This window comes from Tursiops truncatus, chromosome 2 (assembly GCF_011762595.2).
Source record: "Tursiops truncatus isolate mTurTru1 chromosome 2, mTurTru1.mat.Y, whole genome shotgun sequence".
NCBI classification, from domain to species: Eukaryota; Metazoa; Chordata; class Mammalia; order Artiodactyla; family Delphinidae; genus Tursiops; species Tursiops truncatus.
The window spans coordinates 150525456-150644003 of record NC_047035.1 but is presented as its reverse complement, the minus strand read 5'-3'; the positions used below and the strand labels follow the sequence as shown (position 1 = coordinate 150644003).

General features: G+C 40.5%; 1 protein-coding gene and 2 long non-coding RNA genes across 5 annotated transcripts; all 3 read left to right on the top strand.

Annotated features, from left to right (window-relative positions):
• Positions 1-3683: 3683 nt before the first annotated feature.
• On the top strand, positions 3684-9337 carry LOC109549648 (uncharacterized). 2 transcript variants are annotated; one of them, XR_002175995.2, is made up of 3 exons: positions 3684-4005; positions 5339-5472; positions 7241-9337. It is a non-coding gene; the product is annotated as an uncharacterized lncRNA (long non-coding RNA). The 2 variants fall into 2 exon arrangements; XR_002175996.2 differs by having other exon boundaries at positions 3684-4068.
• Positions 9338-17454: 8117 nt separating this feature from the next.
• On the top strand, positions 17455-77789 carry LOC109549647 (uncharacterized). Of its 2 annotated transcripts, none has more exons than XR_012330345.1 (4): positions 17455-17514; positions 20165-20298; positions 75497-75659; positions 76303-77789. It is a non-coding gene; the product is annotated as an uncharacterized lncRNA (long non-coding RNA). The 2 variants fall into 2 exon arrangements; XR_012330346.1 differs by having other exon boundaries at positions 75497-75612; positions 76303-77788.
• On the top strand, positions 17464-18288 carry LOC101324512 (malignant T-cell-amplified sequence 1-like). Its single transcript, XM_004331680.4, has one exon. It carries the CDS (start codon positions 17601-17603, stop codon positions 18144-18146), a length of 546 nt encoding a protein of 181 aa, XP_004331728.1. The 5' UTR covers positions 17464-17600; the 3' UTR covers positions 18147-18288.
• Positions 77790-118548: the final 40759 nt, after the last annotated feature.

Sequence of the window (118548 nt, the reverse complement as noted above, 5' to 3'; positions counted from 1 at the left end):
ATCGTTATTTTAAGTATTATTCTCTGAACATTGGATTCCAAACATACATAAGTCGTTTCTGAATCATCCTCTCTTGTTTCGCTTTCTAGGCATCTTCTGCTCTCTGTTACTGTGACTGATGCACAGTTGCTACATCCTTTACTGAAACTAATACAATGACTTAAAGTAGAGCTGCACTAGGAATGAAGCAGTTTTTCTTGTTTAGTCTAAAAAGATGAGCGACAGCTCAGCTTACACCATGAGATTCTCAGAAAAGGTGCTCTCATGGGAGACGCCCAAGCAGCGATCATTCAGCCTAATGTAGGAGAAATCCTTTCCAGGATGTCTGTAATCCTTTCTCTGTCCCGTCCTGACCTGCATCCTAGTTCAGGCCGTCATCACCCCCGCCTCTATGGCTGTTACTGTCGCCTGTCTCCTGCCTCCTGTTCAAACACGTGCTTCTTTCAGCGGCTACGATCACCTCGACACAACACAAGTCTCTCTTACATAGAATACAAGCTCCCTACTTCAAAGCCTTCAGCTGTGGTCCTTTATCTAAGAGGAAAAGAATAAGCTCCTCAAATGGCATCCGGACTTCCACCATCGGCCCATCTGCTTCCCCAGCCTCGCATCTCTGCTGCCTAACATTTTTCCATGTAGGAACGTCAAGCTTCTTATGGGCCCCTGTACCCCGCGCTGTCCCATACCCTGTGCCTTTGCTCAAGAGGTCACCTCTGCCTGTCTTGCTGTCCCCGACCCCTTGACCGCACCAATCCCAGCATCTGCACGAAGCTGCAGAAGTCCTGTCCCGTCTGGTTCAAGCACAGGTGGAGTCATCAGCTCACATGAGGAGACCGGAGAACCCTCCCTGTGCTGCTCCCCCCATCTCATGGCCCAGTGCTGAACGGTCTGCAGCCCGCTCTCTCTGCCAGGGAAGGCCCACCTTGCTGACAATAAACAGGTCCTTCCGCCTCACCATGCCCTCCTTGACCTTGCACTGGATCCCCACTCCAACCTCATTCTCGTTGTGGTAGAAGCCCACTTCTATCGCAACTTTTACTGCTCTGTCACTTCCCCTGGGGCCGCCTGCAAAACAAGGAACAGAAGTAAACCACCCACATTCAGGGCCAACCCTAATTCCCCCTTTGCACTCTAGAATGCACAGCCAATGATCCGTAAAAAATGAAGTTACTGAATTGGTACTTCTATCCCTTTGTCCTAAAATTAGGGAATGTCAGAGTCAGAAAGGATTTATAGTTAATCTAAGTTCAAATTCCTTTACTTATTTGGGGAAAACGCTTTAGGTATTTTTAGTGCTTGCAAATAACTGAGCTAGAGGCCGTGTTTCCAGAATGGAACACAGGAATAAATAAATTTAGGAGGAATAAAGATGATAGGTGAGCCGCAAGGAGGTACAGGCTCACCCTCTACCCACAGACCATCAGTCCAAGTGTGAAGGTAGACATGTGCACACAAAGATAATCCATCACACAGAGCATCTGCCAGACCCAAAGGAACGCGATGGACTCTATCAGGAATGCGGAAGTTCGGAAAAGAAAATGCTCACTGTGAACGGGGTTGTTCTAGCAGGCGAGGGGCCTGGAACCAGGGGAAGAGGCCCGGGACGGCTCACAGGACCATTAAACCCAATGTTCCCAAAGGGCTTCACAGCTCACAAGGCGCTTTCTCACTTGAACTTGACATCACCCCACGAGATGCATCAGTATAATGATCTTCATTTAACGAGAACACATTCAGAGTGGCTGGGAGCTAATGAACTAAGTGTCCACCTCAAAGTTAGAAGAACCACTTACGAAAATAAGAATGAATATCAAATATCAATAAAGAAGATCAACAAAGCCAGTGGTTAGTTCTTTGAAAAATCTTAATAAAGTAGACAAACTTTTTGGTTGTTGTCCTTTTTTTTTTTTTTTGGCTGCGCTGCACAGCATGTGGAATCTTAGTTCCCCAACCAGGGATCGAACCCGGGCCCCCAGCAGTGGGAGCGTGGAGGCCTAACCACTGGGCCACCAGGGAATTCCCTAAAGTAGACAAACTTTTGACAAGACTGAGGAGACCAATTTTTAAAAAAATGACATGAGAGGAAAGCAGTACATATAGATAAAAATAGAGATTTAAAATCTAAGAAACTATTATCAATGACTAGAAGCCGACAATTTGGAAAAATGAAATAAAATGGAAATATTCCTAGAAAAACTTAACTCAAGAAGAAATAAAGCTCAATTGTCCTATAGTTATTTTTAAAATGAAGCAATTAAACACAACACACACATAGTTCTACAAAATTTTCAAGTCAGAATTCACCCCACTTTAAAACAAAATCTTTCTGACAAGAGGTAAAGAGGAAATAATTCCAACTCATTCTACCAAACCACAATGAATTAAACTACATCCCTGGCCTCTACGAGTTAATTGGATAGAAGAAATAATTTAAATAATATTTTGATGAGCAAGGGTGGATCATTCGAATTCCTACTCATCCAATAACTTCCTATGTGACTTCTTTTTTTTTTTTTTTTTTGCGGTACGCGGGCCTCTCACTGTTGTGGCCTCTCCCGTTGCGGAGCACAGGCTCCGGATGCGCAGGCTCGGCGGCCATAGCTCACGGGCCCAGCCCCTCCGCGGCATGTGGGATCTTCCCGGACCGGGGCACAAACCCGCGTCCTCTGCATCGGCAGGCGGACTCTCAACCACTGCGCCACCAGGGAAGCCCCCTATTTGACTTCTTAAATGGATATCTTTTTACCAAAGACTAAGTTTTAAAAGAAAGCAAATTTGAAAAGCTTTTTAGTTAGTGCTATGTCTAAATCACTGACAGAAAGTCCGAAGTAGAGAAAGGTCCAAAGTACTTCCACTATCAGGTTTTTACACGGGGAAGAAGACAAAGCTTCAGTGTTTCTTTTTAGGGCTTCCCTGGTGGCGCAGTGGTTGAGAGTCCGTCTGACGATACTAGGCGATACCGGTTCGTGCCCCGGTCCGGGAAGATCCCACATGCCACAGAGCGGCCGGGCCCGTGAGCCATGGCCGCTGGGCTTGCGCGTCCGGAGCCTGTGCTCCGCAACCGGAGAGGCCACAACAGTGAGAAGCCCGCGTACCGCAAAAAAAAACAAACAAAAACAAAAAATCAATGTTTCTTTTTAAAACCAAACTGGCAATGGCAGCATTTCTTTGTCTCTTTGATACAGACATTTCCCCAATCTTCCGGTTGGCTGCTGCTCTGATCTGTGAGGTGACTGCCAATGTTCCCGCCCTTATCCAAGCATGACCACCTTTTCTTCTGGGCTTTCCCGGACGTTATTTCTGAATAATTATGATTGGGACTCAATATGAATAAGGACAACCTCCATTTTCAGAAAATCTGATATCTAAATATTCCATCTTTCAAACACAGGAGGAGCCCTGCGGCAGGTGCGGGCGATCAGCTGGGCCTGCGGAGGCTGAGGTAGGTGTCCCGGGGGTGTCCCCGCGGGTGTCCAGGTAGGTGGCCCCTCCACGTCAGGGAGCGCCGAGGAAAGGCGCCGCCCCTCCCCGACCACGGGGCCGCCTCACCTTCCAGATGCCCAGGCCCAGGACAGGTATCTTCTCCATGCTTCAGGTCACCTCTACAGCTACCGCGCGGCTCCGAGGGACGCCACTGTAGTGGGTGCCCGGATTCGCTGGCGGCACGGCGGTGGACACTTCGATTGGCCGGCGGCTCCGATGGTAGACACCTGATTGGCTGGAGGCCCCGGTGGTGGACACCCTGATTGGCTAGCGACGCGGCCGGTTAGCCAGAAGCGCTTGCGGGCAGTGGACACGCCCACATGGGCGGAGACGGAAGGTAGGGCGTTGGGGAGAGCATGTGCGCACGCGCCGGGTGGGCTTTGCGGTCCGGGAGGGAGTAGGCCCAGCACCCAGTCTCCTAGCAACACGCTGGCGGCGCAAGGCATCCGGAGCGGAGAGATGCCGGGCTGCTGGGCGGGGATCCAGAGGTTCCCAGGGTCGTCTGGGCAGGGCCATCCCCAGGTCAGCGGGGAGAGGACAGGGTCTGAGGCCTTGTGTCCACTGCTCTGAGCGCGTGGGACGAGGGTAGGCTCCCAAGACTCCCACTCCCATGCCAGGGGACACCAGGATACGGGAGGGAAGACCTGCTTCATCCTCTACAAATTGTGCTTGGGCGGGACCCCGAGGGTTCCACGATTTCATAGAAGAGTGTGTTGGCCTTGGTTCTCTGTTGGCGACCCGCTGTGCTGAGTCCTGTAAATGTTTTCTACCTTCTGGGGCCCTTGGGAGCAGAGGACAGCCTGGGGACCTGGGTAGTGCACAACGTGGTAGAGCCCTGGACCGCTCCTCCGGGGGCCAGGGAACAGACCCTCCCTGCAGGAGCCTCCAGTCCTGAGGTGGAAGGGGGCGGAGTCATTGCCTGGGGTGAGGCCTCCTGTCCTCATGGATGTCCCAGGACAGTGGAGGGAAACTGGGAGACATGGAGGATCCAAGGTCCCTCTGCTCCCCCCTGGATCCCGTAGGTCCTGCTTCTTTGCCCCCTGGGGCCTGGGAGCCCCACAAAAGTGGGGCTTGCCTTGATGACCCCAAACAAAGGTCTGTTTTAATTTCTGGTTTCCTGTCTGGTGCCGCAGTGCTGCCGGTGACCACCAGGGGGAAGTTGTGCCCACTGTGGTTAACGGAGCAACTCGCGCAGGGAAGGACACCAGGGATCACGTAAGCCTGTGTACCAGGGGACAGAGGGACACACAGGCCGAGATGAGGCACTTGGGGGCCTGATTCTAAATGTGGGAAGTCCTTGGAAAGTTTCATGCCAGAGAAGGGGAGTATCTGAATTTCATTTTAACCCCTCCATGGGAGAGACTAGGGCATAAGGCCAAAAGGCGGGAAGATTGCGGAACAGAACCCACGCCAGTTTTGAGTTGTATTCTAGCTACATCCCACGCCTTTCTGTAATCATCCATCTCTGAGTTTGTGCATTAGCCTCGTGTGATATCACCCCTGGGGTTTCATTGGTCTTATCTCTTATAGGCCTGATGACATCCGGAAGCAGATGCTAGAATGATCGCCACTGGAAGGCCCAGTGTGTGTGTGTTTGTGTGTGTGTTGGGGGTTACAGGCCCAGGGGCTTTGCACCTGAGTGGCCAGGGTCCCAAGGAGTCTGGGCTCCTCCCTTCCTCTACCTCCACCAGTCAGCCCCCTCCTTGGTCAGTTGCAAAATTACTTTTCATATATTTGGGGGGATATCTGAGAAAATTCTTTATATATTGCTTTGGCTTCTTGCTATGGCTGTATTTTTGCATTTTCCTACTGTTTACGTACATTATTTGAAGTGTCCCCCTTCTGTCCACCCCAGCATGAAAACAAGTCAGCCCTGAACGTGGAGAATCTGGTTCCTGCCCACCGGAGCAGAGCTCCTGTGTCCCACCTCCCATCCACCTGCTGAAACGTCATTGGCACCCAGCAAGTCCCCGGCCTGCCGGTGAAAAGGTGGGTGCTTCTCCCCTCTACAGCACAGCTGTGTGTTTTGGGAATGTCGCTTCACCTCTCTGTTCCTGGGTTTGCTCATGTGACAGCTGGGGTATGACAAGGACCAAACTCATAGGGTTACTGCCAGGACTCAGTGGGACAAGCTACGGGAAGTGCTGAGTCCCTGCCTGGCCTGTGGAAAGGATGTGGTGCTTCTTATTTATGATTTTCCTCTCCTTCATGAGGAAGGTTTCTGCTTCAAGCCTCACTTATCCTGTGACCGTGGGCCAGGCTCTCTCCCATTTGTAAAGGAGGTTTCACGTTCTGTCTGTTGGGCGGGGTCTCCTGTCCTGGGTGTAGCCAGAGCAGGGATCCCTGGCAGCTGGCTGGGGGGCCCCAGGTACACTCAGACATCCGAGAAGTTTCATTCTGTCAACAGTACATAAAGTACCTACTGTGCACAGGCCCTTTTCTAAGCACTTAGCAGAGTTCAGTGAACAGAGTGGACAAAAATCCCTGCCCCCCGGGCTTCCATTCTGGTCCGGGGTCCACCAGTCCCACTGGACACCAAGGCAGGTAGTGGACACGTGTGATGCCCTCCTGGCCTCCTCTGGATAGGGGTCCCTCTGCCTTCATTGTCAGAAGGAGGACGGACCCCGGGAACAGCTAAAGAAGTGAGTGGGCATCAGGGAGAGGACTCCTGTCTCCACACGGGGCGACATTTGGGGGCTGAGGTTGGGGGTTCAGGCAGAACCCTGGATCCCTCACATCTTGTGATTCCCGCTAGAGGGCTGAGAGCTGAGGGCTTTTCCTGCAGGAAGAAAGGAGTCAGAGAGCTGTGGCTGGGGTCCCGGGTCCCCAGGGAGCAGAGGGGAGGCTGAGAGCTCAGAGCCAGTCCCCAGAGAAGATGCATGCACCCACAGCCCAGCCGTGCTTGCCCCTTGCCCAATCTGAGGGCTTAGGACAGAGGTGTGCCGGGTATCCCGATCACACATCGGCCTTGTCGCCCATCCTCCGCGCCCAGCTGCGAATGGAGCACCTACAGTGGGCAGTGACCAGAGCAGCGCAGCCCTCCCTGCCCCCCTGGGGTGGATGTTCCAGCGGGGCGGGGACAGACAGAGGGCTGCGCCTGGCTTCCCTGAGGGAGGGGGCGGGTGGTCAGAGTGTCCTGCATGGACACTGTTTGTAGCCCCTGCCTGTTACCAGGCCTGCCCCTGCTTGGCAGTCAAGTGGGGGCGGGCTGAGGTGGGGCTGGCCTCTGGATGGGCAGGGGCTGGCACCGGGGCCCACAGGGGCGCCTGTGGAAAGGAAGGAAAGGCCAGGCCTCTGACTCTGCTGCACGCCGTCTACCTCCAGTACCACCTGCTCCTTCCTGGGCACCTGACTGGACCAGTTTCTGGAGGATTTTTGTCAGCCCTCAGCCTAAAGCAGTTTATGGCTTACGTGCAGCTCAGCACGCTGGGCTCAGACCTGGAGCCCCAGGCCTACCTTCTTCTGACCCAGCCGGGGACCAGGAGCACAGGAGGCAGAGCCGAGCCCAGGGTGAGGAGGCCAGGGGTGGGCGCACATGAGCATAGGAGGAGGGGTCCCTATGGGCCCCTCAGGTCGAAGCCCCCAGGGGCCGCTGTCCGACCAGGAGCAAAGACTGGCCTGGGACCACCCCTCAGCCTGGGAAGACTTCCTCCTGTGGGCTCTTGGGCTCTGGCTCCTCTGGAAAGCACCGGGATGTGTGGTCTTTGGAAGGCGCATGGGAGCGCAGTCACGCCGGTGACCTTTTCTCCTCTTGCAGCTCCACTGCCCTCCCGCGGTGAGGCTGGCTCCAGCGCCAGCTGCTGTACTATCTCAAGACCTCGATCCAGCTGCATCACTGCAGTGCCAGGGCCAGCTCCAGAGAGGCCCAGCAAAAACAAGGCAAACGTCACTGGTAGAAAGACAACTGAACCTAGGAAAGCATTCCTCAGAACCCAAAGCCAGAGGAAGGTTAGCATCCCTGTGGTACCAAAAACTCTCAAAAGTCAATGTTTTAAAAAAGGTACAGAGAACAAACACATGCAATTCAAACGAGAAGTGATGCACGTGGCCATAAGCAGCAGAGATGCTCGCCTCCCTGCTCTGGACGCACACAAATGTCCTCACCGCCAAGGAGCACTGGGTACCATCACTGGTGGGTGTTTATTTCTGGTGATGGTGTGAGGGAGCAGAGGCCCCATCAGCTGCCCTGGAGGGACACTCCTCTCTGGAGAAGAGCTTTCAGGACCTGTCAAAGTCCCACAGGTGTATACCTTTACTAGTGGTAATTTATCCAAAAGAAATCCTTGCACAATATTTCAAACATCCATTGATACGACTGCTCATGAGGGCCTACACAGACTCTCCATTGCAGGCCATGCCCTGGTCCTGGCCCCATCCCCGCCCCCGCCCCTCCTGCATCTTAATGCAGCTTCTGAGCTGAGCACCCAGCCCTGCTGTCCAGGACACCGGAGGGCGTGGCCTGCCCGCTCCCTCTCCTCCAGGCATCCATCCAGGGGATGTTCTCAGCTGCAACAGCAGGACCCTTGAGCTCCTGTGAGCAGAGGAGGCCTTCACAGAGCACAGGGGTGGGTGGGGGCCTCAGGGAAGATGCTGGAAGGTCAGAGCATCAGGCTGGGGGCTTTGGAGACGGAGCACTGCTCAGACTGCATCTCAGGCTCCACGGGAGTGCGGGCTGCCACCCCGAGCCCAAGCTTCAGTCACACTCAGCTCTGCCTGGCAGGGAGGAGTCGGAGAGCCTCACCTGCCTCAAAGTGGGTTGGGGACAGGGGGGTCCACATGGTCTGAGGCTGTCGGATGAAGCCACAGCCACTTGTGTCTTATCTGCCCAGACTTGGAGACCCCCAAGCAGACAGCGTTGGTCCTCAAGGGGGGAATTCACCAGGCTGTCCCTGGAGGAAGGGGAGGGAAGACCCTGACCGTATGGTGAGCGGGTGAGGGCAGAGAGCAGGGATGCGTGACGGCCGCGTGGCTGGGGCAGTGCCACTTGGTGGTTGAGGCACAGGCTCTGAGGTCAGACAGACCCCATCACCGGGGAAAGTGTTGCTATTCGAGCCACAGTTTGCTCGTCTGTGAAGTGGGGCCAGCAGTGGCCTTCTAAGGTGATATGGAGACAGGCTCAGCGCGACTGCACTTGGGGGCCCCCGTATGTGCTCAGTGACAAGGACCCAACAAAGGGCCACCTGGAAAGAGCACCCGTCCCCGTGGGAGGCACATTCTCGGGGGCTGCGGGTGCACTGTGAGCTACTGTAGCTGTCCTTCACATGTGACAAGAGGCGTCAAGGTGCCTGTCCCCTGTGCCCCAAGAACGGGACCCTGGGAAAAAGCAAAGCAGCGATTTGCCCAAGGACATCTCAGCAGTGGTGTCTGGAGCACAGGAGGCCTGGGATGTATCTTGGAAAAGTGAATGATCGTAAGCTCAGCCGGGCGGTGACTGACTCCTGTTGCTGCTTCCTCGGTGTGATTTCATTGCCTGAGCAGAATAACACATCCCTCGGTACCTGGCATGCAGCTATTGATCTGGGAAATGCCTCTTCCTCCATACCTGCTAGGAAAGACCACCAGAATCAGAGCCGGCCAGCAGAACTCATTCATGTCCTGCCTCAGGCTGTATCAGGTCTCCAGCCTGATGTCACGGTTTTTTCCCTTCGTTCTCTTACAGTGTTGCATTGATTGGTTTTTGCATGTTAACCCATCCTTAGAAGGTCCTACCTCGCTGTGCTTGTAGCACTCCTGAGCGTCTGCATGTGGGCCTCTGGATGGAATCTGTACTTTCTACCATTCCATGTGTCTGTCCTGCACCACGATCACACTACCTTGTTTACTGTTGCTGAATTAAAAGTCTGGATATCTAGTACTGTATGTCCTCCAACTTTCTTCTTCAAGATTATTTTGACTATTCTTGGCCCTTTATATTTCTGTATATATTTTGAAATTAGCTCATCAGTTTCCACAAAGAGATTTCTGCTGAGGCATTTTGTAGAGATTGTACTGAATCTATAAGTCAAATTGGGGGAGAACTGACATTTTAACATTGTACCAAGGGAAAAGACACCGTATCCTAAAAAGGAAAAAGTGATAAGCTGGGAAGAAATATTTGCAACTTATATCCCAGGCAAAGGGCCTAACTGCCTCTATAAATAAAGAGACCCTAGAAACTGGTAAGAAAGAAAAGAGCCACAATATAAAATTGGGCAAAAGACATTATCATACATTCCACAAAAAACCAAATATAGCTTTAAACACATGAAATACGCTGAGGCTCCTATGACAAAATTCGTAAATCCAGAAGATTGAAGGCATACTCTGAAGCTGCTGTAGAAATAGCACATGGGAATGCCTTCTAACAGAGGCAGTGGAGCTCGCTCTATCCACAATTACAAATGTATTTACCCTTTGATTCAACAGTCACAGTTCAGGAAATTTACCCCACGGAAACACCTCTACACTTGGCACATGTACACAGTTATTCATTGCAGCCTTCTTCATATGAGCAAAAGATTGGAAATAACCCAGTTTCCTCCATTAGTGACCCGGTTAAATGAATGATGAAAAATGAATGAAATGGTGGGAAAAGACAAGCATGAAGGGAGGAAGCTCTGTCTACTGATTTGCCAAGTTCCCTCCGTGGTCCTGATGCTCGCAGGACTGATCCTCGCTGTTCTCCAGTTTAGACACTGACCAGAATGGGGACCTGAGCAGTCTCCTGGAAGACACAGCAGTTCCCTTGGAGCACACTGGGGTTTCCAATGAGAAGACAGGTCACAGGGAGTTCTTTGTCTCATAGGATCAAGACAAACTTCAAGGAGGAAGCTAGGAATGGATTTCCTCAGATGCCCACTGTAAAGATGGCAAAACTGAGGACTTGTGAGGGGAATGGTTGCACAGGGATCCCACGTAGCATGAGCGTTCAGAGCAAGGAGCCCACGTCCCCTCCAGCCCCACCTAAACTGGTCTTCACTGGCTGACGAGGACAGGGCTCCACCCGCTGATCCTGGCAGCTGCCCCGGCTGGGCTGGGACACACCCCTGTGACCCGCTCTCCTCACTCACGCCCTGGTCTGGTCAGCTCCGCGTGAGCCCGGGCTGTGGCGCTCCTTTGCTCTGCTCCCAGGTCTCTGCGACGGTGCCCAGCACACAAAAGGCACTTACATATGTATTCGGTCAGTGTGATCCTCCCAACGGTCCCAGGAGGTAGTGCTGTTCTTTTACAGATGTGAAGCCTGACACACAAAGAAGCCCTGGGCTGGGGGATGGACTCATTCACATATTCACGTGTACTGCTTCTTGTAGTGTGCAGGCACCTGCAATATAAATGTGAACCCTGGACACCTTCCTGACCTCAGAGCTCACAGCCTAGCAGGCAGGACAGCATCTAACCCACAGCTTGCCAGTGGGAGACACAAAGCTACAGCCGCTTCCAGCCCAAGATCTCGCATAGCTGGGAAGATGTGTCTGTCTGGCCCCAGCTACACAGCGAGATTGAGGACCAGCTACAGAACTACAGATGCCTCCAGCCTGAACCCTTGGACCAGCTTAGGAGTTACAGCAGCTCCAGTTCTAGATCCAGGCTGAAAGTGATCCAGGCTCATCCTCAGTTTCCTCACCCACTGTGGTCCTGGGGCCGGAATGAGAGGCAGCCACAGAGTGAGAGCTCCTGTACCAGCTCTGGCACCAGATCTGTGCTGGTGCCCAGCCCAAGCCAGGTGCGTCTCCAGCATCTGCTGCTGCAGTGGCTCTGGCATCCCCGTCAGCATCAGCTTCAGTACCAGAGCTTCTTCCCTTCCCTTGTGATGACAGCTTTTTTTTTTTTTCCAAATGTTTTCTATTTCATATAGTTTAATGGCTTATTAGATTTTATGTTTTAAAATTTACCTTTTAATCATTTTAAATTATACAATTCAATGGCATTAAGCAAATTCAATATGCTGTGCACCCATCCCCATGATCTATTTCTAGAATGTTTTTATCACACAAAACAGGAATCCTGTGTGCAGTACTGCAGAGGCCCGGATTCTGCCAGCACCCAGGCCTGCTTCTAGCTCTGAGAGATCTCAGAAGCTCTGTTCCCGACCCAGGGATATTGGCTCTTTCTGTGGGTGCAGAGTGGGGAACCTGGCACCAGGAAGGGTCCCAATCCCCATGTCCCTCCCACCCCCCTGCCCTCCACTCATCTCCTGTTTCTAAGCATTTCTTCTCCCTGGCCCATCGCCCCTCCTGAGCACAGCTGACCTTTCCCCCGCCCTTCCCTGACCAGAGCTAATGATCCCTGACAACGCCAACCTGTTCTACAACATGGGCCCTTCAGGACTTTGTCCCGAAGACGTGGACTTTCACCTTGGGGACGCAGGTCAGGCCTGGAGCTAGGGACTCGAGATTGCCAAGGGCTCCTTCTAATCGGTCCCCAGCGCCAACCAGCACAAGGCCACGTCCCCCAGGGTCTTTCTAGTCAGGTAGCTAAGCGTTTACACACCACAGAGTCCCAGACCAGGTGGGCATCTTCCCCCAAACCTGCCAGCCCAGGCCACCCCTGGAGCCCTGATTCATCCTGAAACTCTCCTGCTGCAGCCACGATGCCCTCCAACAGGCTGGGCACGCCAGCGCTCCGCTGCACCATGAGGACACAGAGGCGGTCTCTTTAGCCCTGGGCGGTTCCTGGGGATCCATGCTCATTAAGCTCGCTCCAGGTCTAAGATGCTGTGGCTCTGGTTGGACCACCTGGATTGTGTCTCCTGCCCACCCCCAACCTGCAGTGTCCCCTGACTCCTTGCTTGGAGCTCAGAGCCCTATGTGTTCATATCCAGAAGACCTCCCCAGCGTGCACCGTCACCCTCCCTCCCTCCAGCCTCCCTAGAGCCTTCTTCACCCATGGACCCCACCGCCCTTGCCCCTCCCCATACTCCCCCATCCACAATGGACTCACCTCCAAGCCTGGGCTCAGGGGCCACCTCTTGGGCTCCTGGGCACAGCATGGCCTTTGGGGTGAGATTGACCTGGGGCCAGTCACAGCCCCGTGACAGGCAATCTTCGTGGTGACTTCTCAGAGTCTCAGTTTGGCTGGGCTTGGTCACTTAGAGCTGAGTGACCCATGCCATGCCATGGCTCATCTATAAATTTGGCACTGAGTGCCCAGGAGGGGCTCCCTAGTAACAGGAATTACCCCCAACACTCACTCGGCCCTCCCTGTGGGGCCACCTCCTCTGGGGGCTCCCTCCAGTCCCTGCTACACCAGCCAGGGCCGCGGCCAGGGCCAGGCTGTACCTGGTGTGTGTCCCAGGGTCCTGCTAGAGAAGGCAGGGAGAGGCGGGTGTGGAGGAGTGGCGGGGTGGCCTGCCCTTCTCCTGCCCAGGCCCGTGTCTACACTACCTCTAGGCTCCCTGACCCAGCCGTGCACCGAGCTGGCCTCGGGGAGGAGTCTGGGGACCAGGACAGCAGGTTGTGTATGGGGGGTATTCCGTGACTTTCACGTTCCCAGGTCTCCAGCCAGCCTGACTGGAGTAGGGTGGCCTGGGGGTCCCAGGGGTCATGGGGTCGCAGAGCAGCGGCCGTTGGGGCCGTGAGATAACGGCCGGGCTGGGAGCCGTTGGTGCCCTGAGCTCATGCGCCCAGTGCACCAACGGCTGATGCTCATGTTGGGTCTTGTAGCCCGCGCTGCCCGGGGTCTGCGTGTGAGCCGGGAGGCGGACTTGGACGCGGGGCCAGCGGCCCCGTGCTGAGTCTGCACGTGGGAGGGAGGCCCCTGCACCCCTGAGCGCATCCTGCTGCACCCACCCAGGGCCCTGGGGGCGAGGAGCCCAGGCCGTGTCCACACCGAGTGAGGCCCCACAGTTCCGTGTCCATCCCCTCCTGGGACAATCGGGGGAATCTGAGACCAGGAGAATTGGGGACTGGCCCAGGGCCCGAGAGGTGGGCCGAGTCCAGAGGAGAAGGGAGGGTTCAGTATCCCGAGGCCAGGGTTTGCTTTGGGAATGAGAGCCCCTAGGATCCTGAGGGACCCCCTGCCCACCTCTCCCACGTAGGGCCCTTTCCTCTGTGCATCCCCACTTGGGCACAGGTGTGACGCATGTGCGACCTCATGTTTTCTCCCCATCCATCTACGATGCTTGGTATGCAGAGTACATTTTTGTAGTACAGTATATGAGAAACTTAGCAGTGTTACCTGTGGAATGGAGCAATGAGGTAGATGACATAATTTAAAACATTCTGGATGTCGTGAGATTATTTTTATAATACACATAGCTTTTTTAATTTTCAAAAATAGTTTATACATTGAAGCAATGTGAGAAAAGTCACTTTTAATGTTTCTTTCAACAGGCAAAAAATGTAGGGCTAATTTTTTGTTTTAAAAGACATCATTTTGGAAGTAATTATTTTATTGCTGATTGTCTATAGTTGCAGAGAAAAATTCACAAACTGTAAATTAAGTAGATTACTATTTAGAATGTGCTTCACCTGAACTTGGGAAATGTTTTGTGACTCTCTAGAGATGGGTTTGTTTATTTCGGAAATATAACTGAGGAAAAACAACTGTATGATAAAAAATAGTTACCTTTTAATTGAGAATAGTTACGTATTAGTTGAGTTACCTATTAGTATTCCTTCTAATGCAGAACTTCAATCTTGGTGAACGGTATGAAGACTTCGTTTGGTTATCCTGCCCTCTAGTGGTCATTTATCAAAATGCAGAGAAACTTGTATTAAGTGAACCCCCTGAAATTATACAACCCAGGTGTGGGGATCAGGTTCCGAATTTTGGAGATTAGAGGAACCTGAGAAATTTTCTGACTTGATTTCCTCATCTTTGCAACATAAACACCATGTGTCGATTACATATTCCCTTGAGATTACTGATATAAAATTCAATTCTGGCATCTCTTGACTATTTGACTTAGTAAATTATCCAAAGCTAATTTTCTGTAATTTTTTTACATATATGGTATAATCTTAGATCTTATCGCTATTGCATAAAGGTTGTTTTGCAAGTAAATAAACACTTTAAAATGTACTTACACTGTTTCCTACTATTAGGTAAGTCCGTTATATACTGTATTTTTTATTCCTCAAAACTACCCCGTACACTTTGTGAAGTACATGCTATATTATTCTGATTTCATGAGGAAATAAAGTGATACTGAGGGGGGCTGATAAGACTGAGGAAGTGGTACACCCCGGGCCCGAAAGACTGAATTTTGTGCCACGACTTTCTTTCTTCTAAAAATTCATATGGTTAATTAATTTTGAATTGATTTAAAATTATTTAACCAGAATAAGTTGGTCATGTTTTAACATATTAGTATGTTTAAAGCAACATTTGTGTATCACATTCTTTAATATGCTAATGTATGCCAGCCTCAAAGACCTAGGTTTTTCTATAAAGTTTAAGAACCAGGCCCCATGATTTTAGAGAAGGTGAGTTTTTAGAAAGTCTAAAAAGAGGTTTTCCATTTTAACTGAAGAATTTAAAAGCAAAAACTAGAGCTTTGTGTCCCTTTTCATGGTAGATAGCAAAGAGATGCTTGTGGGCTAAGAAAGTTGCACCCTGGGGAAGAATTACATGGTATGGAATTAAGAGTATGATTTCATATAAGGATAATTAACTTCAAAAAGATTTTTCATTGCTATGGAACTCCAGACTAAAAATTTTTAAGTCCTTTGCTTAAAATAGCTTCACTACAAAATCCCTTGCGCATGCCTCTGATAGCCAGGTCTAGATCAGATCATTTCTGATTAAGCCATTTGGCATCTGGACAGGTCACCCTAGTCATTCTAGCCAGTAATGACTTTACCTCCCCTGAGTTTCTACATCTCGTTTATGCTGCTCATACATATGACTTCACAGATCGGAACAATGGGACAATCCTTAAGAACGAAAGAAAGACGATCATCCTATAAGAAGAGTTAAACCCATAAAATCCACACATAATGAATTAGGTTAGCGGCTTATAAAATAACCAGAGATGCATCTGGATGTGTGCGACTTCACAGGATCAAAGTGACTGGAGTGAAGTTTTAGGGAAGCAGAACAGACTCAGCTATAAATAGGAAGGCACAAATGGGGGGCTAGTTGTACTGTGTCCTGTGTGAAGGGTGTTTAAAATATTTATGTAACTGTTTTGCTGTTAATTTAATAATAATAGCTATGTCAAATATTTAAAACCCATTTGTTATAAGTATTAATTCAAGCAATTCTCACACCAACTCCAAGGAGATGGGTATTCTTGTTAACCACACATTCATGATGAATAAACTGAGGCACAGATGAAGTTAAGTAACTTCCAGGATTTCAATCTAGTAACTGATGGAGAAGGAGTAATTTCTGGGCTCTAGGGTCAGACACATAAATACCCCATTATACTGCCTCATTTAAGATGGTCTACCCCTGTGACAGTTCATTTATGTGTCAACTTGACTGGTCCACGGGGTGCACAGATATTTGATCAAATATTATTCTGGGTGTTTCTGGATGAGATTAACATTTAATTGTAAAGTAAAGCAGATTGTCTTCCCTAATGTGGACAGGCCTTATCCAATCAGTTTGGAAGCCTGAATAAAACAAAATGGTTGACTCTCCCCTGAAAAGGCCATCCTCCCGCCGGATGGCTTTTGAGCTGGGACAATGGTCTTCATCTACCTTCAGACTTGGACTCAGACTGGAATTTATACCATCTTGGTCCTCAGGCCTTTAGATTCAAACTGAATTACACCATCGGCTCTTCTGAGTGGCTGGCTTGTTGACTGTTGATTTTGGAACTCCTCAGCCTCAGCCTCCATAATCGTGCGAGCCAATTCCTTATAATAATGATTATATATGTATATGTATAAAATACACATATATAAAACCCTCATGTGCTATAAGCTCCCCCAAATGAGGAAATGTATGTTATTTTTCCACTATACATTCAGCACCTGTTACAATTCTGCTGCAGTGCAGGCTTCCCAAATTAAGCATGTGTCATTGGAGAGAAGTGCTCACAGAGCAAGGATTTGCTCTTATTCTCTTCACAAAGCACTGTCTGGGAAACGGACCAAAACTTTGGGGAGAGGAAGCATTCTTTCATTTATTCATCAGTCACTTATTGTGTATGTAGTATGAAACAGATCTATCTTGTGCTGGGTGAAAAAGTACAGAGATAAAATATACAATTACTGTCCTCACGGGCCTCACACTTCTTTGGATGACAATTAAAACCTAAGCGGATAAAATCCTAATTAACAGGGTGACCTCCACATTAATCTGAAATGGGTATGGACCTAATAACGCAGCTTCAAAATCTATAAATCCAAAGCTGATAGAACTGAAAAGGGAAAGAGCTCCACAACCATGGAGATTTCAATATGCTGCTCAGTAACGGACAGAATGAGCACACAGAAAATCAGTAAGAATAGAGAAGCGCTGCACCCAAACAAAGCAGAAAGCCCATTATTTTCAGAAGCACCGTTACATTCACCAAAAGAGACCGTATGCCGGCCCATAAAACGAGTTTGGGTGTGTTTAAAAGGATTGAAATCGTACAACATTCGCATTCCTCCTGGCCACAAAGCCTCTCCTCTCCGGGTGCAAGTGGAGAGAACTGGGAAGGTGACAGGCAGCGACTGTTTGCAAGTATTCGGAGCTGCGCTAAACCAGCGAGAGATTGTGAGAGCATAAGAGATTGTGGAGGAGGAATAACGCACAGGACTCGACTCCTTGCCGTGACCGTGCGGAACAGGAGGTCTTATCGTTCAGCATTCGTCCCCCGGTTTCTGGCATGGGTAATTGGACAGATGGCGAGCCATTTCCCAATTAAAAAAAATAGAAGACAAGCCCCCTCCGTTCTTCTCTTCCTGTAACAAAAATGATTGCTCTACCACCCTTCCTTTTCAAGTCCCGCCCTTTTACAGTCCCGCCCCAAAGAGTAATCGGAAGACCAAATACTGCCGGAAAGTGCGACGCCACATTCCAAGGAGCGGAAGTAGATTTCCCGGAAAGCCGTAAAGCGCCTCCCTCTTCCGGTTAACAACAGCCGTACCGACCGTCCACGCCGGCAGTTCTCCGGTAAGCGCGTCCGCCGGGCTCTCTGTAATTCAGTTTTCTCTTCGATTCCGGGCGCTTCCTTGTCGTCGCCCTCTTCACCTTGGATCATGTTCAAGAAATTTGATGAAAAAGAAAATGTGTCCAACTGCATCCAGTTGAAAACTTCCGTTATTAAGGGTATTAAGAACCAGTTGATAGAGCAGTTTCCTGGTATCGATCCGTGGCTGAATCAAATCATGCCTAAGAAGGATCCGGTCAAAATAGTGCGATGCCACGAACACATAGAAATCCTCACTGTAAACGGGGAGTTACTATTTTTTAGACAAAGAGAAGGGCCTTTTTATCCAACGCTAAGGCTGCTTCACAAATACCCTTTCATCCTGCCCCGCCAGCAGGTTGATAAAGGAGCCATCAAGTTTGTGCTCAGTGGAGCCAATATCATGTGTCCAGGCCTGACCTCTCCCGGAGCTAAGCTCTACCCCGCCGCGGTGGACACGGTGGTTGCAATCATGGCAGAAGGAAAACAGCACGCCCTGTGTGTGGGAGTCATGAAGATGTCTGCAGAGGAAATCGAGAAAGTCAACAAAGGAATCGGGATCGAAAATATCCATTATTTAAATGACGGGCTGTGGCACATGAAGACGTATAAATGAGCCTCAGAAGAAATGCGCCTGGGCTAAACATGGACCTCGTGCAGTATCTTTGTGTATGACGGCATGAAGACGGCACCTCTGTGGATAGCAATTCAACAGACGCTAAAAACCGGAAATAGACGAAGTAAAGCTTTGGAACGAATCCATATGTCTGTGCATGTGTCATTGTGTGTGTGTCTGTGTGAGTGTGTATGCCTGTGGATATGTGAGGGTGTGTGTGTGTGTGTTTGTGTGTTTACAGGGGAGTGATTAGATTTGCTGTCTTGTCTGTTTAAGCAGATATCAGTTCAAACAGGTAAATTATCTCTTAGAAAAATAGATTTCAAAGTCAAGAGCGTGCAGTTGCTAGATGGACCCAAGTTGGGAGAAGAAAATGACTGGAGAGAGACCCTAAACAACTCTATTCATATGACCGTTTAAGGGATGAGTACTAGAAACAGAAAATCCGGTTAAAAGTACACAGTGGTCATTATTGGTTGTCCACCCAACAGCGTAGCTCCCTCCCTGGTGGCATAGCTCTGTCCATCCCTTTTCTACACGAGTCTAGAAAATGCTGATTAGTCAAGGCCTATCACGGTGGTCTATTTCCCTATGAGATGGATTCATTTGTAGGTGGGCGTGGGGCCTAAGGCCAAGGAGGATCTTATGTTTAGGAACCCATGGGAAAGTGAGGGTCCTTCCTCCCATGGTTTTGAGTCATTTATAGGTGGGACCACTAAAAGAAAGATGCATGGGGAGAAACTCCCTACTTTGGATGGACATTGGCATATGATTTTGCTCTTGCCAAACACACACACACACACACACACACACACACACACACACACACACACACACACACACCCTTGATTAGCATAAAGTCTGAACATGGTAAAGTTGAAAATAGAAAAGAGTGCCCTTGGTGATCTATGAACCAATGATTAATCAACTATGCAGATTCCATATATTGGGACCTCTTAAGGGGTGTGACTAAGTTCTGTGAAATAATAAAATTTTCTTATAGATTACTTCATTTGTACTTGAGTTTTCTGAAATTTAAAGCTAAAGAGAGCTCAGTTTTTATAGAGTGGCATCATAGACACCCAACTGAAAAATACCTTAAACAGGGATAAAATAGGTCAGCTGAAAGTTCATCAGTGACTTTCACATGAGCAGTTTCAGTGAAATTCATATGAAAGCAAGATAAATTGCAGTAGATCTGGGGGTGAATGGGGAGTGAGAAGGTTAAGGTGTGGGAGTTTACACTTCATGTTATTATTTACAGAATTTTGGGAATTAAAAGGGTGAAAGGAAGGTCATAGTCAAGATAGTCTGTTTTGGAGTTTATATTATTTTGCTGTTGTTATTTTAATTGTTTTTGTTTTTTTCTTTCTTGTGGCATGTTTGTTAGTGGGGTATCTGAGTATATTTATATGCTGAGGGGAAAGATTCACTAAGAGAGGGATACTTGATGGGGATTTAATCAGTGGAATAGGAAAGCAGAAAGGAATGGCTCCAAATGCAGGGGTAGAGGATGGCCTTCTGTCCTCAGAAATCTGCACAAATGAAACACATTTTCTGTTTCTAGTACTCATCCCTTAAACGGTCATATGAATAGAGTTGTTTAGAGTCTCTCTCTAGTCATTTTTTTCTCCCAACTTGGGTCCATCTAGTAACTGCACAAAAGATAATGGCACTGATTAATCTGCACCACAGGGTTGTCATGTAACAGCTCTTAAATACTCCTCTTCAAAACACTGTTTTTTCCTTAAAGGCTTAGGGCTTTTGCCCTTATTAATTCTCCACCCAAATCGCACCATTAAGTCTGGTCAGTGGTGGATACCTGTGGAGGGTCTCTGAATGTCTCATGATAATCTGGAGCACCCAGGCCTCTGACGAACACTGTTGGAGACAAATAAGCAACCTTTCAGTTCTTCTTTTACCATATTGTAACTATCTCCACCAAAAATTGAACAAGGACCCTCTGGATCTACTCTAAGCCTTCTTTCAGGTCTCTTCTATTCCTTCTCTTATTCCAGCCTGGTTCACTTGGTCCTATTGGATGGTGGTGTAATCCTACTGAACAACTCAGAATGGACAGCCTGTATACAAACTGGGAAGTGGATGGAGATAAAGAGTTCTATGAACGTCTTGGAATTTCACACAAAATCTGGTGTGTATGTGCATAGATAACTGTACTTGGTAAAGCATTCTCTACACTGATCATATGTTTAAGGTGACCTGTGAGCCAAAAGGGTATTTTGAACAATTAAAGTAGAAGAGGATCCCCATCTACTTCTTGGCTAATGCCAGTGCATAGTTCACTGATAGGATGCTGGATAATGAAATGCAAATTGCGGTCATATCTTACCTCAAGAATCTACCCACTCCAGTGCTATGTAACCCAGAATAGTTAAACAAACATTATTGGGTACTTACTGTAGGGCAGACACTGGGCTAGGAGTAAGGGACAGAAAGAGAAATATACTATTACCTTAACTTTTAGGAGCTTGGTCTTGTTAGGAAGGCAAACTTAGATAATTTCACTTTCATATATTCGTGTATGGTATAACCTATGGTAAATATCTGAATTATCTATTACAACATAGCATGAATGAATGAGGGAAAGCTGTCTCTCCCTAGAGAATCAAAGAGGGTTTCTGAATGACAGGTTGTGTGAGTAGGACATAAAAGATGATTAAGAATATTGGGAATTCCCTGGTGGTCCAGTGGTTGGGACTCTGTGCTTTCACTGCTGAGGGCCAGGGTTCAGTCCCTGGTCAGGGAATTAAGATCCCACAAGCCAAGTGTTCTGGCCAAAAAAAAAAAAAAAACCTTCATAATGAATATGGTGAAAAATTACAGTAAAAGATACAGGGCGAGCAATGCAGTAGATTCACAGAAATACAAGCAGTTTGGCTTTTGTAGGCCATGATTTTCCTGGAAAAGGTGAGAGGAGATGAAGCTGGAGGCCTATGGTAGAGACCCATTTTTAATATGCTAAAGAATTTATATACTTAAGGGACTTCCCTGGTGGTCCAGAGGTAAAGAATCCACCTTCCAATGCAGGGTATGTGGGTTCGATCCCTGGTCAGGGAACTAAGATCCCACAGTCGCAGGGCAACTAAGCCTGCATGCCACAACTGCTGAGCTGACGCACCTCCATGAGAGAGCCCACATGCTGCAAACTACAGAGCCCACGTGCTCTGGAGCCCACACGCCACAACTAGAGAGAGGAAAAAACCCCCAAAAAACCTGCACGCCACAACTAGAGAGAAGCCCGTGTGCTGCAACAAAAGATCCTGCATGCTGCAACTAAGACCCAGTGCAGCCAAATAAATAAATAAATATTTAAAAATTTATATACTTGACAATTTAAATCGGTCTTTAAAAGGCTGCTAAAAAAGAATGAGACATGAACAATATATTTTGGATAGATGATAATGGTGAGGATGGGTTCTAGTGGGGATAAGACTAGAGAAAGTAACTAATACTGCAGCATTGTAGGTATTTCAGGCAAAAGATAACGGCACTGATTAAAAGGATTTGAACTATCCTAAAAATGTTTGTGGAGGAAATTTTCCTAAGACATTAAGGGAACCACCAGCTCACTTAAGAAGAAATGGATAACTACAATAGTACTGTATCTATTAAAGTACATAATTAAATTTGTAGTTAAAATTCTACAAACAAGGAAAACTCCAGACCCAGAAAGTTTCACTAGTGAAATCTACCAAACATTTCAGGAAGAAATAATTTAAAAATTTATAGAATTTCTTCTACAGTAAAGAGGTTTGGGGGATACTTTCCAACTCATTTTATGAGGCCAGCAGTACTGAAAAATCCAAACCAAAGACATGGCAAACCCCCCACTAAACTATAGACCAATACCCATCTGAATATAAACACAAATACTGTTTAAAAAATGAGCAAACTGAGCCCAGCAATATGTAAAAATGGCAAAATGGATTTATTCTGGAAATGGAATCTTGGTTTAATATTTAGAAATCAATGTAATATGCCATATTAATAGATTAAAGAAGGAAAAGCATAAGGTATTCCTACTAGATGCAGAAAAAAACATTTGACATAGTTCATTATTTATTCATTCACTGAAAGAAGTCTTCCTCAACCTGATAAAGTAGGTCTATAAAATACCTACAGCTCACATATATTTATTGGTGAAAGACTGAATGCTCTCTTAAAATCAGGAACAGGGCAGAAATGTCTCCTATAACTCCTTCTATCAGTCATTTTAGGTAGTGATTCAGTAAAGGAAGACCAAAGAAATAAAAGGCATACAGCCTGCAAATAAAAAGCAAAACTGCCTCTACTTACAGACAACTTAGTTGTCTAAGTAGAAAATCCAAAGGAATGTACAAAATAAACCATTAGAACAGATACATGAGGTTAGCAAATCAATATTTAAAAATCAGTTACATGTCTACATGCCAGCAATGAACAATTGTTGAAATTTAAAAATAGACCATTTTCAGTAGCACAAAAAACCTTGAAATCCTTAATCAAACAGTATGTGCATGATCTGTATGCCCAAACCACAAAACACTTATGAATGAAACACTGATTAAAGGGCACTTTCATAAACACAGAGGTTTGATCTGTTCAGGAACAGGAAAGTGATAATGTCAATTCTCCCCAAAATAATATAGAGATTTAATACAACTTGAGTCAAAATCACACAGGCTTTTCATAAGAATTGGCAAACTATTTCTAAATTTTTGTTGTTGTTAAATTTATTTATTTATTTATTTATTTCTGGCTGTGTTGGGCCTTCTTTGCTGCACGTGGGCTTTCTCTAGTTGCGGTGAGTGGGGGCTACTCTTTGCTTGTGGTGCGCGGGCTTCTCATTGCGGTGGCTTCTCTTGTTGCAGAGCACGGGCTCTAGGCGTGCGGGCTTCAGTAGTTGTGGCACGTGGCCTCAGTAGTTGTGACCTGCAGGCTCCAGAGCTCAGGCTCAGTAGTTGTGGCGCACAGGCTTAGTTGCTCCGTGGCATGTGGGATCTTCCCGGACCAGGGCTTGAACCCGTGTCCTCTGCATTGGCAGGCAGATTCTTAACCACTGCACCACCAGGGAAGTCCCTATTTCTAAAATTTTAATGGCACTTCAAAGGAACAGAATAGTCCAAACCATTGTGAAAAGGGAGAACAAAGTTGGACGGCTCACATTTCCAGACGCCAAAGCTTCCTATAAAGCTGCGGTACACAGTGTGGTCTTAGCAAAAGGACAGGCTCATGAATCAAGGGAGCTGAGAAGAGTCCCCAGATGGACCCGCTAAATATTGTCAATTGATTTTCTACAAAGTTGCAAAGGTAATTCCATGGAGCAAGAATAGTCTTCTCAACAAATGGTGCTGGGGGCAACCATAAGCAAAAATATTGAACTTTGGCCCTTGCTTTACAATGTAAATAAAAATTAACTCAAAATGCATTGTAGACCTAAATGTTAAAACGTATCAAATTTCTAGAAGTAAACATAGGAGAAAAACTGTGAGTTTAGCAAAGATTTCTTGGATGTAACATCAAAAACACTACCCTTTTTAAAAAATTTAATTAATTAATTTATGGCTATGTTGGGTCTTCGTTGCTGCAGGTGGGCTTTCTCTAGTTGCGGTGAGCGGGGGCTACTCTTTGTTTGCGGTGCGCGGGTTTCTCATTGCAGTGGCTTCTCTTGTTGCGGAGCACGGGCTCTAGGCACGCAGGCTTCAGTAGTTGTGGCTCGTGTGCTCTAGAGCGCAGGCTCAGTAGTTGTGGTGCACGGGCTTAGTTGTTCCGTGGCATGTGGGATCTTCCCGGACCAGAGCTCGAACCCGCATCCCCTGCACTGGCAGGCAGCTTCTTATCCACTACACCACCAGGGAAGACCCCAAAACACTACTCTTAAATGCAGAAATAGAATTAACTGAAATTAAGAACTTCTAAGTTTTTAAAGACACTGTTAAGACACGGAAAGAACAAGCCGTATACTAAAAGAAACTCTTATCAAAACATATATTTAATAAGTCATTAGCATCCAAAATGTATATTTTCAAAATTCAATGATGAAAAAGCAAGGAAAAGAACAGGCAAAATGTTTGACAGACACTTCACTAAATAAGATATATATGAATAGCAAATAAGCACATGAAAAGATGCTCAACATCTTTAATAATTAGAGAAATTAAAATTAAACCACAGCGAGATACACTACAAACAAATAACAACAACAGAAAAGGCTGGCCGTGTAAGTGTTGGCAGAAATGCTGAGCAAACGGCACTCTTATCCATTGCTGCTGGGAAGGCAAGTGGTGTAGCCAGCTGTGGAAAAGAAATGTTTATAGTGGCTGTATTTGTAATCCCCCCAAACTTGAAACACAGTAAAGGGACATTCCTACCATTGCCATATACTTATCCACTCTCAATCTTTATTTTAATAGAAATCTTTTAACTGCAAACATTTTACAAATAATGACCAGTAAGGATGTTGAATATTACAAACTGAGGTTTTCAGATTATGAGGATTAATGATAGTGAACATATTGGCACATTTTTTCACCTCTATGCACTTTCTCATTCTTTTAAAAATCAAGGTCTATGTTAATCCTGGGACCTCAGTCCTTCAGTTCATCCTCACGTGATAAACTCCAGGAAAACTTTAAAACACTTACAAAGAACGTGATTGCAATTCTTGCATGCTCTTTCAGCAGAGCTAAATTCAGGGTATAAATATTTTCCTTAAAAATTCAGTTGGCTCAACATATTTTCAAAGGAGGAAACTCTGAGGCTTTGAAAAGCACATCTGTGTTACAGAGAAAACATTTTCTAAGCAGGAAAAGTATTTCTGACTCTGCAAAACAACATTTTCACTTGCATATTTTGGGGTTATCTCTGTCCGAAGACTCTTTTTCTTCAGTCCGAATGATGTAGAAAGCTGTACAAGCAAGTCATGGTTATGTCAGAAGCTTAGCCAAACAATCGTGAAAACCAAATATGATATCAAATGGTTTTCTTTGGGCAAAATAATGCTTTTTAAAGTAAGCCTTGCATTTCTGGTCTGTTGAGGATTTGAGCTGACGCTGACCATGCCTTTCACCATGAAGTGAGCAGCCCCTCCAAGGGCTCCTTATATACATACTGACTACTGGGCATTACGTCTCTATTCTTTTGAGGTCAAATGACAGTTGATTTTTAAAAATTTGTATTTATCTCTATATCTCAGTAAAAATCTATAAAAATGTAAGAAAAGAATGAAAACATGGGTGCATGTAGAGGGCATTAGGCTAAGAAGGACACATTCTTAAAACCATTGCAGATTCTCAGGCCAAAGAGAGCTGTGATTTGTCATCGTGTTTATCTGTTATGCTGTTTTTTCCTTTCTTATTAACCTTCCAAGTTGTACTAGATGACATTTGAGAAGGTTTTGAGTATCACTCTCTTAATTACAGGTAAAGCACCACTTCGGTGAATGTGGTTTATACGTGAGCCCTTAACCAAGCAATGCCCTCACTCTGGTGATGCACCAAAGAGGCTTAGGTTTATTGCTTTTGTTAAAATTCAGTTTAATGTACTATTACTCTCAATGAAAGGATGCTGTTTTGCACTACCTATTTGTAGATGAACGCAGGAGAAGTTCCCTGAGCTGTGTATGCTTCCCCACAGGATTAGGTGGTGACCGACTCTCCGTAGCTGCTAATACCCTTTACACCAGCCTTCTTTTCCTGGTGCCCTTTTCCCCAAACCTACACAGCCCTTCCTCTTCAGCCTCCCCCTCTCCCCATATACCCTTTAAAATACTCATAATTTATGAGAACAATCATCTGAGATAGGATTATAACCTCCTTTTTTTGGAGCTGACAATTTGAGGCACACAGAGAGGCAAGGCTAATTACCCAAAGTCACAGAGCCCGTGAATGATGGAGATGGGCTTGGGTCTCAGACATCTGACTCCAGATCCGGGTGCTCATCTATAGAAGACACCAGAGTATTTCCCCACCTGATTCAACATGCTGTTTCACTTGTTACCTCACCCTCAGGGACATGCAAGAATTTCTGTTAGTTTCCTCTTACTGAAAAAAAAGTCACAGAGTCTTAGTTTTCATCTCTAAAAGCTAACCATCCCACTTCACTCTAGCCAACCTGTTTTATTCACTCTCTCACAGACTTTTTGTGGACATTTTGGAGTCTAGCTTAGGTTCAAATTATTCTTTTATCTTGAGTTTTCTATTCCCTCTTGGCCTAACTATTATATACATTATCACTCTTCTTCAGAACTTAATGAAGGCTTGCATTTCCTCTATTAGATTCTCCTTTGTTATTCCCCTCGCCAAAAGTCGAATCTTCTGAGATCTTAAGAGAACGTAATGTCTGTATATCTCATTTGCCATTTTATCACGTTGGCCTCAAGGAATCATATAAAAGTTACATGGATTGTCATCTACTAGCAAAACCACAGTGCTGGTTATGTTAGAACTGCACAGCAGTGTGAAACAGGGTTTTTGCACTCAGTGAATTTATATATATATGAAGTCAAGATATAAAGGTGAATTTTTTAAAATACTGTTTTTAAAACCAAAACTAGGAATAAGACAAGATGATACCAAAGTAGCTGGCACTACACAGACCTTCTTTGTGAGGACAATATCAATATATGCATGAAGAGGAGGGAGAGGTAACTAGTGTCCCGACCAGTCCAGAAAGATTTATGGAGGAGACAGATGAAGCCGTAAACATGTAACAGAAGAATAATGTAGTGGAAGTGGAATGTAAGAATGGAAAAGGTGGATTGAAGCCACATAGAGAGTGCTTTGAGTTCTCAGTCAGTGCATTCACTTGAAGGTAACAAGTCACCTGGGCTTTTGAGCCCAGCAATGGAATGCTGATTTTGAAAGCGTCTTGCAAGAGAGACTATAGATGTGGGAAAGTCTGCGTGCTGTAAATATGGAGGGTTGAGACCCTGAGCGCAGGAAGTAAGAGAGAGAAAGGGGGGAAAGTCATGTCTGTGGGTTACATACCCACTGTTGTTGTTGTGTGTGTGGTGTGAGAGTGTGTGTGCGCACACGATTTAGCAGGAGCAAGCTATTTGAGAATTGAACAGGCCAACTTTACATGGACTCTTCCCTACAGAATCCTCAAATAATTAGCAGTTCAATGAAGACACTGAAGTCTGTTGTCTGACACACTGTAGCCCTGCAAGAATGGCTCCGTGATTGACAGCCCCCACTCTCACCTGCTGGGCTGGAGTTACTTGGTGTTGCCTTAGTGTCTGAACTGTGTCTTTTTACCCCATCCTGTACTAAACATCAGAAAAAACACCATCCATGTGGTTAGGGAACATCTGTTTGTTCTTTTTCTCTTTTAACAGCAAAGAGAACTACAAAAGCCTAGATCTTTTTAGCACTAGGAACATGGATGATTTAAAATACGGATGATGGAATTCAGGTACGATAAAATTAGTGCAGAAATCTAGCTATAAATAAATACCAAAGAAGAATAAAATAAAATGTGCAGGATTTTTCACATCAAACTCTAGTTCAGGGATAGATTATGCATATGTTCATGTATTTAAATACCTGAAAATTAAGAAATATGTGACATACAATATGCACAAACTCTAAAGTATGAAATTTATAGAATAGCTTTGTAGTATATTTTATTCCCTTAGACTATTTTAAGATTTTAATGTAATAATGAATTAAACTATTAACAATAAAAACAATTTTGTGAAGTGCATTTGTCAATTTTAATACACAATCCAATAATCAGTAATAATGGAGAAACCCTCAATACTTCTTATAGCTTTAAAAAATCATAGCCTTTCCTTTTAGACTTACAGCCAGAACTCTGAATAAGAATTAGTTATTTTTAACATTAGAAAATACAGTTTTAATTAAGGACTGGGAGTTTACACAGGGAAGGACCCCTTCCCTGCTCTCCCACCCCTCCACCATGCTACACACATTAAGTAATTTCGTTTAAAACAAATATTTCGAGCAAGGTAATCATACTAGTGCATGAAAGACAAACTGCCTCTTTTGGGGGGGAGGGAGTAGAATTGGGAGTGAAAATGTAATAAACAGATGTAGATAATTAGTTGGAAGAAATAATAGCCTTATGCTGTTAATGAGATTTCCAAAATTCATCTGAAACCATTGACTTAATTTATGTATTCATTTATTCTTACATTAATTCATCTGACAACTACTAATTAACACCCACCATGAAATGGAAATTAAAATACTTAGGCAAGCCTTTTTGGCTGCAATTAACAAAGCCCTATTGCCCTAGTAGAAGCAAAACATTGCCGGCCATCTTAAAGATTTGGGGCATCTCCAGGAAGGCACAGGGTGGGAATGGGGTTGGTTCTCACGGGGCTGTGCCCGCAGACCCGTTACGACTCAAGGTGAGAGGGGGGTGTCTCATCTCTGTCTCTTTTTTTCTGCTTTGTTCTGTTCCTTCCTTGCAAACCAATTGCTCTGATTTTGGTGTACATGAGTCAGAATTGCCCAGGCTGTTCTCCTGAGTTGGCCACCTGTGGACGCTGATTAGTGTCTGAAATCCAAATCCAAGCTCCAGGAAGAATGTGTACCCTTGGCATTGCTTTGCTCTCATCACCCCTCAGCTCATCAATTACTGCAGCAGCCTCCTGCCCTCCCTACTCTGGTCTTTTATTTTTCCCAAACAGTCTTCCCTGCTGCGTTCAGATGGATCCTTCTGAAATTCAAATCTGATCATCCCTCACACCTAGCTTTTAGTCTTAACAGGCTGCATATTACTCTCTGGTTAAAATAGGGATGCCTTAAATGGAGTGCAAGGCCCTTCCTGATTCAGCCTCTGGGAATTCTTAGGTCTCCTCTCTCACCAGCTTCACTAATTCTAGCCCTCTCTGCTACGGAAACCCTGAATTTGTAATTTTTCTAAGGCACCGTGCTGTCCCCTGCCTTTGGGTTTTCACTTCTCTGTTCTGTCTGAAGAACTTCTCTATTCTGCCTACCCTCTGCCTTCCCGTGGCTAACACTTACTCCTCCTTCTGTGTTAACTGCATGTTGCATCCGGCAGACTTTCCTGATCCCAAGTCTGAGCCACGGGCCCACATGCCCCCTCGCACCAGGGACCACTGCTGCTGCAGCCCTGGCCATCTGTACAGTTGTCTGCTCATGTGTCTGTACAATCTGTGAAAACTTGTTTCCACCTATTATATACTGTATTAGCAATAAATACTGATTACATAGGGAAATAATCAAATCAGTGGAATCCATAATCAAATAATAGGATTTCCAGATGGGAAGGAGACAAGGATTTTAACTGCCCCACCCCCTCACTAAGTGAACCAGCTGCCACAGAATGCTGTTGTTTAAGGAAAATATACTGATGATGTAACTCAGAAGAAAACTGGTTGGTAAGTAATAGGAGACAGGAGGGGTTAACTTGAATGTGCTGGATGTTTGAAAAATACAATGTCTAATCCTGGTTCTTCCTGAACTTGTGTGAAATTAGTCAAATTCCTTACTAACATTAAAGGGTTGGTATAAAATTTAAACAAAACAAGTATTTAGAAGCTGTAGAAGTATCTCCCCAAAGAGTACAAAGTCTAAAATACCTTTATAAATATATATCTATATAAATCAATAAAATATGAGTAACTTGGGGGTTGACATTCAAGTAATACCTAAGGTATTAGCTCTTTTCTTGGAGTTCCTATGTTCAAATAGCCACATGCTTGTTCCAGGTGGTCGCCCTCAATACGTGCTTCCCTGTTCCTCTTCTGCATCTGGAATCAAATGAGAGAAAGACAAACCAAAAGGTAGATGGGGATTAAAATATTCGCAGCCACAGAAGCCAATTCTGTGGGCAATTGCTGCTATCTGGCCCTGCCAGAATGATGCCCAGGGCTTTATTTACCTAAAGGACAGATAGCTTAGTTGTGTGACAACGTTCTTACTAATACTATGACAAACCCACAACGCTTAGTAACAAAAACGGTGGGAATTAAGGCTTTGAAACGTCCTAGTCTTCATGATCAAGGCCAAGTCATACATCCTTGTTTGAAACTTGATTTCATTATCTGTAAATGGAAATAAATATACAAGCCCCCCACCCCCTTATATTTGTTTTGGAGACCACATTGATAACGTGGGAATTTAGTCCATGTATTTTTAAATGGTGTAGACATTTTATTAATTAAGCATTAAAACAGCAATAATGCATTGTAATATCCCTGACATGAGGTTGGGTAACTCAAGAGACTAAGTCCTGGCTGTAGGGCAGTTCATGCACCAGCCCTCTGTATACTTTGGTGATAAGTGTATCGTTCCAGAATTTGTACCTTGAATACATTTCTGTGCATTTGCTTATTTTTCTTTAATATTTTAGTCATCCGTGCATTTGACTATCTTTCTTCTAATCATCGTTTTATCGTATTGTATAAAGAGAATTCATTTGGGTTCACTTCAGGTTTTTTCAAAATATGACCTAAATATAATCCAAGTAGATTCCATGTGTCCAAGCCTGAGTTACCTGGAGAACAGTAGTGCAGCTGAGAGAAATACAGTGTTCTGTGGGCTGGTGTGGACGGGAGAGGTTTTGTGTGCTCTTTTGTAGATTTGCTGGGTTGAGGGAATAGTGGGACAGCCACATTACATATAAGAGTCACCTGCAGATTAGTGTGTGAATTTGAAGATAGATGTTAAAAATTAAGATGTAGTTTTGAGTGTCCTCAATGAACACTTATTATTCCTCTCTTTTTAAAGGAATAGCTTTCCAAAGCCTACTTACTGTGACAATCTATTGTTTGGGCCTCCTTACTCTCTCCTTCCCCCTTTCTTAGTACAATAACTTAGATTTTTGTTTCAGTATTTCCGCAACCTTCAAAATTGGTTTGTTCCAGGAGCAACTAGATGGCCCTGCAACCCTGGGCTCAGGCCTAAGCTCGGCAGTGCAATCCTTGCCCTGACCCCAGCCCTGGTCAAATTGACTGTTTTAGGGGTCTGGGCCATTGCTTCTCTTTGGCTCCACCAGAATGATGTCAGGACTTTAAAGACTGGGGAAGAAACTGGGCAGCAGGCTTGGGACAACGGCAAGCAGATTGCAACCAAAAGGCAAGTCAGCCTGAATTTGAAGCCCAGTCATGCATGGGGGGCGGATCCAAGAGGATGAGAAGAGCAGGAGGGGGGCTGTGATGAAACTGCTTTCGAAGCCTGAAATTCTTCTGACCTTTCAGTTATGTGTCCATAACTTTCCTTTATAGTCTTAGCTAAATTGATCTGTGGCTTGTGGGTTATTATTTTTGTTATGTTGTCACCTTTGCTAATATAATCGATGCATGAGGTTGAATTTACAGATTGCACGAGATATTCAAACCATACATTAGCATCACGTATCTCTAACTATGTGCAAGGAACGCCCTGGCAACTTAATCCGAGAACTGCCCACTATAGGCACCTCTAAAATCATGTAGTTCAACCCCTCATTTCATAAAGGAGAAAACTTGAGGCCAGCAAAAATAACTGAAATTGTCCAACTTAATAGACTTGGATAATGACATAGTTAAGATTAAAAAATCAGTTCTCTTTGTCACGGAAATCACTTCTCCCAGCACAGAGCATTTTCATTATGTTTTCCACATACTGTGAAATTAGCCAAGCAAGTAGCCAAGCTAAGCCAGTTGAGAACACTTTGTGAAATGAGGGAATACAGGAGCATCCTCTCTGGAGCCCAGAGCCAAAGGTGAGGAACAAACCATGAAGGAGATTAGCATACATTTTAGCCCTGGAAAGACATCTGCCCACTTCACAGAACACAGCTGCAAAGACAAAATGAAAAGAGAGGAAAAGAAAGATACAAATTAGCTGCCACACCACCCCCACTGATTTATTAATTTAACAAGTCCTGTGTGTTTACTTAGTCCTGTGCTAATGCCTGGAGATGGAATGGTGAGCAGAGCCAGGCTCTGCCCTCACACATCCCCGTCTGGGTAGGAAGGGGAGTCTAGCAAAGAGACAATTATAGCACAGACAGAAGGTAAGTTCTGCAGGTCAAGAAAGGAATCCTCAGGGAACCCACACCTGTCTTCAGACTGCAGGGTAGGGAAGGTTTAGGCAAGTGGAAGTCAGGGAAGAGCATTCGAGGCCAAGAGAAGAGCAAAACGAAGGTTTGTGTTTGGGAGCAAAAGCCTCGGAAATGCAGAAAGTCATGTTCACGTGGCTGGGTCGTGGAGCAACAGAATGCTGAGTGATGCTAGAGGGGAACCAGTCCTCTGGCAGAGAGACAGAAGTACACAGGAGTCCTTCAAAGGGTTAAACACCTCCTGGGAGATAGTATGAATGAACCCTTCATTACAGGAATGCACCCAGTTTTCAGCTGTAATTTGGATTGTGACTTTGCAATTTAGAAAATCCTTTCCAAAGCAACTGAACTTTAAAGATTTTAAAGGCCATAGGCCAGACAGCATTCAAAATAATATGTTTTTGTGTTTGCTTATAGATGCAAGACAGGTGGCTTCCCTTTCACATATTATAAGGCATTTTTAGGTTTAGAAAACTGGAATGCATGCTGAACAAAATTCCTGTAAACAATCATTTATTTATCTGTGTCTTTGAAGAAACAAAAGATTGCTTTCTTTAAAATTGTATTACAGCAGAAGAAAAAAATTGTCTTTTCTACAAAGAGGTATCTAGATTATTGGGGTATTTAAACATTCCCTTCCTGATATAACCAAGTCTCATTTATTCCAATACATTAAAAAAATTATGGTATACATGTATTTGCCAAATTATGTCATGGGCACTCAGTATACTTTGAGTAAAAATAGCAGATGTCTGTATTTTCCAGTTTTATGTGAATCCACTAAACATATATAGTCCTATACTCAACTGTAGTTTTCTTTCTAATTAAAAATATATGTTGGATACATATTTCCATGTTAAGCTATGTGTGCCTTATGTATAGACTCTTTGGCCTCCTTAAAATAATATCTCCATAGTATTTATGGCTAACCAACCACCTGCCAAAATTTTGACATACTAAGAAATGGTCAATCTACTCCAAAAATAGCATGTTCTCTCAAATTTCTTAGTGGGCTTTGGACAGAATATTTCATTTCCTCTGACATTTTTAACTCCCTTCGAGCCAGTTTCAAGAGTCCTAGCTTCTCAAAAGTAGCTATAAGGTAGGAAACTTGAGTTTAAATACATTTATGAATTCTGTTCACTTATTAGGAGCATGCCACAGCGCAAGTTCTATGAATGCCTTTAATTATCCCATTTAACCAAACATCTCAAACTTAGCGTGTGGAGTAGGATGAGCTCATTGTTCACAAAATGTCTCAAAACAAGCTTGATGCTCTGATTTAGCGAGGGCCTGTTACAGAGAGCAAGACACAATCACGAACTTTAAGCGGCTTAAGTTTAGTTGAGGAGTCAGAATGTATGTATTTACATACAATAATAATACTGAAATATCATCGACGTGTTAAATTTATGGCACAGACTAGTTAATCGAGAGTTGCTGGGGCTGACTAAAATTAAAAGTTCACCAAGTTCACCAAGCTCATATGCTTGGCATATGATAAACTTTCAGTAATAATAATTACAGTGAGTAGTAAAAAAAAAAAAAGTGTGTGTTTGTGAGAGTGTGTGTAATTTGGCTCCATAGACTTGCACTGAGAGAAAGAAACATGAATGGGTAGAAACATCAGAATGAAGATTTTTTTAGTGCTATTGTTGCAGCAATTAAGACAAGAGATTATGAGAATCCCACCACTAAAATAGAAAGAAAAGGAGAGGATTCAGGGGTTTTTCTTGCTATGGTGGTGGATTATGTGTGATTGGCAAAAAAAGAAAAAGGAAAAGAGGAACCAACTGATGGGAATCGCGGGGGCTTCTGTGTTAGTGGATGTCTCTGTGGCTGCTTCACCAATAGCAACAGTAACCATCGTGCATAGTGGTGATAACGTGCTCAGTCGGGGTCAGAGGTTAGGGTTGAAGATGTAGACTTTGATCAGCGCTTTGTGGTACTGGAGGCCCTGTGGTCTCAGCGGGATGGGTCGAAACTCACAGAACACCCCTCTTGATTGGGTGCAGAGCAACGGGGCCGCCCACATCTGCAGCTCTTCCTTCGTTTGCATGGTTCCCTGTGGACTTATTTCAGCTCTGAACACGTCTTGCTTGTTATGAATTTGGAGGTCATGTTACTGGCACGAATATGAATTCTAGGAAGTAAAGGTAAGCCACCAATCAAGGTTCACCGATCTGATATTGGCCTAGGGCCCAAAGCTGGGACCGATGTGGGGAAAGTGATTTGAAACAGTGCTTGACATTCACGTAATAAGCTAGAAATGTCAATTGCTGCTTGAGGTAAACATTTATTTTCCAGAGTAAATGTTACAGCCCCTGCTTTTCATGACCCTGTGTCATTCAAGCGCTTGTCTAAAGGGCGGAAATGCATCTTGGAAGTAGCTTTCATTCCTAATTCGTATTTGTGTTTAACTACAAAACCATTTAATCCACCCGCTCATTGTAATAAGCAAAACAGAGAACACACATTTCCTTCATTATAAAAATAAAACAAAACCAAGCACTTTTCTCTGTGTTAGATTCCTTTTGAATACTAATGTATAAAAGCCCAGGTTAAATTAATCTCAGCTGTCACAGTCACACTTGGCAAATGAATCATAAAATAATTTCTTCTTCATGTGACATAATTTGATAGCAAATTAAAATCTTAATAAGGGCTTCTAAAATGCACATGCATATATACATGCATAATCTTTATTGGAACTCAATGTCAAAATACAAATTATTTTGCTTTGTTTTTTTTAAATTGTGATTTTTAAAAAAGATAAAAAGATTTTCCAGATCTTTTTATCTGGTGGTTTCAAACTCTCTATACCCTTGAATACTTTTAACTTACCTACAAAATAAGTTTTGGAAATCTTGCCAGAGTTGTTGGATAATGGTTTGGGTTTTTTTTTATCACGGAAAATTATTTATTAACTGTTTACTTAAATGATACAGATATCAATGATACAATTCTCTACCTCCTAGCTTTCCTCAATAACAGTGGCCTCTCAGGGCTGGGATGTCACATGAAGAAATCAGAGGCCAATTACAGGGGCAGATTCCTGCTAGCTCTGTAGGTGCAACTCTCAAGGTACAGAGAGGTTGCAGAAAGACACATCAGGAAACAGGTGGAGACTTACAGCTTCAACTCAGACATGTGAAGAGCCTGGAAGTTGTCATTACCATCCTTACATCAGGAAAAAAGATGAACTAACTGAAAAAAAATCAATGAAGTCTCAGGTCTAGGTACCACTCCAAATTCTGGAGAGAAACGTGAATCTGGAAAGTCAGAGCCAAGACCTGCTTTCCTGGAACACAACCCACTGCAGCCACAAACTGGTAGCAACACTTACAGGGTAATTTAGTTGAATTGCTGGAAGCAGAGTATGGTCTAGCTTGAGAGTAAGAAGTTGGTGGAGACCACTGAAAAGGGCTTTACCTCCAGGAATTCTGTGAAGAGCCAAGGAAGAGCCCCTTGTGGCTCTGGCAGGGGAGAAGGAGAGTAATCTTTGAGAAAGACACCCAAGTGTTCTCCATAACAGAATCCTACTCTGTGGGGAGCAGATTGTACCATCACCTTATTCCACCTGGGGGAAGACCACTGCCCTGACTCCAGCCCCCTCTAGACTTCCTGAAGCTAAGTAGCATGTGTGACGGTCACAGCTCAGGGGCACAGGCCCACCAAGAGACTGGGGTTTAATCAGAGGATAAAAGAGCACTTCTCCTCTCCCCCACCCCACAACTACATCAGCAGGGCTCCTGTATAATAACAGCAGACTGTACGGGATTCAGACTCCGAGGAGGATTCGTAGGGAAGCCCCAAAGACGTCAGGGGAGATGAAACCAATGGAACTAGAGGAATTTGAAGCCTCTGGCGTGTACAACTATCACAAACATTAAACATAGCCTGAACTGCACATGAAAGGTCTGTTTACCTCAGTTCCTATTAGCCAGCATGTCATGTCTGGATTTCAGTAAAAAAATCACAAGGCATGCTAAAAGGCAGGAAAATTACAGTGTGGAAAGACAAAACGAGCATCAGAAAGATACTTAGATATGGCACAGATTTTGGAATGTTTTAAAATAACTATGATTAAGCTCTAATGGAAAAGGTAGACAGCACACAAGAAGAGATGAATATGATTTTTTATCGACACAACTACAGAGCACCTGTGGATTCCCTGCCTCCATCCCTTCCCTTCCTTTCTTCAGGGCAACCAAACAGACTGCTTGAGTTTCTTGATGCCAACTGGGTCTCTGATAGAAAATTGTATGTGCTCCTAAATGATCTTATTTTCCACCGTGGATGTTGAGTGGTGTCATTAAAACTAGATAAATCAATGTGATGAATGTAAAAAACAAATGATGAATAATGGAAGCAGAGAGGTGGAAACTATCTGATGGGCTCATGAGTAGATGAGACACAGGCAGGGAAAGAATCACCGAGCTTGAAGGTATATCAACTGAAACTTTCCAAACTAAAGTGCAAAGAGAAAACAACAACAACAACAAAAAATTAATGAAGGAAGGAAGGAGGAAGAAATATGACTGGTAGCTAGATTTTATAATATCTATGGTAATTTGGGGATTGGGCAAAAATAAAGGACAAAGGTCTAGTCAAGATCCCATAATCTTGAAATATTTAATAGATGACTGGATACTTAAAGGACCACCCAGAAGCTAGGATCTGGGTGATTTAAGTCCAGCTCAAAGGGGCATATTTTAACTGAAGTTTACATAAGACATTTTTTTCTCTCAATGTCACATCTTCCTTTCCCTCCTAATCTCAATTCTATTCTCTATGGGTCTGGGAGGGAACATTAAGTGCTAGGAAACATTAAGTACCATACAATTCAGGCTTCTCAGTTTCCTGGCAAGGGCGTCCAAACTTCACATCCACGTGTGCAAGATAGCCTGGCAATGCTCCAGTAACTGTAACAGCCATATCACTGTCTGCGTATCTGGCACAATTAAAAGCAGACTGAAAATTGTTCTCAGACCCATTTTCCTCCATTTCAGTATTCCAGTATCTTTATAGCTTTTTAAATAAAATATCGTTTAAATATGGACTTTATAGATGAGAAATGTACAATGCTTTCAAAGTCGCTGTGTTTTTAATAATAACTATTATACCATTTGCAAGCTCATGTTTTGATTTACATAAATTAATGCCTTGTATTTTCCATAATACTTCCTGACAAAATTGCATTTGATACTTGATGACGAGGCTTACTTGGAGGGTCATCAGTTCAGTCTTACGATGATTGAATCTCTAAATGGAGTAGTTGGCAGCTGTTTCGTAGCCTCGATTATGCTTGGGTGGCCTTAACTCTATCAGGGTATAAATAATACTCCATAAAAAATAGATTTGTGACTACAGTTTTATATCAAACATGTTTGGTTTAGTTTGAAACACTGAAATATTATATGGCCTTTGCTGAGAATCAAAATATCCTGTGGGGTTTGAGGTCATGGGCTCTGGAATAAACTTCCTGGGTTGAAATCCTGTCTCTATGCCCTTAGAGGCTTTGTGACTTTGGGGAAGTAACTTAATCTCTCTATGCCTCAGTATTTTCATATGTAAAATTGAGATAATAATAATACCTGCCTTGTTTAGTTCTCATGGGATTAAAGGTGTTAATATACACAAATCACTCTGAAAGGTGACTGAATAAGTGCTCAGTGAGTATTTGCTGTTACCTTAAAACTTTCTTTGGTCCTGGGGCTCCCCATACATGCTGTTAAAGCCAATTGAAGATAAAGTATTGGTCGTCCTGAAAAACGTCGTAATGTTTGACTAACTGGTAGGTATTCTACTTGCCACCCAATGATGCAGAATTTAATCCGTATGTACAATGCTTCCTTCTGTAATTGTCATCAATGTATCTTGAGGACTTTCCACATCTTTTCTGGAGTTCTGTCTTTTCCCAACTGGGCTCATCAGCAGAATTTCATGGGCACTTGTTAAACACAGTGATTCCTAAATCTCTCATCTGGAGGTGTGGAATGTGGCGCCTCAGAATCTATATTTTTAGCAAGCACCTCAGATATTTTAATGACTACCTCAGTTGGAAAAAATATTGGTCTAAAACATACATTTTAATTAAGGTCTACATCCTAAGAGCACTGTAAACACACATATTTTTCATATATATTGGAAACCATGTTAGAAAAATTAATCTCTGAGGTTACTGAGCACTTGGTGTCTTTTGTGATCTATTGACATGGTTTAACTTGACTCTCAGTTGCTACGACAATCCATTCTTTTCCATAATGAAGATGTCGTTAGCAGGATATGCCCCCCCCCCCACCACCACTCTAAAGATGTCTGAATCTGAATCTCCAGAACCTGGTAATGTGTTATGTTACATGGCAAGGGAGAATTAAGTTTGTAGATGAAAGTAAGATTGCTAATCAGTTCACCTTAAAATAAGGAGAATCTCCTAGATTATCCCACTGGGCCCAATGTAATTTCAAGGGTCCTTTAAAGTATAAGAGGGAGACAAAAGAGAAATTCAGAGTCAGAGAAAAATTGGAAGATGGAGAAAGGTGCTGTGAACCAAGAATGCAGGCAGCCTCTAGAAGCTGGAAAAGGCGAGAATACCGAGGCTTCCTAAAGCCTTCAGAAGGAACACAGGCCTGCTGACCTGATTTTAGCTCAGGAAGACCTATTTTGGACTTTTTGACTTCTAAAACTATAAGATGATAAATTTGGAGAAAATCTATTTGAGCTTCAGTTTGAATCTCTACATATAGCACCAAAAGCATTGTACACACACACACACACACACACACACACACACACACACACACACACACACGGTGAATGAGAGCTAAACCCTGCTAGTTTAAGCCTTTCAGATTGGGAGTTATTTGTTACCATAGCATAAGGATAACCTCATCTCTCCAGACTGGTAAAAGCCAGAAGAATTAACCTGCAGTGTGTAATGTGAAATCATTCAGGGGCAGATATGAGATCAAATCCCTTTCTGTTACCTCAATAAGTAGAAGCTGACCTTTGAAATGCTAGTAGGGGAAGTAGATTGTAAGATTAGGATGGCATGGAGGGAGCGCTACTTCATTTGACGCTATTTTATTTGGAGATGAAAGGCAAGAATGAACTTTCACCTTGGAGGACTCAGTTGCTTTTATCTGTTAAGCACTTATATTCATATTATATTCATATTTTGGAAAAAGAATGTGAAACAAGTGAACAACAAAAGCAGTGGCAACAAATTCAGAAGTAAATTTTAACTTGAATTTTATATAGCACATTCTGGTGAAAATATTGTTCCTATTATTGGTAGTTATATAGAGCTTTAACGTGCATGCCTATCACCTGGAAATCCTGTTAACTGCAGATTCCGATTCCATACGTCTCAGGTAGGGAGTGAGATCCTGCATTCTCGTGGAGCCCCATGTCGTGCTGAATCCATGGACCACATTTTGACAAGCAATGTGTAGAATACACACATGCAAATAGAATATTTTAATTTCATTTGAAAGCATAATTCCAGTTTTAGAAAATAAAGGTGTATCTAGGCAAGTAATTCCAGTAGTTGTAGTTTCTCAAAATATGAGTTAGCCAGCTAAATTCAAATCCTTCGTTTGTCTAAGGTGTGGATGTACCACAGTATGTTTATTCACTCAAATATTGAAGGATATATTGATTACTTCCAGTTTGGGCAATTATGAATAAAGCTACTATAATACTTGCTTGCAGGTTTTTGTGTAAATGTACATTGTCCAATCAGTTGGGTAAATACCTTATGGGCCTGATTGCTAAATCATTTGAAAGACTATGCTTAGTTTTGTAAGGAACTGCTAAACTGTCTTCCAAAATGGCTGTACCATTTTGCATTCCTGTGAGCAATGAATGAGAGTTCCTGTAGCATGCTTGGTGTTTATGGGTCTTTACGGTTAAGAATACTGTGAAGTGTATAATGGTTTTCATCACTGGTTTAATTTGCATTTCTCTGAAAACATGTACCATTGAGCATCTTCATCTTTTCATGTGACAATTTTCCTTTTTGGTGAGACGTCTATTCAGATCTTTTTACCATTTCTTACTTGGGTCCTTTGCTTTCTTATTGTTGAGTCTGAAGGGTTCAGTGCATTTTTTAGAGACAAGACTTTTATCAGATAAGTGTTTTGCAAATGTCTTCCCTCATTCCGAGGCTAACAGCATCTTTCACAAAACATACACTTTTAATTTTAATAATGCTCACCCTATCAATTTTTTAAATGGATCATGTTTTTGGTGCTGTATGTAAAAATTCATCACCAAACTGAAGGTCAAATAGATTTTCTCCTACATTTTCTTCTAGAAATTTTATAGTTTAGTATTTAACACTTGGGTCTATGGCCCATTTTGAGTTAATTTTTGTAAAAAGTGTATGGTCTGTGTCTACACTTTTTTTTTTGCATATGGATATGTACAATTCTGGCACAATTTGTTTAAAAGACTATTCTTTCTCCACTGAATTGCCCTTGAACCCCTATCAAAAATCAGCTGACTTTGTTTGGGTCTAATTTTGAGCTCTGTATCCTGCTCATTGATCTATGTGTCTATTGTTTTGCAAATACCACACCAACTTGGTTTTCTGTAGTTTGAATATAGTCTGTGATATTTAAAATAAATATTTTAAAATATAAAAACATATGAAAGTGTGACTTTTAAAATAAATATTTATTCTTCCTGATGTTCTATGAGCTTCCTAGATTTGTGATTTAGTGTCAGTCATTAATTTTGCAAAGTTCTTGACCATTATTTCTTCAAATATTTCTTTTCCTCCATCCTATCTTTATTCTCCGGATATTCCAATGACACATATGTTACATACTTTTAAATTGTCTCACAGTTCTTGTTATTTCTCTTTCTCTTTTTCTTTTCTCCTTGAATTTCAGTCTAGGAAGTTTCTATTTATATATCCAAGCTCACTGACTCTTTCCTCAGCTGTGTCCGGTCTACTGATGATCTCTTTGAAGGCATTCTTCATGTCTGTTACTATGTTTTTTATTTCTAGCATTTCTTTTTGATTCTTAGAGCTTCTGTCTCTCTGCTTACATTACCCGTGTAAACTTACATGCTGTTAACTTTTCCCATTAGAGCCCTTGACCTACTAATCACAGTTATTTTAAATTCTCTAACTGTTAATTCCAACATCTGTGTCACATCTGTCTGATACCGATGCTCACTTTGTCTCTTCACACTGTATTTTTTCTTGTCTTTTATGCTTTCTAATTTTTTGTTGAAAGCCGGACACACATTGACTAACAGGTACTGAAGTAAATAGGCTTTTGGTTGAAGGATTTATGGTCATCTGGCTAAGGGTAGCTGTAGCGGAATGTGCTTGAGGACTCAAGGTCCTCCAGTGCCCCTGTTTTTGTCTCCATTGTGATTTTGGGGTTCCCTAATTAATCCCCAGAGAGAGTCTCTGTCTTCCAGCTCTTTCAGGTATAATGCAATGTTATTGTACAGGAACCCTATGTTTTGGTGGTAACACACAGGGAAGGACAAGCATTCTATAATCTCAGGACTAAATCCCAGTGTCTTGCAGGCCTGCATCTCTGAGCTGTGACCTTCACGAGTGTTTTTCCCATGGTATAGTTTTCTTCCCTCATCCACCTCTCCCTTCTTGACTAGAGAGTTGCCTATCTATTTCCTTAAGGCTCTAACCTCCTGACTACTGTTGTGTTTTTGTTTTATCCTCTTGAGTGAGATATAAATATTAGAGGGAGTGGAAGGAAGACCCTCCCCCTGCTGAGGTAAGGCCAGTAAAGTCTTTTCTGGACTCACTGGTCTCCAGATTTCAGAGTGGCAACTTGCCCCACAGCCTCAATTCTCTGATGGGTCCGAGAAAGTCATTTATTTTCAGTTTGCCTAGATTTTTTGTTGTAAAAATGGGAGTGACAGCTTCTAAACTCTTTACACGTCAAAGCTGAAACCAGAAGTCAGGCATCAGTTTCTCCAAACTGATCTTCTCCAAAACTCCTTTACCTTAAAAAGAAGACAGTTTTGCCTGCAACAATGACCAAGTAGCGAATGCCTACAGGAGTGATTTCAGGACCATGGAGACACAGTATTTTACATGACTAATGGTGTAAGCGCCTTGGGATGTTTATCCAGGTGCAAAGAAAACTCTTGAAGGGTGGGTTGGAACATTCCAGCGGTCCTCACATATTTGAAAGGAAGCCTTGTGAAAGCACAATCAGGTAGGTTTGTATAATAAATGGATTAAAATCACGTGCCAAACAGATTACCGAAAGAATACATCGCTCTCACAAGTTTATTTAGAATGTCAAAGGTCAAGCACACACAGGCAGTTTTCCTGCTCTGGCTAATACATCATGTCAAATTGTGTACAATCCTCTGACTCCTCTGCCACTGTTAGAGTTTCTTTGTTGATAAACTTAGTCAGTGCTGTTCAGCGCTGGTGTACACACGGGCTCAACTGGGATTTTGGGGATACTACCAACACCTTCTGCATCTTTCCTTCTCTCCCTCAATGTTTGCTCTGTTTTCTGAAGCCAACCCTTTATTCTTGGGGAGTTGAGGCTGCTCACTTTATACTCCTGATTATACATACAAGTACTATGTGTGTGTGTGTGTGTGTGTGTGTGTGTGTGTGTGTGTGTGTGTCGGGGGGGTCGGTTGTCAGATACACAATCACGTACAAATGGCTGAGACTTTCTGTTGACAGGGGTCTGGCAGGGCCTGAGGACAGGAGTGTGTGCATAAGGAGTGAACGTGAACCATCAAACATCAGAAAGTGATGTCAAATGCCCCTGAAGAGGAAACTGGGAGAGTCAGAATATTTTCTCTGGATACACAATGTCCCCATTTTCCAGTCTTAAGACTGTCTAATAGGATTCCTACACCATGGCCACTGGCATCTGAATTTATTTCCCTTGGCGGTTGCCTGCTGCACACTGTGTTTTAGGAGGCAGCGTCTGTAGCTGGGTGCTATGCCTGATCAGGTCAAGCAGCTGAGCATTTTCTGTGTTCTGCCAAGCAAGTGTCAAGCACCCAGCTTCACAGGTAACCTTCCTCCATAGAGTCTTCTTTAAAAACGTGAAGTATAGTTGATTTACAATTTTATGTTACTTTCAGGTGTACAACATAGAGACTCAATATTTTTATAGAATATACTCCATTTAAAGTTATTATAAAATATTGACTATATATCCCTGTGCTGTACAATATATCCTTGTAGCTTATTTATTTTATACACAGTAGTTTGTACCTCTTAATCCCCTACCCCTATCTTGCCCCTCCTCCCTCCCCTCTCCCCACTGGTAACCACTATTTTGTTCTCTATATCTGTGAGTCCGCTTCTATTTTGTTATATACATTAGTTTGTTTTAGTTTTTAGATTCCACATATAAGTGATAACATAGAGTGTTAGTCTGTCTCTGTTTGGCTCATTTCACTTAGCATAATACCCTCTAGATCCATCTATGTTTTTGCAAATGGCAGAATTTCATCCTTTTTTATGGCTGAGTAATATTCCATTGTACCTATTTACCACATCTTCTTTATCCATTCATCTGTTGATGGACACTTAGGTTGCTTCCATATCTTGGCTATTGTAAATAATGCTGTTATGAGCACTGGGGTGCGTGTACTTTTCAAATTAGTCTTTTCATTTTTTTGGGTTATATACCCAGGAGTGGAATTGCTGGATCATATGGTAGTTCTAGTTTTAGTTTTTTGAGGAACCTCCATCCTGTCTTCCATGGTGGCTGTACCAATTTACATTCTTGAGCGTGGCATTCTGGGACTCTTTCATGATTTTCTCCATTTAGCCCCTGGAGATTATTTTTTAGAGAAAGGGACCCATTTGCAAAAGAGCTGTAAAAGGTTGATATAAGATTTTAACACTGTTGATCATAAGCCTGTACAATAAAAAGAATAAGTAAAGACCAAAACTCTCATATTTGAAAATGACTTCAAGACACAACTACTTTAACTACTCCTGGTCTCCTTAATACTTAAAAACTGTGATTAAGTCTAACTGCAGAGCTCTTTTCTAACAATAACTATTTTAACCCCTTAAACTGCCTTCATAGGTACTCTTTTTTTTTTAAAATTTATTTGTTAAGTTTATTTATTTATTTATTTTTGGCTGTGTTGGGTCTTCGTTGCTGCACGCGAGCTTTTTCTAGTTGCTGTGAGCGGAGGCTACTCTTTGTTGCGGTGCGCGGGCTTCTCATTGTGGTGGCTTCTCTTGTTGCGGAGCACAGGCTCTAGGCCTGCAGGCTTCAGTAGGTGTGGAACATGGGCTCAGTAGTTGTGGCTCGTGGGCTCTACAGCACAGGCTCAGTAGTTGTGGTGCATGGGCTTAGTTGCTCCATGGCATGTGGGATCTTCCTGGCCCAGGGCTCGAACCCATGTTCCCTGCATTGGCAGGCGGATTCTTAACCACTGCACCACCAGGGAAGCCCTGGTACTCATTCTTTTAAGGATTAATGAGGTTCTTGAATAAGAAGATTAAGGCCATTGCTTTGGCCTTCTGAAACGTCACTTATGTTTAATTATTGATTGACTAAAACCAGCAAGTATAATTTTTTTTGTCATCAAATAGCTTAATTAATGTGTCCTGGTATTTTCCTGGCTGTTCTTCCCACATCAGATTCAATTTGTCCATAAAAACATGAAGCCAACTCTTTACTGACTTACTAAGACAAAGGAAGTCTCAGACTGTATTTTTCCATATGGAAATCCTCTGGAGATCCTTCTTTGTATTCATCATTAGTGTGACATTTTCTCAAAACAAGATTAATCAACAAACATGGATTTGTTGATCTTTGCATTGAAAAGTTTATATTTTGTAAGGAAAGTATTTTTGATACTTAAAATGTTATGAAGCAACTTCACTGTGTCTGTGTATTCTGAATTCAAAGAGTGAAACTTATAATAAATTCTCATCAAAGTAAAACACACATTTTTTAAAGATCAGATAAGACCTTGTGGTTAAGACAGCAAGACTCATAGCAAACACTGGTGATCTGTCCTGCATCCTCCTGTCCTGGTCACATTCACTAAGAGGCAACAGCTTATAATTCTCCCAGTGTTTATTCTTGTTAGTTACCTCCACATTTCCAAATAATATTCAAATTATCAACTTTACCTATTTTCCATAGCCAGCTCCCTTCTCCTCTATGAATTCTACCTAGTAATATCTCCACCGTGTGCTAAATAATTTTTCAGTGTCTGCAGCGCTATGACTATGTAACTGCTTAGCCAAAAAAAAAAAAAAAAAAAAAAAATGAAGAAGAAGAAAAGAAAAGATGCTTCACTTTCATTTTCTTCTTAGACAACTTTTATTTTTCCTTGGAATTTGTAATTATTCTTTCATTTTGATTTTGTTTGCCATCTGCTTTCTTTTTCTATACACCTCTAAATAATTCTTCAAAATACTCCAATAAAGTAGTAAAATCCCTCTTATTGGAAAACTATTTCCAGTGGTCAAATGAATCAATTTCTTTCCTCCTCATTGAAATCTCCCTTTTACAGCCATCGTCCAACTGCTCCAGATACACTGTCCTCTACCTGTCCCATCCACAACTGCTGTGCTATTCCTTTATTCATCACCCTCATTTGTCCTGTTCATCACCCACTCAGAGTCTTCACCCCCTCTCTCCTTTACTGGAACCTCTGTTTTAGGGATTGCAGACTTTCCTCTTTACCCTGTTATTTTAGTAACACCGTCCTCAACCTGAGAAAGGGTACATATAGGAACATTTTTGAGAACTTCTGTAGTTTTGAATGTCTCATTAATTTGCTCCAATATTGAATCAAGGGGAAAGTGATTTTTTTTTTTAATTTTATTTATTTATTTTTGGCTGTGTTGGGTGTTCGTTTCTGTGCGTGGGCTTTCTCTAGTTGCGGTGAGCGGGGGCCACTCTTCATCGCGGTGCGCGGGCCTCTCACTGTCGCGGCCTCTCTTGTTGCGGAGCACAAGCTCCAGACTCGCAGGCTCAGTAGTTGTGGCTCACGGGCCTCGTTGCTCCGCAGCATGTGGGATCTTCCCAGACCAGGGCTCGAACCCGTGTCCCCTGCATTGGCAGGCAGATTCTCAACCACTGCGCCACCAGGGAAGCCCCGGGAAAGTGATTTTTTAGGCAATTCTGCCATTTTCTTCTATACTACAGGCCGTTGTTGAGATGTTGAGGTGTCTGATGTCATCCTAATTCCTGCTTTTGTTATTGTTTTTGGTAGTGGCCAATGTTTGTCTATATCTTTCTGGAAACTTTTAGAGTCTTCTTTGTATACCTGGTGTTTTGAAACTTCATGTCGGCATGTTTTGCAAAATGGCCTCATTTTGCAGTCAATACACTGAACCCTGGCTAGTCCCTTGTAAGATAGAAAATCTTACAATATAGTTCTCCGAGATTTCTTTTTTGAATGGAAGATTCTTTAAATTCTGCAGTGCTTTACAATTTTGAAAAGTTTCACACACATGATTTCATATAATCCCATAATAACCTTTTATTCCCCCACCCTTATATTGCCCCTCCCCCGAGATTTTTTGATATTATTTCTTTAATAATATCTCTCCTGCACGTGCGTGTGTGTTTCTTTACTCTTTCTGGAACTACTATTAGTTGAATATTGGACCTCTGTGAGAGACCCTCTGATATTCTTAATTTTCCCTCCAATTTTGTCATGTTTTTTCCCTCTTAAAATGAATTATATGAAATTATAAATATGTGATCACTTTTTAAAATTTACAAAAGTGGCAATTCCATGTGGTTCAATCTGTATGTCGATATGAATATTTCTTTGATTATATCATACAAAATATTTTATATTGATGATATTTTAAAGTTCCAACTTATTTGCAATTAATATCAAGATTCTTTTTTTTTTTTTAACATCTTTATTGGGGTATAATTGCTTTACAATGGTGTGTTAGTTTCTGCTTTGTAACAAAGTGAATCAGCTAAACATATACATATGTTCCCATATGTCTTCCCTCTTGCGTCTCCCTCCCTCCCACCCTCCCTAAAGATTCTTGTTTAATAACAAGATTCACTATGTTCTCTTATTTTCTTGAAGATGTTCATTAAACTTTTTAGAAGTTTTCATCTACTTTACTGAATTTCTTTATTTTGAAAATCTTTTGTGCCCATTGCTTTCTTCTAAGAGGTTTTCTGGATATATCTGGCAATCTTTAACTATCTGTCGATGTTTAAGAATGGGTCCCTAAAAAGCTGATTAAGAGCTATGTGCTCACAGTGGAGTTGCCATGTGATTGGATATGAATCCATTCATTTTCTTGCTGGAGCCTAAAATATGCAAAATTGTAGGTCTTTTTAATTTTTCCTCTGAGGTGAATTTTTTTCCAGAGACAAAATGTCCTGTCTTCTGCCCACAGGCTATATGATTAACTTCCAATTTTGTAGGAGTTGAGCAGGGGCAAAAGGGAAAGATCACCCCATTGAGCTTATAAACTTTAACTTAATTTCCTTAGTTTTACTTTAATGACCAAACAGCCACCCTCTACTGTGCTTTCCCTGCCCCAGTGGGGGATCTCTGAGGTCACTTTCTTTCTGGATGGGAGAGGTGGACTCATTAGGCTGCAAAGAGTGAAGAAGGAATCTCACTCACCTAATCACTCTGTGTTCAAGCTGCCAGCCCCCTCCTAGTTTGGAACCCCCTTCACTCACTCTCCTTGCTGTATTTTGTGCTTCTGATTCTCCATTTTTCCCAGGTTCCTTAGCGAAACATCCACTCAGGATTCAGCTTCCTCTGTCCTAAGTCCATGTCCACTGTCCCTCTGCTTTCTCTCTTTCGAATATTTGTTAGTCTCTCGCCCACTGATGCCTCTTCTTTCATTCACCTTGTGAGTTTATACTTCTTTTCTATCATTTTAGTAGGACTTCCAGAAGGAGAAGACCTAGACCACCATGTGTTTAATCTATTATATTTAACCAGAATTCCTGCAATTTATTTGCTTAGACATGTTATCAAACTTATTTCTATTTTTTTTTTTTTTTTGGCTGAACAACATGGCGTGTGGGATTTTAGTTCCCTGACCAGGGATCGAACCCACACCCTCTGAGGTGGAAGCGTGGAGTCTAAACCACTGGACTGCCAGGGAAGTCGCCTCAAGCTTATTTCTAAGTCCTATGACAGACAAAGTGCACTATTTAGTAGAGCAGAACCTATGTTTTACAACTTTATCATACATGCATAAGTAATGGAAACCTGAAGGAGGTTAGCTCTGAAAAATGTTTGAAGCTTAAAAATGTCTAATTTATGGAATTTGAGAAGCTTATCATCCCCAGAGTAGAGATTGGTATTTCTCTTTGTGGTGAATCCTCTCCTTGCTCTGGGATAAAATGATTTGGTGAGTTTAATTTCACATACATGGTATAATGTCCGTATAAACTCATGCAGGATTGAGGTTGGTACCTAATCATCTTTGTTAGCACAGGAGATTAGCCCAAATGCAGTTTCTTCATTTTGAGTTGCTGTGCTTTCATTTAGCAATGGAAATTAGATATATAAACAAGGCAGTATCCCTGTATGATTAGAACATTTTAAACCTAATTTTGGAGTTAGACTCCCCAACGATGAAAAATTAGACATTTGATTCCAGAAATCTAGGGTCATTCAGCTGGAAGAAGGACGTGTCAGTACCGCCTCTACTCAAAGCTCTTCGGAGGAAATTCTATGACAAGGATCTGATTTAGCTGAGAACATCTCTAAACTATTAGTTCTTCAAGGGGGTGTTTAAGAATGAATAAAATATGACTTTGGGGAAAGTGGACTATCTCATTTGTGGTTTCTGGTGGACAGACCATCTCTGAATACCTCTGCTCTTCTGAAGTAAATAAATATCTTCACGGTCAATTAACCTTCTGTGGGAACAAAGTCAATACCTAAATTCCTGGCATTGTTTTGAGAAAGGATATTAGCAGTTATTCTCCACCCTCTTTCCCCATATCAGGGTCTAGCTCATGAAGCACTGTTATGTGGGGTGGGCAATATTCAGAGGATTTGATGTTTACTGGGAAGAAGAGGATTGAAACTCATTCATACCCACAGACATAACTACCTGCAACTTTAGCACTCAGGGAATCTTGTTGGCACAGACCCATCCAAAACGCTCCATCAATACCCACCCTCTCACAAGGCAATATGTCTTATAAAATTTGCAAAAGTAAGAGACCATTCTGATGTCCCCCCTTCCCCCGTCACACTCTCTGTAGGTGGAGAAACCACGGAAATGTTGAGGATATAAGGGGAAGGTGAGTCAGGATTCACTGAGTTTGGGCTTAGTGAGAGATATTTATGAAATTCACAGTCACTTACTAACATTTCCATGTGGAAAGGGCTGCTAGGAGTGTCTTTTTCAAAGATCTGAAACCCATTTCTTTAAAACATGATCATCAGGAGGGTTGGGCACTCTGTCTCCCGTCTCTGTGGGAGGGTAGAATCCTAACATTTTTTTTTTTCATTACCAGCCAGCAGACACAGCTGGCCCAATCGCCTTTACCCTTGTCAATCCTTTCTGAGTTTTCACTTCCCTGGCTCTACAGAGGTCCCCTAATCCCTCATCCTCCCTTTAAACCAGTCACCTCTGTACTAATTGAAGTTGAGCTCAGTTTACATCAGATCCTCTTCCCTCCTGCAATAGTACGTTACCGATTAGAATCTTCCTTGCCACTTTAACTAGTGTCCAGCTTCAGCTAAGTCCCAAACTGTCCAATCAGGCATCTTGTCATCACAAAGTCTCATAATTCTAAACCTTATTCGTTTGCTCGGGCTGCTATAATGGATACCACAGACTGGCTGGATTAAACAGCAGACATTTATTTCTCACAGTTCTGGAGCCTGGGAGTCCAAGATCAAGGTGTCCTCAGAGAGTTATCTTCTCCTTAGACCTTCCCTTATGTCTCTTTTTATAAGGTTACTAATCCCATTCATGGGGGCACCACCCTCATGAACTAATCACCCCCAAAGGCCCCACCTCCTGACATCAGCACATTGAGGATTTAGGCTTCAACGTATAAATCTTGTAGAGACACATTCAGTTCACAGCACAGACTAAGCAGTGTGCACAATGTCCTATAAAAACAAGCATCCCAGTGACACTGTGAGGATGCAAGACCAGCCTGATTACACAATTACATGATTCGCACCTCAATATAACATTTGGTTTGCTTTTTTTTTTTTCAGTTTTTAAATTTTTTAATTTGTTTCAAAGTTAAACCCAAGACACATTGACTTCATAGGAAATCCACTGAGAAATGTTTTTCTAGGCTGAACACCACTTTCCCTTTAGTCTCCCCCAACAGAGTATGTACATGTTAATTACTTTCATTTTATAATCACTGCTGTCCCACCACTATACCAAGATCACCTAAACTGTGTGTGTAGTATACTTAATGTTCTTAGTTATACCCTAATTTCACTAACGGCAAAAGATTTTCTGCGATAACCTGTCACTTGAATTCTTTGGCTACTTTTGAAGATGAAGTCCAAAGAATTCTTAGTGATTCTCTTTTGGGGGGGGGGCGTAGGTGGTATTTTATAGGCATTAGATATGAGCACCTGGGGCTGTGCTGATCCCATCTGGCATCACTGGGAGAGAACCTATAAAACCGAAGAATCATATGATGCAGCAGCCAACTAAGTGACTCAAAACTGAAGGTTAAATTTAAAGAAAGAACTAATTTAGAGAAAAAAAGGTAATCCTAGAGGAACTCATTCTAGGCAATCGATCATTATGCCTGTGTGTGTGTGTGTGTGTGTGTGCGTGTGTGTGTGCGTTGTGTGTAAGGCACAACCAGATAGATTCAGTGCAGCCTGGTAGGTCCCAGATGACTCTCCTTTTTGGAAGACAGTGCTCTGAGGGAGCAGAATCTGGCAAGTGGCCGGTACCAGTAAAGAGCAGCCGTGAGGTGCCGGCGACATTTATATTCAACCCCCCTCTGGAGTCAAACCGGCAGGTTCAGGAATTCCCTGGTGGTCCAGTGGTTAGGACTCATCACTCTGATTGCCAAGGGCCAGGGTTCAATCCCTGGTTGAGGAACTAAGATTCCACAAGCTGTACAGCGCAGCTTAAAAAAAACAAAAACAGAAACAAACCTACAGGTTCACTTGGGTCCCACAGAACAGTCAGGTCCACTCAGAAGCCGACTATAACCCAGCAGGTAGACTTTCCCACTTGTTAACACATCCTTTCGCTTTGTTTTACTTCCAGCTATAAGCTGCTTGGACCGGTTTTCAGGCTCTTTAAATCTCATTCCAAATATAGCTTCCTCGGTGACCGAACAAATATGTGACCTTACATATAAAGAGCTGCACACACCTCCCAACTTCAACAGAAAAGAAAGGCAATCTGTGCCCACTTCAAGCCTGGCATTTAAATGGGAACAAAGCCCAGCGCCACTTTGCTACTCTCTTGCTCACATGCCAGCCATGCCATTCAGACAGAGCTGAGCTAATGCCAGGAGAGCTCCCTGGTGTTAACAAAGCACCTGGAAACCAAATGGCTCTGCTAGTGCCGTTGTACCCCTTCTTTCCTGAATGTCAGGATATGGCGCAAAGACAAGAGGTCAGATAGTCCTGAAGTGTTCTGACTGCCACAGCTGGCATACATCTGCCATTCCTGTCTGTTTCAAAGAGCACATTCATTTTCTTGAAATATGTGACAAGCACTCTTTCATTCCACAATAAGAGTATAAACCAAATCTGGGCCACTTGCCCATTTCTACCACCTCTTATAGCCTGTGCCCTCAGAGCCATTAATCAAGGGGCCTAAAGTGTGATAGGGGCAGCCAGACCACTGGTTTTCAAGTTGCAGAGGGATGGTGCACTAGGACTCGGGTCTCGGCAGGGTATGCACAATCCCCTTTGGAGTCCATTCAATTCGATCCCTTATACAGACTGAACTTCTTTTAAGAGCACAGGGTCAGCCCCTTAAGCCTCAGAACAGATTGTCTTCCCTTAGTGGAGATTTTCAGAGAGGGATAACTAACCATCGTAGGCTCGGGACATGTAAGATGGAAACAGCGAGCTTACAAACAACAAGAGAGGAATCATCATTTCACTCGCTTCAGGCAAAGCAGTTCAGTTCTGTCTCACTCACTGCAGACACCTAGCAAAGAAAACAAACCTATATCAAAGTCTCCCTGACACTTAGCACAACTCAAAGACCAGGACAGGGGAAGCAAAAAGAATACTCCGCCCAAGCCTGTCCCAAAGGTCTTCTCTATTACACACAGGAGAGAAATTCCGCCTTGGGTCCAGGGCAGCTGAAACAGCACGGCTGCTAGTTAGTGTCTTGTTCTGGAGCATCTTTTTCAGCCTCAAACTGAGGCTGAGACTGTACCATTTATAGAAATTTCATCACGAAGATCCTTACACTCAATATCTTTGGATGATGGTTTTCATGTGACTTTTTCCAAGTCCACAGCCAACATCTTTAATCTTTCTCATTTCTGGTGCCCAGCCAGGTCTTGCCTGCATCCATTCTTACTCATTTCAAGGTTCCATTCGTTAGGTTTAAGCTTCAGCATGCGCGTCAGCTTCTCACCGTCTCTGCAGATGCCAAAGGCCGCTGCCAAAGGTCTGAGGTTGCTGGCCTCGCTTGGACCAGACTGAGGCCACCATGACTTCCAGCCATGAGACCGGCCCCGAAGAACTGGTTTGCTTTTGTGGATACCATAATTTTGAATTCTTTTTCTTTACTTTTTCTGTTTTTCAGAGTTCTCAAATGTTACCTATGATAGAAAGTAAGTGCTGTTAATTCAGAGAATTTATGATTAGTCACTGCACAAGAATACTTGACTAAATTATATTTTTGGTTTTTCTAATATAAAAAGTTATATTACAAAATCATTGCCAAATGGAGAGATGCTCCAAGAGAAGAGTCAGAGATGCAGGGAGAAGAAGTCGAAAGGTATGCTGGGCAGCAAATTAATTTAAAAAAATCATTCTAAACGTGATGTGTGTGACATTTGTTAGCTTTTCAAAAATTTGTAATTTGTGGGGACATGTATTCTCATTTCAAACAAACATCTATTTTATACATATTTTTGGATTCTTTTTCTTAACGAGGATTCCCCCATATTATGTCAACTCCAGAGCCCATAAAGCTTGGATCCCCTTTTGCTTAGAGACATTTTCTTTGGAGCACAAATATACTAAATCGTGTCTGCTGAGCTCAGGGAGGTGGAACTGAGGGGGACTTAGAGGAAAGGACACAGGGACAGCCCTTGAAAGAAGGAGGCACTTGTTAGAAAGGGAAAGTTTGGCTCAATTTTCTGGTCCTCACTCCTGGACTTTGGTTGTCCACCTAAAGAACAGATTCCAGGATGGGGGTAAGGCTGAACCCTTCCAGACCAGCCACCGTCTCCCTGGAGTGTGAGAACTGAGAAGGTGGCTCTGTGTGTCTGCATGTGAAGTCAGGAGCCTGTCCTTACCTAGCTGTAGCCCCGGGAGCCTCAGAGCCGATTGGACCCGGGAGAGAGGAGATCTAGGAAGAAGAGGCAGCCGTGTATGTCCTGCCACATTGAGAGCAGGGGGATAGTCAGGGTCCAGCATAAAGAGGAGAGAGGACATAGAAAAGAACCGCATGTTCCCACGGCTGGTGTAAGTATGGATACTTCCAGCTCTGAGTGGACTCTACCTGAGGTTTTTTTGTCTTAAAAGATTCTATTTTTTAAGAGCAGTTTTAGGTTTACAACTCAATTGAGAAGGTACAGAGATTTCCCATAAACCCTCTGCTCCACAAATGCATAGCTTCCCCCACGATCACCATCCCCACCAGAACGGTCCTTTGTTTTTTTTCTCTTTTAACCAAGGATGAACCAACACTGACACCTTTTTTGGGGTTTTTTGTTTTCTGGGGTTTTTTTTTTTGCGGTATGCGGGCCTCTCACTGTTGTGGCCTCTCCCGTTGCGGGGCACAGGCTCTGGACGCGCAGGCCCAGCTGCCATGGCTCACGGGCCCAGCTGCTTCGCGGCATGTGGGATCTTCCCAGACTGGGGCACGAACCCGTGTTCCCTGCATCGGCAGGTGGACTCTCAACCACTGCGCCACCAGGGAAGCCCCACTGACACCTTTTTTTTTACTTTCCTTTCTTCTCTTGAACGTCCTCAGTGGAAAAACATCAGTTATCAGAAGCAAAAACTGTCAATATTACGGTGTGGGCAGAGAGAACTTTGTTTACAAAGAATCGGTTTCACTTCCTGCTTCCTGTAGATGGAGCTAAATCCTTAAGCATATGTTCTGTGTTTGCACATCTTCCAAGTTTCTGGGAAGGAAATCTTTGAAAGACAATATTAATGTCTGAAGGCTCTTCGTTCTTTTTACTGTAAGTAGTGCTACAATGTGCAAGATTTGGTGCTAAAGAAAAAACACTTCTTTGAGTCACAAGTCCTGTGCCCGCTTCCTTGTCTTTGCAGGGAGCTTGTCTTAAATAGTAATGGCAGCATGTTGCTACTATTGTTGATTTCTGTGTTTTGTGGAAAATTAAACTGCCCATTATGCATTGTCCTTTCCCACGGCTGTTTCCTGTGTACTGGTCTCATCCCTTGCTCTGTGTGATTGAATGATCATATATAACAAGTTGCAATGACCTCTCAGTATTTTTTTCAATCAGTTAATAAACATTGCGTACCTGTGGACAGAAAGATGCACTTTATTACTTCCCCACATGGTTTCTAAGGGATGTGAGAACACAATGTGTCAGGCCAACAGGAAACTTAAAAAAGGAAACAGAAAAAAAAAAGAATCTGATTGTGTCCCTACCAAGTTCATAGCACTGTATTTGTTCATCAATTCCAAAACCAGGAAGAGAAACTTTATACCTTAAAAGGAAAAGAAAAAGCCAAATAATAGTTAAAGGGTTTAAAATATAAATATAGGAAATATTTTGGTTAAATGAATTTGCCTATATCTTAGATGCTTTTTAATTTACCCAACAGTGCATTGAATACATTTTACTTTTTGAAATAAGAAAAAAGAACCCTTCAAAAAGTTCTTAAGATGTTTTACTATTCTTTCCTAGTAGCTCCCAAATTTGTAGCTAGGATAAGTCAGAGGCAGAATAAAAATGAACGAACGATTTTAATTGTAACCTAAAATATTATCTTGAGCTTAAGACATTGCAATTATTTTGAATTTCAGGAAGATGCTGATAGCAAGGTAAACTTCATTCTCCATGTTTTTAAGCTGCATGTTAGAAACTTTACCACCCTTCTGTACCTTTTAATTCTCTAAAGCTATGACATTTTCAATAATCAAACATATTTCTTTTGGGGGGATTAATACGTGAATTTGCAGATTGGGTTAATTTCACTAATATGTGAGTTGAGAAATAATTCTCAAAATATTGGAATACTCAGTTTCATGTATTGGTGAGCATTCAGATGTATCATTTGCTATAGTTTGCAGAGTTTAGAGGATTAAAGAAAAGAAATGTTGATACTAAAGAGGTGAATTATGAAATTAGTGATTCTCAAAACAACATCCAGGTTTATTCCTTTAAAAAATAATATAATTTTCTCAAAGTCACATTTACTGTTATACAAGCTATCCCTTGTTTTGATTTATTAGGAGGATATGAAAGACGTATGCTTTCTTTATGCATTTTTCTTAAGACTCCATTAAAACAAACAGCTTTCCGGTCTGTGCCCCCTTCCTATGTGATTATATATCAATTTAATATTGAGTTGCAAAAGGGAATCCATTACAAAAACCTTTTGTAATTGTCTAAATTCCCTGTGTTTAGGAAGCTTTTGAGACATCCAGGAATAAGCCAATTTCCCTAATGGTGAGAGAGAATTGTATGGTGGAGACAATAAAGTCTTGTCTGTTGACTCAGTCTTGTGCATGAATAAGTATACGATTTACTAATTTAAAAAGATGTTAACTTTGAGTTGTTGCTTTCTCTATAAAAAAACAAACTGCTAGCAACTCTAGTTCTGTTTTTCCCTGTGAGAATGCTGTCAGCCCACTGTCTTGAGGATGGGACTGAAATTCCATAGGATGGAGAAATTTAAGTTTATTTTATGTGCTATACAGTTTACAGAAACATTCTTAACACGTAAGTATTAGACTGGATTCCAAAACACTGAAAGCATGCCAATTGACAGAGATTTGTAAAGATCGTTGAAGACATTATCTTTGCATAGATAGCAATAGTATATTTACGTTTTAAAATGGATACCAGAGACTTGCGGGGGGGCGGGGCACAGGGATGGAAGAAATGGGGAGATATTGGTCAAAGGGTACACATTTCCAGTTAAAAGATAAGTTCTGGGATCCAATGTACAGCATGGCGGTGATAGTTACTCATACTGTATCGTGTACTTGAAAGTTGCTAAGAGAATAAATCTTAAATGTTCTCACCACAAACACACACACATACACACACACACACATACACACACAATGGTAACTATGTGATGTGAGGGAAGTAATCATTTTGCAATCTACAAGTATACCAAATCATCACATTGTATACCTTTGACTTATACAATGTTATATGTCAATTACATTTCAATAAAGCTGAAAAAAAGATAATTTCTAAAAAAAGGGGAAATAATTTGAATATACCTTCTTACGGGCTAGGTGTTTTCATTGGTCACACTCAAATCTGTCGTTTCCTATTCTCCCCTGGCTTAGGCCTTTCTGAGAGCAAAAGGACTGACTGAGTTAGGGTAATGGGTTTCCAGGGTCCTCTTGGCTGTTACCTTATTTAATAAGGCTTGGCTTGTGCAGTCACTAGTTGGATTCAATTATGTCCCTTCCTGACATTTTCATTCATTTGATTGCTCAGGCCTAATAGGTCAGGCAAGATGAGGTCTGGCACCAGGATGATTTTCCTTTGAAAGCATCAGTGTGGATCAGATTTAAATATTTGTTCCCCCTACCCCTGCCCCGGACCCCACCGCCTTGGCTATATCTAAGTCAACCAAATATTCTCCCATAAAATTTATTAAAGCCCCAAAACAATCAAGAAAGACACATTCAAATCTGCTGACTCAACTATAGATTGAGACAAAGAAATGCAGATTTCATTTGATTGTTCAGTCATAGAAGTGTCTTTTTTAAAAAATAAATTTATTTTATTTTTTATTTATTTTTGGCTGCGTTGGGTCTTTGTTGCTGCACGTGGGCTTTCTCTAGTAGTGGCGAGCGGGGGCTACTCTTTGTTGCAGTGCGTGGGCTTCTCACTGTGGTGGCTTCTTTTGTTGTGGAGCATGGACTCTAGGCACGTGGGCTTAAGTAGTTGTGGCATGCGACCTCAGTAATTGTGGCGCACGGACTTAGTTGCTCCACGGCATGTGGGATCTTCCTGGACCAGGGCTCGAACCCATGTCCCCTGCGCTGGCAGGCGGATTCTTAACCACTGTACCACCAGGGAAGTCCTAGAAGTGTCTTTTATTCATTCAGGAAGCATGGAAGGCAGTTCTAGGAAGGAAGCCACTTTGAGCCTAAGGGAGCCCTTGATGAATTTCTCTCTTTTCTTGATCTATCTCTTAGTTCCATAGCTGTCAGTGAAAAAATGTTGCCTGCCATAACAGTAAACAAAGGATGTTGTAGCCATCAAGACATCACACTGCAGCCACCCCCAACGATGCACCCTGAGGAGACTCAGGGTGAGAAAACACAGTATACTGGCCTCAGATAGCTGAGGTGCATATCAAAGGAATGATTTCAGGAGGCCCTGATTTTTGAATCTTCCCCTACACAGAAAAGCACTAAATTCCTTAACTTGAGATGTCTGATTTTCTTTGATTAACAGTAATCTTTTGATGTTCCAACTACCTGGTCTTTGTTGCAAAAACTCCTATATACCCTGGCTCCTTCCCTACCTCTTTGGAGCAGTCCCTCAGAGCTATCTGAGAGGCTGCCTCCCGGGCTCAAGTCCTCAGTTTTGTTCACCGAATAAAAACATCTCTCTCAACTTTTAGTTGTACCTATTTTTTTCAGTTGACATAGCCTTGCTGGAGTTTGCCCACTGTCCCCAGGCAGAGGTGAGGTGGAAGGAATGAAGGAAAAGATAAAGCAAATCACAGAAAACCTTGATGTAGCCAATCCGAATTGCATAACCGGACTGATAATGTTTTACAGGCACATGAAAAAATTAGCTTGCATTTCCTGAGTACATTCTACCTCACCTGTGTCGTGATTAAATCACAGACTGTCACGGATTTGAAAAGTTCAGTGCAGTGAGGCTGGTGTTCTAGTGGAGGCCCCTGAATCTTTCAGCAGAACTCAGCCACGGACGTCAATATTACCAGCCCTTCATGAGCTAAACTAAACATGGATTCCATTTAAAAACACTCTTGTTTTGCACGTCATGTGCTCTTACTACAATCATAATTATCAGTGATTCCAGTAATTAGCTGCTTGCTCACTTTCAAACACTACAATATGATTATACAACATTTATAAAATTTGGAATCCATCCTGTCCTCCATTCAAAGAGTTATTTCAGGATTTAACAAATCCTTCTCGCTTATCACCTTCAGTGTGTGCTGACAGGACTGACAGGTCCTGGGGTAGCACTTGTGTAGTTTCTATAATCCACCTAAATGGGAGACTTTTCTAGAAGAGGTTCTGCCAGCCTGCCTTATGTGAAGGGTGATGGAAGAACACAGTTTATTTTCTGAATACAAGAACCATAGAAAAGTCACTGAAACAATATTACTTTTTGTTTATGCTAAAAGGATCAAATACTCCGCCCTCTCTAGAAACTTAATTAGAACATCTTCAAAGGCCCTCTAGGTTGCTGAAAGAGATATAATTTCGGGAACTTTCAAGTGATGAATAATAAAGGATTCCTTTATTTATTCCTTTGATAATTCTACCTAAATTGCATTTTTTCCCCAAGAAGACATTTTCTTTGTTCTTTGTTCATTAACAAATCGTTATTCATCATAACTTGGAATCCAATTACCCCTTTCCAGAGCTGCCCGTGCTATTTCACTTTCCTGGGCACAGTGGGGTCATGCATATGTGTGACATCTCACAAAGTGTCATTTTAGGAAAGTCCTCTTACTCTACGTGTGGGAAGAAACAGAGTTAGGTTGTGTAGCCACAGAGCCCACTTTATTTTGCAACCTTTAGCTTCCTGGGGGGAGTCCAGAAATGAGGAGGGAATTTGACTTAAAACACTAGGTTGTTAGAGTTCAAATGTTCCACTTATTTATATCAGCAAATTCAATCTAGACATCTCATTTAAAAATGTACATATCAGTGCCTCTTTGGAGAAACATGTAAAAATGTATGGCTAACTGCTCACAACTTTACTTTCAGACCATAATAACTATCTTGGCATTTCTATTTACCTTATGTGAAAATCAGAAAACAATTTTGAAGGCTTTTGGGGGCAACAGGGGCAGAAAGGGCAGGTACCCTTAAAACAGCAAAGGCATTGCAGTCACCTGAGAGGCAACCTCAGAACTACCAGCAGAGGGCGCAACAGCCTATTTTATAATCAGTAGGAAGAATTTCGTGATCAGAAAACAACCTAAAATGGTATTTTCTCTCTTTGCTTATTAATTCTTAGTGTACTAAAAATATAATGACTTTATTTGTTTATTTATTTACATTTTGGGCTGCGTTGGGTCTTTGTTGCTGTGCGTGGGCTTTCTCCAGCTGCCGTGAGCGGGTGCTACTCTTTGTTGCGGTGCACGGGCTTCTCATTGCGGTGGCTTCTCTTGTTGTGGAGCACGGGCTCCAGGCGCGCGGGCTCAGTAGTTGTGGCTCGTGGGCTCTAGAGCGCAGGCTCAGTAGTTGTGGCGCACGGGCTTAGTTGCTCCGCGGCATGTGGGGTCTTCCCGGACCAGGGCTGGAACCCGTGTCCCCTGCATTGGCAGGAGGATTCTTAACCACTGCGCCACTAGGGAAGTCCTATAATGACTTTATTGACAATAACATTTGGAACTAAAACCACAGAAGCTGTAAAAATTGTATAAGAATAATGATAGGATTATTATACATAATATATGACTTTTGGAACTAAAAGGGACCCTAGACCTTTTGAGTTCAATTTGTCTGTTTAAGGCCAGGGAGACTGAGGTTCTTAATTTTTTTTTTTTTTTTTTTTTGCGGTACTCGGGCCTCTCACTGTTGTGGCCTCTCCGGCTGCAGAGCAGACTCCGGACGCGCAGGCCCAGCGGCCATGGCTCATGGGCCCAGCCGCTCCGCGGCATGTGGGATCCTCCCAGACCGGTGCACGAACCCGTGTCCCCTGCACCGGCAGGCGGACTCCCAACCACTGCACCACCAGGGAAGCCCGAGGTTCTTAATTTTGAAGTTAAAATTCAAGGGGAGAGTTTTGATGAGAATTCTGGTCGCATCGCTGGGTCCAGGACTCTGATTCAGCAGCACTGCTCCTCAGACAAATAGCATTTTTAGCCCAATAACCACAGATGGGGGAGTGGGGAGGGATATGGGATCACTGAAGTTAAGAATATTTTTCAGCTGATGTTTATCTGTAAAGTCTTCTCAATTCTTTTGTAAGAACATTCATATATTCAGAGAAATGGCATTTTCAGGGAGAACCTGCCATCCTTCTGTCACCTTTATAGCATTTTCTAAAGCACCTCTGTTTCCAGCTGTGACCCAGCAATACCATTTTACCAAATGCTGCCTTTCCAGCCTCTGGCCCTTTCTGCAATCGAAGGGAAGGGATTTTTCACACATTTGGTTTATTCTGAGAAGATACTTCCTACAGCATCAACAAATATCATGTAACAGTAATGAATAAGGAGACCTGGCTTCGGTTCTGTTGCCAGGATTCTCATGGAAATGATGCTGCTATTCAAAAAGTGGAAGTTGACAGAAAGCTGCATTGTTAACTCACAGAAGAAGGAGAGTAATGAAAGCTTGAGTTCAAAAAGAACACAATGCTCCCCAAATAATCACTTGACCTGAAAATGAAAAGGACAGAAAATTGATATGACAGTTGTGGACTTTAATATTTTGAAAATTTATGTTTCAATTTACATTATTTCTTCTTGTTCATATTGCCAAGTGGCTTGAAAACTGTCTGAAGGACCATAAATGATTGATGCTGAAAATTATATATTAGGAACTTTTGTTGAAAAGGTGAGGAAAGACAATTTTTGGAAAACCAAGATATACTACAAGGTCTGTCCATATATATATATATATATTTTTTTTTTATCAACAGGTAATACTTTCTCTCAACCATTGAAAATGTGATAGTACTTTAACAATAAAATGATTTTCAATGTGTTATAGACAATACAAGGTAACTAAAACTTCAATCAAATATCTGATTGGAAGGCTGTACAGAACTCTTCAAAATATTATTTAAAAATATGGTTTCCTTTTGAAAGTATCTGAAAATCAAATTGCCCAGATCATTACACATTTTACTAAGTTTCAATCTGACAAAGGTTCTCCATTGGAATGTATATTTTAGAAGCAAGATTAAATGAGTAAATGCAGATAAAGCACTTTGCCCTTTGCCTGGCTCAAATAACTTGTTACAATTATTTAAAAAATTTCCATTACAATACAGCAAAATGACCATCCAATTTTCAGCGTATGCTACTTTTGAGCAGAAGGCTTTTTAGCAACGAACTGAATGTCCTTTTACTTATAAAAGTAAATGGCCTAATCAGATGTTGTTCTGGAGACTTCCAAGGTTTAACACTTGGTGATTTTACCATCTTATTCCAAATAAAGGAGCCAGGAGACCGCCCTGATTTTACTGTGAGAGCTCTGTATGAACAGCTGTGTATAATAACTTGACAATGTTATGGGAAAATTTGGTAAAAGACATTCTATTTGTAATACCTATTTGAATTGGAGATGACCTCTGAGGACATGACTTCCCCGATGCTTATTCATTAGAAAATATCCTGGACTAAATGCTGGCAAAATCTTCTCTTGGGAGCAAGGTCTGCATTATTTAAAAGGTCTGACAATCTGGATATCTTCATATACAAATTTATACTATTTTTCATATCACCTGTTTTCCTTAGGTTAATGTTTAACTTAGCAGCCTTTTTTCTTTTTAAGTGAATACAAGCTTAACAAGTAGAAAATCTACTGATGATTTTCATTATATGAACCAAGAAAGTAATTTGAACCTAGTAGTAACTATGAAAAAATATTGCTTTCTAATTATTATCTTTTTTCTTTTAGTACTGGCCCTTGCTAAATGTTGCCAAAATTTTCAAATTTATGGATTGAGATACATAAACGTATGTGAAAGCTAGTTGTGTGAACCACCTTGGGCCTTAGTTTCCGCATTCAGCACAGAAGGAGTTGGGATGAACAAGAGGTGGACTCTTTTCCCAGGTCTAGATGGGGCATGTATGTAGAGTGGTCCTGCTGGGGCTCATAGGGATGGTGGACAAGTCCAGTGTTCAAGCAGCCAGTGGGGCAGGTCCCCAGGGCCTTACCCCAAACACCCTGGGTCTGATGTGATTCAAAATTCAGATTTGGTTTCTCCTTTTGGATTTTAGAAAGGAAATACATGGCGGATACAGTGCATTATACAGTCTCCCCATCAAGCTCTGGGGCAGCTCCACACAGCAAGCATATTAAGGATTCTGGAGGTAAACACTGTAGGGACTGTAAATAACTTCTCCTCCACTCAGCCCACTTGTTGTGATTAGAGGAATTATGAAGTTTGTTTGTTTGTTTGTTTTTTTACTGCATTTTGGATTTTGAATTGCAGTTAAGATATTGTGAACCTGGACACATGGGAAGCCTACTAATTAAATACAAACACAGAGAGCACAAAGCTTGTGCTAACTCTTCCCGCAGCAGCAGGGGAAGAGATAAGATGTGAGAGACACGTGTCTCCACCCTTGGGAGGGCGTGTGCTTGGGGTGCGGGTGGGACATTTCGATCAGTATTTGTTTCCTTGGTTCCATATAAATTTCACTATCTTTACTTTTGTGCTTTTTTTTTGGTGGCAACACAAACATAAAAACTAACTGAAAAAGAAACAAACAAACCCTAACTTTTATTAATTTTGCAATTCAGGAATTGGAGGATTTTACCATGGAACCACTGGCATTTCACAGACTCTTCCTACTACATTACCTGGAGATAAATGAAGACCATCCAAATGAGAACAGGCAAAGGCTATTTATTCTGAGCTTGCTGGAGCGAAGGCAGTCAGCCATCCTCACTTGCTTTTGGCAGGAGACTCCAAGGCAGTCAGGGGAGTTGGAAAGCTTCATCATGGACAAAAGGGAAGGCTTCAGGGGTGCCCAGGTGGAGGCTGTCAGCTCGGGGAAAGCTGTAGACAGGCTAACATTACCATGGGGCTCCTAGGAGACTTCCTCTGGTCAGTTCTGTGTTAGAAAGGAGGGCAGGGGCCAACATGAGAGAAGGTGGCGGTTACAGACCTAGTCCTGGCCATTGGGGGCCAATGGCTGCAAGGGGCTGTGGTTTGGCTTCCTGGTCTGGCTGCTGCTGTGGTTGTAGGTCGGAGTTCTGCTGTCATAGACAGTCTAGCTGCTGTCCTTTTCTCCATTCAGTCCCTCAGTAGGAGGGAGTTCCAGTGGTAGTTCCAGAATTTCTAGAAGGGAGAGATTTAAAGGGATAACTTTATGGATGGAGAGTCCAGGAGACTTGTAACGAAGCTGCGTTTGCATAGGAAACTCCTGGGCTTTCCTCAGATTATTCCTTCATTGGAGTGGCTTTGGAATCAGGACATGCTGCGTAGGGTGGGGCTTCTCAAGTCCCCACTGCTTTCTCTAGCTCTGCAGCTGGGGGTGCCTTCCTGCGTTAGGTTCCTTTCATTTCGTCAAGCAGCTAACGTTCACTTTCTTGCTGCAGTCAAACAGCAAATTGGGCTCTAGGAACAAGCACAAAGTTCAAATCTTAAAGAAAACATTCCCTTTCCATGCAAAGTTCTGCTCTAATGAAGTACGTTAAGCAAATAATTTGCTTAGCAGGTCTCAGGGAAGTTACTGAGAAAATGATGAATAGGAAGAAAGGTGAAAGAATAGAAAGATTGAACAGAGAGAGAGGCCCGTGAACTTCTGAGTCACTTGAACAAAATCAAATACTAACTATGAAAATTAACCATTAGTCAAACTAATTGATTTATAAGATGAACAGTCCTCTCAGAATCAAAATAATGATATTAAATGGAAGAATAACTGCATTTAAGGTTATTGAAAGGAAAGAAAATCTCTGCAGTGACTAAAGTTAATGGCCTGCACTTGCCCTGCTGTCAACTTTCTCTATTCAGAATATATATATCCTCTCTCTCCCATCCATGGATTATTAATATCCATATCACACATCACAATAAAACACAATTATGATGTGAATATTATTCCCATATTTTGAATACTCCCTGAAGTGGCTTTTGGGTCATTAGGGTGATTTTTCATTTAGAACATGTAGATAACTGATTTTTAAAATGAAGCATTTCTAATATACACAGCACCTAAATGCATAATATCATTTTACATTTTTATAAAGATGTTCCTCTGAGGTTCCCAAAGCCCATGGTTAATTTCAGTTTGATTTATATCCAGCTATGTGACTGCTCTGAAGACACAGATACAGTGTAGCTTCCTATCAGAACTGTCAAGAGTTGTGAAGCACTTAAGATTTCACCCAGCCTGGAACCAACAAGTTAGGTTGCCAATTTCATGGATGGTAATCAGAAGACATGAGACTCCCGGGTCAGAGACAAGGACTTTATGACTCATGGTGCAGCAGGCAGCTTGAGCAAACGTTTGCTGAGTTTGCACCCCCAAATCCCACAGGGAGGTGTGTGTGTGCAGTGGACAGGAGCCTTGAATTTGGAGAGCCTGATCTAAGAACAGTAAGAATGTCTTCCCTTTGTTCTAGAAGGAGACACTGTATCTTCCATGCTGATTGCCATTCAAATACACTGTTTGCTGTTCAGATTTCCCTCAGCTGGAAAGATGTACCCGAATCCCAGAGACACATGGAGAATGATCTTTCAATAATATGGTGAGATTTCCCAGGAGTACATACTCTGTTGGGCACTATGATTAATCTGACCAACAGAAGCAGCAGCGAAGTCTGTTCAACTTGTCTCCCACGATGTTTAATTTAGGCTTCTACCAACAGGACCGCGGTCCATAGGACATGCCAATCCATCCAGAGAATCCAGATGGCTAGCCGGAAGCAAGTTTGAATTCCCCAGGCCCCTTTTGTCCAGGCTACCACCCAAAGGTGTACCAACCAGACTGGTCCAGTGTGGGAGAGAAAGACACATCATGCCGGGAATTCTCAGAGTAGAATCTTAGATATTCAGGTTAGGTCTTTGCCACCCCTTTCATCCTGATCATTACTCAGGAGATGGCCAAGAAGGGATGGTCCCTTTTTGGAACAGTGGTGTTCAGTGACCAAAGTACCTCGCTAAGGCTGAAGACCAGAAAGAGGTGAGGGAGGTAGAGTTAGAAAATTTTTGAGTCCTTTTTTTCAGGAGACTGTTCGAACATTCAATGATACCGAATGACTGTGGTTGGTAGGCAGCATGGAAGGGCCATCTTGACTATCAGCCCATGGTTGGGTGGTTTTTGCTGTAGAAGGCACACCACTGTCAGATCGCAAATGGAAAACATGGCCCAGATTACGTTCAAGGCCCCAGTGGTGTGGCCGGAGTCAGCCGATTGGACTGCATCTGATGAAATGTCAAGTGTGATGAGACACAAGTGATAGCCTGAGAGGAGCTTTGGCATCGGGTGTAGTCAATCTGCCGGGAGCAGCAGGGGCCATACCCCCTGCACAGTGGCCTCCCTCACCTGAGACAAACAGTGGGACCGCTGGCAGCAGCCCAAGAGGCAGAAGAGATTAACAAGGCACATCAACAGGAGTTTCAGACACAGCTATGAGAATGGCTGCGTTCAGCCCACTGAGCAGTGACCACAAACGTCGTAACTTCTGTTTGTGTGGAGCTGAGCTGGAACGGCCACAGCAGCTCAGAGGATATACATACTGTCCGGTAGCGAATGACTGGGGAGTTTAGCCCAGTGGTGCTTCTCTACCTGGAGCTCTTCCTGATGGGGAAAAGCCCCTTGGCCCTTATGGGGTTGGGAGCACAGGCATGTGACACTTTAATTCCTACTATACATTCAGAGGTAGATGAGACATCAACAAGGCACTGAAATGCTCCAGTGGCTCCACATTCTTCCTTACTGAGAATTCTGCTCAACCCCATCCGTTGAATTTGGCCTTTTATAGGATCAGATAGGGTGGAGGCTTGGGTGACAGTATCCAGCAGAGACACGGAAGTCTGAGACTCTCTCCTTCTTCTTCTTCAGCTAGTTGGGTGGGTGGGTGTGGTCTTCAGCTTTCCCTGGGGACCGGGAGACTTCAGCTCCACCCCTAATCTCATCTTAAGATACCTTCATAAAATCTTAAGGTGCTTTGAACTCAGACAACCCTCTGCATTCAAAGGATTCTTTAAATGATAAGTAGAGAATCACTAAATATTTACCAATCTTTTAGTCTAAATATGCACATCCGAGGACGGACGTTTTACACTTTTATGTCTCTAAGGACTTTTAAAGGGAATTTTGTTTGGATCATCACTTTCTTCTTACACTGGTTGCTGGTAATAAATAGTTCATTAATCCAACGTGGCAAAGTCTTGTCCTGGTCTATGCCCTCTGTGGTCCACCACCTTCTTCAACAATGTGTTCTAAGTTTTCCACCATCATAAATCCCAAGCAGTGCTAGCATGCGTGCTGCAGGAGAGCTTGCAAACCACAGCGCCCTCCGAGATCGCGATGTCTGAGCCTCTTCTGGCCTCTGCCCCTATGTCTACATCCCCATCTTTGAACTGCTTTTCTTTTTCTCCTTTTTCTCAACCTCTCTTATTTTGTTCACTTCTCCTCCAGTCTGAATATACCAAACCATCCTTTTTTTCTTTTCTCTTTGTTGATGACTCCTAATTTTCATTAGGAAAATGTATGATTTTAATGTACTTTGTAAAACTAGTGGCATTCAGGAGTTTGTGCCCTTGGAAATTCATGCATGTTCACCTTCTAGAACTCCCTGGTTCCTGAGAGCAGGAATGAGTTATCTCTGACTTTCAGTGTCTGTAGGAACCATCAGGGACAATCTGATAAATTGGGCATACAACACATACCCCCCAAAGGATTCTCAACAAATGTGACCGTTCACTGCTCGCTGCAGTCAAATATACTGAACACTGAAAATGACTTTGTTTAGGACTTCCCTGGTGGTGCAGTGGTTAAGAATCCACCTGACAATGCAGGGGACATGGGTTCGAGCCCTGGTCCGGGAAGATCCCACATGCCGCAGAGCAACTAAGCCCGTGCACCACAGCTACTGAGCCTGTGCCCTAGAGCCCGTGAGCCACAACTACTGAGCCTGTGCTCTAGAGCCCGTGAGCCACAACTACTGAGCCCGCACGCCACAACTACTGAAGCCCGCACACCTAGAGCCCATGCTCCTCAACAAGAGAAGCCACTGAAATGAGAAGCCTGCGCACAGCGAAGAGGAGTAGCCCCCACTTGCCGCAAATAGAGAAAGCTCGCGTGCAGCAACGAAGACCCAACGCAGCCAAAAATAAATAAATTAATTTAAAAAAAAAAGAAAGAAAATGACTTTGTTTATACTGGATGAATTCTTGTGACTTTAGATAAAACACACAGAAAAACCCATGTGTGGGGATGACCTCTGCGAGGCAGTAGAAAGTCCTACCACTCTGCCATTCTGTCTCCTTTCTTCTTCACCGAAGTCAGGAAGGGGCAGAAATGTCTTGAAGCTTACATAAAGCTCCGGTTAAGTCACTTTCACGTAAAAATTTGTTTCACATTTTCCTTGCGGCAGGACCGAGAATTTGGATAAGTATACCCAAAAAAATTTTATAAACTTCTTTCCTAACTTGCGTTTTCTCCATACAGTTGTTGAATCTTTGCTTTATATGTAGTCTTAGGAAGTTTACATTGTCTGAAATAAAGAAATAAATAAAATTTTCTTTTCTTTTTTTATCGTTGTGGTAAAATAGACATAACACAAAATGTAACATTTTAACCATTCTTGGGTGTCCAGTTCAGTGGCATTAAGTACATTCATATTGTTGTGACACCATCACCACCATCCATCTCCATAGCTCTTTTCATCTTCCCATTAAACAACAATTCCTCATTCCCTCGTCCCCCAGCCCCTGGTTACCACTATTCTACTTTCAGTCCATGAACTGACTATTCAAAGTACCGCGCATACTTGGAATCATACAGTATTTGTCCTTTTGTGTCTGGCTTATTTCACGTAACATAAGATCTTCCAGGTTTACTCATGTTTTATCCTATGCCAGAATTTCCTTCCAGAAATTAGAAGTTAGAATAAGTTATCCAGAAATTAGAATAAATTATTTTATTAGTTTTAGAATTTTTTGTACTAGAATGTCTTGAGGGGCTTCCCTGGTGGTGCAGTGGTTGAGGGTCCGCCTGCAGATGCAGGGGACACGGGTTCGTGCCCCGGTCCAGGAGGATCCCACATGCCGCGGAGCGGCTGGGCCCGTGAGCCATGGCCGCTGAGCCTGAGCGTCCGGAGCCTGTGCTCCGCAACGGGAGAGGCCACAACAGTGAGAGGCCCGCGTACCGCAAAAAAAAAAAAAAAAATTAGAATGTCTTGAGTTTTCTTTGTATACTAGTGTACAGTCGTGTAATCAGCAAAAGTAATAGTTTTTCTTTTTTCCCATGTTTTTTGCCAGTTATTTCATTTTCTTTTAGTATTTACTATAATACCTGTAACAGTGTTAAAATTAACGTGAAATGGGTTATCTTTGGTTCTGATTTTAGAATTTGCTGCTAGTTTTTGGAAAATTATTTTTATTGATTTAAATAGTTTCTTTCTAGTGCTATTTTTAATTAGGACTGACTATTGAATTTTTTTCAAATGCCTTTTAATCAACTTGGGCTTTTATCTTTCACTATTTTTGCTATACTGGATTAAATGGATACATTTCCTGATATTAAGCACTCTATTATTCTTGGATTCATGTTTAAAAAAAACAAGAAGTAGACAATTTTAATCAATCAGCTACCCAATAATCCATAAGACGGTCAAGAATCTATCATTTAAAAAGACACCAGGACCATACAGCTTCACAGCTGAGTTTTACCTGGGTCCTAAAGAACAGAAAATTCCCATATTATTTAAGATAAGCCATTGAAATATATATAAAGCTCCTCAATGATGTCAACATAATTTTCATGCCCAGATTTGATAAAAATAGAAGCAAAATACAAAACTGCAAGCCAGTTTGGCTTATTATGATAAAAGCAGTAACTCTAAATAAAATATTAGCAAAGAGAATCTGTCTATATTTCAAAGGACTAAGTAGAATATATTTCATGAAATATATTCTTAAGTATAAATTTTTCATTGCTATTTTCACTTCAAGTTGTTTATCATATCCTATTGTCCAGGTTATTCACTTCCTTTGAAGTTATATCTTCCCCTGACAACTTAGGAACCCTGAGAAAGTGAGTAAGAGAGGAATAAACTATCGAAAATCTGACTCAGACCCCAGATAAGCATATGGTGCTTTAGTGAGAAGAAATTTGATTCTGCTGATCAGGATACTAAAACTTGACATTTGTGATCGTCTCCTAATAAAATAAAAGTAGAGGGCTGCCCTGTGAAAATGTTTATTCATGGATCATCAGGGTGAGAAGGACCTTGATCCCAGAGGAAGGTCTTCCCACAGACACTCAGACTTTCATGGCTGTGAACGTGAATGTGGCTTTCAGAGAGCAACGATGGCTATGAATCTACAAATCAGAGCAGTTCAGGCGACACACCTCCAGCCTTTATCGCTGTTGTTCACTTGAAATTTTTATGAAATTGTCCGCCCACTTTCCAATATCACCTTGTTCTGGTGTAGGCTGTGCTTCAAGCCAGCTTCAACCTCACTAACAAATGAGGTGAGATCCAAAACGTAAAATGTTACCTCTCGTAGGGAGGCAGAGGGAAGGCATAGAGAGAAGCACATAGATAAATATAAAAATAAATAAATTATTGTTAATGATCCAGCTTTTGGGCTGGGTGATAGGTTCATGAAGGTACACTTTATTGTGCTTTATTTTTAAAAAGACGTATCACTACATACATACATATATATATATAATATAATATTTATAGGTATCAAATAACATTTAACAATATGAAGGAGGGGGAATCACCGATAGACTTATTAAGAAACAAAGCCCAGGCCCCTCCTTCCAGAGATTTGATTCAATAGGTCTGAGCAGGGTCTGCAAATCTGCATTTAAAGAAAAATGAGGTGAAATCCATATAGTGAGGAATCGGAGCCACGTTGAATTGAAAGAGCTCGCCTCAGGAGCAGCAAATTAGGTGTGCAACAAGAAAGAGAGCTCCAGAGTGCACATTTCCAGTCATTGACTGCAGCTAGGGGCCTGCACCCTGCAATGAATCAATCAACATTTACTTATCTGTCCCCTGCAGCAGCTTTGCAAGTCGTTTTCAAAAAGCATTGAACCACTGTTTATCCACTCTGCAAAATATACACAGCTTCTCATATCCACCAGGGTTACTCCCCTCTCAGCTATATTCAGCTCTTTTTACTGCTCCTGATTTCAATAAGCAGCAAATCATATACACCTGCCCAGGGAGATCACTCTTACCACAAAATTGCCTCTTATGTTGAAATGTCTATGAGACCCTCCAAAAAAGAGAGCCAGCGAGCTGAAGCAAGTGTTTACCCCCAACTTAAAAAGATCTATCTTATAAATAATATGCCCTGGGGAATGGCCAACATTGCTTCACCCTTGGGCGTGAACTTCACCACCTCCAGCTCCAAGGAAATCACTAGCAAAAATGTTATTCCTACACCTTGGCTTCTATCCCAGGCCTCAAATACATACAGGGTCCCAAAGGGTACTTCCTTCCTGTTGCTTTGATCTCGTGATCAGAGGAGGGAGTAGGGGGGCTCCCACCTGCAGCTGAGCGATGCTGGGAAAACATGATGCTCATGCTTCCATAGATGGTGACCTTGGGCAGGATTCCTAGCATAACGTCACTTTCCTTATCTGCAAAAGGAAAATAATACTTCCTCCCTTACAAGGTGCTTAATCCTCTTCACTTTGTTTCTTTGTTGGAAAGGTAGAGAACTCAGGGTTGTCTCTCTTCAATGCAGCTGTTTGATGAACAGCTTGAAACCTGGAAGGAATGGCATCTTGAAAACCGACCATGTAAGGCTTTGGGAAATATCAATTAATGCCAATTCCATTAATTATTCAGAGAAACCTGATCCAGTACACTAAAATGTGAACATCTGTGAACAGATCAGTAAGATTGGTTTTACTCTTTTAATTCTTTTTCAGGACTTAGAATAATTTTGGTAGAGGAGGGTATGGAGTGGTTCTTATTTAAAAAATTTTTGAAAAGGAAGATAGTTGTAGTTTAAACACTAAGGCCTTTATTTTATTTTATTTTATTTTAATTTTTTTTTTTTTTTTTTTTTTTTTTGCGGTATGCGGGCCTCTCACTGCTGTGGCGTCTCCCGTTGCGGAGCACAGGCTCCGGACCCGCAGGCTCAGCGGCCATGGCTCACGGGCCCAGCTGCTCCGCGGCACATGGGATCCTCCCGGACTGGGGCACGAACCCGTATCCCCTGCATTGGCAGGCGGACTCTCAACCACTGCGCCACCAGGGAAGCCCTATTTTATTTTTATTTAAGGTGTTTATTTTAAAATTTATTTCAAAATTAGAATACCAAAATGAACTTGATATAATAAATGTGCACATAATAAAATGTGGGAAGTAGATTTAGCTTTGTTCCTTAAAATACAGAAATCATACCTTAGATTTTCAAGTGTTTAGAAAATAGTAATTTATGCTCTCCATTTCTTTATATCCTGCTTATTTTAAGTTAGAAATGTCAAGTCCAGTTGAGTTTTACAACTGCTGAAAATAAAAGTTCTAAACCATTCTGTAGAGTTTAGAAGTAAATTGTATGACTATTTTACTAATGCTTAAATATTTCTAAAAAATTAGCTATCTCCATTTGCATTTATACCTTCCCCTTCTAAGAAAAGAAATTTTATGTAATTATTATTCTGAGATAGATTTATTGTTGTTTCCACATAATCTTCTTAGACTAAGACTTATTCTTCGGCTAGCTGAAAAATGCCTCTTAGTTCAGATAACATTTTTTTCTTTTTACTGGTAGTTTTTATAGTATAAGCCAGCAGTTCTGAAATATGTTTAAAAATGTGTTTAAAATAAGGTATGCTGTTTACTTTATATAAGCAACAGTTCAATAATTCAAATCCTATATTTATCTTCTCAGAGTAAAAGGCAGATTTATGCAAACACATTTAACAAACAATAGTGGATTTCAACATCTTTGACTCATTTTCAAGAGAGATTCCATGTAATTCAAAGACAAAAATTTTAATATGAAATACTTTCCTTAACAACTCATATGTACTCATCTAAAGAGTATGTTTGCCATTTTCATGTCTTTTTACATAAATATTAGGAATGGTTAAGTAGAATCTGGAAAGACTTTTCTCATATGCTTTGGCTTAAATGAAACTGAAACTCATAGGATCTGTGTTTTTGGAGAGGAGCAGAATAAAAGTGAGGGAATGTAGAACTTGGAAGGAAGGGACCACTTAGTAAGAGACACAAAAGTGCTCTCTCGGGAAGAGAAGTGATCTTAACTTTACTCCCAAATTGAAAAAAATGTTCTCTTACAGAAAATGTGCAATTACTCAAATAATTAACAAATAATGAAACCTAGGAAATTGATTTTTATTTTTTCGAGAGCAGAAGAATATTATTCTGGCTATTCAAATGCATTCGGCAAATATTTAGGTTCTTTTTTCCCTATGTCCAATATTTTAACCTTTAGACTTTACTAATGCTAGAGGTCTTACTTGTAATTTAATCAAATATTCTATTTAGTTTAGAAATATGAATAATATTTTATTAAAACACAGAGCTTATTAATGGTATAATAATTTCTTAATAATTTATCAAATGTGGTACGTTGAGCACTGTCCTAAATGCTTTTATGCATTAACTGAAGAACTGTTATATGTAGTAATCTGTGCCCCACTGTCAAATTCTCCCTCTAGGACTGTAACACTCATTTACACGATTGTCAGGAGTATGGATTTTTTTTTTTTTTTTTTAATTTTTATTTTTATTGAGATATAGCTGATTTACAATGCTTTGTTAGTTTCTGGTATACACCAAAGTGATTCAGTTATATATATATTCTTCTTCGTATTCTTTCCCATTATGATTTTTTGTTGTTGTTCTTTTTTTTTTTTTTTTTTTTTAACATCTTTATTGGGGTATAATTACTTTACAATGGTGTGTTAGTTTCTGCTTTATAACAAAGTGAATCAGTTATACATATACATATGTTCCCATATCTCTTCCCTCTTGCGTCTCCCTCCCTCCCACCCTCCCTATCCCACCCCTCCAGGCTGTCACAGAGCACCGAGCCAATATCCCCGTGCCATGCGGCTGCTTCCCACTAGCTATCTACCTTACTACGTTTGTTAGTGTGTATATGTCCATGACTCTCTCTCGCCCCGTCACAGCTCACCCTTCCCCCTCCCCATAACCTCAAGTCCGTTCTCTAGGAGGTCTGCGTCTTTATTCCTGCCTTACCCCTAGGTTCTTCATGACATTTTTTTTTTTTTTCTTAAATTCCATATATATGTGTTAGCATACTGTATTTGTCTTTTTCTTTCTGACTTACTTCACTGTGTATGACAGACTCTAGGTCTATCCACCTCATTACAAATAGCTCAATTTCGTTTCTTTTTATGGCTGAGTAATATTCCATTGTATATATGTGCCACATCTTCTTTATCCATTCATCCGATGATGGGCACTTAGGTTGTTTCCATCTCCGGGCTATTGTAAATAGAGCTGCGATGAACATTTTGGTACATGACTCTTTTTGAATTTCGGTTTTCTCAGGGTATATGCCCAGTAGTGGGATTGCTGGGTCATATGGTAGTTCTATTTGTAGTTTTTTAAGGAACCTCCCTACTGTTCTCCATAGTGGCTGAACCAATTCACATTCCCACCAGCAGTGCAAGAGGGTTCCCTTTTCTCCACACCCTCTCCAGCATTTATTGTTTCTAGATTTATTGATGATGGCCATTCTGACTGGTGTGAGATGATATCTCATTGTAGTTTTGATTTGCATTTCTCTAATGATTAATGATGTTGAGCATTCTTTCATGTGTTTGTTGGCAGTCTGTATATCTTCTTTGGAGAAATGTCTATTTAGGTCTTCTGCCCATTTTTGGATTGGGTTGTTTGTTTTTTTGTTGTTGAGTTGCATGAGCTGCTTGTAAATTTTGGAGATTAATCCTTTGTCAGTTGCTTCATTTGCAAATATTTTCTCCCATTCTGAGGGTTGTCTTTTGGTCTTGTTTATGGTTTCCTTTGCTGTGCAAAAGCTTTGAAGTTTCATTAGGTCCCATTTGTTTATTTTTGTTTTTATTTCCATTACTCTAGGGGGTGGGTCAGAAAGAATCTTGCTGTGATTTATGTCATAGAGTGTTCTGCCTATGTTTTCCTCTAATAGTTTGATAGTTTCTGGCCTTATATTTAGGTCTTTAATCCATTTTGAGCTTATTTTTGTGTATGGTGTTAGGGAGTGTTCTAATTTCATTCTTTTACATGTACCTGTCCAGTTTTCCCAGCACCATTTATTGAAGAGGCTGTCCTTTTTCCACTGTACATTCCTTCCACCTTTATCAAAGATAAGGTGTCCATATGTGCATGGGTTTATCTCTGGGCTTTCTATCCTGTTCCATTGATCTATCTTTCTGTTTTTGTGCCAGTACCATACTGTCTTGATAACTGTAGCTTTGTAGTATAGTCTGAAGTCAGGAAGCCTGATTCCTCCAGTTCCTTTTTTTGTTCTCAAGATTGCTTTGGCTATTCGGGGTCTTTTGTGTTTCCATACAAATTGAGAAATTTTTTGTTCTAGTTCTGTGAAAAATGCCAGTGGTAGTTTGATAGGGATTGCATTGAATCTATAGATTGCTTTGGGTAGTAGAGTCATTTTCACAATGTTGATTCTTCCAATCCAAGAACATGGTATATGTCTCCATCTATTTGTATCATCTTTAATTTCTTTCATCAGTGTCTTATAGTTTTCTGCATACAGGTCTTTTGTCTCCTTAGGTAGGTTTATTCCTAGATATTTTATTCTTTTTGTTGCAATGGTAAATGGGAGTGTTTTCTTGATTTCACTTTCAGATTTTTCATCATTAGTATATAGGAATGCCAGAGATTTCTGTGCATTAATTTTGTATCCTGCTACTAGGAGTATGGATTTTGACGGAACACTGCCGAGTCTGTCTCCAGGAATTGCCTATGGCCAAATAAAGCAGCCCTGTGTCCACGGGGGACATCTCTGAAGAGTCATGGAGACGACCCCAGGTTCAGAGATCCTATACATTAGTATTTCTGCTGTTTGATTAATTCTGGTATTTATGCTGCACTTGTATTTCTATTGTTTGATAAAAAATTCTGTATTTATGAATTTACGTTGCTTGATTCTTTCTGTATCAATGAATAATCATAATGAAAATCAATCTGGAAGAAACTTTTAACCTCTAGAGTCTTATGGGCACAGAAATTTTTGCCCACATTTTTATCAGAGTGAAAAAATATGATGATCAACAAGCATTTTTCAGGAATAAAAACATTTACACTAACAAAACTCAAAGGGAGAAATGGAGTGAAATTTACATTCAAGAAAGAAAAGTCATGTAAAATAGCCAACTGTTACTTGAGCTTGTTCATGTGTACCTTTCCATGGCTGATCCAAGATATAAAATCATTACAATTTTTAGATTTCATTAGGTAAATTTACAAACATGTATCTAAATTCTAGTTGACTTATTTTTAAAACTCCAATATTTGTTGATCTGGAAATTAAACTCTTTACAACTATATCAACTTATGACAAAATTTTTTAGTGGCCACCTAACATTGTGTGAAAGGATATATAGTTTTTCAAAATTCTTCTGGGTGTTAAGTAGGCAAAAATTTCCACTAAACTAGATGACCCTAAACTAAGTTTATTTGACTATAAATTCGGTGATGCTTTCTTATCTTGTTTTCTAGAGACAGTCAATCTAATCAAGTCTTTTGTGGTGATCACCCATCCATGGTGAAAGAAGAATTATTAGCAATGGAAGAGGAAACATCACCAGAAAAACAAAAGCAGGAGATAATTTGGGCTGGCATAAGCTTGGAAAGAAGTATAGTAAACTAAAAAAAGAAAGGTGGGGATTACAAATGTCCTTCTCTGCTCACAAACCACATGTCCTCATCGGGACAGGTGAGGCCCACATCTCAAGCTTTAGACTCACATCTCCTTGCTGTTGGTCTCACGGAAGGAAAAGGAGACAGAAGGATTTCTGCTCTCCTCCGCCGCCCTCTGATGACTACCGTGAATGACTGAGATATGCTTTCCAGGAGTGGGAAGCTCTCAGTCCAGTGGATAAATCCGCAAGAGCCTGCATAATGTAACTCTCAGGTATCCAAGCATCCAAGTGATGCTCATGGAAACAAGACAAGCTGGCTTCCAGGGTCCTCATAACTGACCTGCTTAGAAAAACATACCTTAGCTGTAGGCAAAACATGAGGTTGCTTCAGGAATCTTACTGCCCTTCTTAATATTCAAGCTTGTACGTTTGTGGTACTAATCTGTTCTCCTTAATTACACTGAAATTATTATCAGAATAAAAATCCATGATTTTTCATATTTGTTTCAAATGAAATATTTCAATTGCCTCTGACATTTCAGATGAGACCTTTATAATGTAAATATAACTGCGTGAGATATTCCCTGAATATATATTTAATGACTGCGAAAAAATAAATTTCTTCCCACGAAATGGGGAGTCACCAGAAGCAAGGATGGAATGGAATTATAGTCAGGGATAAAGTAAGAGGCAGAGAAGAAAGGGGAGCAAAAAATAATTCTATTCCTCTTCAGGACAATTGGAATCAGGACTTCGGGTGTCTTCCCAGTCATTCTGTGGTCCTACTGGAAGAACGGCTTTCTTCCCTGGCAGGAAGCATCCTTGTGGATTGGGACTTATTCCTTTGCACATTTCAGGAAATCCACTCACTGCTAGCAGAGGGGCAGTGACATACTGACAAATTGGCAGGACCGTAGAATTCCATTGATTAACTGTTATATGTGGCACTAAACACTTAAAACATAATCACTAGACTATTTACAGACCTTATGGATTTCCTACAATTTCAAGCTACAATATTTCTGTCCACCTGGCTCTGTAATTTTGTAAGTGCAAATATTAAAGCCAAACAGACATTATGTTTTTCTTCCTTCTTCTCTTCCAGCTGGAATCATTGCAGGAGTTTTACTCGTATGCCAACACTTAAATCAGCAGCTTTATCTTGTTGAGAGAGAAGCATAACAAGAATTGCATCCAGAATAATGGGAAGAGCAATGATTCATACTTAATTATTATAATGAAGTTCTTAAATTAAGAGCTAGTCATTATATGCATGCACGAAAAGCTGAAAAGACGGGTGGGATCTGACAGGTCTGTAGAAGTACCATCCATCTCTGGAAGAGAGACATCTTCCATTCTGTAGGAAAGGATGGAAGGTGTCCAGCTTACCCAAGCTGATCTAGAAACAAACATTAGCATTTAGAACAAACCCATGGCAAAAACAGTGGTATATATGACCAATACGAAAGCGTTAATGAAATTAGATAGCTGATCATCAAAGCACAGGGGAAATTAATAAATTAACAGTGATAAATATGTCCTATTTACTCCTTACCTGTTTTACCAAAATAGAAATGAATTCAATTGTAGATGTTTCCAAAAATTCAAAAAGCAAGCCCTTACATTAACTGAGTGAAGATATTACTATAAACCAATTGAAATGTGGTCTGGATTCATTAAGGAGTTTCTATTTAGAATGGAGGGGGGATGGGAGCATGTATTGAACACAGTCAGAACTTACCTTTGCTAAGGCCAGCTTTGAATGTGTTGTTTTATTTGGGAAGGTCAGAAGACATGAACTTTCCTCACTCTCTATTAGAAAGTGCACATCTGACCTTGCTTTGAAAGGGATGCTGATGCCTTTAGCAAGGCCTTTAAAAAAATAGTTTTATCACAGCTATTCAAAACTACTAAAGATTCATCTCTATATAAGATTTTCCATTTTTTCTAGCAAACATGAATTATAGTTATAACACTTTCCAAAAATTAATTATACTAGTAGATATGGCCATAAATAACTCAAGGTCATAGGGTTGGATACACAGCACATAAGATTTTGTTGTTCATTTTTCTTGTTAAATTGCTACAATTAGTGATAAATTACTAATGTACTAAATAATGAGCTAGAATGATTTTTCTAAAGTGGAATCTTCGGCCTGTTCAAGTTTTCCAAATAGCACATTGTGCAAGTGAAAAACAAGCATCCTGGAAATGCTTACTCTTATGTAAATTTTCACCATGACTGGCAAGTCTTAAGCAAAGCAAATTTCAATGAGAACTCATTCTTACAAACTGATTTAAAATGATCACATACAAAATACCACACTTTGTTTTTTTCACATTCTTCCCCTGTCAAATACACAATATCAACACCCAAACTGGTTACTCATTAGCAATGCAAAACTATAAGACTGACCTTGGTGACAGGAGGAATGGATTTGTCCTTCTCCTCCACCCCCAATCTGAGGAAGCCTTTGTCTGTCTTCACATACCTACCGCCTCTCCGTGGAGAATTCCTTAATCACTCTTATCTAAGAAGACCTCATTTTCAAGCTCCTTTTTCCATGCCATACAATTAACACTTCTTTATACGGTAGCTAATGTACCAATTATTTTTACCTAGTAATTTAACACTTGATAATGAACTATTTTGTTCTCTAATTTTTCTTGAATATGCTGCTTATCCCCACCAATCATATTATAAAGATTAAGTCCAGATTCCAAACTGCCTGAGATCCAATCTTGGGTCTTTCACTTAAAAGTGTTGGTAACCCTGGGAAAATCACTTAGACATTTTCGTGCCTCAGTTTCCTTCATGCAAAGTGGGAACAATGATAAACAGTACAGTTTATAGGTTGTTGTGAGGATTAAATAATAAATGTACAAAAAATATGTAGGGCAGTTTCTTTTTTTTTTTATTCAAGTATTGTTGATTTACAATGTTATGTTCATTTCTGCTGTATAGAAAAGTGATTCAGTTATACATATGTATACATTCTTCTTCATTTTCTTTTCCATTATGGTTTATCATAAGATATTGAACATAGTTCCCTGTGCTATACAATAGGACCTTGTTGTTTATCCATCCTATATATAATAGTTTGCATCTGCTAATCCCAAACTCCCAATCCTTCCCTCCCCCACCCCTTCCCACTTGGCAACCACAAGTCTGTTCTCCATGTCTGTGAGTCTGTTTCTGTTTCATAGATAAGTCCATTTGTGTCACATTTTAGATTCTATATATAAGTGATATCACATGGTATTTATCTTTCTCTTTCTGACTTACTTCACTTAGTTTGGTCATCTCTAGGTCTATCCATGTTGCTGCAAATGGCATTATTTCATTCTTTTTAATGGCTGAGTAGTATTCCATTGTATATATGCACCACATCTTCTTTATCCATTCTCCCGTCGATGGACGTTTAGGTTGTTTCCACGTGTAGGACAGTTTCTGATATGTGTGTTATATAACGTTCCCTATCATCATTAGTATTTTATAGTTATTGTTATTGGTACCCTTAATTCCAGGGACTTCATATCAAATCTTTGGTGTCATGCCTTGTACAGTGTTGGTCATATGAGTACTCTGTAAATTTTGATGACTGAATAGTAAGACTAGAAGGCAGAAGAAAATCCATAGACCAGTGTATAGTGTCTGCATATGCATGAGTTTGGGTGTGACTAATGATGAAACCATCACTGCATTTGAATAACTGAGTAGGTCTATGTAGCCATAAAGCATAATTTTGAGATGCTGATGGAACAGCGGCAGAGATATACATTCATAATACATCAATCAAAAAATGGTGTGGCTTTTAGTGCAAAGCTTTTCTGAAGTTCATGGTGATATCAAATGGAAGCAGACATTTTGAAACAAGCTCATGGTAGCTCTAAGGATAACATAAATGTAGCAACTATGGGAAAAATGTCTAATGTTTAGTTCCACTATTCATCTAGATAAATTCAACCTCATCATCTTTGAAAACTGAAGGGCAGATTTAAAAATTGGAAAGAGTTAAATAAATTAGATTCATTCATGTAGTAGAATATGACATACCAGTGAAAATATGATTGTAGAAAATATTGAATTTATGGAAAATTGTTCGTTATGTATTGTTAAGAGAGAAAAGGTCAGTATGATTGAAGTTTTGAGGAGAAGGAGGGTGAGAAAAAGGAAGAGAAAGAGGAGAGGAATTTGCTTTCCTCTAAGTTGAGTTTTAAACTGAAATATTTCTGAATGAAGAGTCAGTCTAGTCATTTTACAGAGCTCAATCCATGAGTGGGCTCGTTATTACTGAGAAGGAAGAGGTAAGAACATGTGGGCAAAATAAATGTCACTTATAGAACAACTGCTCTTTATCTAAAAATAGAGTAGAAGGCTGTGATGCTACACTTAGCTTGGAAATATCATATACATATTTCTTTGTTCAAAAAAACCAGATAAAGATGATTACTTGGAAATAAATTTAGGAGGTAGGCAGTCTTAGGATAAGCAGGGCAGAGGGAGGAATAATAAAGGCAAATAAAGACCTGTGTGTGTAAATATTTTAACTCAATTTTATTTTTAATTTAAATTTAACTTAAAATTCTATTAAAAAAGAAGTAATTGTATAATCTGTATATGACCCAGAAAGCTTTCTTATTTCATTAAAAACAACAACAACAACAAGAAACAAACAGCAAAATAAGCCACACATGCAGTTCTTAATTTGCTCCAAGGGAAATTTTTCTTAGAAAAACACAGAGTACATCTGGAATGACTTGTATATATTTGCATCATTGTGAAGACCTATTTTGGTTTATAAATTATAGTTAATAATTTTTATTTCATTAGTCATATTTAATCTTTTCTAATCAAACACTTTATTTGAATGAGAGTCATGAGATCCTCTTAAAATAAAACAAGATCTTTAATCTGACTTGGTTACGCACACAGGCCGGGAGGGCTGTTGTATCAAGATTCCTATCAGGAGGCAATTTAGGTTTTAAACCAGTGAGACGTCCTGGCAAAAAGGGAAATTCAAACTCAAACTCAAACCAAATTTAAGCAATAAAAACCCCAGGAGCACATGGTCAACACTGACTCTATCTTGACTGAATGGTTATAGATATCTTCATTCATATATCAGAATGACTAATATGTTGAGACAATTACAGTTAATCATTATTATAGTCAGGTAGTATGAAACCATATTTATTATAAGGTTATATACTGATAATACACATGTATTTTTACTAATGCTTATAATGACCTTTCCACATAGATAGAGATATGACTCTCTCCAATTCACAGATCTATGTCCTTATACCAATTCACTAACAAAATAAATATCTTCATGAACTGAATCAAAAACTCAGGTGTTGTGGCTATTTTCAGTTTCCTATAGAAAACAGATTTCATGGTGCCATTCCAAATCTCTATTATATATATGTGTGTGGCTCATACAAACTAGCAATTTTTAGTTACAGGTTAAACCGGATCATGAAAAAGCAAAACTTTTATGCAAAGAAAATTGGCAAACACACAGTAGCTGCATCTATATGTGCTTACATCATTTTCTGAGGTGTATCAATCTCACGTTACTGGTTAGAATTCATCCCGAAAGCATCACAGCCCAATGCATGGTTTTACTGCTCGCTTAGCCAGGAAATACTGTCAGTAGTGAACCTGACTGAATTTAAGATTATAAGGTGATAGTAGAGGTGAATAGCATTTTCTGAATGGAAGGTCATAGATAAATCAGAGAAAGATGGAGGAGAAGAAAGCAAATATTTAAGGACATTACATTTTGGGAACAGATTGGCTAATATGGTGAAAGGAAGAAGGCCAGCAGTGAAATATGGGAGAAATAAGAAAGAACTCTGATACATTCACTGATTTTTTCACAAAGACTTACCTTGTTCGACTTTGACCGAATATAAAATGTAAAGTTCATTTAGATGTTGTTGATGGACGGAGGATCTAGAGATTGTTACTCTGACAAAAACATTGAGTAAAAATTAGATGCCATAGAAAGATGAGTTGGTTAGACAAGATGAGGAGACACCTGTGGTGTGCAAGAGCTTTGAGTACGAGACAGAGGAGACAGAGGTGGAAAAGTCTTGCAGGTGATTTGACTCGAGAATTCTGATAAAACGCTTTAGTTAAAAAATTATTTATTGTCTGCTTTTTAATTTTATTATTGTAATTCAAATATAACCTAATTTTTCTTACCAAATAAGTTATAACTTAAGACCATGGTTACTACCACTACTACTACTACTACTACTTTTATAAAGCAGAAAAGGGAAGAAATCATGTTATTAATTTTGCCTCATGTATAATTATCATATAGGATGTTTACAAACTTCCTACAAAAGCATGTAGAAATCATTGTAATGGGAATATAATATGAAGCTAACTTTCCCTTTCTGGGAAATATTATCAGCAACGATGTCCACTTCCTTCTCCCATTTATGATAAGCTAGTTCCCATGAGAACTAGTTTCTCTGTGGCTAGGATTTTCTCTTCTCCCTGAAATTTTAAAATAGAAAATAAGTAAAGAAAATACGTAGTATTATTTTAAAAACCTGAAAATTAATCCTTATGGCTATAGAACAACTTAAACTATATTATCCAGGGCAATTCTCAATAGCTTCCTAAGCTGTTTCCTGCCTCCCATCTTATTTCTCTCACTGGTAATCCTCATTGTACAAAACAACTTTATCTTAAAGCGTTGGGGGCTTCCCTGGTGGCGCAGTGGTTAAGAATCCGCCTGCCAATGCAGGGGACACGGGTTCCAGCCCTGGTCCGGGAAGATCCCTCATGCCGCGGAGCAACTAAGCCCGTGCACTACAGCTACTGAGCCTGCGCTCTAGAGCCCGCGAACCACAACTGCTGAAGCCCACGTGCCACAACTACTGAAGCCCTCGCGCCTAGAGCCTGTGCTCTGCAACAAGAGAAGCTACCACAATGAGAAGTCCGCGCACTGCAACGAAGAGTAGACCCCGCTCACCGCAACTAAAGAAAGCCCGCACAGCAAACGAAGACCCAACGCAGCCATAAATAAATAAATAAATAAAATAAAGTGTTGACCAACTCGTTACTTTCTCACTAATGTGACTGAGACACAACTGTTTGAAGATGCCCTACTATCCACTTGAAGTATCTTTCTTATTTAACATGCATACATACAACACACATGCACACGCGTCCTGCAGACACACTGCAGACGTTCAAGCCCGGGACATCCCCTCTTCTGTCTCGGCTCCTGATCCGAGACCATGATTCAAATGCATCCTTTGTCTTCCCCACCGCAGTCCTTGGCAGAAATGGAGGAGAGGAAGGAAGTTCAAGATATTATGCCATACAAAACGATGTTCAAAACTATTTGTATCCCAGGAAAAAATGTTATTTTGAACAAAAACTGATTTCAGCTGATTTTGATGACCAGAGTAAGGTCACAATTTCTATATGGAAGGTGGTTTTTTGTTGGAAAATTGTCCACTTTTGATTTTGGAATTTTATAAGACTACCTGCCTCCTAAATTACTTTAAATAATAATAAAGCAAGAGAAAATTTTCAGTTACTGTAGCCACGTCAGAAGAAGGGATGGAGGGGTGTAAAAGTTGAAAAGATGACATTTGAGGAATAGTAAGGAGTGAAGGGCCCCCAAATAGAGAAAAGGCTTTGCTTCCTGAGGAAGAAAGTTCATCAGCAAGAAATGCTGTGAAATGACCGAAGAGTTTAGGTACAGGGCCAAATAATAAACAAGTTTAAGTTGACAGTTGTGTCATGGAGTAAGCTGTTTTATGATACAAATTTTAGTAAAATTATGCAGCATGCAAAGCCTCATGTTTTTGGTTTGTGGGAAATTATAAGAAAGTTGCTGTATCTTATGTTTGGGTTTACTTGTTACAAAGAGGTGCGATGGGCCACAATATAAGAAATTAACAACAACAGCAAAAATCAATGGAGACAAAGATGACCATGACTATATTCACGATAGTCTATATGGATTTTCCATATTATTTTGAGGTTGATGCAGGTATGCGCGTGTGTGTGCGTGCGTGCGCGATATTAAAGAGGGAAGTCCAAACAGACCAAAGGACTCAGAGACCCACAGATTGTGCTAAAATTTAAAGCCATGAACTTCAGCTATGAGAGTCACTTCATTTATTAATCCATTTATTTATATGAATAGTTTTTAGGTACAAAGTTAGGTGGTTGGGGCCACAGAAGTTAATAAAATAGTCTTTATCTTGGGTGTTATTTTCTAAAGGAATGGAAATTTAGAGAACATCAAGGCGATTTCTGAAGTAAAGAGTATATTTATGATCAATGAGTCAAGAAAGGAAGTAAAAGAAGTTTTAAATTTGGCACTAATACTGTGAACAAGAGTATGTTAGGTGAAAGTCCATAATACTTACAGCCACAATATTTATGACAGTGGCAAAAAAAAAAATCCAGAAATACAATAACCTTTTAAAGTCTATAGATAGAATATAATTCTATCTGGAAACAGTAACTTTCCATTATTTAGAAGTAAAATGTCATTCAAAGATATCAGAAACACTGCAGACACAATGCACTGTTTTCCCTGTTCTCTAAATAGTATCATCATCCTTACAACCTGTACTTGGCATCATGTGGCGTCACCCTCACAAAGTGACTGAAAAGCTGTCAGTAAATGGAAACCTTGCAAAGGTCTAGGCAGAGTTGAGGGAAGCAAACAAGAGATGTAGAAACATGCAGAGGCTAAGAATCTCAGGAAGTTATCACCACCCTCGGACCTAATGGTGGTTTGTTGCAGCCCAGAAACAGGCTCCTGTAGAAAAGGGTCATTAGATAAGAGTTGTGCCCTCTGTCACTCGGACCGCCAAACCCACTGAGCCCTGCATCATGGGAATGGGATGCAACATTTTTCAAGTGGTTTATAAGGTACACGTAGCAGGAAGGGGTCCTCTCCCACCTCCATCCTTCCCTTGGTTTCAAGACCTGTTCCGTTCAGGTGTGATGGAGGCGGCATCAACACCGCCTGCTGGTTTAAACGCTACACTACACCCTTCTGGGATTGCAACAGTGAAGAGGTCGCCCAGCTGTCTCCAATAGGAAGGCTCCACTGTGTTAGGATGCTAGGGATGGGACACGCACTAAGACCACTGAGTTTATATTTGTGTCTCTCTCTCTTTGTTTATTTACACATTATTTTCTGGGCTGGCTGGAAATTCTGCAGATCTCGAGTAGTGTGAGCTGATCTCGGCTGGGCAGGCTCCTTCATCCATGGATGAACGGGCTAGGAGCTGGCTGGTCTAGTGTGGGTTCAGCTGAGCCAACTCAGTTCTCCTGCACCTGTTCCATCCTCCAGGGGCTGGTCCAGAACATTCTCTCGGCAGTGCCTGGGCTCCAAGAAAGAGTGTGAAACACACATGCACTTTTCCAAGCCTCTTCCTGCAGCACATGTGCTGCTGTCCACAGACAAAAGCAAATCTATGGCCAGGTCCAGAGTCTGTGGGAAGAAATTAACCATAGGAATGGATACAGGGAGGTAAGAAAAATTAAGACTCTCCGTGCAATCTACCTTAGGTATGTTGGCCGCAAAAAATAAGCTTGGAAGTGTCCCTTTTTTTTTAATATTCTCTGGGTGAGTTTATTGAATAGTTATCATCTATTTTTTAAGTGAAGGTATTTAAGTCTGGGGCTTTCACTTCTGGAATGTTTTCAATAACATTTAATTAATTAAGGAATCAATTCATTTCATAGACAAGGAATAATTTTAAGTTTTTATTTCTAGTCTCAATTTTGATACATTTTTATTTTTAAATAAAAGTCATGTATTTTTCAAGTATTTGTCATAAAGTTATCTTTTTAAATGTGTCAGATTTGTAGTGATAAGCCCTGTATCATTCTTATATATTTAATTTATATTTTCTGTGTTATTACTACTAGATCAATGTTGCTAAGATTTTATCAATACATGAAATTTACTATCTTAGCCACTTTTAAGTGCACCGTTTAATGGCATTAAGTACATCTATATTTCTGTGTAACCATCACCACCATCCACCTCCAAAACATTTTTCATCCTGAAAAACTGAAACTCTGTAACCATTAAACAAGAACTTCCCGTCCTTTCTCCCCACAGTCCCTGGCAACTAACACTACTTTTGTCTCAATGAGTTTCACTACTCTTTATAGCTCATATAAGTGGAGTCACACAATATTTTCTTTTTGTGACTGGTTTATGTCACTTAGCATAGTGTCCTTAAGGTTCACCCATGTTATAGCATATGACAGAATTTCCTTTATTTTTAAGGATGAATAATGTCCCATAGTGTATATTAGGACTTCATCTATTTTATTAACCTTTTCTTATTTGATTTTTGGGGAGGTAATGCCTAAGAAATATAAAAGTGTGAGAAATTAGAACTGGGAAGGAAAACCACTAGATTGTGATGAGGATCAGATATCTTTGAAATTAAAGTTGAAAATTAACAGTAACAAGATACATGTAAATACAGCTATCTGAGGAGGAAGGGTGTGTAAGAAAGTTAAAGTTAATCCCAAGCAGAAAATGTTGATAAATGAGAATGTTGAATCTGGAGAAGCATAGACTTGGGAAGACATTCTGTCTTCAAAAATTTGGAAGGCTGTCATAGAGAAAAGGGCTTTCTTCTGGGCTTTCCCAAGAGGTCGGAGTAGGTAGGATTTACTGGTGGAAGTTATAGGGAGATGGATTTCAACTTTATCTAAAGAAGACCATCATTTCTGCCCTCAACAGAGATGCTTCAGCTTAAAGTGTTCAAACTGAAGCTGGATCCTTGCTTAGTGGAGTTATAGAGCAGTGGTTCATAGTTTGGTATCCCTGAGATCTTCTGAGGATTCCACATGGTCAAAAATATTTTTTCTAATTACATAAAGACATCAATGCCTTTTGCACTGCCATTGTCATTGATGGTGCAAAAGCAATGGTAGATAAAACTGCTGATGGCTTAACATGAATCAAAACAGTGGCACAAAACTCTACTAGACATCAATTGTCTTTCTTGCCATTGGCATAATAAAAGAAAACAAGTGTTGGCTTCGCTGAAGATGGTCCTTCTTGTAGCAGTATAACATATTAATTTTATGAAATCTTGACCCTTAGTACACATCTTTTAAACGTTCTGTGTAATGAAATGGGAAGTATGCCTAATTCATTTCCGGATACCAAAGTGTCATGATTATCTTGAGGAAAAGCATGTGTTTGATTGAGTTGTGGGCTCAAATAGCCACTTTTTCATGGAAGAATTGTTTGTTTTTTTTTTCTCTCAAGAATGACTGACAGAAAATCTCTAGTAATTCAGACTTGGGTTTCTAGGAGACATTTTCTCAAAGTAAATAAGCAGATTCATCACTTTAAAGAAACCAACTGACACTATTTGTTGCCAATAAATTTTCAGCTTTCAAATGATAGAATTTGGAAAACTTGTGTCCGTCATGGTGATCTTGCAACTTTCTAGTATTTAATACTTTCCTGATGAGCTCATGGTGATAGTATAATTGTGAATTTTTGATATTATATATTGAGATATATCAATATTTGAAAGAACTGAATAGCTCAAGTGATATTTTCCAAATAACAATTGCATGATGTTATGACATTATGCATAGGTAAAAGATCTGTTCAAAAGTATAAGATAAACTCATGGATATTAATGTAACAGAGTACAAAAAGCTTATTGATAAGACTTCTGATTCCACATTACAGTTTTCACATAGAAACTTATAAGAAACTCCCATTTGTCCAATTCTGGTATGGTATTAAAAAATGTAACAATGACCTGAAAAGGCTATTGCAATATTCCTCCCTTTTCCAGGTATGTATTTTGTATGAGGCTGAATTTTTTAGTATACTTTATCCATGAAACATATTTCAACACAATGAATGCAAAAGCAGGCATTCAGATATTCAGAGTTCAGAAACTCCAACTATGGCATCTCTAATATTTATATCTATTAGTTTAATATCTCTAATAGTTTATTATCTATTAAGTCAGATAATAAAAAGATTTTCAAAAAGGTAAAATAATGTCTCTGTTCTCACTTTTTTTTTTTCATTTTAAACTGTATAGTTACTCTTCTTCAAAAATATGTCAACAGAGTATGGGTTTATTATTATTATTTTTAAATGAATTGATAGATACTAAAATTTTTATCAATTTTAATTTTGAGTATGCTAAAAATTTATAGATATAACCCACACAATCCAAAGGTCTTTGGGATTCTCTAAAATTCATAAAACTGTAAAGGAATCCTGAATCTAAGTTTTAGAACCATTGTTATAAAATATAGAGGTCAATAGGCCCCATGATATACTTAGTGGTTCAATCCGTCCTGAGGCACTATTAGTCTTTTTTGGTGAGAATATAATATGTGAATCCCAGTGTTGTCATTTTTACTCTGGAATATCTTATTTAGTTTTTTTCAACCCAAATGAAAGAAATCTGAAATATTTGTGTGATAAGCCTATCATTCTTCAAGATGATTGGCATAAAATTTTCCAAAATCCTTTAATTATGTGGACATGGTTTTATTTCAATAAAAAAGTGGTTTTCTTTCTAATACTTAATACAAACTGTTCACTTATATCATCAATACGTAAATGTTGACATCACTCTAAAAAAGCACAGCAACTCTGAGAAGTCTCAACAAGCTGACTCGTGCCAGGATGTGGTAGTCATGCTCTGATTGCTAATATTGTGACTGGAAAAAAGATTTAAATAGTTTATGATTATATACAGCAAAGGCAAGACAATTGTTGCAATTTCTCCCTTAAACATAAAAAAATTCATGTGGGTTTAAAATGTGAAGTACTTCTCGTGTTTTACTCTTTCACTTTGCTTTATGATTATCTGGAAGACTCGTTATATATGAAAAATGACTGTTTTTTCTTTCCCTTTATCTTTCCAAATGGCAAAAGTTTGTTTATGTGCAGACTTTAAGAGTCTGAGTATCATGCCGTGATACTAATTTTTTTTCCCTTGCTAAACCACTTCTAATTAAAATTTTTAAAACATCCACCTATTAATCTAAACTTAAAATTTTTTTTCTCATATTGTTATATACCAACCACACAGGTATACCAACTACACAGTTATACACTAACTATACCCTATTTGGAAATCTACATCCCTGAAAAGATATCAAATATCTCCACAACAGTATTGATCTAGTAATAACATTTAGTCTATAATTATGGTTATTTAACAAAAATGCTTTTAAATATAGACTGTTACTCCAAAGATAGCAAAGAAACGAAATAGGTTTTTCTTCTTTCTAACATTCCAGGACAACCTTAGCATGTAATTTTGTATCCGAAGATGTGTGCTGTTACTTACAGGGCTGAGAAAATAATAAGCACCTTCAAACGGCTATTTTTCCATTTGTTTAAGCAAATATTTACTGGCTGTCATCTAAGTGCCATTAACTTTGCAAGGTACTGACATACAGGGGCAACCAAATAAACTTATGTCTATTAAGTATACTGTTTTTGTGTCACGAAAGTCTAGCCCTGAACAATGCCATTTGCCACTGTCAGTACAGGGCAGCTCCTGAATTGTATCTGCATTTAGTACTGATTCTTATTAATGGGTACAAGGAAGCATTCCCTCAAAATTATTTTAGTGTTCAAAAATTACACTGTCTTTACAATAATATTGTACTGCAGATATTTTATCACTTCTATTTTCAATATTGATCCATATGGTTTATAAAAATGCAGTCAAGATCAATCCATTTAAGACACTTAATATTGTGATCTATTGGTCTGTTAGTTTCATGAAGGCAGACATCATATTTTTTAAATTCTCTAAGTTGATAAATAATTTTTTCACTATTCCTGTGACATATGAGCTTTGTAATAGCATATACAATGGAAACTTCAAACCAGTACTGAAGAAAAATCTGAAATATCTCTAAATCACCTAAAGAAGTACAGAACTGAGAAACAATAATCAGTTTGTTATGCCATTAGAAGCAATTTTAACAATCAGTACACTTGAAGTAATTTCCTGGCACTATTGGTCAAATGACTCAATTATTCCTCTCATTCCTGTACAGATCGATTAGTGGGATCAGCATTTATAAGCAATAAGCAATGCGAAAAATACAGAAAGTAAGGAAGTAAATCTTAATGCTTTTAGGACAGACGCTGAGTCATACTGAACTTGAACTGAATAATGATTGTGATTTAGACTTTGGCCGTCCAGTACGGTAGCCACTAGCTTCCTGTGACTCTGAGCACTTACAATGTGGCTAATCCTATTTGAGATACACTTCAAATGTAAAATACACCCCAGATTTCAAGGACATAGTAGGAATAAAAGAATGCGCCATATTTCATTCATTATTTTTATATTGATAGCACATTGAAGTGATACTTCTCGAATATATTGGTTTAAATAATAAATAGTAAAGTTAATATAGCCTGTCTTTATTTTTTTAATGTGGCTCCTAGACAATTTAAAATTACCTATGTGCCTTCATTTTATTTCTATTGGGCACATGGATATAGACAACTGAAAAGTGTAATGTGTGGATTAACAAAAATCCACACATCCATGTAAAAGGGTTGCTTGTAAAACATGTCAGTAACATCTGGAGTTAATTTTTTAAAAATCCTATTAGTGTGTTAGCCAGCTAACTTAGTTTTTTGATCTGTTCAACAGGATTAATTTCCAAATTTGTTGGCAATAACTATTTGTTGAAGCAACTTAAATTTTTTCAGATCTATTTTTTTCAATAAAAAGGAAATAATAAAAAACAGTGTACATTTTAATTTACTTTATTTTGGCATTCAGAGTGATTGTTCTTTGATAAAAATTAGGAACCTCCTTTGAAGGGTGCTGGCTTAAAAATATAAAGAAAATATAAAGCACTTGAATAACTTAAGACCACCTGGAAACACATTGACAAATAAGTAGGTTGTATATAAAAATCTGCAAAATGTATATGACATCAAAAATGCAATTCTTTTTGCCAAAAATGATAATAAAGGTAACTAAAATCAACACTGCTGGTGAACTGAAACATCATTTTATCTCTGAACTGAGGATGATACATTTCTTACTTGGAATTGGTCCATGCCTGTGGAATATCTAGCCCTGCTTTCCCCTCAATATCAGGACCACTTTGCTGTGCTGTGACTGAAGGAATTAATGGTCTAAGTCAAAAGATCAAAATATATTCCATGACAACAGGACGGAATTCTAGCCAGACTTTGGTGATGACTCAGTGATTGGGAAAGATAGAAAATCAACCATAAAATGGGAGAACTGGAAAGAGAAAAGACTTCTCTCTCTCTCTCTTTCCCCCAATCCTCTTCTCCATCTGCGAGAAGTTATGAGCTCTAAGATTTTAGGAAATCTGCATTTCATTGTCCTTCCAGATTGCTTTTTTGGCTCCAGCAAAACTTCTTTGCAGTTCTAGCAATTGTAAAATGGTCCGAGTTCTTTTTTGTTTTGCTTCATAACTTTCCTTCTCTTTGGCCTATCTTACTTCTCTTTTTCAACTTCATTTTCAAACTGAACCCCCGTGCAAATCCATCATGAATTCAATGCTCTTGAGATACTCCATTCAAAAACTGCCTGCTCTAACAGTACTCTGTTCTGTGGCTCTTCCCTGATGCCATCCGATAAAGAAAAGCTCATATGATCTGAGCACAGCTCTGAGAAGTGAATCAGGCAACTGATGCAAGGAAGTTGTTTGTATGAATATAATAATAGATGCAGATGGCATTTTGCCTCCAGGTAACATATAATTTAACAGTGACCTGCTCAGATATACTGCTTTAATAATAGTACAGAAGATTTATGACACAATATGGATATGGAATATTTGGTATAAGACTGACCTTTTAGAATCCCTTTAATTAAATAACAGTCATAATTAACCCACCCTATTTTGATTCTTCCTATATAAAATTTATAGTGCTATCATTTTTTCTGTCATTTTAAAGATTCCCTGTCATCCTTTGCATTATAAATGTCTTATTCAGTCCAGGAAAACAAGAGAGGAGAGAACTTAGTCAATGGTGATAGGCTTTGTTATTATTTAAATAACTTTTTAACAGCTAAAATAAATTTTATTTATTTAAACATTTTAATATATATATATATTAGTTATAGAAATATAAATAAAACATATGTGTGTGCTTTATATAAACAGATAGAAGAATGCTCCCAAATTCACATAGACTAGGATGTAAAACAGAAAGAAGATCCTAACTCAAGTTTTCTGATTCTAGAACCTGAGCCTTGTGGGACCGTGTTACATTTGTATTCTTAAAACCAGCCCCAAGGACAAAGCAAATAGAAAAGATAAGAGAAATCAGTAAAGCTCACAAATGTTAGTTTGTTTGGAATCAAATCATTGAAAAATTGGCATATTTCCACCAACTATGTAGAGTATGTTTGGAATGATCTGTCTTAGAATATAGACCATATGGCGAACAGAGATTTCCACATTCCACTCTTAAAGGGATGCAGGGAGAGAGCTTAAAGAGATGGGGTCCTATCCCAGAAAAGTAACACTGATGAAGGACTGTCACACACTGGAAAGGTGAGGTTTGGGGGTTGGACTATATGCCATAGCTAGAATTTCCTTAGGGGAGTCCTGAATAGAGAACTAGGGGGTGGTCCTCAAAGAAGTAGAATATCCTTATCCTCCCTCAGGGCAGCTCAATCTGTGGTCCAAGTGGACCTGCAGAGCCCACTTATCAGGAGAGACTGCAATCCTTACTCAGCAGGAGCAGCACTGTGACTACGAAGAGAAGCTGTCACATTGACACCTGGACAGGCAGTGCCCCCACCAGACCTGTTGAGGGAGCATCATTGGGGAAAACTGGACAATAATCTCCATCCTCGGGCTACAGAGCCTTTAAAATGTGGTTGGAGAAGCACAGACACCTCCCAGAGCCTTGACTCCTGCCCAAGCCTGCCAGCTAAGCTTCAGTGAGTGGAGAAGGCCCAGGACCCTCACCTGGTGTGACTGGTGAGGAGGCACTTGGGGGCTGGGGTCGAAGTATTGCTATTGTGGTTGTATGACATGGCAAACTTGCAGGAGGAGTGCCCATCAGTGTTCCTGTTTGGGAAGGCATCAGCCCTGATGGCATTCTTTTAGGGTGGATCAGAATTTACTGCCTTAGACCCTGGGCTGTAACCCACGACCAGCAGGGGACTGTGGGAGGCCAGGCTTCTCTTTGAGATGCCAGATCGAAGGGGAGAGTCTTGAACAAGTCAACCTTGACCTCTGATAGTGTCTTTGTATACAAGCTTTATTTTGATGATCAAAAGGGCAAATGCTTGGGAACAAAGATGTTGATTTACAATTAAGCGCCTTTCATGTGATAACCTGACATGGCATTTTCCAGCCTGAATAAAAACTGGACTTTATTCAGCAATGGAAATGTAGTAAAATACTGACCAAAGTGTTCCCTGTAAATAGTCTTTCAGATGAGTAGAATACTGTGTATTTTTGAAGTTCCACAAATACTCTTATAGAATTTTTTATTCCAAATTTCTATGGCTTAAAATTATGTTTCCAGTTTCAAGGGTTAAACATACCTTCGACCTATACTCACTACTATCTGTTTTATGCAACCACACTACTTCTTAGGAGTGAAACTGATTGTGACACACTATTTGAAAATTTACATGATGTTTATATTTTTGTTAAATAGCTCAGGAAAAAAGAAACATATTGGAATGTCTACCCTAAGTATAAAAGTAATATTTTGAGCTGAAACCTGTATTTTTAAATTGCTAACATCATAGTTGTTCTTAAATAAAATATATCAATATTTTTAAAATCAACAAAATATGTTAACTTTAAACAGTTAAGAAACACCAAGAATTTTTAGTAAAAGATGATCCTTATAAATTATTTCTTACCTTTAAGATCCATAGCCTGTGCTTGAATTCAACAACTTTTGGATTGCATTAAAATGTATGGTTAGGAATCAGAGCCTTGTGCAGTAAAATCTCTACTCCCAGGTCAGCTGGAGGAGGAACCTGATGCTCAAGCTGTGTGGCTGACAGGGTCTTGGTGCTACGGCAGGGTGTCAGGCCTGTGCCTCTGAGGTGGGAGAGCCGAGTTCAGGACATTGGGCCGCCAGAGACCTCCCGGCTCCATGTAGTATCAAATGGAAAAAGCTCTCCCAGAGATCTCCATCTCAGTGCTAAGACCCAGCTCCACTCAACGACCGGCAGACTACCGTGCTGGACACCCTATGCCAAACAACTAGCGAGACAGGAACACAACCACACCCATTAGCAGAGAGGTCGCCTAAAATCATAATAAGGTCACAGACACCGTAAAACACACCACCGGACGTAGTCCTGCCTACCCGAAAGACAAGATCCAGCCTCATCCACCACAACACAGGCACTAGTCCCCTCCACCAGGAAGCCTACACAACCCACTGAACCAACCTTACCCACTGGGGGCAGACACCAAAAACAATAGGAACTACGAACCTGCAGCCTGTGAAAAGGAGACCCCAAACACAGAAAGATAAGCAAAATGAGAAGACAGAGAAACACACAGCAGATGAAGGAGCAAGATAAAAACCCACCAGACCTAACAAATGAAGAGGAAATAGGCAGTCTACCTGAAAAAGAATTCAGAATAATGATAGTAAAGATGATCCAAAATCTTGCAAATAGAATGGAGAAAATACAAGAAACGTTTAACAAGGACCTAGAAGAACTAAAGAGCAAACAAACAATGATGAACAACAAAATAAATGAAATTAAAAATTCTTTAGAAGGAAACAATAGCAGAATAACTGCGGCAGAAGAACGGGTAAGTGACCTGGAAGATAAAATAGTGGAAATAACTATTGTAGAGCAGAATAAAGAAAAAAGAATGAAAAGCATTGAGGACAGTCTTAGAAACCTCTGGGACAACATTAAACACACCAACATTAGAATTATAGGGGTCCCAGAAGAAGAAGAGAAAGAGAAAGGGACTGAGAAAATATTTGAAGAGATTATAGTTGAAAACTTCCCTAATATGGGAAAGGAAATAGTTAATCAAGCCCAGGAAGCACAGAGAGTCCCATACAGGATAAATCCAAGGAGAAACACACCAAGACACATATTAATCAAACTATCAAAACTTAAATACAAAGAAAAAATATTAAAAGCAGCAAGGGAAAAACAACAAATAACACACAAGGGAATCCCCATCAGGTTAACAGCTGATCTTTCAGAAGAAACCCTGCAAGCCAGAAGGGAGTGGCAGGACATATTTAAAGTGATGAAAAGGAAAAACCTACAACCAAGATTACTCTAACCAGCAAGAATTTCATTCAGATTTGATGGAGAAATTAAAACCTTTACAGACAAACAAAAGCTAAGAGAACACCTAAAGCAGTTAGAGAAAGAAGAACAAAAACCCCCCAAAGTTAGCAGAAGGAAAGAAATCATAAAGATCAGATCAGAAATAAATGAAAAAGAAATGAAGGAAACAATAGCAAAGATCAATAAAACTAAAAGCTGGTTCTTTGAGAAGATAAACAAAATTGATAGACCATTAGCCAGACTCATCAAGAAAAAAAGGGAGCACATATATACAATGGAATATTACTCAGCCATAAAAAGAAACAAAATTGAGTTATTTGTAGTGAGGTGGATGGACCTAGAGTCTGTCATACAGAGTGAAGTAAGTCAGAGAAAAACAAATATCGTTTATTAACTCATATATGTGGAACCTAGAAAAATGGTACAGATGAACCAGTTTGCAGGGCAGAAATTGAGACACAGATGTAGAGAACAAACGTATGGACACCAAGGGGGGAAAGTGGCAGGGGGGTGGGGGTGGGGGTGTGATGAATTGGGCAATTGGGATTGACATGTATATACTGATGTGTATAAAATTGATGACTAATAAGGACCTGCTGTATATAAAAATAAATAAAATGAAATTCAAAAAAAAAAAAAAAAAGCGACTACTCTGAATGGCGTTTTTGCCAATTTGTCTCCAACCCGCATCTGTTTTATCCAGAGAAAGTACAGGGGAACTGTGGATGACCTGAGACATCAAGGTGGCTAAATATACAAGATATTTGCCCTCCATAAAAAGAAATGTTCAAATCACCAGACTGACCATGTCTTCTGGGTAACGGCCGTTTCCTTTTGTTTCTTATTCATTCATTTATTCATTCATTCACTCCATAAACATCTGAGTTCACTGCCAGGCAGATACAAAGATACAAAAATACATAAAACATAATAACTACCTCTCCAGCTTTACAGCCTAGAAGGAACACACATATTCATCTCCCACTTAAATCTGTTCTTCTCCCATAACGTTGGTTTGCGTCATGTTGACAGGAGCACTAAAGGGCTGCAGCATCCTAGCGCACTTGCTGATACACACGTACATCCTGCTTTACACAATAGGGGGCCTTTGGGGGGCTGATTTTCTTTAAAATCTGTTTATTTCCCATTAAAAAATAATTTGTGGTAACGTCTTAAAATAGAACTATTCACAATCTATTGGAAATATGTTTTGAAGGATGAAAGTGGTTCATGATATGTTTCAAACACATTTCTATTGTATCAAGTGAGATGTGCCTGTACACAATAATTAGCAGATGTTTGCCCCTGGGATACTGGATAAAAATAAGACTCAGAGCCTCCTTTGTGACCTGCTGGGGGATGTGAGACAGTGACTGGCTTTGCCTGGAGAAGCGTTCGGAAGCACACTTGTGACTCAGAGGTGCTGGAGCCTCAGCTTTAGACCTGGATTTACAGTCAGTCTTGTTTACTGAAGGAGCTCATGTTCTGTTTGCCCCGTGGCTGCTAGCAGCACAGTGATATATCGTCGCTGATGGCTTATGCCTCAAGCCTGATGACACGTGGGGAAGGTTTACTTGCTAGTTTGTGTTTGGTTGGTTGGTTTTCTTGGATTGCTGATTTAGCGCCATATCAAGCCCCCCCAACAACTGATTCCTGAGATACTTTCCTAATTTTATTTATGTTTTTTATTTATTTATTCAATTTAAAAAATTTATTATTTTTAAATTGAAGTATAGTTGATTTACGATGTTATGTTAGTTTCAGGTATACAGCACAGTGATTCATATATATATATATATATATATACTCTTTTTCAGATCCTTTTCCGTTATAGGTACAAGATATTGAATATAGTTCCCTGTGCTATACAATAGGTTCTTGTTCATTATCTATTTTATATATAGTAGTGTGTATATGTTAATCTCCAAATCCTAATTTATCCCTCCCCCCACTTTCCCTTTGGTAACCACAAGTTTGTTCTCCACTTCTGTGAGTCTATTTATGTTTTGTAATTAACTTCATTTGTATCATTTTTTTAGATTCCACATATAAGTGATATCATACAGTATCTGTTTTTCTCTGTCTGATTTACTTCACTCAGCATGTTAATCTCCGGGTCCATCCATGTTGCTGCAAATGACGTATTTCATTCTTTTTTATGGCTGAATAATATTCCATTGTAATGCTTTTTTTGTTTATATCGATTTGGGTCTCTTATCTGCAAATTGTTGTCATGTTATAGGTTCGGTTTATGTGTTCAACATGCTTGATACCAATAGATTTTGCAGGTACTATATTTGCAGTTTGGATAAAGGGACCCAAGATGTGGAGTTGTTAGCTACGGTCTCATGCTTCACACATTCACTCATGCTTCTGCCTGTCATAGAATATGTTTCCATGTTATTGAAACATCTCTAATGCAATATTACCACTCATTGCCAAAGCACCTGAACACAGGGTAAGTCTTAGCTTCCTCCTTAGGCAAAGGAGTGTCAAGGCTGCCCTGGTTTGCCAATGGGGCATTGACTGAAGTGGTCCAATAGGGATTGCTTTGTCTAAAATACATACCTTAAAATTTTATTATGTGCTTTGTTAACTGAACCATACAACAAATTAAATATTAGAAAATTGTAGTATTAATTTTCAATTCCATCTCCCTGAAGATATGCAAAAACTCTTAGTTTATCTTGAGAAGATGCTCCCAAAAGTATGTCATGAAGTATTAATCTTACAAGTTGTTCTGTGAAAGAAATGGGGTACGTGTTGAAATAAACTGGGAAATACTCTCAATTCTTACTCTTTGCTCCCTTAGGCTCCAGGTATATTAGTCTATCAATGCTTTGAGAAGAAGAGTCATAAAGAAACGTGACCCTATTTAGTTAACGCAGAATTTCCCAATTTACTTGACCTCTTGGCTCTTTGAACCCAGCACGCTTTAACATTCTCAGAGTGGATGAACTTCAACTCCTATAAATGCTGGCTTAAGGAGTCTCTGATGTTTTTTTTTTTTTTTTTTTTTTTTTTTTTTTTTTTGTGGTACGCGGGCCTCTCACTCCCGTGGCCTCTCCCGTTGCGGAGCACAGGCTCCGGACGCGCAGGCTCAGCGGCCATGGCTCACGGGCCCAGCCACTCCACGGCATGTGGGATCTTCCCGGACCGGGGCACGAACCCGTGTCTCCTGCATCGGCAGGCGGACTCTCAACCACTGCGCTACCAGGGAAGCCCGTCTCTGATGGTTTTGATCTTAATTTCTCTCTTCTTGTTCCCTTTATCTTCTCTATGTACTCTCTAATTCTTGTCTATACAGTTCTTTTCTATCCCTGGTGTGTATTTCTTCATCCAAAGGCCCTGATCATAAAATTAAAAAAAAAAATTCTGTTTCTACATTTGTGAAGTGTGGGAAGTTCAGATTTTAAATGCAAGTTCTTCATTAATTATTTTTCAAAAGTATTACTTTTCCAGTGTTTCCTCTTAAATGCACAGTTGTTGGTCATGAATTAACACAGATAATGTGTCTCTCCATTTGCATTGTAGCCCTCTAGCATCTGTTTTTTGGAATGTTCTAGGCCCATAGCCAGTTTTGTTTCCTATTCTATGAATTCAAGATGAAACTAAGTCTCCTACTGAATATAAATATGAGTGTCAGTAAGCTCCCTGCCTAACCACAAGAAATGTCCTTTCTCTGCTTGAAGTAGCTCCAGGGTTTTACTGTTTAACCATTTCACTCCCAGTATCGTGTGGATCACATCATTTACTAGGAACGCTACATACTGTATTCAAAATTTGATACAAAACTTGAGTTACTTTTGAACAATAAAATCACCCAAATATCATTAAACACTTTTTGCAAAAACTTTTATCCTCTCTTTCTCTGTACCTCTGTCTCTCTGTTTCTCTGTCTCTATCTCTCTCCATATATTCCAGCTTTTCCTTAATGTCTTTATTTGCGATTGCCTTTTGGATCCATGTTCATTTCAAAGTCATCATCTCCAATTAGGTGTTTTCATTCACTAAACCCTACCCAGGAACCCATCTCTCAGTATTTTCTGATTCACACCACCTCCCTGCCCAAGACCCCTGTTAAAGACCATGATGTTGTAGCAGTGTTGTTTGCCCATTATGGCAGCCCACGAAAGTTCAGAGGTCAAGGATCCCCTCTGTTTCCCTAGTAACCAGCAGTATGAGAACAAGCAAGCATCCAATAGTTGTTAACAAATGACTGATTTGTCTGCAACCTATATATCTTTATAACATATTCTGTACATAGAAACTCTTCCAGAGGTCCTAAGGACCTCAAAATGCAGCCTGGTTAAAATAATACCTTAGGAATGTATGCATATTCTAAATTGTAGTGTTCACAGTGTACATACATGTGGTCTTTCCCTACACACCATTTTTATTTATAATTATACTATTATAGTTTTCTTGACAAACTTTTTAAATCGCCCTTTTGATTGGCTAGGTCCTATTTGAGCACAATGTCATGTTCTAATTTATGAAATCTTTCATACTGTCCAGTTGTATTTGTATGTGTTCTTGTCCAGTAAACATTTACTTCTTTACTATTTATAGTTCATAAATAACAGAACTAACATTTGAACCCAGGCAGCCTGGCTCCAGAATTCCTGCTCTTAATCACTGTACTTCACTTGCTTTGGAGGCTACATTTCTCATTATGCAATTACCAAGCCAAAGGGTATGGCAATCAATCTTTTTGTGCAGACTCATAGGTTTATTTATAATTTTAAAAGTAAAAAACAGTTATAAATGCTAATAATTTACAGAAAAATATTTTTAATGAAAATAACTTTTACTAATTTGTTCCTATAAAATCATACCTTAAATTGTTTTAATTTGCAATGTATATTTCCTACAAAATCAAAGATGTTTCATATGTTTGTATTCTATAGTATTTTCACTGCGAGAGTTATTTGTTTATTTCCCTTAAAGATATGGCCTTTGGAGCCATGGTAGTTTTGATTTGAAATTAAGATAATGTTAAAATGCATGTGTGATAACCCATGCAAATATATTTCCTAGTTTGTCAGCATGCTTTTATTTTAATTTTGTTATTTATTTTAGTTTTTAAATTTACAGAATAAATTTTTAATGTATTTTAGCTGTAAATTTTACTTTTTAATTTTAAAATTCACTTTAGTTTTTAAACACGTCAGTCTTTGTTTCTGTCACACCAAATACGGAGGCATCATTATTTCTCCTCTTACCTATTTTTAGCTTTTTGATATTCCACTCTTTAACCTACTCAGAGCTTATTTTGATGTATGGTATAAGTTCTGCTTCAACGTGTTTTTGTTTCAACAAGAGCTATTAAAAGGCTGTTTATTTTTTCTTCCCCAGTGAAACTCTGTGAAATCTGTCTTATAGAATTAGTTGTGGTTCGTGAAGCTTGTCCCCTATATACCCAAGGCTCTGGAACCTGAGTGAAATCTCATCATCCCATGTCACATTTCAGGTAATAGCTAAGGCTGATACTTATTTACTTAAAAGAAAATGGCAGGTGCCTGTTTTTGGGTCAACCTTCCTTATGTTGGCTTTCTGATCAATGTGATATTCACCTGAATTCCAGTGCCTATTAGCCTTTGTTACATTGTTTATAAACATATAATTCTGAGCGTATTAGCAATCATTATATGTATTGGGAGCGTGATATCACTTCAGGAATACAACGTCAGAAAACCCCTCTAAGGAGTGAGGGTCCACCAAGGGACTGTAAGCATGTGCAGTGGCCAAGATGACCCTCTCCTCAGCTTACGTTTCCATGAAGCAACTCTTCCCAGGGCAGGCTCCTGGCCCCTCAGCATGTTGTTATTTCCCCAGTTGGAGAGGAAAAGTGATCACCGGAGTGGTAAGTTCAGGAGAGAAGGAGCTGGATGTGCAGGCTCCATCTTTCCTCTCCTCATTGTCTCTGGGCTGTTTCTTGTTGGCTTTTGGCTTTTGTGCACTTAGCATGAGAGCCAGCCTCTGGGAGGGGAGCCCTGAGCTCTCAGAAATGCGTGTGTCTGGGAGGGTAAGTCTTCCTAGTTGCTGAGTTTACCATTCAGAAGCCTTTGTGCCTCACTCCTCAGCCACACCTTCCCACTTAGCATGTGTTTTGATTTCCATCTACCAAACTTCTGTGTCTGTCTTTTCATTGGTTTCAAGCACAGATAGATATAAAAGGGTCATTGATTTTCTTGAAACCCCACAGTAATCCAAGAGCAAGAATAAACATATTGGAAGGAATTAAAAAATCAGTTTCCTAACTGCATAAAGATCCGTTCGATTTACTCCACTGGATATTAGTAAAAATAAAAGACATTTTCTGATTTTTCTTTCCTTGAGACCTCACGTATCACATACAAGAGTGCTCAGGAAGCTGGAACATACTGAAAAATGTATGTGTGTGTGTATATATATATATATATATATATATATATATATATATATTCTAGATAGATAAATACACAGAGCAAACACTTCTGACCTTGAAGATATATATATATATATATATGTTTATATCTATAGATCTATATTCTGTCTTCCTCTATTTCTCTTCAATTTTCACAAAGCATGTTAAAAAAAACTATTAATCTTATAAACAAAAATACTTGGTTTTCCCTTATGTTTTGAAGACTCCAAGTTTCCAAGGAAGCAGATGTCACCTGAGTGGTGTAATTGCCCTTGGGGTAAAGGTGCATGGGCTACGGCAACTGTCACCATTGTTTGCAGGGACTCAGCTGGCTGCAGCTCTCTTGGGGCCTGTGAGCATTCACCTAACACTACCTGGTAGAAATATTTCACAGAAACTGTCAAGTGCCTCTGGTGTCTTTACAATAGCAGTAAAGTGATAAAAGGTCGAAGAAGGATTCTAAAATGTAGATTTTTAACGCCTCCCCAATTCAGCTCAGGTATCGCGTACCTCCAACCAGACTAGGAGATATTGGAGGGTAAAAGCCCTTTCCTATGAATAGTTCTGTTACCAGCATGTATCATAGGACCTGGTATAAAATTGGTAATATGTATTGCTTAAGACAAAAAGTATCTGAATGATCTACTAATGATAAACACGAGTCCCAATAAAAGAATAGAGAAAATACATCCAGTGATTTGAAGGGCCCACATCTTTAGAGCTTCCTTGCAGCCCGTATGAGAAATAGTGTTTCTTGCGGTTCTGTGTCTTTAGATTTTAACATAAATGTGTAGGAGCCAGCATTTCTGTTATTACCGTAAAATGACGTTGCCTAAGTCCCACCCCCTTCATCGAGAAACACCAGAAGTCTTTCAAAAGGGCCCCTCCTCATTTTTTATTTTGCTGTCTACTGCTCTGGATTACTACACCTTATTCTGGAGAAAACAAAAAAGGCAGGTCTTCAAAAGTTAGGAAATAACGTACATGTTATTTCCAGGAAAGACCTTGTATTCTATCTCCTTTCAACTTCCTCACGTAGCATAGAATCAGCTAGACTCTTCGAGTCACAAAGTAGGGCCGTGGAAGTCAGAAAAGAAAACCAAGGCCTTCCCTCACACTTTATTTTTTAAACATTTTTAAAAAGATTTATTTATTTATTTGGCTGTGTTGGGTCTTCATTGCTGTGCGCGGGCTTTCTCTAGCTGCGGTGCGCGGGCTTCGCGTTGCGGTGGCTTCTCTTGTTGCAGAGCACGGGGTTTAGGCACGCAGCCTTCAGTAGTTGTGGCACACGGGCTTCAGTAGTTGTGGCTTGTGGGTTCTAGAGCTCAGGCTCAGTAGCTGTAGCGCAGGGGCTTAGTTGTTCCGCGGCAGGTGGGATCTTCCCAGACCAGCGCTCTAACCTGTGTTCCCTGCATTGGCAGGCAGATTCTTAACCACTGTGCCACCAGGGAAGTCCCTCCTCACACTTTAGAACCATTTGCATATCACTTCTGACCTTGGATGGACTTCACTGTAATCTTCAAGGATTACCTTGAAGACGTCTTCTTTTTAAAAATCTATTCTCTCCTTTAAAGACTTGATTTAACGATATTTATGAAGGTTAGTGCAACAGAGAAGTTTCACTTTCCTGGGCAGCTGAGACAGTTCCAAGAAAACTATTTTCGTCTTCTTTAAGTGGGGTTGCTTTTTTCTGAACAAGTCTTGCATTTGTAAGAATTTTAGGCTACAATATGAATAATGAATCTGGAAAAGCATTCTTTCCAGGACAGATGTATGCACCCAAGTATTTTTTCCTTGCTATTCAATAATGATTGTTTTCATTACATAGACTAGTTCCTAGATAAGTGGAACAATATAAAATTATGCCCCAAAAAGGTTAAAAATGTTTTATTGGGTATTAGATGATTCTGAAACAAATAATTTAGTTTTTTTCTTTGTATTGAACAATGCAGAGAAAAGTTATTCTAATTCAATTCATCAATTAATTTAATAAATATCATTGTACATCTTTTGCAGGCCACGTACAGTGCCTATATCAGTTTATAGGAGCACCGCCCCACTGGAGAGACCCTGCCTTGGAGGCTGGGAGGTTGGGTGTGAAGGTCTCTTTGCCTGATTCTGAAGTCAGTACCGGGGAGCCCTCTCACCCCCAAGACAAGCCACTCACCCCACTATCAGCCCAATTAAGGGTAATAGTTTGGTCTCTCATGGGCCTTCCTGTTTTGTTTTGTTGAATTTCACAATCAGGTTGGGCATGGAGGAGAAGTAAAGAAACCAGAAAGTTCTATCAGTCAGGCTCCTACAGTCCCATTAAGAATAGGTTTTTAGGGAAAAAGGCTGACCAGACACTAACAACCTCCAAACAACCCTTTAAACGTTTTTCATCTTCCATTTTGCCCTCAAGTGGTCTTCACTTGGTCCATTGAATTAGTTTTGAAGGGTTATCACACCAACTTCTTCTACATCTTTCAGAAAGTCATTCTGTGCCTAGGTTACTTTGCCTGTGAAATTAAAGACGATATTGGCTACTGCTCAGCAGTACTGATGAAAAGGTACTTGATTGAAAAGTTTCATTACCAAATGCTGGCAAATCATGATTTCAGGCACATTTTTCCAAGGTTCTGATCATCATGTTAGTGATCAAGAAGAGAAAGGATGTGTTTGCAATTTGACAGGTTTTTATTTCTATCTCTCAAATCAAGCTTACTGAGTTAAATATTCTGGTCAATTTTGACCCATGTCTCTTGTTTCCAAATTATTCAGCTATGTCAAAGGAAAATAATATTTGCTTGATCCTATCGTTAGATACTATGCTGATAGGCTTACAAAACGATGTGTTTTTTAATTTCAGTATATCATATTTAAATCGTTGTTGTTTTCCTTATCTATCTACTAGGTGGTAATTTGGTTTACGCTATCAATGTGAATTTTATGTTTTTTGACACTTCATTCAAAATTGCTCTTATCTCCCATTCCACAAATAAAATCACACCCAGAGGTAGTGTAATATTAAGGAGATATGTGTAAGGAATACAAATAATCCAGGGAAATGGTAAAAGCAAATTGGAGGTTAAGACAGAAATTTGGGGGTTTGCCTCCTGTTTGGTTCTATATACCACAACTTTTGGTGTTAAAAGTTTAACTCAGACCTTTAATTTATTATATGACTTTTGGCCATATCACTTATCTTTCCCACTTTTTAGCATTCATAGAATTTCAATGTTCACCTCTACGTAGATAAATTCAGACTTGCTAGGTCTGATTTCTCACTCTAGTTTTATAACCTCCTATTTCCTGTGTATATTTCAATTTTGGATATTCCCAATTTTCGAATGGCAGTACACAAGAAGAGGCCAACAATCAGGTTTGCATTCAAAGTTTGGAGACTAGCTTTGTTTATTACCAACATATATGCAGAGCAAGTTCGACACAAGGTAGATTCTAAGAGACAGGTTGAGGGAATGCATTTCCATTTGCTTCCTGTTTCCTCCGGGTCAGTGAGTAGGAGAGTGGGAGGGGGCGACCTCCATTTTTCCCTCTACTGGGCTGGTGGTGGGACTTTGCAGAATTCAAGGCTCTACCCAGAGCCACCATTGTAACCTTCAACCTTCTGCTGCTCACAGGATCTGAGGTCCTACAGCAGGTCTGAACTTGGCCCACTACCTCCTGTGGAGAAACTGCATCACGCTCAGAAATAAAAGTCATCATCTCCTCAAAACCAAGATCTTTCCTCACCATAATCAGTGTATCCTCTGTTGTCATATATGCTCTCAGCTGTGCCCTTGATTATTTCAGCACACAACTGCCCAACCAAGGATTGTTATTGAAAACGATCACGTGGTCCTGCTTTTAATCACCCTTCTACTCTTCATCCATCCATTCTTCCAACATCACTTTTATTGCATCGTTTTCTGGCCAGACTTCCTCAGTGCTCTGGGGTTGCCTCTACAAGACTCAATTTGGCTGTTTGATCCTGATACTAGCGTCCCTCTGAGTCTCACCTCTAGTCTTTCACATGAACTGATTGTCACTCTCCTACCGGCATGCTAATGTCCCAATAACCCCCTGCACCTCCTCCTGTGACCACAACTTTTCACCAGGTGCTTCCCCTCCTGACTGACAGTCCAGGCGAATCATCAGCACTGCTTTCCATTAACGAGCCCCTTAATCTCTGGGGCACAGTGGCTCTGCTTTTGTTTCACCTGTCTTGGCTATGGGCGCAAAGTGGGAAATAATATATAAATCCCACGTATGGTTTTTTCACTCAGGTACCAAAATGTTTCTAGCCAGGCTGATGTTCAGGTCAGGATTCTGCCCTAGTGTGAAGTGAAAGCAGAGCTGGAAATGAGGTGAAAATCAGAGGAGTCAGGAGGTGAATTTCCTGGGTTCCCAGCCCGGGAAACACACCAGGTACCAGGGAAGCTGTGCCCTTGAGTATTCTTCTCCAAGCCTCTGGGGGATGGAGTCCCCAGTGGGACAAGGAAGTCCAGACCTGATGCAGTGAACTCTTAGAATCCTTCCAGTCCTCCTGGTCAGGACTAGGGAGAGACGCTTAGCCTGTAGGGTCAGGGCGTGGATGGCCGGTGTTCGGTGAGGCTTTTAAAAATTCCGTTCAAGGGCTTCCCTGGTGGCGCAGTGGTTGAGAGTCCGCCTGCCGATGCAGGGGATACGGGTTCGTGCCCCAGTCTAGGAAGATCCCACATGCCGCGGAGCGGCTGGACCCGTGAGCCATGGCCGCTGAGCCTGCGCGTCCAGAGCCTGTGCTCTGCAACGGGAGAGGCCACAACAGTGAGAGGCCCGGGTACCGCAAAAAAAAAAAAAGTTCCATTCAAGACACTTTGTTAATGGGCTCGCAGAGGATGATGAGATCATGAGATCAATATAATAAAAATCAAGGCTATTTTAACTTTTAAAATATCCTCAACTTTTTGCATATGGCCACTTCTGGAGTGATTCCTATTCATTGATATTCATCCATCAATGAAAAAGAGATTCCTCTCTTAAACATATGGCGGTATTTTACTGAGGAAGAATCTCTTCCATAGTGGCTCTTACTATAATAAATACCTACTCATTCTATTATTATAGACCAAATTCTAAGTTCCAAAGACATAACTTTTTCAAGTTACAGGCACTACATCATTATCAAATAGTAATAAACAATGGCTTCTGCCCAGAACATAATTTTTTTAAATCAGTTGTCTCACTTGTAGTCCAGACTCCACTTGGGAATTGCTTTCAGGGCTTTTCCCTGAATCTGTGGGGCAAAGGTTGCAACTCAAGGAACAAGGTGAACTATTTTTTTTTTTTTACATCTTTATTGGAGTATAATTGCTTTACAATGGTGTGTTAGTTTCTGCTTTATAACACAGTGAATCAGTTATACATATACATATGTTCCCATATCTCTTCCCTCTTGCGTCTCCCTCCCTCCCACCCTCCCTATCCCACCCCTCCAGGCGGTCACAAATCACCGAGAGCTGATCTCCCTGTGCTATGCGGCTGCTTCCCACTAGCTATCTACCTTACGTTTGGTAGTGTATGGATAAGGGTGAAATTTTATCAGTAACTAACTCTGCAAAAGGCAATAAACACTTCCCTTTCCCAAAGCAATAGATAAATCACACTTGCTGTTCCTCCTCCACCCCTGGGGTCACGTCAGCTAGTGTTTGAGGTTTTGTTTATTTGTTTACATATGTATGTATGCATTTATTTATTTGTATTATTGTCTTTACAGGTCTAAGTATATTTTAGTGTTGTGGACCATAGTTTAACTTATACACTCTACGCTTATAAAGTGCTTTATGATTTTTCTAACTGAGTTCATTTAATAAGCAATTTGATTGTCCCAGCAGCACTTAGTGGTGCTCAGAAATGACATGATTATACCCATTTCATACAGGAGTTGACTGTGTCTCAGACATGGTAAGTGAATCACCATACCTACCCGTTATTCTGAGTCAATGTTCTTTTTTCTATTCACCCTGATTTCCTTCTTTCCACAGGCTGATGTGTTTCAGGATGCTGGAATTCCCTTTTATCTTCGTTATAAGTAGGGAGTGAAATTCTCCAGACTTTCATTTAAGGAAGAAGAAGGAAACAAGAAGGTGGCCAGATATCCAGCTTGTCTTCCAGAATCCAGGAGATAAAACATTCAATCTGATTTCACTCTTTTATTATCCTGTTCTGTGCTGGATGTAATTAGGAATGTTACAAAGATGGAGGGAAATTAACATTAACGGGTTCCTACAGTATTTCAGGGAGAACGCTAGATTTATACTTTCTTTACAGTTTCTCGATCAATTTAATCCTCCAGACAATTTATAAATAAGATATTACCTGTTCCCAATTTCCTTTTGAGGAAGTAGTCTTCAGAGATGTTGAACTATTGACCCAAGATTGTATATCAGTAAATGGCAGGCAGGTGGTGACTCAAACTTCATTCACTCTAAATTCATTCTTCCCAGGACACGAGGCTGGACCAGCCTTGCTGCCAGTGAACCCCCGCCCCCCATTATTTTCAACCTACCTGAAAGCCCTGTTCTCTATGGAACAGTAAAAGACAACTAAGAAACTTAGAAAAACCCCTTTAGTAGAGGAGACTGGAAAGATAAGCATTCTTACTTATTTTAAATCTCTGAGCTCCTCGGAAATGGGTTATCAAAGTATTGTCCCTAATTTATTATTTGGATTTTTAATGAGATTCTAAATAGGGGTAAGGAAAATGGTAATGTTTCCCTTCCTGAAAACTTACAGTTTTCTACTTTATGTGCCACTGGCATAACCTCTCCAATACTCACGTCTGCCTTGGAAATGTTATTGGACAAGAGATCTTTACGGACAGAGCAGCTGAGGAAAATGTCTGCATCCACTGGTGACAGATTAGGTCCCTGGGCTGAGTCTGCCACTGAAAAGAGCTAAAAATATTGGATAAAACATCAGAGTAGAAGAGGGTAAGGAGAAAGGAAATAAAAAAGGAGAGCAGATAACAGAAAAGAGGAAGAGAAAAGGTGAAATAAAAAGAGAACTGGCAAATATTTTGAGGCAAAGAAACTTTAGCATTATTAAATAATTAGATAGTCTTAATTAAATATCCCTCTTACCCCAAAACAAAGGAAAGAAAATAAAGATCTCCTCTACAAACAAACAATGTGAACTTGGCTGTCCGGATCCCACGTTGAGTCTGTGTTGCTGATCCTTATATAAGTTTTAAAAACAAAAGATTTGCGAAACAAGTTCTAGAATTCCTTCCTAAAAAGTATTGATTTATTTAACTTGTTATTGGGGAACATTTCAAAGATAATACAAGGATAGTACAAGGATATACCTCATGTCATGGACCCTCCTGGATCTATAACTCAACTTCAGAGATAGCAAGTCATGGCCAGTTTTGCTTCATATAAACCCCTACTCTCTCTTCCCCAGATATTCTGAAGCAATTTCTGATGCCAAGGCAACTGCAGTCAATGCTTTCCTCTAAAGATAAGAAGTTTTACACAATATAACCTCAACACCTTTATCCCACCTAAAATTTTATAATAATTCCTCGTATCATCAAATATCCAGTTGGCGATCACCCCAGTAGTCTCAAAAGTTTTTAAACATTTCATTTTTACACATGAGGGCTGTAGGCTGATTTTTCAATCATTGGTTACGATATAAACAACATTCCTTTCGTTAATCATCTTCACTCTGTGGTTCAAGCGACACTCACAGGAAATAGTTTGGTCAATACAGACGGATCACAGACCACAGGTGAGCTTTGAGAAGGAGGGTTGGTTATCATCAGAAGACCATGCCAACTCAACCTCACATTTTGTTCATGAAGCAATGTGTGTAATTGTGCATAAACCCAGCTTCCTCCCAGTCCACTGCCCTATGCTTACCAATTGGATTTTGAGACATTAACCTCCACTTGAAAATAAACACCCTTAATCTATTTACAGGCTGCTTGGTAGCATTTACATGTATTCCTCTGCTTATGACACATGCAAATATCTGTATCATTTCAGACTGTTTATAGCACTTTTGTACCAACAGTTTATGGTTGTTCTAGATGGAATGGAACTGTGCAAAACTTATGTGTGTACTTGAATCACAGGATATGATTCAATAGGGATAAGGAAATAACAGGAACTGTTTGGATGAGCTCCTGTAAAAACACTCAGCAATGACTTTCTCTTTTTCTTTTTTTTTAAATAAATAATCCTAAGATTCTAAAATCCTAAAATCTTCTGATTTCACTAGAGATACCTGTAATAATGATGATGATGATGGTGATGATACTATTAAAATTTGAAATCAAGGCTAACCTGGAAGTAAGCTTATGGTAAGTTGTGCTTCATACACCATGGACTTTGGGAGTTCGTAACAGTTGGCTAAATACTCCTGAAATTCAAGCAAACAAGACCCACTGGCAAATATAAATTAGGGAAGTTACTGAAGCAATTCATGAGAAAGATAAATAGAGAAAAATTCAAGGAAGCAGACAAATACCATTATCCTTAACTCTGCTTGGGATTTACCCACAAAATATCCATCTGTTACTCCTCAAACATACTCAGGTATGTAAGATGGAGAAGAATCTGCTTGTCTGAGAGGTGGGCTGTTGTGTCCACGCTACTGAATAAAAGCCTGTCTCCTCCCATCCTTCCCACACCTCACAAGCTCTCGGGTATAAACTATTTGGTGGGCTTGGTATCAATTTAAAGGCAGGAAGCACTTCGTAGACATTTGAGCAACAAAGTAATAATTTTCATTTTAAGCTGTTATGGGACTGAAATATTAATATGAAGCCCATTAAGAGAAGATGGAGTGGATTCTGGAGATCATTGAGAGCAGGCAATTCAAGTGACCTCCCTTGGAGGTGCTTCAAAATCCATGACTAGTTACTTATTCAAAGTTTTAATTAAATGGGCTATCATTCTGAACTTCTACTGATTCAGATTCTCCAAAATGGAAACCTGAATATGTAAAATTAAAATATTATACAATATATGAAATACACACATTGGTCAGATTTTCCCAGCCATGAACTGATTTAAATCAGATTTTTTTAAAAATATTATCTTTAAAGAAACTTTCAAAATGAATGAATCTTTTCCCCCAAGAAATCACATAAAAGAGAATTGTGGCAAATGATATTTGAAAAGAAAATTTTAAATTATATCGCATTGAAAGTCAGACATTTCTTTTGAATTACTTTAGGTAAATGATAGATTTGTGGATTTTTTAGTATTTTACATCATTTTAATGTAATTTAAAATTTATAGACAGTAAAATCCACTCTTCTTTTGTGTACAGTTTTATAGTTTTTGGCAAATGTATAGAGTTGTGTAATCATCATCATAATCAAGTTATAAAAGAGTTCCTCATCCCCCAGAAAAACCTCCTAGTAGTGACATTTTTAGTCAGACCCTCTGCCCACTTGTCCCTATAATTGTGAGTGAGACATAAATAGAATCTTACGTAGCCTTTTGGGTCTTGCTTCTTTGTTTTAACATAATGAATTTCAGATCCATGCAGGCTGATCAATGTCTCAGTAGTTCAGTCTTGTTGCTGAGTAGTATTCCGTTGTATGGAAACATAGTTCATTTATCCATTCGCTAGTTGTGGGATTTTTTTTTTTCCCACACAATTTGTTGAAAGACTGTTCTTTGCCTCATCACCCTTGCAGAAATTCAATTTACAATAAATGCAAAAGTGTATTTCTAGATTCTCAATTCTATTACATTGAACTATATGTCCAGCCATGACAATATCACATTGTCTTTGGTACTGTAGTCTTGCAGAAAATTTTGAAATTGGAAAGTGTGAGTCTTCCGAATTTTTTCTTTTTAAAGATAGTTTTGGTTATTCTGCATCCTTTGCATTCTTATGTGAAATTTCGGATCGACTTTTTAATTTGTGTATAGAAGCCATCTGGGACTTCCATAGGGCTTTCACTGAATCACTAGACCAATTTGGAGATTTTTGCCTTCTTAACAGTATTAAGTCTACCTGCTCATGGGATGTGCTTCCATTTAATGCTTTCCTTCATTAAAAAATATGTGTAGTTCTCAGTGCATATGTCATAATTATTTTATTAAATTTATTCTTATTATTTTATCCTTTTGAGTACTATTGTAAATAGGGTAATTTTATTAAATTTTAGAATTGTTAATTGCTAGTATATAGAAGTTCAATTTTTTTTTTTTTTGCCGTACGCGGGCCTCTCACTGTTGTGGCCTCTCCCGTTGCGGAGCACAGGCTCAGCGGCCATGGCTCACGGGCCCAGCCGCTCCGCGTCATGTGGGATCTTCCCGGACCGGGGCACGAACCCATGTCCCCTGAATCGGCAGGCGGACTCTCAACCACTGCGCCACCAGGGAAGCCCAGTTAAAGTTTTAAAATACAAAAAGAGTAAAACTGGTGACCAGGTCCTTTGTGATCTGGTCTCTGCTAACCTCCTCAGTCTTATCTTGAATGGTTTACCACCTACATACTATGATCTGTGATGACGCAAAAACAAATTTACATTATGAAGGAAGCTGACTGAGAATATTCCATCAAGAGATGATAAGGAGATATTAATTGTATGTCATTTAAAATGGGTCAAGTGTACTTCCCTGGTGACACAGTGGTTAAGAATCCACCTGCCAATGCAGGGGACATGGGTTTAAGCCCTGGTCCGGGAAGATTCCACATGCCTCGGAGCAACTAAGCCCACGCACCACAACTACTGAAGCCCACGCGCCTAGAGCCCATGCTTCACAACAAGAGAAGCCACCACAGTGAGGAGCCTGCGCACCACAACAGAGAGTGGTCCCCGTGCGCCGCAACTAGAGAAAGCCCGTGCGCAGCAACAAAGACCCAACACAGCCAAAAATAAACAAATAAATTTATTTAAAAAAATAAATAAAATGAGTCAAGTGTGTTGGATATGCTCTAGTTTAGTTAATTATTTTTATATTTGTAAATATAAGAATAACACAAGGACTTTTGGTCTTTCCCATGAAATCTTGGTCTTTTCAACTCTAATTTTTCTTTATAGTCTGAAGTTCAGTAACTTTCCAGTCTCTTACCAGGATTTTATTTGTGTTTTTATTTGTGTTCAGAAACCCAGTGCTCACTGTCTATGTGAATAACTATGCTCAGTTTCTTTGCCTCTACTTTCTAGTCCCCACACTCTATTCGTTAAATGCTCACTTCAGATTCCAATTAGGTTTCTGTTTTTGTTTTTTTTTTACAAATCTTGCTTGCCACTAGAAAACACATGAGTGTAAAAACACCAAGTGCAAAATGAAACAAAACAAAAGGTAAAACTGGAATTTGGACCCATGTTGTAGGATGCCAGATGTCAACTTGTAATCCCTAAACCATATAATTGATTTTAAACCACATGGATTAGAAATAATTTAACTGTTAAAATGTAAGCAAGAAATATGATTTTAAGCCTATGCTCATGCCTCTATCAACAAAAGATATAATTATTTACCAAGTGCATGGGAATAAATAAAATAATAAATGAGATACTTTTCAGGATAATTAGTGGACAAGTTCAATGACACATACATTATATTCCCAAATTATATAAAAAAATTTAAAATGTAAAGTATACGTTTTGTCTGTTTTAGGTATATGGATACCTTCAGGACATATATCCTCAGGTCTCCCCTTATATGAGTTAAAGCCTCATGGGTTCTAGTCAATCTAAGTGTAAGATATCTCCCACGATATAGCAAAGTTGCTAATGCTGGTCTCACTGTTTCTACTCTTGCTTTCTCACAGGCTGTTCTCACACATCACTCAGGATCTTTCTGGAATATAAGCCAAGTAATTTTTCTCTCCTATGTTAAAACTCTACAATGACTCCCTGGTCTTTTTTTGTTTTGTTTTGATTTGTTTTGTTTTCTTTCTTTCTTAGTGCGAATGCTTTTTTTTTAAAACATCTTTATTGGAGTATAATTGCTTTACAATGGTGTGTTAGTTTCTGCTTTATAAGAAAGTGAATCAGCTGCATATATACATATATCCCCATATTTCCTCCCTCTTGCGTCTCCCTCCCAGCCTCCCTATCCCACCCCTCTAGGTGGTCACAAAGCACCGAGCTGATTTCTCTGTGCTATGTGGCTGCTTCCCACTAACTATCTATTTTACGTTTGGTAGTGTATATTAGTCCATGCCACTCTCTCACTTTGTCCCAGCTTACCCCTCCCCTCCTTGTGTCCTCAAGTCCATTCTCCACGTCTACATCTTTCTTCCTGTCCTGCCCATAGGTTCTTCAGAACCATTTTTTTTTTTTAGATTCCATATATATGTGTTAGCATACGGTATTTGTTTTTCTCTTTCTGACTTACTTCACTCTGTATGACACTCTCTAGGTCCATCCACCTCACTACAAATAACTCAGCTTCATTTCTTTTTATGGCTGAGTAATATTCCATTGAATATATATGCCACATCTTCTTTATCCATTCATCTGTCAATGCACACTTAGGTTGCTTCCATCTCCTGGCTATTGTAAATAGAGCTGCAATGAACATTGTGGTACGTGACTCTTTCTGAATTATGGTTTTCTCAGGGTATGCGCCCAGTAGTGGGATTGCTGGGTCATATGGTAGTTCTATTTTTAGTTTTTTAAAGAACCTCCATACTGATCTCCATAGTGGCTGTATCAATTTACATTCCCACCAACAGTGCAAGAGGCTTCCCTTTTCTCCACACCCTCTCCAGCATTTATTGTTTGTAGATTTTTTGATGATGGCCATTCTGACTGGTGTGAGGTGATCCCTCATTGTAGTTTTGATTTGCATTTCTCTAATGATTAGTGGTGTTGAGCATCCTCTCATGTGTTTGTTGGCAATCTGTATATCTTCTTTGGAGAAATGCCTATGTAGGTCTCCTGCCCAGTTTTGGATTGGATTGTCTGTTTTTTTGATATTGAGCTGCATGAGCTGCTTGTAAATTTTGGAGATTAATCCTTTGTCAGTTGCTTCATTTGCAAATATTTTCTCCCATTCTGAGGGTTGTCTTTTCATCGTGTTTATGGTTTCCTTAGCTGTGCAAAAGCTTTGAAGTTTCATTAGGTCCCATTTGTTTATTCGTGTTTTTATTTCCATTTCTCTAGGAGGTGGGTCAAAAAGGATCTTGCTGTGAATTAGGTCATAGAGTGTTCTGCCTATGTTTTTCTCTAAGAGTTTTTATAGTGTCTGGCCTTACATTTAGTTCTTTAACCCATTTTGAGTTTATTTTTGTGTATGGTGTTAGGGAGTGTTCTAATTTCATTCTTTTACATATAGCTGTCCAGTTTTCCCAGCACCACTTATTGTAGAGGCTGTCTTCTCCATTGTATATTCTTGCCTCCTTTATCCAAAATAAGGTGACCATATGTGCTTGGGTATCTCTGGGCTTTCTATCCTGTTCCATTGATCTATATTTCTGTTTTTGTGCCAGTACCGTACTGTCTTGATTACTGTAGCTTTGTAGTATAGTGTGAAGCCAGGGAAACTGATTCCTCCACCTCCGTTTTTCTTTCTCAAGATTGCTTTGGCTATTCAAATAGCTTTGGCTATTTGTATTTCACATACAAATTGTGAAATTTTTTGTTCTAGTTCTGTGAAAAATGTCATTGGTAGTTTGATAGGGATTTCATTGAATCTGTAGATAGCTTTGGGTAGTATAGGCATTTTCACAATGTTGATTCTTCCAATGCAAGATCTTGGTCTATCTCTCCATCTGTTTGTATCATCTTTAATTTCTTTCATCAGTGTCTTACAGTTTTCTGCATACAGGTCTTTTGTCTCCATAGGTAGGTTTATTCCTAGGTATTTTATTCTTTTTATTGCAGTGGTAAATGGGAGTGTTTCCTTAATTTCTCTTTCAGATATTTCATCATTAGTGTATAGGAATGCAAGAGATTTCTGTGCATTAACTTCATATCCTGCTACTTTACCAAATTCATTGATTAGCTCTAGTAGTTTTCTGGTGGCATCTTTAGGATTCTCTATGTATAGTATCATGTCATCTGCAAACAGTGACAACTTTACTTCCTTTCTGATTTAGATTCCTTTTATTTCTTTTTCTTCTCTGATTGCTTTAGCTAAAACTTCCAAAACTATGGTGAATAAGAGTGGTGAGAGTGGACAACCTTGTGTTCTTCCTGATCTTAGAGGAAATGGTTTCAATTTTTCACCATTGAGAATGATGTTTGCTGTGGGTTTGTCATATATGGCCTTTATTATGTTGAGGTAAGTTCCCTCTATGCCTACTTTCTGCAGGGTTTTTATCATAAATGAGTATAGAATTTTGTCAAAAGCTTTTTCTGCATCTATTGAGATGATCATATGGTTTTTCTCCTTCAATTTGTTAATATGCTGTATCAGGTTGATTGATTTGTGTATATTGAAGAATCCTTGCATTCCTGGGATAAACCCCACTTCGTCATGGTGTATGATCCTTTTAATGTGCTGTTGGATTCTGTTTGCTAGTATTTTGTTGAGGATTTTTGCATCTGTGTTCATCAGTGATATTGCCTGTAGTCTTCTATCTTTGTGACATCTTTGTCTGGTTTTGGTATCAGGGTGATGGTGGTCTCGTAGAATGATTTTGGGAGTGTTCCTCCCTCTGCTATATTTTGTAAGAGTTTGAGAAGGATAGGTGTTAGCTCTTCTCTAAATGTTTGATAGAATTCGCCTGTGAAGCTATCTGGCCCCAGGCTTTTGTTTGTTGGAAGATTTTTAATCACAGTCTCAATTCCAGTGCTTGCTTTTGGTCTGTTTATATTTTCTATTTCTTCCTGGTTCAGTCTTGGAAGGTTGTGCTTTTCTAAGAATGTGTCCATTTCTTCCAGGTTGTCTATTTTATTGGCATATAGTTGCTTGCAGTAATCTCATGATTCTTTGTATTTCTGCAGTGTCAATTGTTACTTCTCCTTTTTCATTTCTAATTCTATTGATTTGAGTCTTCTCCCTTTTTTGCTCCCTGGTCTTTTTAACCTGACTAAAAGCCGACACTCTCTCCATTGTCTCTATGAATCTCCGCATTACCCTCCACTCCTGTCCTGTCTGACCCGATGCTTCCTCTTTAGGGCATTTTCACCACCCTTTCCTTCCGCCTAGAATGCTCTTCCCCTTGATTCCTCTGTGGCTAATTCTCTCACCATCTTCAGATCTGTGCTCAAAAATCCCTTCCTTGATGAAGTGTAGGAGAGGAAAATGTTTTCCTCTACCTTCTTAGGTTCTGTTCATGAGCTGCTGCAAATTAAACTAACAAAAGCCAGAATAACAAAAGGAAAGGTATATGGATTTTTTTGCTCTTTAACATTTTTATGTGCACAGGGCCTTTGCAGAAAATAAGTGAAAATCCAAGTAGGCAGTTAGACTGGGACCTATATACCATTTTAACAAAGACTAATAAATTGTGGAAAAGTGACCAGAAAGGAGGATTTGGGCTCTAGAGGCAGTAAATTGTGGGAGGGTAACTATATGGGGAAAGTAATGGTGATGAGGTTTATTTAATAAGTTTTGTTTATGTAGATTCACCCTGGTGCTGCCTCCATCTCAGAGCTAATGAATCATATCTCAGACTTTTGGCTAGACCAAGTGTAAGGGTCCAATAAACATGTGTGTGTATGTATGTGTGTCTCAATCACCCACCACAGTACATCTAACACTAATAACAGTGTAATTTCCCACAAATTACAGTACTTCTTTTTCCTTTTCCTATGGTGCCTATTAATTTTACCCATTGGAATCATTTATTTCAGGGCTAACCAACCTGATGTGGGTTAAGCCCTCTAGAAAATAGACTTAGTCCAAGATAAAAAAGGAGCATTAATTCTTTTCCACTACAGGATAAATCCAACATGGTTGACCAAGCTGAAATAAAAAGAACAGACAATGGACTGGTTCAGAAAAGAATTGATTTTTGATGTTTATTCTATGTGTAATCTGATCACTCATCCATATCCCAGTAATATCAATATTATGACAGCTTTCAGACATGTCCTCAGAGTAGGAGGAATTATTGGGAAAGGAGGAAGTATGTGTAAATGATCAAGTTGGTTTGCTTCTGAGATAAGGAAAAATATGGAATAATAAATTTTAATTCTCTAAAAGACTGAAATGACTTCTTGCTTCATTTTTCTTTCCTGTGCATCTCAAACCTAAATTCCATGAAAGCTCCTGCTAGTGATTTTTTCTGAATTCCAACTAACCTCTAGTGATGGTGAAAAATCCAATGAATTGGTTGGCATGTGGTGATATGTTCAGCCTGAGTTTTAAATATCATAACGTTTTCCGCTATATTTCATATCTTCAGCTCTAACTTTAAAAAGTGATGATGCTATAAAAATTCCAATTTTCCCTTAAACAGAGAAACTTTTTTCTTACT

Coding starts and splice junctions, on each gene's coding strand:
- LOC101324512 (XM_004331680.4), top strand. CDS start 17,601: ATGTTCAAGAAATTTGATGAAAAAGAAAATGTGTCCAACTGCATCCAG.